This window comes from Eucyclogobius newberryi, unplaced genomic scaffold (genome assembly GCF_026437365.1).
Source record: "Eucyclogobius newberryi isolate DKJ021-1_F unplaced genomic scaffold, fEucNew1.0.hap1 SCAF_6, whole genome shotgun sequence".
NCBI classification, from domain to species: Eukaryota; Metazoa; Chordata; class Actinopteri; order Gobiiformes; family Gobiidae; genus Eucyclogobius; species Eucyclogobius newberryi.
Genome location: NW_027316278.1, coordinates 7,180,676 through 7,324,425, shown reverse-complemented (window position 1 = coordinate 7,324,425; position 143,750 = coordinate 7,180,676). Strand labels below are relative to the sequence as shown.

The 143,750-nt window shown below is 41.3% G+C and overlaps 7 protein-coding genes across 9 annotated transcripts in view; 2 read left to right on the top strand and 5 right to left on the bottom strand.

The window, feature by feature from the left end:
* The window catches only part of naa35 (N-alpha-acetyltransferase 35, NatC auxiliary subunit), an 18,668-nt gene extending 15,673 nt beyond the window's left edge, over positions 1–2,995 (top strand). Inside the window, exons 21-23 of one of the 2 annotated variants that reach the window (XM_072433695.1) lie at positions 714–836; positions 948–1,028; positions 1,715–2,995. In XM_072433695.1, the coding sequence (XP_072289796.1) occupies positions 714–836; positions 948–1,028; positions 1,715–1,774 (264 nt within the window). In that variant the 3' untranslated portion in view covers positions 1,775–2,995. The remainder of the gene's footprint in view (positions 1–713; positions 837–947; positions 1,029–1,714) is intronic. The other variant, XM_072433694.1, reaches the window with a different exon arrangement.
* A 4,208-nt stretch (positions 2,996–7,203) lies between these two features.
* Positions 7,204–17,499, top strand: LOC140347302 (class I histocompatibility antigen, F10 alpha chain-like). Its single transcript, XM_072433697.1, has 8 exons — positions 7,204–7,313; positions 9,348–9,614; positions 9,842–10,117; positions 11,195–11,491; positions 12,276–12,371; positions 12,460–12,477; positions 12,906–12,944; positions 16,603–17,499. Exons 1-8 carry the CDS (start codon positions 7,241–7,243, stop codon positions 16,635–16,637), a joined length of 1,101 nt encoding a protein of 366 aa, XP_072289798.1. The 5' UTR covers positions 7,204–7,240; the 3' UTR covers positions 16,638–17,499.
* A 2,100-nt stretch (positions 17,500–19,599) lies between these two features.
* On the bottom strand, positions 19,600–31,127 carry golm1 (golgi membrane protein 1). The gene is made up of 9 exons (XM_072433696.1): positions 30,968–31,127; positions 29,543–29,722; positions 27,651–27,705; positions 26,906–27,008; positions 26,633–26,822; positions 26,003–26,135; positions 22,562–22,765; positions 20,889–21,029; positions 19,600–19,708 (listed from the first exon to the last, which is right to left on the bottom strand). The coding sequence occupies exons 1-9, from the start codon at positions 31,094–31,096 to the stop codon at positions 19,614–19,616; spliced, it is 1,230 nt and encodes a 409-aa protein (XP_072289797.1). The 5' UTR covers positions 31,097–31,127; the 3' UTR covers positions 19,600–19,613.
* A 3,342-nt stretch (positions 31,128–34,469) lies between these two features.
* On the bottom strand, positions 34,470–52,425 carry LOC140347149 (G-protein coupled receptor-associated protein LMBRD2B-like). The gene is made up of 18 exons (XM_072433487.1): positions 52,352–52,425; positions 49,445–49,664; positions 47,685–47,725; positions 46,838–46,936; positions 45,943–46,110; positions 44,820–45,030; positions 43,456–43,530; positions 42,375–42,479; positions 41,502–41,685; positions 41,064–41,245; positions 39,516–39,649; positions 39,334–39,439; positions 38,189–38,286; positions 37,160–37,263; positions 36,769–36,812; positions 36,663–36,693; positions 34,985–35,072; positions 34,470–34,885 (listed from the first exon to the last, which is right to left on the bottom strand). The coding sequence occupies exons 2-18, from the start codon at positions 49,616–49,618 to the stop codon at positions 34,822–34,824; spliced, it is 1,908 nt and encodes a 635-aa protein (XP_072289588.1). The 5' UTR covers positions 49,619–49,664; positions 52,352–52,425; the 3' UTR covers positions 34,470–34,821.
* Positions 52,426–54,783: 2,358 nt separating this feature from the next.
* Positions 54,784–68,845, bottom strand: ndc80 (NDC80 kinetochore complex component). Its single transcript, XM_072433845.1, has 17 exons — positions 68,758–68,845; positions 67,790–67,861; positions 66,977–67,057; positions 65,373–65,484; positions 65,102–65,274; positions 64,605–64,707; positions 64,405–64,494; positions 63,064–63,157; positions 61,878–61,978; positions 60,576–60,720; positions 59,338–59,543; positions 58,334–58,474; positions 58,002–58,091; positions 57,603–57,695; positions 56,836–56,966; positions 55,934–56,036; positions 54,784–54,997 (listed from the first exon to the last, which is right to left on the bottom strand). The coding sequence occupies exons 1-17, from the start codon at positions 68,763–68,765 to the stop codon at positions 54,869–54,871; spliced, it is 1,872 nt and encodes a 623-aa protein (XP_072289946.1). The 5' UTR covers positions 68,766–68,845; the 3' UTR covers positions 54,784–54,868.
* A 1,278-nt stretch (positions 68,846–70,123) lies between these two features.
* On the bottom strand, positions 70,124–101,179 carry nipbla (NIPBL cohesin loading factor a). 2 transcript variants are annotated; one of them, XM_072433735.1, is made up of 49 exons: positions 100,806–101,179; positions 98,894–98,965; positions 97,623–97,760; positions 96,476–96,641; positions 95,717–95,817; positions 95,530–95,641; positions 93,761–93,915; positions 93,516–93,658; positions 93,345–93,435; positions 93,057–93,263; positions 92,734–92,976; positions 91,896–92,572; positions 91,122–91,329; positions 90,645–90,815; positions 90,374–90,553; positions 90,140–90,301; positions 89,957–90,063; positions 89,789–89,875; positions 88,953–89,184; positions 88,162–88,313; positions 87,852–87,932; positions 87,664–87,764; positions 87,430–87,559; positions 87,261–87,343; positions 87,045–87,177; positions 86,668–86,811; positions 86,493–86,579; positions 86,133–86,353; positions 85,958–86,060; positions 85,765–85,863; positions 85,071–85,217; positions 84,453–84,587; positions 84,277–84,375; positions 84,145–84,198; positions 83,968–84,076; positions 83,752–83,882; positions 83,525–83,665; positions 83,355–83,448; positions 82,508–82,662; positions 80,903–80,993; positions 78,594–78,767; positions 78,208–78,398; positions 77,436–77,543; positions 76,245–76,445; positions 75,970–76,116; positions 74,890–75,266; positions 73,529–73,703; positions 72,038–72,238; positions 70,124–71,339 (listed from the first exon to the last, which is right to left on the bottom strand). In XM_072433735.1, exons 3-49 carry the CDS (start codon positions 97,684–97,686, stop codon positions 70,983–70,985), a joined length of 7,527 nt encoding a protein of 2,508 aa, XP_072289836.1. In that variant the 5' UTR covers positions 97,687–97,760; positions 98,894–98,965; positions 100,806–101,179; the 3' UTR covers positions 70,124–70,982. The 2 variants fall into 2 exon arrangements, with proteins under 2 accessions (XP_072289836.1, XP_072289837.1); XM_072433736.1 differs by having other exon boundaries at positions 92,397–92,572.
* A 3,250-nt stretch (positions 101,180–104,429) lies between these two features.
* On the bottom strand, positions 104,430–137,262 carry LOC140346936 (excitatory amino acid transporter 1-like). Its single transcript, XM_072433163.1, has 9 exons — positions 137,079–137,262; positions 133,975–134,112; positions 114,627–114,831; positions 114,049–114,091; positions 113,208–113,476; positions 109,691–109,924; positions 108,776–108,970; positions 107,857–107,991; positions 104,430–104,667 (listed from the first exon to the last, which is right to left on the bottom strand). The coding sequence occupies exons 1-9, from the start codon at positions 137,260–137,262 to the stop codon at positions 104,460–104,462; spliced, it is 1,611 nt and encodes a 536-aa protein (XP_072289264.1). The 3' UTR covers positions 104,430–104,459.
* Between the last annotated feature and the right edge of the window lie 6,488 nt (positions 137,263–143,750).

Genomic DNA, 143,750 nt, shown 5'->3' with positions numbered 1-143,750 from the left:
TGGAACGCGGGGGCTCTGTCCACTCCTACATACATATAGTCTATGGTCAGTCCGTTTCAGATGACCTCATCAAGGGTCAAACGACTCCAGAAAACACCAGCATCAGACTTTAGCTCTTCAATAGAACATTCCAGAGCATGAAAACAGAAACTATCATGATAAAGTCAGAGGGTTTATCATGAGGCGCTTCACCTGTGATGTTAGAGCCGCTTTTAACAACAAGGACCATTTGTGTCCTTCAAGGGCCATGAAACCAGCAGATAAAAGAGTTTTATCCACACAGTTCTGTTCTCTGCTGCCCTCGTTTAACAACTTGTCTTTATAAGTTTTACTTGAGGTTTAAGTATCTGAAAAGTGTGAAGGGGCTGTAAAAGTGCAGAAATATCCATATAATATAACGTCTCTATATATCTACATTATAATACACATTACAGCGTTAGTCGGGATTAGCCAGAAGATTATAACGATCTGTTCCAGATCAACAATCCATTATAAACTTTATATTCTATGTTCAAATATTCTCTATCATCAAAACAAAAACAATTTGATAATTTGGTCATATTTCTGCATTTTTGTGGTTTCTTTTGGTTTCATTTAACGCAGCACACGTTACACGCTTCTGATTCATTATAATGTGTCAGTGACTCATCTACTTTATGTTATTTTAACTTTCTTTGTTGTACTATTGTTACATAAATGTGCTTGTGTTTCAGGAGATGTCCGACCTTAAGAAGTACAATCCTCCTCCGGGCTCTGCTGACCTGTACATGGCAGCGAGCAAACACTTCCAACAGGCCAAGCTCATCCTGGAGAACGTCCAGAGTCCTGATCCCGAGGTGACCCTCCTACGCTCATATTTATGTTATATATATATGTATTTATGTACCGGTATTTATGTACTTATGTGAGTGGAACTATGACGCTGGACGATTGTGTCACTGTCGCAGGTAAACCGCATTCTGAAGGTGGCTAAACCCAACATCGTGGTGATGAAGCTTCTGGCCGGAGGACACAAGAAGGACACAAAGGTAAAGCTAATAACCATGATCAAAGTGTGTTTCATCCAGTACATTTCATCCAGTGCGTTTCATTTGCGCCGTTGATTGAAAACTTCACTGAGAATCAAGTCGAATAGATAATAATTCATGTGAAAGTTCAAAGCTGGATCAGTTTCTGTTGAGGTTGAACTCAGAACCTGCTCCAGGTTCAAGGTCCGGAGGGAGGGAAAGACGGCTCTTCTAGCCATTACCACCAATAGTCGTTTGTACCATTAGCGCCATTAGCGCCAATAGCTGTTTGCCCCATTAGCCATTATTGCCAATAGCCGTTAGCCCCATTAGCCATTACCGCCAATAGCCGTTAGCATCATTAGCCTTTAGCGCCAATAGCCGTTAGCCCCATTAGCCTTTAGCGCCAATAGCTGTTAGCACCATTTGCGCCAATAGCTGTTAGCCCCATTAGCCATTATTGCCAATAGCCGTTAGCCCCATTAGCCATTACCGCCAATAGCCATTAGCACCATTAGCCTTTAGCGCCAATAGCTGTTCGCCCCATTAGCCATTATTGCCAATAGCCGTTAGCCCCATTAGCCATTCATGCCAATAGCCGTTAGCACCATTGGCACCAATAGCCGTTAGCTTCATGTGAAACATTTTAAACTTGCAGCGACATAAGATCTAAAATAAACCATCATAATAAAGTTGTTCTTTTCCAGGTGCTGCCGGAGTTCGACTTCTCGGCTCACAAGTACTTTCCCGTGGTCAAGATCATCTGAAGACGCTCCTCAAGCAACGCTCAAGAACCTCAAACCGCCCCGGTCCAGCCCCGCCCCGGTCCAGCCCCGCCCCGGTCCAGCCCCGCCCCGGTCCAGCCCCGCCCCGGTCCAGCCCCGCCCCGGTCCAGCCCCGCCCCTGTCCAGGCCCGCCCCTGTCCAGTCCAGTCCATCGTCCCGGTTCACAGTCACTGAAGTCGTGTTTGTTACGAACAGAACCCAAACAAACGACTAAAGGCCTCACAACGCATCGTTTGTGTCTCGATTTATCCCATTTTTGTCTTAACTCGCCGTCATACTAAAGATATCGAGCATTCTTTTCTGTTTTTGCGTCTTTGTTTTGAAGGATTTGCTCAAAATACAGAAAAACATCTTTAATCCTGTGACAAATACACGTGAAAAATACAGTACAAAGAAATGCAACGATATTTTGTAAGACACGTAATGACAAAAAAAGGACAAAAATAAGAAGTAAAAGGACACGATAGAACCAGTTATATTTGTTCTGGAGAAATCTCAGCAACAAAGGTAACAAAGGCGAGGCAAGTCTGGTTTTAAGTGTAAAAGACGTCAAAGAAGTCGCACAAACCAGTTTAACACGTTTCCAATTTGCAGTTGTGGGTTTCTTAGCGATCACAGACTATTTATTCTTCAAGAGGCAGCGCTGTAACGTCAGGAGAATATTACGGGACATTTTAGGCCCACAAACGGTCAGAATCTGGGCTGAATAAAACCTTTAAAATGCTGTGGAAATGTTCAAACTTCTGAACGTAAAGCAGCAGAATCAGGTGAAAATGCTGATGGATTTATGGATTTGTTGTAGAAAACATTGATTCGAGCCTCAAAATGTTTTCCGATCTTCATAAAAATGTGTATAATTAATCATATTTGCCCGGTACAAGCTAAATGTTATAATTAAACTAAACAAATAATGTAGATGTCTTTGGACCAGACTCTGACGTCATCATTGACCTCAGAATACTATAAAATATTCAAAATAATCCCAATTTAAATCACGTTATGCTCCACTCCATTCAGAACTTTAGGATGTTTTTGTTTACAGATTGAAGTGCTCTTTAATACTGTATTTACATCTTTATTCTCCACAGAGCTGTTTATTAAAATGACTTTGTATTTGGACTGTGCATCCGGAAAATATTCACTTTTCCCACATTTTGTAAAATGTATTAAATTCATTATTTGCCTCAAAAAACAGCCCATAACGACAATGTGAAAGAAGATCGTATGAATTCTTTCAAATTTGTAAAATAAAAAGATAAAAAAGCACTTTTTGGCAGTCAGATGTGATGGGCCCAGACCAGACCAGACCCTCCAGACCCAGACCCTCCAGACCAAGACCCTCCAGACCAGACCCTCCAGACCAAGACACCCAGACCCAGACCCTCCAGACCCAGACCCTCCAGACCAGACCCAGACCCCCAGACCCAGACCCTCCAGACCAAGACCCTCCAGACCAGACCCTCCAGACCCAGACCCTCCAGACCAGACCCAGACCCCCAGACCCAGACCCTCCAGACCAAGACCCCCAGACCCAGACCCTCCAGACCCAGACCCTCCAGACCAAGACCCCCAGACCCAGACCCTCCAGACCAGACCCTCCAGACCAAGACCCTCCAGACCAGACCCAGACCCTCCAGACCAGACCCGACCCAGACCCTCCAGACCCAGACCCCCAGACCCTCCAGACCAGACCAGACCCCCCAGACCAGACCCTCCAGACCAGACCCCCCTGACCAGACCCTCCAGACCAGACCCTCCAGACCAGACCCCCCAGACCAGACCCTCCAGACCCAGACCCCCCAGACCAGACCCAGACCCCCCAGACCAGACCCAGACCCTCCAGACCCAGACCCTCCAGACCAGACCCTCCAGACCAAGACACCCAGACCCAGACCCTCCAGACCAGACCCAGACCCCCAGACCCAGACCCTCCAGACCAAGACCCTCCAGACCAGACCCTCCAGACCCAGACCCCCCAGACCAGACCCAGACCCTCCAGACCCCCCAGACCCAGACCTTCCAGACCAGACCCTCCAGACCAGACCTAGACCCAGACTCTCCAGACCAGACCCAGACTCTCCAGACCAGACCCAGACCTCCAGACCAGACCCAGACTCTCCAGACCAGACCCAGACCTCCAGACCAGACCCAGACCTCCAGACCCAGACCCTCCAGTCTTTCTGAGCTTTGAACACATTTATGGACAGTTCCTCTGGTTCTTATGCAGACCCTCTCAGGCTCCATCAGGTCAGTTCCAGATCCAGAGACGTTCACAGAGTGTTCCTGTGGTCACTCCTCTGTTCTCCTGACCGTGTGCTGAAGGTCAGTGTCACCACCGTGCTTCACTGATGGTACTGGTCACGTGATGGGCGGGGCCAGGTTCCTCATGGTCTGAGAGTCTCCCCACGAGGAAAATCATTCATTTAATCCATTTTGGACCGAGGCTGTAACATAAAGATGCTCCGTGTCACCGCTTTGAGACTGTTGAACCTTTGTCCGATGCTGGATGACCTTTGGGCGCAGGAGGTTCACACACTGGATGTTTTTGGTGTATATTATGAAGTTCTATGTAGATGTGCACCTTCAGACTCATGTGCCATCGTGCAGAGAGCGGAGGGTCATCATGCCCTGAGCTCACCTGGTCTGGACATCATCTTCAGAGCGTCGCTGTTTAAAGAAAGACAAACGCACCGGACGGTGTAAATACACTCAGCAGCAGACGTGCGTCTGAGTCGTCCTGCACATGCGCAGTGAAGGAGTTGTGGAATGGACGATTTTTTTCAACAAATTTTTTATCATATTTCCTCGTGGCGTGTATCAATCATAAAACGCACCTACCGCTCACCTGCAGCCGCGTCAGGCTCGTCCCCACGTTTCCGCGTGCCTAAGCGCATGGATCTATCATAATATAGTTCCCTCAGTGTACGGGGCAAAATGAAGACGGAGAAAGACAGTTCGAGCTGACGCAGAAGTGGACAGAAATCTACGGGAGACGAGAGACACAATGTGCTCCGTTGCGCTAATAAACAAACGCACGTGTGTGTTGTATCAGTCCGCACGGGGGAGTGGCATGCGCACTTCCGCCTGCGTTCTCAAATCGCCAAAAAATCGTCCAAACCGCCTTTAATGTTGGACCATGGCTTTGGTTTATTAACTTTACAAAGTCCAAAAGCGGAGGTGATGGGATACTTCAGAGCTGAGAAGAGTTTAATCAATATCATTATTTGCTCCAAGAGCTGCGTTTTAAGGATTTTTTTTTATCTTGAGGGTTTGTTTTGGGTCTTTTTCCAGGTCGTGCGTAGCACGTCATCTCTGATTGGCTGCTGCGGCGCATCTGTCGCAGAAAGTTGAACAAATCTGAACATGTCGCTCCGACTGCTTTGGCCGCCTCAGGCGCATGACGTCATACGAAGCGTCAAGAGCGTATGAAAACGCACCAATCGCGCCGCAAAAACGAAGAAATCGCGCTGCGGGAAACGCACTACGCGCTCGAGGCGCGTTTACTATAGACTTTGAATGTAAACTGGACGCTTCGGCCGCCGCGGTGTGGAAGCCCCTTAATGCTTCGTCTCTGTCTGTTTGAACCGTGTTATTATTAGTCATTACTCGTAGTTAGTTTGTGCTTTTAGCTTGTGCTTTAGCTTTTGGCGAGAATATGTCTGGAAATCATTGCTCTGTTGTGTTGTTGTGAATGTTGCTGCTTGTATACTGTTTATGCCTCATTTGAACTTCTTTTAATGTTGCTAACTATTGACACATTTACTGTTTATATATTCTATGTGCATCTGTCCATATTCATTGCATTATTGTATTTGTTATTTATCCATTATTCACTCTACTTTACTTCTGTATTGTAGAAACCAAAACCAACAACAACAACAACTCCTTTATAACCCACAAGTATTTAATAAAGCGTGATAAGTAAAGCTGACGTCCTTCTTTGTTCTGGCCGGACAACCTGGGAAGATTGAGGAATATATATTCAGGAATTATACAGTCCTTTCAGAGCTCGCAAGATTGAGTCTCCTTCCCAACGCCTCAGTTACAGTTTCAGTTTGATGTTAAACTTCTCTCTCTTGCATTCATTCTGATAATATATATTTATTGCAGGTACGCCACTCAAAAGATCTGACCTATAACATTGCCTGGTGACGTCACCTGCTTGTCTCCATGGAGATCTCGGCAAAGCAAAGACATCTCCACTGAGACGAGCAGGTGATGAACATCAGAAAAGTGACATAATGTACCTTTAACAATAGGATTCAAACTCGAGATAAGACATGAGTCAAATGCATTTAAAAGCAATTTGAAACCATTAGTACATCAATAATGTGCAAATGTGTGTCAGATTCTGCATTTTGTTTCAAGTAATATTGCATCATTCAATAGTTGTTTTGCTGACTTAGTTGTTTGCACAGAAAATATGAGTCTTGTAAATGTAAGTGTCAGTGATGATTGACAGGGACTTAAAATTGCTGAGGTGAAAAAGTGAATGTTCTGTAATAATAAGAGAAGCAGAAGCTGACCTTTGACCTCCACTGGTTTTGTTGTGACGCCACAAAGTGAAACAGCTTCAGGACGCTTCATAACACTGGAATAATGCTGACCACACACGCAGTTTACAGATCATTTTAGGCTGAATCTACAACAATAAGTGAAAGAAGAACATCGACATAAATGCAAGAGTTTTACAAATAAGTCCTTATTCTGAGTATGTATGAAACACCAGAGCCTTTTTAAACTGCAAAAACTACTACTCTTATCATCTTTTAATCAGCTGTTACGTCTATATTAAGTTGCTATTACTATACATTACTGTGGTGTGAGAGGGGAGTTTCTGCTGTTTATTAATCTGACAAATAAATTACAATTTAATTTATCGCTTTGCTCATTGAAGTTAGGTTTTTACTTGTATTTAACCTTGTTTGTATTCATGGAGTCAGGTTTAGCCCTGTTTTATTTACATTTTAAACCTATTTTGGTCCATTTTAAGGCTAAATATAGTGTAAATAGTCCCACTACCTTGAAGCAGACCTCGGTTAATTTTAGTCAATAAGGAAGTGAAGTCGAAAGAAGGAACTAAAACGCAAGAAAAACACTGGTTAATGTGAATTTTGTGTGTTTTCTGTCGTGTTTCCTGTAGAGTTATGTTATATCTCTGGTATCTAATCACTTTATTGTTAAAAATATATATATTATTCTTGTTTTGAGTCGATTTCTTTTACTTTCGTTTTCGCCGTGTTCGCTTCACAACCTGCGTCAATTACGTTCACCTAGTGACACGTGACGCTCAAGCTCAGGCTGAATTCTCATTGGTTCAATGATCATCACGTGACCGTCCCATCTAAAGGTCCAGCCCACTGTATTTAAACACGCGCGTCTGTCACGTCCCTCGACATGACTCTTCCGCCTTTCAGGAGATAAACACGTCTGAAAACTTCTTCTACAATGTTCGTCATGAATATTGTAGTTTTGGTCTCTCTTCTTGGAGCAGTTTTGATCATAAACGAGGCAGAATCAAGTGAGTAAACTCATTTCTCTTGTGTTTGTGTTTAGAATGTGACAGATCCTACACAGGCCGAGTTAAATCATTCTGGACACGTTTATCCTTCTATAATAAATGCTATCTTAATTTGACATATATTTGTTTATTTATTCATTTTTATTTATTCTTATTCACTGCTCAACATGTTCAAACTTATTTCGATGTTCGGTTTAATTGTTTATTTTGCTCCTGGTTCTTTTTCTTATGGTCGAAAACTGAAACAAGATAATTACACATATTTATATAATAATAATAATAATAATAATAATAATAATAATAATATATTTAAAGTAAAGGTTTGTGGAGAAACAAACACGCACATCGTTTTGTGACTTTCGTTTTCGCACTTTTTTTTAGTTTGTTTTTACCTAGCGACAGATGACGTCACGGTGTCTGATTGGTTTAAGGATTATATAAGATAAGATATTCCTTTATTGTCCCACATGGGGAAATTTCATTGGTGTAACGCAGGTAGATACAGAGGTAGATACAGAAGAACAGAACACTTATAGGAAGTCTGAAAAACACTTTCAGTAGAAGATCTCCTATAAATAAATAAAAACTCCCATAGACAAATAAATACATAAATAAATACCATTGCATGTGATCCCGACAGTAATTGCACATGAATATGTGTCACGACAGCACATAGATTGCACATGAATTTCACAGTAATTGCACATGAATTCCAACAGCAATTGCACATACGACAGAATTGCACATCAGTATTAGGTTAGGTCAGTATTGCGAGTGTTCAGTACAAACAGTTTTTGTCACTGTGACCTCGGCCGACTCCAGACAACTTTGAGTAGAAAAAGCTTAACTATATTAAAATGACTAAGAAGAACCAGTATTTACTTTGAGATCCACGTTTGAAGTAAGTTTAGGGACTGTTGCTGTTCCTTCTCGTGTTCTTCGTTTCTTTCTTTCTAATTGGGACAAACAAATGTAATAACCTCTCTCAGATGTCTTCAGTCATTCTTTGTTTTTCACACTAAAGTCTGAGTCACTTTCCCTCTCCAGTGTCACTGTGACCTCGGCCGACTCCAGAGCAGGACCAGACTCAGTTAGAAAAGATTTGAATTCAACTAAATGGACTTTTGAGGTGGATTTGACTCAGACTTTATTTGAACTCAGACTTGCAGTGCTGAGGACACAACTCGGACTAGACTCACGTGACCTGGACTTGAACATTCACTTTGATCACAATTCACTTATATCTTTATTTTAAGGCTAAATCCATTTGCTCGACAATGTTTTAGTTTGACACAAATTAAGCTCAAATCCACTGTAATCGCTCAGTGTTGCATTTGAAGCCGTTGTAGAGGATTTGAGGCTGATCACATTTAATTTTGGGTCAAATGAAATCAAATAATAACATGTTTGTCAATCAGATTCTATAATGAACATATCCTCCAGGAAAATGATCTGTTTAACTGTTATTTTCTGGGTTGTATTTGTGTCTTTACCTGACGACTCCTGACGCAGAGGCTCAGTCTGATTCTGACTGGTTTAAATGTCATTTTATGAACATGAATCAAATATTTAAAGAGAACAAAACTATCATTTCAGATCCACATTTGAAATAAAACATGGGACTTAACGCTCTTAATGTTTAGCCTGGTTTAGTTTGTTTTATTTCAATGACAATTTTAAAAACATTAAAACAAATCTGTGTGTGATTCACTCAAATCCATCAAAGAGATTTTTATGATTTGAATTCAAAACGGAAAAACTACAGAGCGAAATAAACATGAAGTATTTATTTCAATGTTTTAAAGTTGTTTTGAAATTATTTAAACTGTTTGGTTGATTATTTTTATAAATCTAATTGATTTAAACATGGAAATTTAGGATCAAAAGCAGCATTCGATTAATTTAAAGCAGAAAATTATAAAAACTTGATTTATTATTATTCAATGTTGAAAAATCTATTGTGTTCATTTGTGATGTGTAAAATTAGTTTTATTCAATATTTTCAGCTAAAATGACAATGTTTCTCTTCCACAGTGACTCACTCTCTGATGTATTTTGACACTTCTTCGACTGATGTGAAAAACTTCCCAGAGTTCATTTCTGTTGGTTACGTGAACGGGCTTGAGATCACTCATTATGACAGTGACACAAAGAGAGAAGAGCCCAAACAGAAGTGGATGGAGAAGATCACAGAGGACGACCCTCAGTACTGGGACACACAGACTCAGATCAGTTTGAATGCTGAGCAGGTGGACAAAGTCAACACTGACATAATGAGACGACGCCTCAACCAGACTGAAGGTTTGTCTCACTTTTTACTCCTCGTCTTGTCTCAGTTTTATTCATCTTTCATCTACATTTTGTGCATGAGAAACACATTTGTTCAGCTTGTGCTCTTTGACTAAATATTCATCATTTTAAAATAACTCTGAAGACATTATTAAACAAGACTTTATTATAGTTTTATGTCCAACAACAGAACATGTTAAAAATAAGATGTGAATATAAACCTCATGTTTCTGTTTCAGGCTCTCACATGTGGCAGAGGATGTCCGGCTGTGAATGGAACGATGAGACAAATGAAATAAATGGATATGATCAGTACGGTTTTGATGGAGAAGATTTTATCGCCTTTGACCTGAAGACTGAGACTTTTGTGGCTCCGAGACCAGAAGCCGTCATGACCAAACACAAGTGGGAGAGGATTGGAGAGACTGATCGAGTGAAAAACTACATCATCCACGAGTGTGTTGAGTATCTGAAGAAACACGTGCGAAATGGACAGAGCGTCCTCCAGAGGAAAGGTGACATGTTTAAATATCAACTTCAGACTAAAACAACTGTGGAGCAGGAATCTGTTCAAGAGAAGAATCTGTTTTATTCACGATTAAAACTATAATTTACAATAATCACAAATATACAGTTCATTCTGATTTATAAAATGTGACATTCAACACCAATGTTTTCTAAACTCTAGATTTGATCGTTTCATGATTGAGCTGCAGTTTAGAAGTGGCTGAAATAAAAATGAAATGTTGAAATCGTTTTGGAGTTTTGCAAAATTAAGTGTGTTTCATGTAATAAGAATAAAACTGAAACTAGATCTAATCATATTTTTTTTAAATGTTGCTAATCTCATCTCTGAACTTTTGTAGTTAATTTTAAATATACTTTATACTTTTACAGTTTATCATTTATTTTTTGTGCAAAACTTAAAAAACAAACAAACATTTGAACACTTCCTTTTATTGTAAAAAACTGACTTTAAAAAAAAGGATGTTATCAGTTTATTATTGATGTCAAAATAAACTCTGAAATAAATTTACCTGATTAAAATAGAAATAGAAATATGGAAAAGAGCAATATAAACCCTTTAAAAGTTTGTGAACAAAAACAGACTAAATTCAGGATTTGAGGCTAAAGTGAAGTGGAACATAATGTGATTTTAATGGAGAAACTGGGATTAACCTCAGAATATCACAGAATATGAAAAATAGAAGTGGTTTTGGCAAATGAAAACAACTCAGATTTACAAGTGTATTTTACATGATTTGTTACTTTAAATTGTGAGAATGAGACTCTTTCATGGATAAAGTACGATAAGGTTTGAATCTTGACCCACAATAGTTTTTTTATTTCATCCTCATATATATTACTCAGTTTACCACAGATTATATTTTTTCAGCATCTTAAATAAAGGTTTGAGGCTAAAAATGTTATCCTGAAAATAAAAATAAAGCATAAAGAATGAATGAGTGTTTGGATGTGATGTCAGTTGATGTGTTTTGGTGGACTTCCTCTGAAGACTCTGATGACAGTGTTTTAAACATTAAAATCCAGGTGAACTCTGTGATTGAGCCTGTGTCTCGTGCCTCCTCCAGAGCGCCCCCTGGTGTCCTTCCTGCAGAAGTCTCCCTCGGCCCCCGTCACCTGCCACGCCACAGGCTTCTACCCCGACAGAGCCATGCTGTTCTGGACCAAAGACGGAGACGAGCTGCACGAGGGCGTGGACCCCGGGGAGATGCTGCCCAACCACGACGGGACTTTCCAGATGAGTGTGGACCTGGACGTGTCCTCTGTCCCACCTGAGGACTGGGGCCGCTACGAGTGCATGTTTCAGCTGTCCGGAGTGCCAGACATCCCCAACACGCTGCACCCGGACAAGATCAGGACCAACGGTGAGCACTTTAAGGTCACACACAGGCTCCAATCATGCAGTCACAACAGAAGCTTAACGCAATATTCACACTGCAGTCACGGCACAAACATTTCAAAGTCACAATCACAAATTATAATAAAATCACTCCTTTTTTAGGCAAAAGAATTAGAGATTGACACTTTTCAGCCTTAATTCTCCAGCCCACGATGATATTATGTTTGGACCTTTTGCCTAAAGAAAACACATAAAGCTTTATTTAAACACTTGAGGTTAAGAAGAGGAAACAGCAGTAAATGTGACTCCACTGCTCTCTTAAAGGTTTGTGGTAAAACAAATCTGTGGGTGACTTTGTAGTGAATTTAAATTACATATTTTCTGGGAAATTATCCGATTTGGCCCCAAATATCAGTCCAAAATGATCAGATTTTTTTAACAATCGACAATGAAAAACAAAAACAATTGGTCCATCTCTAAATAGAAGGTACTTTTTGACACAGAATAATAGTAGTTTCATGAATGTTACTTTGTGGTCTTATTCTAGTTGTGATAAAGCTCAAGAACATTCTAAAACTATTCAGGAAAGGTCTATTATGTGTTTTATTCTTATTGTATCTTTTTTATCAGTATCGAGTCTCGCTCGAGTGAGTATCTAGTTTCGAGCTGTAATTTTTGATACTTTTGACAACTTTAACACAGTGACAAATCTTTTCCCATTAAATCATGAACAAATAAATGTGTTGTGACTAGATATTTAAGTCTGAATGACAGTTTAGTTTGATAGTTTGTGTTCTTTATTTGAACAGCTAAGAAGCACACGGGCCTCATCGCAGGTGCAGCCACACTTCTTGGTGTCGCTCTTTTGATCGCTGTGGCATTTGCCGTGTACAAATGGCGCAAAGGTAAGATGAAATGTCATTATTTATATGAAAATAGTTTAAATTAGGCCCCAATTGAAAAGAACTAACATTTCACTGTCTTCTTTTCCAGCCAAGACCGTCACGCCTCGTAAGTAACACATTCTAACGTCTTTTACATGGATGCGGCGTAATATTTCCACTGCCTGTTTTATGGTACACAAAGTCCCACACACGACACATTTAGCTTTAAAACCAGGCGACAGGAGCCGACCATCACAACTCTTTTGAATTCCCTCGCTCTGTTCATCTGCGTCGTCTTTGGAGCACTTTTTGCAGTGTTGGAGACGCTCTGGACCAGAAGCTCTCACGAGTCCAAACTCTTCAAATACTCAATATCAGTCAATATCAAGTTCAGGACAAAATGTTCACTTCATGACAATAACAGAGGCTTCGGTGACGAGCTCGTTTGTACTTCACAACAGTGGTTATATTAACACGCCTCATCTGTATTTATTAGTGACACAGAAATGTTGCTAGGGTCAATGTAACGCTGTGAAATGTCCATCTTCATTTCAGCTCCCAGTGAAGCAGGGGCTGAACGACAAACGGTTCAAGGTGAGAAAATATAAGATGAGGTTTCTCTGCTTTGAGTGACAGAGGAGCTGATGCTGTGTTAGATCAGGCTTTTGGACTTTAATCCAAACCTTTGAAATCCAACGTGACAAAGGGAAATGCAAAGGAGAAACCTCTATAAATGTACACACAGAGGGCATCGCACTCAGAATGAACTCAACATGAACTTTAGAGACAAACACAAGATGATTTGATGTTACACTTTTTTACTGAACCCAAATCGAGCCTTTAAAACATGAAGGTGACAAAACAGGTGCTTCATGTGAGCATGTTCATGGGTTTGTGTGTTTTACTCCCGACATTGACGTGGGAAACACATATTTACTTTGCATAGGATCATTATTGTAGTAAAGTACCGTATTTTGCGCACGAAAAGGCGCACCGGATTATTAAGCGCACCATCAGCCATTTGTGTACCATGTGTACTGGTCCATTGTCATGAATTAGACATACACCAATGCTATTCCTTAACACACAGAGAACACAATTCAACTTAGAATAGGAAACGACACAGAAACATCAAGACTTTTGTGTGGCATGCATGGGAGAAACCGCCGGGCTGGGTCACCCGGCTGTTGTAAGCAGCCTGGCGACCCTCCTTAGTCTCACAACGTTTTTTCTCATGCAGGTTGGTTTTATTAGATATTCTGGAATACGGGTCACATTTCTCATTGGTCAGCTTCACATCAAGGCACTTGTCTTTTACAACAGTTGGTATGTTCCGTTAGAGATAAGCCTTGGTGAATGTTTTACCCATTCTCCCCTGGGGTGTTACCCCCCCTCCCTAGGATAAACATTCCTTGCTCCATCTTTACGACACCTTCACAAATACAGTTTGTCACACATGCCGTTTTTCTCTTAGACTAATGATGCAGATAAAATATCACTATTATGCAGATAAAATACATCACAGAAATATAATCATATATTCACATTTTATCACATCCATACATAAAGCGCATAAGATAAACAAAACAGTCAGTTGAGCTTTATGAAACGCATTCAACTCATTCAGATCAACATTGTTCAACATCAAAACACACTCTGCTATCGCTAACAGACATGTTAGCATATCCAAATCAAATCTCAGTCAAGATCACTTGTAAACACGTAAAATACAAACACAGAACACACTCTGCTACCGCTAACAGACACGTTAGCGTATTCACAACAACTACCAGCCTCGTTCAGTTGCAACACGTAAAATACAACACAGTCTGATATCGCTAAAAGACAGTGAGCATATGTGTCTGACCGTGGCTAAACCAGTTACAAGTCTACCCAGAGACATTTTGAAAGTGTGAATTCAAAGCTTTCCAATGATGTCTCACTCATGCACATCTGATCATATTTGAGTAAGTTGTGGTCATTTGAATGTAAACATCTCTCAAAACCTTTCACTGAGAAAACGGCCTCTAAAGATTCTCACCGGAGTGAGCCCAGAGTCACAGGGGCTCATTTGCATCTCATTGAGATAAGCCCTCCCCCCTGTCACACTGACAGCACCTCCCCCTACAGCTGTCACTGAAGACTCAAGAGGAGTGTTGTTGTTGTTGATGTGAACTGGACTTGAATCAGAATTAGAAGTTACTATATTGAAATGGAAATACTTTGATGCTATTCAGGGCCTTTTATAATCCAAGAATCAGAATCAGAATCGGAATCGGGTTTATTGTCATTTGTCGATAAACAGAATTCACAGGTGATTCAGTGCAACACAAACAGCAAAACATTGAACCACTGAGCACTAAACGGCATGATATGTACATAATGAAATATAAAAGGTATAAAGTTATGTACTGCAATAGGAAGTGGTGATATGTACATCATAAAAATGTATTAATTAATCAGATAATAGATATGATATGTACACCATCAGAGTCCAATTACATCAGAGATCACATCCACATCCTCTTCTGTGCTGTGACTCTCGGCATGTGATGTCTTTTGCCTCGTCAGCACAGAAAGGCCTGATTTTTTGATGCAGATAGGTCTGCCTGTCAATGTTCAGTCCAGGAGGGACCAGGACATGGAGATTGTCAACCGGAGGCAGAACAGCTGAATTGCGTAGTAGCTGAAATTCCACAGGTTCTGCTTCACAGTGACTTTTTGCAAGCACCACAAGCACCATCTCTTGCCATCAAAGCTGTAAACAAATAACAGGACATTTAAGAAATGTCAAACTATTTCAGATAAAACACTCATTAAGTATTTTTTTTTAACACAATGTGAGAGTTTTAATATAAATACCTGAAGTGCTGATAACTATAGATCTTTGGAAGCTGCGCGCGCGCCGCTCTGTGCTGACCCCGCGCGCAGAGGCGCGCTGACCCGGAGCGCAGAGGCGCGCTGACCCGGAGCGCAGAGGCGCGCTGACCCCACGCGCGTAGCTCTGTGCAGCGCGCCTCTGCGCGGGGTCAGCACAGAGCGTCGCGCGCGCAGCTTCCAAAGATCTATAGTTATCAGCACTTGAGGTATTTATATTGAAACTCTCACATTGTGTTAAAAAAAAAAAAGCGCGTCGCTCTGTGCTGACCCCGCGCAGAGGCGCGCTGACCCCGCGCGCGTCGCTCTGTGCAGCGCACCTCTGCGCGGGGTCAGCGCGCCTCTCCGTGCTGACCGGCTGCAGAGGGTTTGAGGGAAAGCGTACACAATACACTCACTTTTTCAGTCCATTCCTCGTCATCAAATCCTTCAAATGCAGCTGAAGTACATCCCGCACAGCTATGACCAGACGTCCTGATTTACCTGGGACAGCCCCGATTGTTTACGTCCCGTGTCCCGGTTTAATGTCTGCTGGGGCGCATAATGGTAAAAGCAGCCAAAGCGTCGATAGTGCTCCGTGCTAAAATCTCTTTGGTCATGTGATCCCGCATCTCGGATCCACGCGGCAGTTCAGTGATGATTCCGGCCTTTTGATCCCACAGTTGACTGATCATTTAGCTCGTAAGCGCATTTCTAATAATATGAGAGTTCCAATGGTCTCTAGGCAGGAGCCATCTTGGGCCAAGTCTCTCGGGGTCCTTTATTTACCGGTAGGTGTCTGCGTTGTGCCTGACTGAAAAAGTTGTTTACGTTTTGACAAAGTGTCGCGTGTGCCGCGTGCAGGTAGACTACTGTTCCCAGAATGCTTTGCACACATGTTGTTGGGACTTCCGGTTCCGGAGTACTGTAACTCTAGTCGTGCATCGGCGTCTCGTGTCCCAAATCTTCTTTATGCACCGTGTACCACACAAAATATCTTCTCGGTCAGTGAACACAACCAGAAATAAACCATATATTAAGCGCACCGGACTATTAAGCGCACGGACGGCTTTTGAGGACGTTAAAGACTTTTACGTGCGCCTTAAAGTGCGGAAAATACGGTAGTAATGTAACTAACAATTATTTTAGTGTATTCGTACAATGAGACTATTTTAATACATTATCAATCAAAAAAAGGTTGAAGAATTGTGACTGAAACTTTTAGAAAGAGAATATTGTTTGTTTTATTGTTGAAAATCAAATAGTTTTAGACATTTTGATGTAATAATGCCGTTCTAAACAGGTCTTTGTGTTTTAGAGTCTCTATAGTCCAGAGAACGATTCACAAACACGACTCTGATTTGACTAAAGTAGTGTTGTTGTTCTTGTTTTTCAGAGGTGGAACAACCACTGAATCCTCAACCAGAGTGACACGTGTGAGCCGCTTTCATCTGAAAAGAGGAGCGTTTTGTCTCAAGGTTCACAATGTTTTGGGGGTTTTGTCCAGTTTGTGGCTCGTTTTCCACTTTGAACGTGAGTTTGTTTGACGAGAGTGAAACATCAGCGTGAACATTGAATCTGCAGCAAATTGTCTCGTTGAACTGAAGTCTTTGGTTTTTTTCTTGTTTTTAAAGTGACGCGTTTAAAAATCCACCTCAACGTGCATTATTTTAAGTTATAGTGAGATATTAATCTGATTTATTACTTTAATTATATTGGAGCACAACAAACATCTAAAAAAAAAAAAAAAAAATCATTCAGTTCAACAAAAACTTAAACCAGATCAAAAACGATATATTCATGTATTAATCATTACTAAATATATCATAAATAAAAAAATACAACTGGATATTGATCTTTCAGGAGCAACAAACGATAGAAATATTTAAAAAACAGCACAAATCTTGATGAAATGTGACTAGTAATGAATTTGTTCCTCAAATTGATTCACAAATTGAATACAAACTTATCATGTGTTTGGCTAATGCTATATTCATATCTCTGCTACTATCTGGAAACTCATTTGTCATTCATCACTTTTGGATCAATTAAATCAACGATGGAAAGATTTATCAGTATAATTTTGTGTTAAATTAAATAGTGAATGACAGTTATATTTTACCAATGTTACCAATGTTTATTTACACTGTTCATTCCCACTTTCCAGTTGTGTAAATAGTTTGTTTCTAAAGATGGGCTTTTATAATGCTTTTTCAGCTGCTTTAAGGAATACTTCATTAATACTCTGAAGATGTACTTTGGATTTGCTTTTAAATAAAAATGACATGTAAAATAGTAGTACTTGTGGTTTTTTTTTTTAGACATTTTATCTAGCTGCCAGATCTAAAAAATAACCTTTAATTTATTAGATTATAACAATATGTAAGTTTAGTAAATAAGCACTTTGCATGCATGTGTGCCGAAAAACGAAAGACTCAACTTGACGATGTAAAGAAACTGCAAACTCAACAACACTCTCCAGGTATTGAACTTATATTTTGACAAAGAGACGGTTAATGCTGCTGTTTGAAACAACACGATTCTGTCACGTTAGTTCGCTCAGGCTGGAGGCGACGAGAGCTCTGCACCGCGCATAATATAAAGCCTCGTTCACACCGCGGCGAAGCGTCCAGTTTACATTCGAAGTCTATAGTAAACGCGCCTCGAGCGCGTAGTGCGTTTCCCGCGGCGCGATTTCTTCGTTTTTGCGGCGCGATTGGTGCGTTTTCTTCTCGACGCTTTGAGCGCGTATGAGGCCCCGAGGCGGCCAAAGCGGCCGGAGCGACATGTTCAGATTTGTTCAGCTGCAGCAGATGCGCCGCATCAGCCAATAATGCAAATAATGATATTGACTAAACTCTGCTCAGCTCTGAAGTATCTGCGGGTCCCAGACGGGCCCCGGGGCCCATCGCCTCCGCTTTTGGGCTTTGTAAAGTTAATAAACCAAAGCCATAGTCCAACATTAAACTCCATTTACATCAGGAGAAAAGCAACACAGCACAACTCCTCCACTGCGCATGTGCAGGACGACTCGACTCCACTGCGCATGTGCAGGACGACTCGACTCCACTGCGCATGTGCAGGACGACTCGGACGCACGTCTGCTGCTGAGTGTATTTACACTTGTTTTCTCCAGTAGAAACGGGACGACGGCGCCATCTGCTGTTCCACTTCTTCAGGACAGTATCCCAGGTGTGCGATAGTGAAAAGGCCCCCTCGTCCCGGTCCATGGTCTCGCGGGAGGCACATTTACGCATTTCAATTGCCTTCGTAACCCCGTGACAAAGTACACGTACAAAAACACAACGTTCAGTCATGATAAAAGTTTATTTTTCGATAAAAATGAGAGTTTCAGAATCTTTACACAGACGAGCAGCCATTTCAAACATCGCTTCGTTACGAGACTTTGACGTGAAAATGCGACGTAAAATCGAGTTAAATTAAAAATATCGAAATGTACAGAAACAACATGGAGCACATAAATTACACCGAAAACAAACGCAGCATTTGATCTCTTAATGTACACAAACTACCTGCAAAAAAATATATATATCCAAAGCGGCAGTTCACAAACGTCAGAATGACATTGCACATGTTAGAAAAGTTCCTTCTTTCTTTTACAGCATAAACGAGCGCTCCGTGTTCCCCGCAAACTGTGCAATAACAGCAGGACAGACGTCGCCCCCTGTCTTCAGAACGCATCATTACATTTTCAAGCACAAACAACATATTCTTTTATGCGAGAGGTGGGTCAAATTTGAACATCTCGAATCAAGAAAATGGGATGTTTTTGTGTCAATTGTCAATGTTTAAAAATCTATCATGAAATCAATGCAGAAATACTTTTTGGAAAATGTTGTTTTTGAAAAGAAAAAATGTTTTAAAAAATCCAGAAAATGTTTAATTATCTTTTCTTATTTTAACATGTTTTAAATATTTCTTATCGATGTAGAAAGAATAATAATAAAAAAAAAAACTAGAACACATTTTCACATTTTTAACATTGCCCACCTCCACTACATAATTCATAAGGCATCATTTAAAAATAATACAAATAAAATTCATATTGCCTGCAAAGTAGTATTAAAAAAACAAAAAAACATACAAAATTAAATAAAAGCTAAAAAATAAAATAAAAGCATCATTTTCTTTGCCAAATTTTTCATCAGATGGGAAGAAAAAAAACAAAAACATCTTTCAACATGTAAACATCATTAAATGGAGTGAAAATGAAAATCTATATCGTAATTCTTCATCGTTGGCGCGCTGCGGTTGAATCTCCCGTTGAATGATCGGGCGAGCGGTTCACCGTCAGCACAAAGAAGCCGCGGCGCGTTTCCACGGGCGCGGCGCGTTTCCACGGGCGCGGCGTGAAATGAGCAGGTCGAGCACGGCACTGGGAATCGCTTAAATCTGAGCGAGCGCGGCTTGTTTGTCGGCCTCAAATTCTCCCTCGTTTTCGTCGTCCCCGTTGTAGTCGGCGAGGTCCTCCTCCTCTTGGTCTGTCGCACACAAAACACATGAATGCACAAGAAATATGGAGGACCAGGATCAAGTTCTGCTCTTGACACATGCAGAGATTTACAAAAATAAATGAATATAAATTGAAAAACAACTATTAACTGATTTAAATGAGTACAAAAAATGATTAAATAAATGTAAAAAAAAAATACTTTTCTCTGATTTAAATGAGTACAAAAATAAATGTGAAAAAAAATAACAATTCCTGATTTAAAGGTTGAATGGACGATTCTTTTGGCCCAAATCTGAGTCTTATTTCCTCGTGGCGTGGATCTATCATAATATAGTTCCCTCAGTGTACGGGACAAAATTAAGACGATTTAAATTAGTACAAAAATAAATAAATCTATATTTTTCAAAAACGATTCCTTGATTTAAATGAGTTAAAAAAATAAATAAAATAAATGTTAAAAGATTTAGATTTAGATTAATACAAAAATAAATAAATACATAAATCAAAACGTTTGTTTTTTTAGTGTTGTATTATCATTGTGTAATAAGGATGTCAAGATTATTCAGTGAATTGATAATCGCAATTATTTAGGTCACAATATAATCGTAAGAACCCCAAATTATTATTTTTTATATACAAGATTTTTCTTTTTTTTCTTTCATCCGGCTGTTTTTGCCACATTTAACTTTGTTTTGGTTTTCAGAGCGGTCGATTTTGTAAAGCCGGTCATAAACGTGAAGAATAGTAACGTGTTAGACCGCGAGAACGAAGGAAAATGACAGATTTCACTGTTGTTCGGTCACAGTCTCAATAATCGTGAATAATTCTTAAATCGTGATGTTTTTCCTCACAATAATCATAACATTTGATATCGTGACATCTCTATACATCTGAAAGTCATTCTCCTCTTTATGTTCAGTACCCAACTCTCATTTGATTGGCTTGATATATCACATGACCGCGGTTTGAGGATACCGTTGTAAACAGGAGGTAGATTTGACCTCCATCATTTCCGCTCAACGACTGATTCTCTTTTGGAACAGAAAGTGGCCTCCTTCACACCTCTTTCACACCAAACCTTCTCCTTTAAGATAAAGGTGGCCCAACCCGCCAAAATAAAATATCCAAATGTCGTTTAAAAACACTTAAAACTGACAAAAGGTCCAAGCCACGTCGGGATATTTGCGTGCGAACACTCGCGCTCCTACCCAAGTTCTCCCGTTTGCTGGGCTTCTTCCTCTCCGGCGCCACCTCCTGGTCTTCGCCGTCGTACTCGTCCCGCAGGTCCGCTTTGTCCGCCGCGTCGTCCGCCTTTCCCTCGGACAGAAGCAGGTCCTCCATCCCGGGATCTGCGCAAAGCAAAACCGCACCACTTCTGTTGCTTATGTCCCATGCATTTTTAAGACTTTGGGCGCATCGGTCAGTGTACTTCCTGCAGTCGAATTTAGAGTAAAAGTGACCAAACGTTGCGCGTAATCTGCCCGTTGAATAACACAAACGTTTCTCAAACTCGTGTGAGAATCTCAGGTCTCACGTGAACAACCAAACGAAATTGAACTGACTTCTGGTGTCAATACGTTTCAGTAGTTTGAGTCACTGAAAACAGCCATTTCACAAAAAATACAGTTTTCAATTCAAATAAAGATGAAATACATTGTCATTTTTGTGAAATTATTAGGGCTGCAACTAATATTTCTGTTGTAGTTTAGAAGCAAAGCCATTATTTTGATTTTTAAATACATTTTCAACCAATTAAAAGGTGTAAATGTGGCGACAATAGGATTCTAGAGGGAATATTTACAAAGACAGAGCATTATTGATGATTCTATTTGGACAGTTTGATTGAATGTTGCCACTGTCTGTTATAAAAGGTCTGTTCTTATGTTGAGTCTGTACAGTCCAGATGAATATTACGATGAGCGAAATACTATTGGAATTACCGTATTTTCCGAACTATAAGTCACTTTTTTCATAGTATGTGACATTATTAACTCATTATTTTCACACTGACAACCACAAGAGGGCGCTCTAGGCTCTAAGCGACGCAGAAGAGGAATCTGCACTTCCTCTTCCTCTGGAGTTTGTGGAGTTGTTTAGAAGTGACACAGAGGAAGAAGAATTCAATGGATTTAGTGATTTGGGGTGAAACTGATGCTTTGGTAAACTTGTTAGCATGTTCTTTATGCTATAGTTATCTGAATAACTGTTCATATGTTACGTTAACATACCAGACACTTACCACAGTTCTGTCTGTGCCTCATGTAGCTGAAGGTGTTAGCGTTAGCATACGTCATGTAGCTGAAGGTGTTAGCGTTAGCATACGTCATGTAGCTGAAGGTGTTAGCGTTAGCATACGTCATGTAGCTGAAGGTGTTAGCGTTAGCATACGTCATGTAGCTGAAGGTGTTAGCGTTAGCATACGTCATGTAGCTGAAGGTGTTAGCGTTAGCATACGTCATGTAGCTGAAGGTGTTAGCGTTAGCATACGTACACCTATTCACCATGTTCTCTCATCTGTTATTATTTTAAACTGCATTTCAAGATAAAATGTCTGTTCTTGGTCTTGGATTTTATCAAATACATTTCCCCAAAAAATGAGACTTATATTCCAGTGCGACTTATATGTGTATTTTTCTTCTCTATTATGCATTTTTTGGCTGGTGCGACTTATACTCCGGAAAATACGGTAAGTTAAATTGAGTTGAAGTTCATTTGCCACACTCGCCTGAGAATAATGAGTTTAAATCCAGGTAAATCGGCACAACAAAGAGAAGCCTGATAGAAAAGCGCAATCGGAGCCATCTTTCGAGCTAACGTTCATTAGCCTGATTAGCTTTGGCGCTTCGCAAAGAGAGAACTGACATTTGAACAGCCTCCTTACCGTCTGTGTGCGGCTCCTCTTTGGCGTCCGTCAGGCGGTCCTCTCCGTCGTCGGTGGCGTTACTCTGCACCGCTTTGGTGGCCTCGGCCGGATCGGCGCCCTCTAAAGGTGGAAGGAGGTTCTGCTTGGGCGCTGCAGCCGTCGGGACTTGGAGAGGGTCTTGTTCGGCGAGGCCCTGGTCAGATGTGCGAGCCGCGGTCACGTCTGGAACACACACAGGTCAGAGAAGTTGAGCGATCGGGGGGGACGGTGGAGCCGAGACCGATGTCGGGCATTTGTCTTGTTGCTGTGGCCGAAGACGCACTGATGTAATGAACACGATGTGACGACAAAAGCCCACGAGACCTCCGCATTTTCACTTTTGACGTCACAATCTGGGACAATTTGGGACAACATTTTCCCCAGAGGCTCAGAGGGACTCGCTGAACAGGAAGGATTCATCGAACAAGCATCAATGAAGCTGAACACAACTCCAGGCTTGTTTTTGATGAGGGAACGATGTTAGAACGATGTTAGAACAACGTTAGAACAACCACGAGGTTAGAACGATGTTAGAACGAGGTTAGAACGAGGTTAGAACGAGGTTAGAACAAGGTTAGAACGATGTTAGAACGATGTTAGAACAACGTTAGAACAACCACGAGGTTAGAACGAGGTTAGAACGAGGTTAGAACGAGGTTAGAACGAGGTTAGAACGATGTTAGAACGAGGTTAGAACGAGGTTAGAACGATGTTAGAACGACGTAAGAACGTTAAAACAACCACGACGTTAGAACGAGGTTAGAACGATGTTAGAACGATGTTAGAACGACGTAAGAACGTTAGAACAACCACGACGTTAGAACGAGGTTAGAACGAGGTTAGAACGATGTTAGAACGAGGTTAGAACGATGTTAGAACGAGGTTAGAACGATGTTAGAATGATGTTAGAACGAGGTTAGAACGATGTTAGAATGATGTTAGAACGATGTTAGAACGAGGTTAGAACGATGTTAGAACGAGGTTAGAACGAGGTTAGAACGACGTAAGAACGTTAGAACAACCACGAGGTTAGAACGAGGTTAGAACGATGTTAGAACGAGGTTAGAACGAGGTTAGAACGATGTTAGAACGACGTAAGAACGTTAAAACAACCACGACGTTAGAACGAGGTTAGAACGATGTTAGAATGATGTTAGAACGATGTTAGAACGACGTAAGAACGTTAGAACAACCACGACGTTAGAACGAGGTTAGAACGAGGTTAGAACGATGTTAGAACGAGGTTAGAACGATGTTAGAACGAGGTTAGAACGATGTTAGAATGATGTTAGAACGAGGTTAGAACGATGTTAGAATGATGTTAGAACGATGTTAGAACGAGGTTAGAACGATGTTAGAACGAGGTTAGAACGAGGTTAGAACGACGTAAGAACGTTAGAACAACCACGACGTTAGAACGAGGTTAGAACGAGGTTAGAACGAGGTTAGAAAGATGTTAGAACGAGGTTAGAACGACGTAAGAACGTTAGAACAACCACGACGTTAGAACGAGGTTAGAACGAGGTTAGAACGATGTTAGAACGAGGTTAGAACGATGTTAGAACGACGTAAGAACGTTAAAACAACCAAGACGTTAGAACGAGGTTAGAACGATGTTAGAATGATGTTAGAACGAGGTTAGAACGATGTTAGAACGAGGTTAGAACGATGTTAGAATGATGTTAGAACGAGGTTAGAACGATGTTAGAACGAGGTTAGAACGATGTTAGAATGATGTTAGAACGATGTTAGAACGAGGTTAGAACGAGGTTAGAACGAGGTTAGAACGACGTAAGAACGTTAGAACAACCACGACGTTAGAACGAGGTTAGAACGAGGTTAGAACGAGGTTAGAAAGATGTTAGAACGATGTTAGAACGACGTAAGAACGTTAGAACAACCACGACGTTAGAACGAGGTTAGAACGAGGTTAGAACCAGGTTAGAACGAGGTTAGAACGAGGTTAGAACGAGGTTAGAACGAGGTTAGAACGAGGTTAGAACGAGGTTAGAACGATGTTAGAACGAGGTTAGAACGAGGTTAGAACGATGTTAGAACGACATTAGAACGATGTTAGAACGATGTTAGAACGACATTAGAACGATGTTAGAACGATGTTAGAACGAGGTTAGAACGAGGTTAGAACGATGTTAGAACGACGTAAGAACGTTAGAACAACCACGACGTTAGAACGAGGTTAGAACGAGGTTAGAACGAGGTTAGAACGAGGTTAGAACGATGTTAGAACGAGGTTAGAACGAGGTTAGAACGATGTTAGAACGAGGTTAGAACGATGTTAGAACGAGGTTAGAACGATGTTAGAACGAGGTTAGAACGAGGTTAGAACGATGTTAGAACGAGGTTAGAACGATGTTAGAACGACATTAGAACGAGGTTAGAACGATGTTAGAACGACGTTAGAACAAAGTTAGAACTACCACGATGTTAGAACGACGTTAGAACGATGTTAGAATGATGTTAGAACAATGTTAGAATGATGTTAGAACGACGTTAGAACGATGTTAGAACGATGTTAGAATGATGTTAGAACGATGTTAGAATGATGTTAGAACGACGTTAGAACGATGTTAGAACGATGTTAGAACTTGGTTATAAACGCTCAAAACGGTCGCTTTAGGATCATATGTGCCCTTTAAGTTATGGTCAAGTTCACACAATGACTTTTCACTTTTGAAAGTGATAACTGGGATAAAACATAACACGTCGCACTTAAAAGCCTTTCATTTTCTCAAAAAGCGCCACCACTACTGGACGAATGAGGGATTACACCGAATTTTAGTTCATTTTTATTTATCTATATATTTTCTTGTGATTTTGTGCCCGTAGGCTTTATTTTATTTAGTACTGTATTTTCCGGACTATAAATCGCACCTTTTTTTAATAGTTTTGGCCAGGGTGCAACTTATACTTATATACTTATACTCCGGAGTGACTTATATGTGATATTATTTGTTATTTTCACACTTGCAACTGCATTTCATACTCCAGTGCAACTTTTTAATGTTTTCTTCTTCTCTATTATGCATTTTTTTGGCTGGTGCGACTTATACTCTGATGCAACTTATAGTCCAGAAAATACGGTATTATTTCTTTATTTGTGATTTTGAGGTGATTTTTATTTTACTTATTATTTTACCTTTTTTATTGTGTGTGATTTTGTGGCCTGTAGGCTTTATTAGACAGGAAAGCACAGTGTGGGGGATGAGAGAGAAGGGAGGACACGCAGCAAACCCACGACACTGCGGCCGGCTGCACCGTGCCCCACCCACTCGGCCACCGCGCCCAATATGACTTTAAAGCGGGAAAAGAACTCGCAATTCACTCCCAAAACTCGGCCCTCTCCGTATAAATGTTCAGAGTCGACTAATAAAGTTTGGTCAGCGCCATCAGCAGTTTTACCGTTAACGTCCACGATGTCGTTGCTGAGGAGCTCCGAGGGCCGGTCTCTGGGCGGGGCCGGGCTCGCGACGACGGGCTCCGCCTTTGCAGAGTCATTTGACAGCGCTTTCATCGTGACGTTAGCGGTGTTAGTCTGACGGGAAAAAGACAAAAAAATAGAACTTTAAAATGCTGCAGATGTTACGTTTTGTGCATTTTTTTTTTTTTAGCTTTTGCCGCTTTTCCCGATGTGGTTTTCAACAGGAAATGACAAATAAACCGTGCTGCAGTTTATGACAAATTTGGAGCATTTTTCTTAAATATAATAATGAAGTACCGTATTTTCCGGATTATAAGGCATTATAAGGATTATAAGTCACTGAATGGTCTATTTTCCAAAATGTTTCATATATAAGGCACAATAAGCAAAAACAAAACGTGTCGGATGGATTATAAGGCGCACTGTTGTTTTTGGAGGAAATTAAAGGCTTTTAAGTGCGCCTTATAGTGCGGAAAATACGGTAAAAATGTTAAAATAAAATATTGCTTTTACTGATAAATGATCATGTTTTTTTTTCTTGATTTTTTCCCGTGACTTTGCAGAGCTGGCGTTTGTGCGTTGCGTGGTTACAAGACCTTTGGGGGCGTCACCTGCGCTGAAGCGGCGAGTCTGTCCGTTTGCTTCTGCGCCTGGAGCTTGGCCGCCGCCTCTCGCTCGGCCGCCGCCCGCTCGGCCGCCACCCGCTCGGCCGCCGCCCGCTCGGCCGCCGCCCGCTCGGCTGCCGCCACCCTCTCGTCGCACAGCTCCTTCTGCGACAGCACTTGTGAGTGACAGTGGGTCCTGCGCCCGACACACAAACACCGTCATGGTCAAACACACACAAAAGCCACGCCTCCATGTGCCGCGCCCGGGCGGGGACTTACATGTCGTACGTGAGTTTGTTGTTGAGGGTTTTGATGCTGCCGTGGCAACTCTGGATCTCTTTCTGGAGCTGGCCCACGTTGTCATTGAGCTGGTTTAACTGACCTAAAATATATATATATAAACATGAATATAAACATGTCAATACCATGTGTAGTGATTATATATATATATATATATATATATATAAACATGTCAATACCATGTGTAGTGATTATATATATATATATATATATATATATATAAACATGTCAATACCATGTGTAGTGATAATATATATAAATATGAATATAATCATGTAGTGATTAAGCAAAATGTAATTGTAATAGATTTGTCATTTCATTTTAAAATCCATATTTCGTGACAATGTTACATTTTAATCAGGAGCATTTTAAAATGGACAGAAATATGAATCCTATACATTTTAGTACAACTGTGTAGAGGTCTAACCTACAGAAGAGGAGGAGGAGAAGAAGAAGAAGAAGAAGAAGAAGAAGAAGAAGAAGAAGAAGAAGAAGAAGAAGAAGAAGAAGAAGAAGAAGAAGAAGAAGAAGAAGAAGAAGAAGAAGAAGAAGAAGAAGAAGAAGAAGAAGAAGAAGAAGAAGAAGAAGAAGAAGAAGAAGAAGAAGAAGAAGAAGAAGAAGAAGAAGAAGAAGAAGAAGAAGAAGAAGAAGAGTTTCATTTGGTGCTATATAATAACAACAATACATTTTAATAGAAGAAATATAAATAAGAAATAATTCTTACCTTTGAGTTCTTGTATCATTTTAGTGCCAGATGAAATATTCTGCTGCATCACAACCTACAAAATACATACAGTATATATATATATTTGTACTTAGCTTGATATAAAAGTACAAAATGCTACATAACGGTCCTTCTGAACGTGTAATAAAAGTAACTATTATAGAAAGAAAAGCAGTTATTTAAAACACAAATTCAAGTATTCATGATGTCTTGGATACAAAATACATTTATAAAGACATCAACGGTAATCGAAATATAGTTATGGGACATTTCACGTGCACTTTAATGTGATAATAGTACTGTAATAGTACTGTAATAGTACTGTAATAGTACTGTAATAGTACTGTAATATACAATAATGTCATATAATAATACAACAACTTCAAGAAGCAACAATTGTACTTGAAATGCTGTTTGTGTGGAATTCAATGTTTTTAAGGCTCTAAATTTGGCACATTTTTATCAATATAAAATCAGGACTAAACCAAGACTAAACCAAGACTAAACCATGACTAAACCAAGACTAAACCAAGACTAAACCAGGACTAAACCAGGACTAAACCAAGACTAAACCAGGACTAAACCAGGACTAAACCAGGACTAAACCAGGACTAAACCAAGACTAAACCAGGACTAAACCAAGACTAAACCAAGACTAAACCAAGACTAAACCATGACTAAACCAAGACTAAACCAGGACTAAACCAGGACTAAACCAAGACTAAACCAGGACTAAACCAGGACTAAACCAGGACTAAACCAAGACTAAACCAGGACTAAACCAAGACTAAACCAGGACTAAACCAAGACTAAACCAAGACTAAACCAGGAGTAAACCAAGACTAAACCAGGACTAAACCAAGACTAAACCAGGACTAAACCAGGACTAAACCAAGACTAAACCAAGACTAAACCAGGAGTAAACCAAGACTAAACCAGGACTAAACCAAGACTAAACCAGGACTAAACCAGGACTAAACCAGGACTAAACCAGGACTAAACCAAGACTAAACCAAGACTAAACCAAGACTAAACCAGGACTAAACCAGGACTAAACCAAGACTAAACCAGGACTAAACCAGGACTAAACCAGGACTAAACCAAGACTAAACCAAGACTAAACCAAGACTAAACCAGGACTAAACCAGGACTAAACCAGGACTAAACCAAGACTAAACCAAGACTAAACCAAGACTAAACCAGGACTAAACCAGGACTAAACCAGGACTAAACCAAGACTAAACCAGGACTAAACCAGGACTAAACCAGGACTAAACCAAGACTAAACCAAGACTAAACCAAGACTAAACCAAGACTAAACCAGGACTAAACCAGGACTAAACCAAGACTAAACCAGGACTAAACCAAGACTAAACCAAGACTAAACCAAGACTAAACCAGGACTAAACCAGGACTAAACCAGGACTAAACCAGGACTAAACCAAGACTAAACCAGGACTAAACCAGGACTAAACCAGGACTAAACCAAGACTAAACCAAGACTAAACCAAGACTAAACCAGGACTAAACCAGGACTAAACCAGGACTAAACCAGGACTAAACCAAGACTAAACCAAGACTAAACCAAGACTAAACCAGGACTAAACCAAGACTAAACCAAGACTAAACCAGGACTAAACCAGGACTAAACCAAGACTAAACCAAGACTAAACCAGGACTAAACCAAGACTAAACCAAGACTAAACCAAGACTAAACCAAGACTAAACCAAGACTAAACCAGGACTAAACCAAGACTAAACCAAGACTAAACCAGGACTAAACCAGGACTAAACCAAGACTAAACCAGGACTAAACCAGGACTAAACCAAGACTAAACCAGGTTAAAGCCCGGGCTAAACCAGTCTAGACCAGAGCCCGGGGTGCACAGTACCTTCTCTTGGCTGCAGGTACTCTGCACTGCTTCCAGCTGCTTCTTGTACAGGTTTTCGATGCGGCTGATCTGCTCCTTCTGTCGCAGGATTTCATCTTGGAATTCAGTTTTCTTCATTTCCGCCACTCCTCGCTCGGCCGCCCCGCGCCGCACCTGCCCTTCCAGCTCGTATAACTTAGTCTGTCGAGTAAAGAGGAGCGGTTAAAGCGCCCCCTACAGGCCGGACCACTCCATGAACTAAAATGCAGTTGAGAATTTGAATTTGGCTAAAAATGATACAAATGTTATCACAGAATAGCACATATTTTTAGGTTTATAATTTTACTACCCGTTTGTCATCGATGACATCACACTAGGAAATTACCCAGCAAACACTGGGCAAAATCTCATCTAATGTCACAATTTTTTTAATTTGGCAAATAAAAATATATGAGAGTGATTTTATTTTGTTAAATTAATGTTTAGAGAGTCAAAAAAGTTGTTTCTTTGTGTAAATTCTGCACAAACTTTGACTGGAATGAGTGTCCCTGGTGTGATGTCACTTCCTGTCATTTTCTACAGATTTTTCAATGTTTTCTCCACAAATACCTGCTCGATCTGTGTAAAACTATCATTTATTTGTACGACAGGCATAAATACACCAAATAAAGTTAATATTAGAAAATCGTAAAAACCCGTCATACGTCACTTTAAGATTTCAAATGAAAGTATTTGTTTGGTATTTGCATTTGTCTCTCACTCAGACAAAGGGATGACCACTTAAAGCAGCACCTACACGAGAAATAGTAGTTATTATTTTCCTCGCCAGATTTTTGGAGGTTTATCAAAAAACAAAGCAAATTGTTATCATATATTTCCCCAGTAATGACCTTTTATACAGATTTATCAAGCAATTTCACACAAAAAAAGACTAATTTTCCCACATCTTCCCAAACAGTTGTGTCAGTAATACACAGAAAATGTTTAGAAATAGTATTGTTTTGTAATAAAAATGTATGTCTATCAAATTCAACCCAACTTTATTTGTTTAACACGGATAGTTTCCAAAGCGCTGCACACAATAGTGATACAAAACAAATATTTAGTTATAAAAGTAAGACTGGGCACAATAGAATAAAGAAAAAAAATCATAAAAATTGTCAATAATTTTGTGTTTATGATTCAAAATTTGTTATCTTTTTTTAAAATTAAAAAACAAAATAAAAATGGGTCTAAGCACGTTTAAATTTAGGTCATTTCGAGTCAGATTTCCTCCTCCAGTCTGAACTCAATCAACTGCCCGGCCTCAACTAAACGTTTACGACATTTTAAACAAAAGGAAGTAATAAAATCAACCAAATCAAAGCAATATATTAGATGAATAAAAGTACCAAAAAAACAGAAGAATAAAAAACATATGGTGCTTTAACGGATGGATTTGCCGACCTGTAGCTCCAGATTGCGAGAGCTGGAGACCCAGTAGTTAAACCCCAGCACCAGGATGCAGGCGATGAGGGCGGCGATCAGTAACGGCGGCGAGCGCCCTCCACGGCGACCGTTCCCAAGGCCTCCCATGGCTGTCCACAAACTGAAAGGAAAACGCACAGGTTGTGGGAACGGTACGAAGACATATTTACCGTTTTTGAAGCTTTTATCTCACTCAGATTACCGTATTTTCCGAACTATAAATTGCACCTTTTTTCATAGTTTTGACTTAGAGCGACTTATATGTGATATTGTTATTTTCACACTGGCAACCACAAGAGGGCGCTCTAGGCTCTAAGCGACGCAGAAGAAGAATCTGCACTTCCTCTTCCTCTGGAGTTTGTGGAGTTGTTTAGAAGTGACACAGAGGAAGAAGAATTCAGTGGATTTAGTGATTTGGGGTAAAACTGATGCTTTGGTAAACTTGTTAGCATGTTCTTTATGCTATAGTTATCTGAATAACTGTTCATATGTTACGTTAACATACCAGACACTTACCACAGTTCTGTCTGTGCCTCATGTAGCTGAAGGTGTTAGCGTTAGCATACGTCATGTAGCTGAAGGTGTTAGCGTTAGCATACGTGCACCTATTCACCATGTTCTCTAATCTGTTATTATTTTAAACTGCATTTTAAGATGAAATGTCTGTTCTTGGTCTTGGACTTTATCAAATACATTTACCCCAAAAATGCGACTTATTCTCCAGTGCGACTGATATATGTTTTTTTCTTCTCTACTATGCATTTTTTTGGCTGGTGTCATTTATAATCCGGTGCGATTTATAGTCCAGAAAATAAAGTATTTGTTTCATTTGTACTATATCGTAGGTAAACATGTATTATACATTTGACCACGTGATTATTTCTCATTTTCCTTCTGCTCCAGTTGTTTGCTGTTGAAACGGTGCCATTTCCTGTTAGAAAACAAAGCGCAGTGTCCGTTATCTTATCATACGGGGGCAAAAGCCGGATTTATTTAATGATTACATTAGTTTTTTCGTAAGAACTGACCAAAACCTAAACCAGATTATGTCAATATGTAATTAGGTCGAATTGTTCAAACAAAACTGTGCCTAACTGAACAACTGTAACAGTTAGGCCTGTCACAATAAACACTATATCAATTTATCGACCAGTAAATGAAAGCTGGAATAATACTTTATATACTATACAATACATTTTTGATAATACAAGACATTTTAGCTGTGGTTTAGTGTTGAATAAATGGCATACGGCTCAAGAATGATGCAGACCGTCTTTCCTTCTGCTCATTCTTACGGCTCATTTGGAATAGTTTTCAAAGTAGTACAATACAGAAGAAAGATGCATCTACAAATGGATAATATCGCAAAATTATCCCAAAACGAACTGACAATTTAGAATGACAGCAAAACGGGACAAAAACCTCTATTTTTAAAGTTGAAAACAAGAGTATAAAGTGACATTTCCGCCGTTGTGTGGTTTATTTTACGCTCTACACGTTTAGTGCGGTTAAACTTCAAACCAAGACATTCACAGCCACATTTTTGACATTTTATTACCTGAAAAACCCAAAATAATATCTATAATGTATTAAATAAATCCACTCTTCGGATAGATTTGAAGTAGTGTGCATCCCTTTCATTAAAAACCGTCTGAATTTATATTGTTATTGAGATGAATAATGCAATAATATATATTTTCATTTCTCTAGGCAGTAGTATTTTAACTTGACACTTCTTTGACAAATATTATAGGCTTGAAACATGGTGTAGTGTAATCTGAAACCTTGTTTTTCCTGCATGATCCAACTCCACCACAACATTTGTCTGCTCCAATCTCAACAAATACAATGATAAAACGCTGTAAATATCATAGTCTGTAATTATTGTAGATTTTAAGTTGTTTTTTTATCCTGCTTCGTGCATTGAATGAAATCAAGCTACTACTAACTTACTACAAACAAGCTCAGGAATCGTGTCAATAATGTCTTAAAACTAATCCAACACAATATACAGGTATAAACATATAATTCAAACATTTTAAGACATTCCAGCAGATTTAAACCTTTGTTATTGTCCATATTCTGCGTTAAAGCTAACGAGCATCCTGCGTTTTGAGCTAACTACGCTAACGCTCTTTAATGGTTAGCAGCAGCCTTTTACACGTTATATTTATGATACATTTCGCTTCAAATCAGCGCGTTGACGTTTAGAAATTGTGCAAATCGTTCATAATAAAGCACATAGTATTTTTGACCATTAAAATCGGGAGGAAAATAGTGATAAGACGTGATTTATTACCCCGAGGCAGTAGCTGCAGCGGCGCTTCTCTGTGTTGTGTCACTTAGTGAGGGTGGAACGCTAGAGTTGCATCACCATGGCAACCCACACGTCCGGTCGCGGCCATCTTGTGACTGTAACATTCTACTCAAGGACTTGATATGCATATTATTGAGTGCCTGCTTATGATGTCATAAAGCAGACACTATAGGTTCTTGTATTTTAGGATTGTAGGAGCTTTGACACGTTTCCACTCCTTAACATTTTCACCAATTTCAACAAGTTATACCTCTTTACGATCGCCTTCAGTCTTAGGGGGGCTATTGCTTTACAATGCTAACGCTAATGCTAATGCTAACGCTAATGCTAAATAGTGTCTCTACAGGGAGGAGGGGGTGCAGCCGGGTCACCGAGGCTCTCTCTCCCTTTCGCCCTGCTCAGGTCTGCGTTCAGCACAATCTTGCAATTTGTCTGAGCGTCATTGGCGCCGCAAAACCCAGCAGAAAACATGGCCGCGTGGGAAGGCTGAATATTTTTCAACAAATATTGAACATTTTCAACAACACATGTAGTACTTTGACACACATGTGTTACACACATGCAGTACTTTCACACAAATGCAGTACCTTTTCGCTAATCAGCTAATCTTTAGCTAATCAGCTAATCAGCTAGCTAATCAGGTACTCAGTGTGGGTGAGCCAGGGTCTCACAAAGACAAAGGGGATACTAATAGCCCATTAAAGGGCTGAATAGGCATCTCGGTAGATACAATAGGGTAAGTTTCGGTTGAAACAAACAACAAACTCATTCCACTTCAAGAAGGCTCCGCCCAATGGGCTGGACTTACCACAGAATAGTATAAATATCTGAGTTCTCGACCTAAATTCTTTTATTGACAATGACTCTTGGATGAGAGTCGAAACGTCTAATTTGTTCTAACCGAGTCCAGATGAAACAACTGAAGCTTTTTCTACAATTCTCTATTGTGCATTTTTTGGCTGGTAAAACTTCTGTGAGATTTATAGTGGCTGGTGCGACTTATACTCCAGAAAATACGGTTTTCTGTGACTTGTTCAATAAATATCCCACTGACGTTTATTGTTACGTAAATGCAAACGACAGAAACGCACCACGACCAGGCTCGGACAAGTGCTTGGAATTGTTCTGCATTTTAATAATAATAAATTACATATAAAGACATTTTACAAAAGGATGATATCTGACAGGGAAATGTAAACGACAACATTTTGGCAACGGCGGGAATTTGAGGCACAATTGGCTGATTTTGAAAAAGAAAACACATTAACATTCACTTCCACCATTTTACAGACGATCAACACTTGTGTTCAATTGATAGAAATAGTTCCCTTTCATAAACCTCTGAAGTGCCTTACATAAGAATGATGTTTGTGTGAAAAGAATAAAGTAGGAGATGTTATGCCTGTGCGTTTTGTGTGTGAATAGTTTAACATTTTCAATAACTTTATCGACATAAATTGAATGGCAAAATCTGAAGTATTTCCTCATAACGTCCAGAGAAAACGATTAATTCCAGTTAGATTTCGTCGAAGAAGTTCACTCTAGAATGGGAAACGGAGCGGTAACTTCCTGGTGCGGTTCTGAAACGACAAGTGGAGAAAATATTTGCATAATATTAAACAAACCGACAGTTTAAAAAGGCTCGTATGATGTTGACTTATATAACTACAACGTGGTACCTCGTGTCGAGCGAATCCTCCACGCGATCTTGTAATAAACCCACGGACTGCTCCTCCAACAGCGGATCTCTCGAGGTGAAATGAGCGACTGAAAACAACGGAATGAGCGTGAGAACGGAATATATTATTTAACCGATCCGAATGGCGCTGACGGCAAGAAGATATTGTGTCTAAAACTGCCACTGAAATGAAAATCTGAGCAACGTTGGGAGAAGGAAGTTGTCAGTTAAAAGAGTTCAAAACCCATATCTCTATTTACAATATGTTCTTTATTTATTTATCTTTATACCATCTGCTACACATAGTATTACTAACAGTATAGTTGTTTTTTTTGTATATTTTATTGTGCTGTAACATTCAGGACTTGTTTTTTTTTTGCTCAAATGGCACTTACTGTATCTGTATTTATGCAAATAAAGATACATTCATTTTAGGCCGTGGCTGCAGAGCCGCGGCGCAGTCAAATGGCCCTGCAGTTTCAGGAGCCGCGGCAGTACCATATAGCCTCATGGCTAACCCTAACCCTAACCCTGACCCTAACCTTAACCCTAACCCTAACCCTGACCTTAAAGGTGGTATGGACGATTTTTCAATCAATCATAAAACGCACCTATCGCTCACCTGCAGCCGCCTGCGGGTCCTCCTCACGTTTCCGCGTGCCTAAGCGCATGGATCTATCATAATATAGTTCCCTCAGTGTACGGGGCAAAATGAAGACGGAGAAAGACGTGGACAGAAATCTACGGGAGACGAGCGATGCGATGCGATCCGTTGCGCTAATAAACAAACGCATGTGTGTGTTGTATCAGTCCGCACGGGGGAGGGCGCATGCGCACTTCCACCTGAGTTCTCAAATCGCCGAAAAATCGTCCATACCGCCTTTAACCCGGCGCGGTCAAATAGCGCAGCAGTTTCAGGAGCCGCGGTACAAAATAACATGGCAGTTTCGTCCGCAGCGCTGTAGACACTCCCTTAATTTTAATATTTTTTATACTGTTTTTACTCCTAATGACAGTAAAAGTTTTCTCTTCCCACTGTGAGTAAATCTACAAGTGACAAAAGCTTTACGCTGATAATTCTTTGAACGTTTGTGTTTCTTGCGTCGTTTCCGTCGTGTAAGATTTAGTGGTTTTTGTGTCTTTCCTTTTGAAAATACCAGATTTTAAATCAAATGTTGCGTCGTACTTGTTTCCCCAAAAATATTTGTACTCTTACTTGAGTGGCCCACAACTTTCTACTCGAGTGATGTTATTTGAAGTAAGTTTACTTAAGTAAGGGCACGGTTAAGTTTTACTCATCCCGACTCTAATAGAAAGTTTTTTTTTTTTTAAATAATCCAGTTTGTATTTAATTTTTTTCCTGGCTGTAAAAAAACAAAACAAAACCAAAAAACAATAGCTTATCTTAATTAAATAAATAAAAAAGACAGAAAAAACAAAAACAAACATCCAGTTTGTATTTTTTGTCAAGGCTATTGAACAAAATTATAATAATGATACAAACATTAAAAGAAAAGAAAAGTTTATTAAAATCCCTTCCATTAAGTAAAAAAAATCCAGGTTGTATTTTTTTTCCTGGCTATTAAAAAAATACAGTGGAATAAAATCCCAATAAGGTAAAAAAAAAAGACAAGAAAAAGAAAATAAAAACAATCGTTGATTTTAATTAAAATATCTACCTCTGTCCTCTGCATGCCGCTCCCTCCACGTCTGAAACACAGAAATAAACTCATTAAAGGCTTCATTTTAAGGCATCGCTGTGAGAAAGTTTGCTGAATGTCTTACTGATGCACGATCGTCTCCCTCCATTTTCTGTTTTTTTCTTTTCTCTGCAAAAAAAGACGGTAAAATATTTGCCATTCACTTGTGCCCTGTGTACTGCAATATCATACTATAAACATCAATAACATAATGAATACAATAATAAATGTATTACAAGTGCGTTTACCTGCCTATAAACGACATAACACGAAATATGTCAGGTGCAAGGACAAAAATGTAATTAAATTAAAAATAAGAAGAATATTGACTGTGGTGAAAAAAAATCCTTTATCTGGAAATATATTTGTTTCTTTTTTCAGTCTCATACAAAGCTCAACAGAAATAGTCAAACAAACAAAAAGGTAGTACATTTCTTTAAAAAATAATCATTTGGAGCCTGTTTAAAAGTGTTTACCTCTTCTTATGAGGTCTTTTCCTTCATCTATAAGATCAGACGTTATTTCATCATCTGTAATGTACTGATGGAAGCCCAGGAGGTTCAAACAACGAGAGCCAAGACTGTAGAACACAAGAAAAGAGAACATGACAGAGAGGCCCATGTAACGGCCACACTTTGTAGAATATCACTGTATTTTCTGGACTATAAGTCATATAGTCCGGAGTTTTGGCCAGAGTTTTGGCCGGGGTGCGACTTATATGTGATATTATTCATTATTTTCACACTGACAACCACAAGAGGGCGCTCTAGGTTCTAAGCGACGCAGAAGAAGAATCTGCACTTCCTCTTCCTCTGGAGTTTGTTTGGGAGTGACACAGAGGAAGAAGAATTCAATGGATTTAGTGATTTAGTGATAAATTTCCCCCAAAAATGCGACTTATGTGTTTTTTTCTTCTCTATTATGCATTTTTTGGCTGGTACAACTTATACTTTTTTTTTTTCAGTTTATAATTTTACTTCCTGTTTGTAATTGATGACATCACAATAGGAAATTACACAGCAAACAAACTTTTTTTTTTCTTTGACTAATAAAAATATATTAAAGCACCTTTATTTTGTTGAATTAATGTCTACAATTGTTTCTTTGTGTAAATTCTGCATAAACTTTGACTGGAATTAGTGTCCCTGGTGTGATGTCGCTTCCTGTAACGTTTTCTCCACAAATACCTGCTCGATCGGTGTAAAACTCACACCAACACACCAAATAAAGTCAAAATTTGAAAATCATCAGTCATGGGCACTTTAAATGTCTGCCAATACTGGATATTTTATATACATTACCAATACCACTGAAAATAGCATTTATTTCCTCAAAACAGTCTCAGAGCACTTTTAGTGGTGTTTTTGAGTTATTAGAAACCCCAAATCAAGCGATCTATGCTCAATCCCCCGGCTCCACACTCGAACTCGCCGCTGCTTTTAACCGTTTTGGCGTCATTAGCTCCACTCTATAGACAAAAGGTGAATAAAGCGCAGAAGTCTTACTTGTAATATGTGGCGAAGCAGAGCAGCAGGATGAGCATGGGGTAGTAGATGTAGAAACCGTGGGAAATAAAAGACAGCAGACTCATCGAACCCATGACCTGCAAAAGTCAAAATGAAGTTATAAGTGTTAGCGCTGCAAGATCGGTGACGAGTGATAAGGTTGGTGCGAGACAACGCGATATATGTTCAATACGAAAGCTGCTAATTCTTTAAATAGTTTATCTATTGGATGACGCTGCTGCTCCGGCGATTAAGGACTGGACAGACATCATAACTGACGTACGCACCAGGGGGAAAATAACTGCCCGGATCAGCTTGAAAATTTATAAATTCAATAAACAATGGACAAAATGGGACGATAAGATGCATGAACCCCTCTTTCCATTGGACGCTCCTTCATTATCATCTTATTCTTTACTTATTCTGAGATCCTATGGTCCCACCCAGCCCTGCCCTTTATTATTATTATTATTATTATTATTATTATTATTATTATTATTATTATTATTATTATTATTATTATTATTATTATTATTATTATTATTATTATTATTATTATTATTATTATTATTATTATTATTATTGTATTATATTTATTTATTTAAACTTTGTATTATTATTATTATTATTATTTATTATCAATTGTATTATTATTACTATTATTATTTTTGTTCTTATTATTATGTATTATTATCAATAGTATCATCATTATTATTATTTATTATTATTATAATAATTATTGTTGTTTATTATGATTAATTATTATTATTATTATCATCTTCATCATTATCATATATGCATTTGAGAGAATGAGTATTATGTTCATTTCTCTCTCTGTCTTTACATAGGTTAGTCTGTTTTATGTAAGTTTTTGTTGCTGTGTTTAAAAAAGAATAAATAAAAAAAAAATGTTCATCCATTCATATTTCACGTCTCTATCAAACGTTAAAGCAAATTAATTTCAAACAAATGGCAATATTTGAGTTAATTTTCTTAGTGAAGTTTAAAAGAAATCACATTGGAAGACGGAAAAGTGCAGCGCAAAACAACGGCAAAGTATTTAAGTGAGTACCACGAAGCACACGAGGTCAAATACTGGCTTGATTCACAGAGAACTGTTTCCACGGCGACACACATGAACTCACAGAGGTGTAGGAGGTCCGTATCCTGTTCAGGTTTGAAACGGCAGGATCCATGTGAACGAGCCCGAGGAAGTTCAGGCACAGCGGCGGCGTCAAACGGCAAAACAACCTGCGAACGCAAGCACGCTTTACACCACAAACTGCAGTACGCGGCGCCGTATACACAAATATATATGAGCGCGTACATGCCGCTGAACTGCAGGCTGTAGGAGTCGGTCTGGTGGTGCGGGACCAGGTAGTAGTAGTTGAAGAATCTGATCCTGAAGACGGTGGAGTAGACGCAGACGCAGAGGAAGAGGATGCCCACGAAGCACACGAGCTGCAGAGGGGGAAACAAAGAGCGAGTCGTGAGCAGATGTGAGGTCATAACCTGTAAATGTACTGCAGTATGCAGTATGTGTAAATGTACTGCAGGTTGTGTAAATGTACTGCAGGACGTGTAAATGTACAGCAGGACGTGTAAATGTACTGCAGGACGTGTAAATGTACTGCAGGACGTGTAAATGTACTGCAGGACGTGTAAATGTACTGCAGGACGTGTAAATGTACTGCAGGACGTGTTAATGTACTGCAGGACGTGTTAATGTACTGCAGGACGTGTTAATGTACTGCAGGACGTGTTAATGTACAGCAGGACGTGTAAATGTACAGCAGGACGTGTTAATGTACTGCAGGACGTGTTAATGTACTGCAGGACGTGTTAATGTACTGCAGGACGTGTTAATGTACAGCAGGACGTGTAAATGTACTGCAGGACCTGTAAATGTACTGCAGGACGTGTTAATGTACTGCAGGACGTGTTAATGTACTGCAGGACGTGTAAATGTACTGCAGGACGTGTTAATGTACTGCAGGATGTGTTAATGTACAGCAGGACGTGTACATGTACAGCAGGACGTGTTAATGTACTGCAGTATGTGTAAATGTACTGCAGGTTGTGTAAATGTACTGCGGGACGTGTAAATGTACTGCGGGACGTGTAAATGTACTGCGGGACGTGTTAATGTACTGCGGGACGTGTAAATGTACTGCGGGACGTGTAAATGTACAGCGGGACGTGTAAATGTACTGCGGGACGTGTAAATGTACTGCGGGACGTGTAAATGTACTGCGGGACGTGTAAATGTACTGCGGGACGTGTAAATGTACTGCGGGACGTGTTAATGTACTGCGGGACGTGTAAATGTACAGCGGGACGTGTAAATGTACTGCAGGACGTGTTAATGTACTGCGGGACGTGTAAATGTACAGCGGGACGTGTAAATGTACTGCAGGACGTGTTAATGTACTGCAGGACGTGTTAATGTACTGCAGGACGTGTAAATGTACAGCAGGACGTGTAAATGTACTGCAGGACGTGTTAATGTACAGCAGGACGTGTAAATGTACAGCAGGACGTGTAAATGTACAGCAGGACGTGTAAATGTACTGCAGGACGTGTTAATGTACTGCAGGACGTGTTAATGTACTGCAGGACGTGTTAATGTACTGCAGGACGTGTAAATGTACTGCAGGACGTGTTAATGTACTGCAGGACGTGTTAATGTACTGCAGGACGTGTTAATGTACTGCAGGACGTGTTAATGTACTGCAGGACGTGTTAATGTACTGCAGGACGTGTTAATGTACTGCAGGACGTGTTAATGTACTGCAGGACGTGTTAATGTACTGCAGGACGTGTTAATGTACTGCAGGACCTGTCAGAGTACTGCAGGACGTGTAAAAGTACGCACCTCCATACAAATGTAGCTGTAATAGAGCTCTGCAGTCTGAACAAAGATGGCCAACAGTGAGAGAACTGGTTTGGTGCTGAAGAAGGTGCACTCGGACCACACCACGGTCACAGAGAGGAAACACAGGAGCACGGCCATCAGCTTGTAAAAGAACTGCTTCAGAACGCACTCCCAGTACCACTCTGGAAAAGACACAAGTACAAGAGATTTTATTGCAACTATATAATAACATAATAGCCTGAAATAACAGTAATAATTAGAGAATGAAGGCAAAAAGACAATGGCACAGCTCAGAACCTCAGAGCTCTCCTCTCCCTCTGTCTCTTCTCCTGCCTTATAGTGCTGAAAATACGGTAATCACCTCACTCACTTCTCGTCACTGTGGATCACTTTGACCACGACGCCAAACTAGTCGTATGACCGCCGTGTGACACTCACCGACAGCGGGAGTGTAGAGGAACCGTCGGATCCATCCAGGGGGCCGAGCAGAGTCCAAGCTGTGCATGAAGTAGCGCACGGGAGACGCTTTGCTCTTGGACACGTCTTCTAAGTGAAAGGCCTGGTGCAACAGGATGGGCCACTGAACCAGCACGCGCGTGTTCCTCTGGACTGCGCTGATCACCTGCAGGTCAGGGGTCATAGGTCACGCAATGGACTCGGTCTACACAGTAACACATCTTAGGTATAAACAGCAGTATTCGATCATCATAACTGTTAAGTGGACTACAGATTCTGAAACAAAAAGATCTGTTTATAGCAAAAACAGTGACATTATTTACCATATTTTCCGGACTATAAGTCGCACCGGAGTATAAGTTACTTGCACCAGCCAAAAAAATGCAAAATAGAGAAATAGAGAAGAAAAAAACATATATAAGGCGCACTGGAGTATGAAATGCGGTTGCAAGTGTGAAAATAACAAATAATATCAACTATAAGTCACTCCGGAGTATAAGTATATAAGTATAAATATAAGTATAAGTCGCACCCTGGCCAAAACTATGAAAAAGGTGCGACTTATAGTCCAGAAAATACGGTAATCAAAATGTCAATATTCTCTATCTTGAAGCCTCAGTCTCCATATTTCAACCTTCATTTGGTTGATAAAGTATTCCAAAAGTCTCACTGTGCAATAGAAATAACAATTTGTCTGGTCGACTACTGAAATAATCGCAGTCGTTATTCAGTTACGAGTCAGAGATGTTAATGATTTGTCCCTCATCGGTTCTGCAGAGGGAGACAGACTAAATATAAAGGATGAGGATAGTGTGGAACAAAGCAACGTCAGCTACTCACTATGACAGCAAATACCTTTTTGTGCAGAGTCACCAGTCCTCCAACGCTGGGAACGACGTTATGTGAACCGGGCGAACCTTCTTTGTCTCTGGCCATTTCTTCCTGGTACTCGGCAGGACACTGAAGGGAAGGAAGGGGAGACGTTTCACTGGGCCGTGTGCGCGTCGGCGAGAGCTGCACTTGATGATTGTGTAAAAAGAGTCTAATGGCAATTATTATGATTGCGATGTGTTTAAAAAGTAGGATTCACTGGAAACTACGATAGGAGCATCCATTTCACGGCATGTTTATAGAGGTCTAAACTACAGTTACAACTGGACATTTATATAAAAAAGACATTTTGTTCTTTGCAGAGGGCATTGTATTACAGTGATCCCTCGCTATAACGTGGTTCACTTTTCACGGTCTCGCTGCTTCGCGGATTTGCATCATGCATTGTGTTCTGCATTCTGATTGGCTAAACAGTCTCTCCGCGTCTTCTCTACCTGTGTGTCAATAACCTTATGGATTAATATGTACACGTACGTTAAACCGCTTGCCAAATTGAAGTTTGCGAGGCCGGTGAGAGCGGGCGCGTGAGCTTCAATGTTTTATGGAGTATTTCATTGTATAATAACTGTTTCTACTTCGCGGATTTCGCCTATTGCGGGTTCGTTTTGGAACGTAACCCCCGCGATAAACAAGGGATCACTATATTGTCAGTTTGGTTGTTGGACCCATAAACACCTGAAAACACCTCAGTTAATCAGTGAGTTTTGCGCTATTGTTCTGTCCGTACTGTATATATTGTATTTACATTCAATTCCATTAACACTGAATTTTAACCATGCTCATTCATTTTATAATTTACTACTTATTTATTTACTAGCGTACTTATTTCTTATTACTTACTGCTTGTGTTTGACCACGCCACTGGAGTAAATTCCTACAAGAGGATTTTTTTCCCCCACTGATAACGGCAATAAATGGCAATAAAATTGCCATTTTGTTTTGGTTACGATTATTGTGCAGTACCAGAGACCGCCACTACTCACACACACACACACACACACACACACACGCGCACACACGCACACACATATATACACTCATGTACCTTTGATAAAATGGTGTCTACACGTTTCCTTAAAGAACTGTTGATGCTTACAGACTGATGCGCGGCCGCGACCTCCTGGAAAACAGAATACATCATCATCATCGACATGTTACAGAGTAAAAATGGAGGGTTTGAATTTAACATTAAATACATAAAACCCTTATGCAGCACGTTTTCTAACCAACAAACCCAGATGTCAGCACATCACCCCGGTTCTTTTTTACTCTTCACTGGCTTCCTGTTTCTTTTAGAATTGATTGGCACCTCCTTATTTGGCTGAGCTTGTGTTTGTCCGAAACCCAAGCAGGACTCTAAGGTCGACAGCTCAGCTTTTACTGGACGTCCCCAGAGCCAGACTCAAGCACTGGGGGGATCGAGCCTTCTCTGTCGCTGGTCCCAGACTCTGGAACAAACTGCCCCCCGACATGCTCCTCCCCCCCGACATGCTCCTCCCCCCCGACATGCTCCTCCCCCCCGACATGCTCCTCCCCCCCGACATGCTCCTCCTCCCCGCTCCTCCCCCCCGACATGCTCCTCCTCCCCGACATGCGCACCATCACAGATTTTAACCTTTTTAAATCTCGGCTAATTCAGACTGGCTTTTAACATTGTAATGTAATGGCACTTTATTTTGTACAGTTTGTTTTTATTTAGTTCTGTATTTTGTATTGCCTTGATTTTATTGTGAAGCACTTTGGTCACTTTAAGTGTTGTAAAGGGCTCTATAAATAAAGGTTGATTGATTGATTGATTGATTGATTGATTGATTATTTTCTACTTTTCTCCATTACTTACCTTCTCCCTGGCCCAGCTCGAGCTCTGTTTTTTTTTTTTATTCCTGATTGTTCTATGTTTTAATAAAAAATGAAATAGCAAAAATGTATATGAAGTAAAAGTATGAAGTAAAAGTATGAAATATATATATATATATATATATATATATATATATAAAAAATATAACCATGACAACCACAGCAGGAAAAAAAAAAAAATACAGAAAGGGCGGAACCAGAGAAAAAACAAAGTGTGTATTATTTGAGTTGACTGTTTTAAGAATAAAAAAAAAGTGTTTAAATTTGCAGTTACTGTATTTTCCCGGACAATAAGTTGCACCTTTTTTCATAGTTTTGGCCGGGGTGCGACTTATACTTATATACTTATACTCCGGAGCAACTTATATGTGATATTATTTGTTATTTTCACACACCGCATTTCATACTCCAGTGCGACTTATATATGTTTTTTTCTTCTCTATTATGCATTTTTTGGCTGGTGCGACTTATAGTCCAGAAAATACGGTACTTTCAGCTTCTCGCACCCTTTTCCCCAGTGGTTCTGTACAAACGAGGTGGGCCCGCTCCTACCTCCATGACATCGGCCAGGTCCTCCTCAGCAGCCGCTTTCTCCGTGGCCATTTTAGCCACTTTGAAGTAGGTTTTGTTCAGCAGGAAGGCGGGGTCGGAGGAGAGCCAATAGGAGCGCGGTATCTCCACCAGGCCGTAGCCCAGTAGCAGCACCAGGAGGAACAGGCCCCATGTGTTCGCCGCCGTGATGCAAACGGTCTGGAGCTCCCGACTGCAATATCAGACATTATTATTAGAAATACATTTGGCAACTGTTTTAGTTGTGGACGATTACGGACACGCAATTGTTTACATTTTTCTAGACTTTTCTAGACTCAACGTTATTAGGTCTTAAAGTGACGTATGACAGGTGTTTACGATGTTAAAATTTTGACTTTATTTGGTGTGTTTATACCTGTCGTACATATAAATTATAGTTTTACACCGATCAAGCAGGTATTTGTGGAGAAAAGTTGGCAAATCTGTAGAAAATGACAGGAAGTGACATCACAGCAGGGACACTCATTCCAGTCAAAGTTTATGCAGAATTTACACAAAGAAACAACTTTTTTGACTCTCTAAACATTAATCAAACAAAATAAAGTCACTCTAGTATGCATATATTTCTCAAATTAAAAAAAGTGTGACATTAGATGAGTTTTGGCCCAGTGTTTGCTGGGTAATTTCCTATTGTGATGTCATCAATTACAAACAGGAAGTGAAATTATAAACCTAAAAAAAATTCTATTCTGTGATAACATTTTCATATTTTTTGGCAAAATTCTAAATATATTTATCTCAACTGCATTTCAGATCAATGAGTGGTCCGACCTGTAGGGGGCGTTTTAAAAGGTACACTATGGCACTTTTCTGGTGAAGGGTCCGCCACCAATTGCACTATTAGTTGACTAGTTAAATTATGCTTTATATTGAGTTTTAAACCAGATTAAAGTAGTAAAGTATTATAACTAATGTTTATTATCTCGTGCAATTTAGTCTTTTTTTTTTACAGTTTGATGTGTTTTAGTACAGATTAATTACAGTCACGTCTAATCGTTCAACAGGTCGACAGCCAATCCTCTGTCAGTAAACGCGTGTGTCTGTTATCTAAATATACTGGTATGTAGTAGTGTCTGGTACTCACAATGTGAAGGTCCACTTGAGATGGATGACCACATAAATGAGAAGCGTGACAAAGAGGAGGAGGTAGGTTCCGTAATAGATGGCGTTCTCGATCAGAGCGGTTTTGATTTTTCCCGTTCTAGAGAAAGCTCCGGAGCGAGCGTAGGACTGCATGAAGGGCAACAGCAGCCTGCCACAACACACAGATATAAAGTCAAAGTCAAGCAGAAATGAAGTGACAATACACACATCCCATATTAAAAGTTGAAAATTACAATACCAGGCATATAGTCAATTTTTAAAATCTATAAATAAAAACTGTGAAAACGCCAGTGTTTAATTTCAAACATGAATTACTGAACAAGTCTAATAATTTGTGTACAATACTTAAACCTCAGGCTCAACACAAAATATGATCTGATTATATTACTATTATTGGGCTAAAAAAAGGATTAAAACAAATAAACTGATGAATATACATTAATGTGAAGCATTTTATTTTGCGACATCACATTTGGGCCAATGTAATTACAATAAAACACTGGAATTTCCCCATCGTGGGACAAATACAGGTTCTCTTGTCTCATCTTATGTAATTTATTTGGAAAACCATGTTAAGAGTATTGTTTTTTCCGCACTATAAGGCGCACTTAAAAGCCTTTAATTTTCTCAAAAAACAACAGTGCGCCTTATAATCCAGTGCCTTATATATGGATGAATTCTGGTTGTGTTTACTGACCTCGAAGCGATTTTGTGTGGTACACGTTTTGTTTCGCTGAATGCACCTTAAAGTCCCGTGTGCCTTATAGTGCGGAAAATACGGTACGTACACAAGGTTTTCCTTCCAGACAAGCTTTGATTCCATCTAAAATCCTGAGTAAACATGCATGAGCGAGTGTAAAAACGAGGAGGCCCACCATGTTAGACACTGCGAGGTCCAGTACACCACTCTCCAGAACACGGGGAGAACGCCGTCGGGGATGTAACTCCACGGCTGCTCGCACGCTTTAGGCTCGCTACAGCCGGAAACGCACAGTATCACAAGTTAAAGACACAAACAAGGACATATCTGCATTTTATCACTTCTGACATGTACTGAAATTATGACGATTATGATTAGGGTTGGAAAATGAAAGTTCAAAACGTGCATTCTAAACAAATCGAGTCGTATCGGCGGTCAAGATTGTTTGCTTATTGTTACATGTATAGTTTGCTGAGAGCATTACATACATGTATTTTTGTCTTTATTTTGTGTGTGTTTCGTTAACTATGAAAATTCTAATTGCAATTTTGTTTCCGTTCTTATACATTTTGGCATAACATTTCCAACTATGGCGGCATGATTTGGGAAAAATAACTAACATTTTAGAATTTTTTAAAACTTTTTTTTAACTTTATAAAAAACTTTTTAAAAAACTTTTTAAAAAACTTTTTTAAAAACTTTTTTAAAAACATTGTTAGGATAGGATTTGGTTCAAAGCTCAAAATACAAACGTAAATTGACAAACTGCTTATTTATTTGAGAGCACGTTAGTACAGATATAAACTACAGTGAGCGGTTTTGATGTAGAATTAGACAGGATATTTTGTTATTTGTCATTTGCAATTACTTTGATAATTACAGCCTTTGCGATTTGCAATTTGCGTTCCTGAGAATTGCGATTTCAATTCGATTACGATGACTCTTGCGGCTGTATTTTCGACTGGTGCGGTAAATAGCAGTGTTTTTTGAGATGGCCACATGGGGTCAGTAGAGAGTCTTACCTTGCAGCTACGTTGTCGACAAGGCATTGTTTATAGATGGTCTGGAACAATAAAAATGGTAAAGATGAGCCAACAACATGAAGGGTAAAACCTATATAACTACCGTATTTTCGCAGTATAAGTCGCACCTTCGCCGGGGTGCGACTTATACTTATATTAATACTTATTTGTTATTTTCACATTTGCAACCTATATATGTGTTTTTCTTCACTATTATGCATTTTTTGGCTAATGCGACTTATACTCCGGTGCGAGTTATATTCCGGAAAATACGGTATACTGTGCATTGGTGTAAGAGATAACACGGTGCAGTGGCAAAGCAACAAGCAGCAGATTTACGTTTACACGTTTATATTGTTTATATTTAAGATTGATATACTTTTAAAGAACATTACACGTCTGGGCCAGATCTCAATATGTGAAGAATCATAAGTAAGTACAGAAAAGTAGGCAGAGATAGAGGGTAAGTGAAGACAAGACTTTTCTGAGCACTCGAGCCTTGAATGCAGGACAATACAGGATTACCGTAGTTCCCGCACTATAAGGCGCACTTGAAAGCCTTTTAATTTTCTCAAAAAACGACCGTGCGCCCTTTAGTGCAGAAAACACGGTACTCAAACATGCAGGAAGCGCTTAAAGTACAATGATAAGGGAACACTTTTACAACTACGGACGTCAAGAAGTTTTTCAAAATTATGGTAAATATTCAAGGCTACAATTTTGGGCAAAAATACCGACATTTAAGGCCACAGTCATATATTGGCGAGGGTTTTGGCACGGACGGTACACACAAGTACACATGCCAGCTACAGTCAGCGAGAGTACAGTAGTATTTGTTGGCCGCTTCCCCCGTGAGTTTAGAGCGTGTGCAAAAGTGGGAGGAGAGAGAGTCAGGGGGAGGAGCAGGAGGAGGAGACAGGTAGTGCCATTGTGTAATTCTACCTGATCATGCAGTTTTTTTTTTCCCCTTCACAAAGCAGTTTGTTGTTGACGTGAGGCAGTCTCAAGCCCCTCCCCTGAGCGTTGCCATGGAGCTCGTCTCACTAATGACTGATATGATGCTTAAAAGTGCTCCAAGTGAGGTGCTGATAAGTTTAAATGTCTATTATTAAAGACTATTTGTGGCCATTACGTTTTATTTTCCAAAAAGAATCTTCTGTATTAAATGGAAGTTAATTGTTATAATCGAGACATTTTCTGAGGAATATTTGCAGGTTGATATCATGATATAATCCCTATGTACAAGTAGAGATGTCAAGATGATTAGGTTAGTCAATAATCGTGATTATTTAGGTCACAATATCGTAAAGACCAAAAAATTATAATCTAAAAAATATGTTTTTTCTGTAATTACATTTGTTGAAAAGTGACAATTTTCTAACTGAATTAAGTCTTTTTTTTAAGTTAAATTAAAAGAAATGTGACGATTTTAGAAGGCAAAATCAAAGCCTTTCCTCAAAACAGTAAACCTAAATGTAAAGTGCTTTTTTTATTTTGTCGTTTGTCAAATTGATCATTCAGAAAGTTGGATTCCATAAAGCAGGTCACACATCGAGGAGCGGTGATGTGTGAGAAAACACGAAGGAAACAAAATGTGGGATTTTACCGTTGTTTTGGCCGTGAATAATCGGTAAATTGCGATGTGTTTACTCGTTACACAAACATTTAAAATCGCGACGTCCCAACATGCATGGCGGTTAAAAAAAAGCTCGGCTCCCTGCAAACAAGAGCGAGGAACCGCGTGAATGGAGCGGGCGTACCGTGCTGACGTCGAACGGCAGGACGAACACGATGAGGAAGCAGAGGTACCAGGCCAGGAGCGTCCCCAGAAGCACCAGACGCTGCTGCCTCCTCAGGTCCCCGTATCTGTGCAGGAGGAACAGGGCCAGGAGGAACACCACCACCACCACCACCCCCAGCGCCGCGCCACTCATCACGCACGACCGAGGACGCGCTGTGCGGGTCTCATGACGACGAGCGCTGCAGGACAAGGAAACACACGAAGACACACGAAGAGACACGAAGAGAGACACAAAGGAGAATGGGAAAAATGTGTCGCGTTAATGCTGAGACACAAAGCGAGAGTGGAACCAGGAGAATGGTCAAAATGTGTCGTGTTGTTGCTGTTATTTGTCCCACAATGGGGAAATTCCAAACACAGATTAGGTACAGAAGTATAGTAATAAAGAAACAGATAAATAAAAAAACTCTTTTAATAAAAACTCGTATTAAAAAAAAGTTAAGTTAAGAGTTCTAAGAGTTTTTAATAAGAGTTTTTTTTAATGATAGTTAATAATAATAGTTTTTTAATACGAGTTAAGAGTTCTATTATTATTAACTATTATTTAAAAAAAACTCTTAGAAAAAAAACTCCTATTAAAAAAAACTCTTATTAAAAACTCTTTTAATAAAAACTGTTTATTTTTTTAATACGAGTTAAGAGTTCTATTATTATTAACTATTATTTAAAATAAACTTAGAAAAAAAAAATCCTATTAAAAAAAACTCTTAGAAAAAACTCTTTTAATAAAAACTTAATTTTCTTTTAATAAGAGTTAAGAGTTCTAAGAGTTTTTTTATAAGAGTTTTTTATTTTAAGAGTTTTTAATAAGAGTTTTTTTTAATGATAGTTAATAATAACAGTTTTTTAATACGAGTTAAGAGTTCTATTATTATTAACTATTATCTAAAAAAACTCTTAGAAAAAAAACTCCTATTAAAAAAAAAACTCTTATTAAAAACTCTTTTAATAAAAACTTTTTATTTTTTTAATACGAGTTAAGAGTTCTATTATTATTAACTATTATTTAAAAAACAAACTCTTAGAAAAAAAAATTCCTATTAAAAAAAACTCTTAGAAAAAACTCTTTTAATAAAAACTTAATTTTCTTTTAATACGAGTTAAGAGTTCTAAGAGTTTTTTATAAGAGTTTTTTATTTTAAGAGTTTTTAATACGTTTTTTTAATGATAGTTAATAATGATAGTTTTTTAATACGAGTTAAGAGTTATATTATTATTAAAAAACTATAATTTAAAAAAACTCTTGCAAAAACCGCAAAGCTCTTCTACCACGGCTGAGAAGAAACTTGAAGCATAAGAAAAAATGAATAAATATAAAGAGATATAAAATAAAAAAGGAGTTTTTTTGTTTGTTTTGTTTTTCATTACCATTGTCAAGATTATTCTGTAAATTGATAATTGTGATTATTTAGGTCACAATATAATCATTGACTGTTTCTAAAGCAAAATTAATTGGTTTTAACTCTATATAATAATCTATAGTTAAAAAAATACATCTAAATATAAAGTACTTTCTTACCAGGCTGTTGGTCACAAACTGGAGAAATCGTAATCTTTTGAACGAGATTTCACACTGTCTCGGAGGAATAATCCTGAATAATCGTTAAATCGTGATGTTTTTCTCTCACAATAACACTAAATTTTTACATCGCATATTATTATTTCTCAAATTTGTGACCAGTTTTATCCAATCAAACTTTCTGAATGACAAAAATTGTGACCAAAACAGCCAAAAAATGTCGTTTCTAAAATGGTCAGGATTCTTTTATTTAGTTGACACGATTATACTGTGACCTGAATAATCACAATTATCCAAATATCAACCTAATAATCTTGTGAATAATACTGAAGACCTGCAATAAGTAACATGGTCCAATCAGAGGACTTTTTATTCATCGGAATAATTGTGCCAAGGCAACTATTGTAATAAAAATTGTAATTGTACTTTAATAATTTACTCGGAAACATACACAAACACATACAAAATTGTAGCAGAAAGACAGTGACATTATTAAAATGTCCATAAATAATACACTTTATCATAAATATTCGGTCTAGAAGCCTTCAGTCATCATATTTTAGTGTATTTATTATTTATTTGGTTGAAAATGTGTTTAAAAATCTGAATGTGTTATGAATGTGTTACGTGTTATTTACAGCTCTAACGTTACTTCTACGTGGCTCATTCAGTGTCGCGTCATCACAATAAATCATAAATCATACGTTTATCAGAATTGCACAGTTAAGATTATTATAACACAACAGCGGCTGGTGGTTTTTCCTTTTTGTAAATGAGGAAATGAAAACGGCAAACACGAGCATTTATGATTTATATATAACCTAGAGTTTCAGTGGACACAATGTTTAATATTCATATTACAGCAACATGTGTCACTCACTGCTCGATAATTATCTCCTCTTTTATGCATTTTACTTTGTCCAAAGCCCTTTAAAACCAGATTAATGTAATAAAACCATTTCAAAAGGGTTAATTTGAGGTGATTCTAGGTTTTAGAAAATGTTATTTGTGCTAAATTTAACAGACCTCGTTTGTTGACATGCAGTAAATACAGTTAAATATCATTAAAACAAGAACATATGTGTAAAATTGACAACATAACAGTGAACATATTAATAGCTTCCTTGCTAAACTACACGATATTCAGGCTGTCAAAGTAAATTTAGTGTAAACTTGAGACAATAAAGGTTGAAAATCACTGTCATAAAAATGCTAATGTCCAGCTGCTCTTTCAAGCTAACACGCCGCTCTCATTCTTTCTTTCCTTTTGCTTTGTTCGGATAAAATTAGCTTCTATTGTTTGCTAAAAAAAATCAAAAATAAACCGATGTATTCGCGTTGTCATACCTTTATTTCGAGTACTTTGTTTCCGATGTAGCAGTTACACGGTGTTCCCATGGTACAGCGGTACACAACAACCTTTGAGGCGGGATGACGTCACTCTTCCAGCGTGTTCCGCGTTGCGTCACCGCGCGGCATTGTGGGTATTGTAGTTCACGTGCTCGGGCATAAGCGTGTTAGCGATAAAAACCGAGCCAACGTGTAATTTTAAAGGTTTTACAGCCTCTTTTTGTGTATTACACGTAAAGAACTTTTCATCTTTCAAATTTACATCTATTTATAGTGTTTTGTTTTGAATTGTTAAGTGTTAAAGAAGTGCCAGCTTTGGTCCGACTCTACTTTACTCTGCTCTGGGCTGAGTAGTACTTAAAAAAGTACCTCGTCCCGGGTCCGAGTAGAGTTAAGCAGGACGTAGGGATATCGTGATATAACATTTTAGGCTTATGATTATTGTGAGAAAAAACATCACGATTTAACGCTTCTTATCGTGGTCACTGTTTCTCAAGTTTGTGACCAGATTTATGTGACAAAAACATTCAGATAAAATAAAATTATTTACATTTAAGTCATTTTTTGAGCTGTATAATCATAAAATATACTTAATTTTGCTTCAGAAATGTATTATTACTTGGCTCTTACGATGATATTGTAACCTGAATAACTATGATTATCAATTAACCAAATCATCTTGACATCCTTATAAGTCCACGTAAGGCTGTTGGAAACTCCAGCCATAATAAGCAGACTGGTTATTTTTTATTATTTTAGATAAAGCCTGAATTTACAACAAGAAAAAAAAGAAATGTGTGTATGTAAATTATTATTCGTTGGGCATTTAGTCTATTTAATTCAGCACGTTATGTTATTTTGATGTAAAAAGGCTATGCAAGAACACAAAAAGTACTTCTGCGTTTTTACCCATTAGGCCCTGTATGCAATGTTGATTCTTTTGCTTTTTAGCCTCTATTTGGCACAGAGTAGCATCGACAGGGTGCATATGTTCCACATTCTATTGAGGGGGAACATATAGGCACCTCACATAAACAAAGGGCCCTGCTGTTCCCCAATCATGCTGCTCTCAATCTAGGAAATGGGGGACATAAGCACACTGCTCTTTGTAATAGTTTTACCCACTACAAAAAACACTTTTGAGTTTTCCCACTGTTCCAAAGCTTGAACCTGAATAAAGTCTTATTTCATGCTATCCTTTAAGTTACATAAAACACAACAACAACAACAACAATAATAATGCGCTTTAATATATATTGCACTCAAAATAATAAAAGGTCAAATGCACAAAGTCCCTTCAGTGTTGCAGGAACAGCCACACGTGGGGGTCGTCGGTGCACAGGGGCCCCAGCAGATTCAAACACACGTCGCGGTGCTCCAGCAACACGTCCATGCGGCTCAACAGGTCCAAGCGCAGGCACTCCAAGGCCTCCAGGCACAGCACGCACCCCGGAGGAGGAGCGCACCCTGGAGGAGAGCATCCCAGAGGAGCGCACCCTGGAGGAGAGCATCCCAGAGGAGGAGCGCACCCTGGAGGAGAGCATCCCAGAGGAGGAGCGCACCCTGGAGGAGAGCATCCCAGAGGAGGAGCGCACTCTGGAGGAGAGCATCCCAGAGGAGGAGCGCACCCTGGAGGAGAGCATCCCAGAGGAGGAGCGCACCCTGGAGGAGAGCATCCCAGAGGAGCGCACCCTGGAGGAGGAGCGCACCCTGGAGGAGGAGCGCACCCTGCAGAAGGAGCGCACCTGCCCGGAGAGGCGCCCAGGGACTCCAACCACACCGACCCGAAGAGCCCCAGCGCCTCCGGCCAGTCCTCCAGGAGACCGTCCATCGGCCCCGGCCCCGGCCCCTTGTCTCGTTGCTTTCCCGTCCAGAGCGTGTGCAGCGCGTGTATTTAAAGGCTCTTACAGGTGCTTGACCATCTGTCCGCTTGTTTCCTGACCTCTCCCTGGCTCGGATTAGTGTCAGGTGTAGAAACTCTGCAGCACGCACCCTTTGTAGGCCACTTAACTGCGTTTGTCCCGCTGTGTAACCAGGAGACTCAAAATATATACAACATAGAAATGCTCAAATGTTGAACCTGGTCATTAAAGCGCCCCCTACAGGTGCACGACGACTCTTTAAGATAAATGTATTTTGAATTTGGCTAAAAATGTTATCACAGAAAAAAAATGTTTAAGATTTATAATGTCACTTCCTGTTTGTAATTGATGACATCACACTAGGAAATTTACAATTAACTATTTATTTTATTTTTTCAAAAGTAAAACACAAACAGACATAAAGCAGTAGATATAAACAAATAAGAAGAGAGAAAATCATGGCACAAAAAACCCCAAAGAAATCATTCAAAAAAAGTCAGTCAAAAGTGTGTATTTTCAAATTAAGTCAGAATGTGATGTTTTCCATTTTATGAAAGTCCATTATATCAGTCCAGTCGTTGGTCGTCGGTGCATTTTGTGTCATACATTTGTTTGCAGCCTTTTTGCTGCTGCCAGGAGTTCAGTCTGCCCTCTACAGACGCTCGGCTTTGTCTTTAAACTCCTTAAACATCTGCTCGTGCTGCAGAACGACGGCCTCGTCCTCCTCCACGGCCTTGGAACAGATGCGCTCCACCCGAGCGTGCACGTCCTCCATTAATTCCTGAGCACAAACGCAAACGGACAAAGCGTCACAAAACGGCGTCGTCGAGCGTAACGATGCTCACAGGATACGCTTAAGTCATCGTGATTGTTCCAAGTCACATTTCTGAAACATTAAAACTAGTGAAGTTGTGTTGCCTGGTGTCTTCCTGTCCTCTTTGACCCTACACTGCCGCCATCTTGAGTGAGACACGTCTATTGTAGGCTGAAGGTTCCAATCGCCGCCTCAGACCAGGGTTCCCTCAGAGTGGTTCGCAATCAGGTCCATAATATCAGTATAGAAGGTGATGTCACGCCCACGCGGAGCACACACGTTCAGCAGAGTAAAAATCTTTCCATTTATAGTTCCTTTAATCAGTACATGTCTAATCTGTCTTTACATTCAAAACCTTTCTCAAAGGTCGTTTGAAATCAATATTGCAACTCCCCTTTTATGTTTGTATGATGAAAAGAATGATTTTTATACGAAAATGGGCTTAGTTTTTGATGTTCAATGTTGTTCAAATGTGTAAATTTACAATGTCTATTCTTTGCTAACATTTCTGATCGTTTGATTGGATTAAATATACCGTTTATTTTAAAGGGTGCTATTCGCAACACTTCTGATGCCTTTGGATTAGATTGATTTTGCCATTGATAATCTTCGTATAACTTCAAACATGAAACAGTTGAAAAGATGAAATGTGAAACAAAAGGGTTCATGCTGAAAACATGCACCGAACCTAAAACCTGATGGTAAAGTGGAGGGCAGTCTGTTCCTAATGAAGGGCCCTCGAAAGCTCCTGGCTCTAATGCAAAGAACTTGACACGCCTCCTCCCCGGTTCAACACTAAGTTATTAATGTGACATTAACTCCACAACTGGAACGAGAGTGTCGAGCAGCTGAACCTCCACTGAGACATTTACAGGTTTAAAAGAGAAAAGGTGAAGCACTTACCTCTGTGATTGACAGGTGGTTGGCTGCTGTGGCTAACACTGAGGCCAAGTTATTATTCACAGTTCTTCTCTCCTCGTTTGTTTCCTGCAGGACCAAGTGATACCTGAGGAAAAGGAACACGCGTCATCACAATTTCACTCAGCAAAGGCACAAAAACATGTTTGATCAAAGCCACATCATGTAACACGTGTGAGCATCAACTTCACCACGCATTAAAAAGCAGTGGAGCATTTTGAGTTTGCTATTGCGATGTCCACAGTGCAGTGATATAGAACTGTGATTTAACTATAGTCGACCCGTTTGTGTGTCATGTAAAATGAACGCTGCGTCGCTGTCGTTAGCTCCGTTGCCATTAGTTATAGAGTTGTAGACTAAGGAACTTTGCTGCCTGCACCGGGTCTTCCTATAGCTCCTGTACATTCAGTTCAGTGGGATGCTGGAGCAGTTCAAACGGTGCTGTGTTTGACATCCTTGATGCCGAGGGGGCCATGTAAATAATGAACAGGGCAGGGGAAAGTACGCCTCCTTGAGTGACTCCTGTTCAAACACGACGTGTATAAAAGACACTTGTTGCTCGTCTTACTTGTAGACAGCTCCCTTGATACTTGCTGTTGTTGTTATTGTGAAGAATTTGCACCAATGCATCCTGGTCCTTTTTACAGGATGGCAGGTGAAGCGTGGCCTCTGATTGGCTGCTTTGCTGTTGGCCTGGTTATGGTCGGGCATTGGTTAGAACTGGTTCAAGTTACGGTAGGTAAAAGCTTTGGATTAGCCAATCAGCAAAGATGATGTGGACAGTCACAAGCCAGCCAATCAGAGGAGGGCTTCCACCACCAGCTTGTGCGCTGAACGGCGCGCGTGCTGAACGGCGCCTGTGCTCGTGTGTTACGCCGGCGTCTTACTGTTGCTGCGCGGCCTTCAGCTGCTGCACGGCGTCGTCGTAGCCGTGGTTCACCTTCTTCTCCAGCAGAGAGCGGTGTTGCTCCATGGACTCCACCTCCTCGGCCCACTCCTGCTCCTCGCGCTCCAGCTCCTGCACATCACCAGCTTGTATTAACATTCAACCCACCTTTAGTCTCAGTCTTGATGAATCGTTACGCTCATTTAGACAGATTTTTTTTGTAGTTTATGAACATTTGAGCCGTTAGAGGATCAAATAATCAACATCTACAACTCGATTATAAAAACTGCTATGGTGTTTCATTCTGACATTTTTGTATTGCAGCACATTTCTCTTTAATCATACTGTTGAAAGGTTTTGTATGCTTTTGGGTTGTTGTGTCAGTTTTATTTATATACGTTATGGTTTATTGATCTCCATTTTACAACAAAAAGAGTATCGAATTGAATTGTTCTTCGCCGTCAGGTTAATATCTAGTCTCAATTGTACTTGCAAAGTGCCAACAGCCCACGAGCCAATTGAGACAGAGGCACTTGTGTTTGGTTTCCATGGTTTTGGGGCCGTCGTCCTTTAGTCGTCACAGTTCATACTGCATTAGTCGACCACATTATTTAGTATTATTAGCATTTATACAGTATTTATAGGGACAACAACATAAGAGAAAAAAATGGAGTGATTTGGCTGCAGTTTTGGACTGGGCAGTTTAATTTGCCTTTAGACAGCCAAGAACTAGATTAGATGAACCCACATGTTTAAACACACACTCGCCTGTTTGTTTGAGTCCAGGCGCTCGTCCAGTTTTCGGATCTGCTCCCGCAGCTGCTTCAGGTCGTTGGCTTTGTCAAAGATGTTGGAGTTCACCTGAAGAAGTGACAAACATCATTGATTACATTGTATTGATGGCCACACAGGAGCTTCAGGAAGTTCTCCGCGATTACACTACAACAAACAAAACATGAGAAATTAAAGATGCCAGTTCAGACCCGACACCAATATGCGTCATCTGCACTAGAACCTCAAATTGTTCTCCATCGTGTTTTTGATCATATTTATAGTCTATGAAAGGGCCGATTCTCAAAGTGATCCATCAGACACGATCGATCCAATTCAAGATCACTTTATTTCTATATCAGTTTGAAGAGCTGCTCTGAGCCGGCCTTAACCCACCTGCTCCAAGGACTCTTCCAGGCTGAGCTTGACGTTGGCCAGGCGGCTTTTCTCCTCCTCCACGTCGCTGATCAGCTTCCTCAGGGGCATCTGCACCACACGAGACCATTACACACCCTGGAATCACCAACCGTGACAAACTAAAAGCACCAACAGCCCTAAAATACAGCCTTTTCCACAGGCAATGCATTTAGACTATTTTACTTGTTTGAAATTCACCCGAGTTGTGCTTTTATTTAAAAACTTGGCTAAGACTCAAAGCGCTTCTGCGACTCGGCTACGACGCCAAGCGCTTCTGCCACCAGAGAACGCGCTCTTGAGGCCCTGGGCACCTGTATCTGGGTCTTGTGCTGGGCCGTGTTGGAGTCTCCAGGCCGGATCTCAAAGTCGTGTCCACAGGCGTTCTCCGCCGTCGCAGGGATCAGCTTCAGTTTACGAGCCAGCTTATGGTACTCGGCCAGCCTCAGCTCCATCTAAGACAAAAACACACACATTTGAGGGGGATCATAAAATATGGAAACATATTCTGACAAAAATATGACATTAATACAACTAAAACAAGGACAAAGAAAGACCATTAAGAGACTTGAAGTGCATAATGGCAGGTTGAACTTCACATGCCACTAAAACGTAAACATGATTTTTAATACTTTTTTACAAATAATTGTGTTTATATTGTACCCAGTTTGATCATTTACGTCACTTTTACTGTAAAATTGTACTTCCTCGCTACCGTGTCTTTCAGTGTCCTCTACAGGCCGCCGAGCAGTACTGCAGGAAGCTTGGTTCTTCTCTTGCAGCTGCTCAGTCTGTGGGCGTGTTCAGAGGCCCGTTCATGCTCCGCCCTCTAACATGAGCTTTCAGAATCAGAGCGGACAGCAGGTTCTTTTAAAGCTCTGCACATTTGCTCTGAGGACCACACAGCCTCAAACCCATGGATCTGAGCTCAAACCACGCTGAAGAAACCGTTGTGGGAATCTTTGCATTCAGCAGTTATTAAAAAAGGTATGGGATTTTAGCTCAAAGGGATGAGCATTCCCCCTTCACAGGGTTTGAAACTCAGCCTTGAACACCCCAAGTCTGCTCGCCTAGTCATAAAAGTCCCCTGACGCTACTGCATAATAGATATGATTTAACAGATAATAACATCTAACAGCTTTTTCAGTTAAATGATTGTTTAAAATGTTTTCAGCTCCACTTCCTGTCATTCAACAGTTGTTTTCTATCCCACCAAACAAAATATCAGTTACAAAACCATGAAAAACTGCCATATGCACTTAAATGTTGCACTATCAAACGTGACACAAATACTGTAGCTCTGATGGCGCTCCCGTACCTTCTCCTTGACTTTGGCCAGAGCCATCTCCTCGTTCCACTTGTGCTGCTCGGCCTGCTCCAGGGAGCGGCTGAGGCTGGTGATGGTCTGCTGCAGCTCGCTCTTCTCGCGGTTGATCCTCTCCACGTCGGCCGGCGTGAACTTCTGATTCTGCAGACGCACCTGGAGCTGGTGGCGCTCGTGTTTCAGGGAGTCCAGGTGACCGACTGCGAAGCACAAGGCGAACCGTCCGTGAGCAGAGGCGGAACGAGCGGCCAAACCGATCGCTCGGGTACAAGGGGATCGCTCGGGGTACAAGGGGATCGCTCGGGGTACAAGGGGATCGCTCGGGGTACAAGGGGATCGCTCGGGGTACAAGGGGATCGCTCGGGGTACAAGGGGATCGCTCGGGTACAAGGGGATCGCTCGGGGTACAAGGGGATCGCTCGGGTACAAGGGGATCGCTCGGGGTACAAGGGGATCGCTCGGGGTACAAGGGGATCGCTCGGGGTACAAGGGGATCGCTCGGGGTACAAGGGGATCGCTCGGGGTACAAGGGGATCGCTCGGGTACAAGGGGATCGCTCGGGGTACAAGGGGATCGCTCGGGTACAAGGGGATCGCTCGGGTACAAGGGGATCGCTCGGGTACAAGGGGATCGCTCGGGGTACAAGAGGATCGCTCGGGTACAAGAGGATCGCTCGGGTACAAGGGGATCGCTCGGGGTACAAGGGGATCGCTCGGGGTACAAGGGGATCGCTCGGGGTACAAGGGGATCGCTCGGGGTACAAGGGGATCGCTCGGGTACAAGGGGATCGCTCGGGTACAAGAGGATCGCTCGGGTACAAGAGGATCGCTCGGGTACAAGGATATCGCTTTATTTTTACTCCAATTCACAGTCTAATTTACTCAAATACTAAATGAGAAATCAAAAAATCCCTTTGTCATTTCTTTTGTATCTGATTTGTCAAATGCTGCAAGTAATTCAAACCTGGCTCCATCTATTTTTCACATTTATAAACCTCAGATAAGGGCAATATTTACGCACAAAACGCCTCATTTACATATGGAAGCCTTACATGCTCATTGATATAAATAAATGTAAGCAGCTTAAGTCACTTGTAGATTTACTCACAGTGGGAAGAGGAACCAACACATTTACAAAGAACCCTCGTGGGGGTAAAAGTACGGGGGTTTGTAAACGTAACCGAGCGTCGCCCACCTCTGAATGCCCCACATGAACTTAAAGCCGCCTCGTACCCGTGTTGTCCAGCTCCTCGGACAGCTCCGCCCCTTTGCCCTCCAGGTTGGCCCTGAACGTGTCCAGTTCGCTCCTGTAGCTCTGGAGCTTCTTCAGGTCCGTCTGCAGCTTCACCTTCTCCAGCCGCTTGGGCATGAGACGATCCTGTGCACCCAAACGTCAGAGAGCCACAAACACGAGAGCCGTGAAACGTGAGCGATGCTGCACTGCAGGATCTGACCATCGCTTTGTTTACGTCACAAACAGCGCCGACTTTTGATGTGGACGATTTAGAAATGCATGAAATTTAGATCATCTCAATGTTGTTTTGAAGATGGAATTAGCCCTTTATTTAATTTTTTACTATAAATGATGATTAAAAAGAAAATTGTTCTGTTCTAAACGTTCGATCGTCGCACCTTTTTTCATAGTTTGGCCGGGTGCAAATTATACTCCAGAGCAGGGGTGGGCAATTATTTTCAAATCCAGGTAAGTAGCGGAGGGCCGGCCCACGATCATTGTGTGAAAGAAATACATTTTTAAAAATTAAATGTCAAATATAGGCTATTGAATCCATTATTTAATTAATTTCATGTCTTTATTAAGGATACAAGTGCAGACAGATGCAAACTAAAATCTTTCTAGGGTCCAGATTAAAACATGCAGAGGCCACATCTTGCCCCTGGGGCAACAAATGCCCAGGTCTGGCCTTTTTTAAAATATTACTTGCCATAATTGGTCGGGCCGGATTAAAGACAACAGGCCGTAGTTTGCCCACCCCTGGTCCAGAGCGACGTATATGTAATATCATTCCCTCAAGAGGGCGCTCAAGGCTCTACGCGTCCTGTAGCTGAAAGTGTTAGCGTTAGTGTTAGCATACGTACACCTGTTCACCATGTTTTTTAATCTATTATTTTAAACTGCATTTCAAGATGAAATGTCTGTTCTTTGTCTTGGATTTTATCAAATACATTTCCCTCCCAAAATGCGACTTATACTCCAGAGAGACTTATGTTTTTTTTCTTCTCTATTATGCAGTTTTTTGCCGGTGCGACTTATACTCGGGTGTGATTTATAGTCCGGATAATACGGTAATCTCTTTATAGACACATTTTATCATACTATCATCCATTGCTTGCTATCACCAATGTTCTTTCATAACTCCGACAATTTGGAGACTAGTTTTCTAAAAATCAGATACCGGAAAGCTTCCTTTTCCTACTTTTACACTTTTGTCATTCTGATCTTTGTTTTACGCTTTATCGTTTCGTTTGAAGTCTTAAAACGGACGGAAAACCCGCCCGGACGTTGTGCCTCCTGACCTTGTGGCTCTCCTTCTCCAGTCGATTCACTTCTTCGCTCAGAAATCGGTGCTTCTCCTCCATCGAGGCCAGGTACGCTTCATCCACGTTGTACAGTTTTTCTGCACAAACACAAACACACACACACACGTCAGCCACTGAACAGCAGAGCACTCTCACGATACGCCAGGGCTGTAGTCGTTTAGTTGCTGAATCGGTCAATGGCGTCCTCGTTTATCGGTATTACGAGTGAGCTGGAGTTTTGGGAATGAACATTGAGTTTAATCCACCTTTTTACATCTAAAGACACCGTTTACTCACACTTTCACGGCAAGTTTGACCAGATGCTTTGTCAGATTGTGAGAGTTTCGTGCGTTTGTGACTAATAATCGCCGCGAGGATGTGTTTATTAGTCGATGGAGAATGACTTTAGTCCATTGTAGCCGTAGGTGTCGCTCAGAAGGACAAAAAAAACGTGAATAATATGTAATCCGCAAAGAAACTATCACAGGAATCAAATGTATTGCACTGAAGCTTTACTTGTTCATTTAAAGGTGGTATGGACGATTTTCAGAAAATTTTTTGTCATATTTCCTCGTGGCGTGGATAAATCATTTGTCCTGCCACGTATCAATCATAAAACGCACCTATTGCTCACCTGCAGCAGCGTCAGGCTCGTCCCCACGTTTCCGCGTGCCTAAGCGCATGGATCTATCATAATATAGTTCCCTCAGTGTACGGGGCAAAATGAAGACGGAGAAAGACAGTTTGAGCTGACGCAGACGTGGACAGAAATGTACAGGAGACGAGCAATGCGATGCGCTCCGTTGCGCTAATAAACAAACGCACGTGTGTTGTATCAGTCCGCACGGGGGAGTGGCATGTGCACGGGGGAGTGGCATGTGCACGGGGGAGTGGCATGTGCACGGGGGAGTGGCATGTGCACTTCCACCTGAGTTCTCAAATCGCTGAAAAATCGTCCATACCGCCTTTAACTTCAGTATTCTTCATTTTAACGAGCTCAAGTTGGTTTTGCTGCACTTCTTAACATATAAAAACTACAACAAATCATTTAGGTCAGGTTTAAAATGTGCACTCAATGTTGACTTTCTAAAGAAACGGTGAAGTTAAACGAAAGGATGAAGCTTTACTGAAGTAGTACTTTACTGAATGACTTTCATGTACATTCTGACGAGGCAAAACTTACGTAGTTTATTAATGAAGGCCTCGTCCTCCTCCTCGAACGTGTCCTGGCCCTGGATGAACTTGGCGTAGGTCTCTGCCGTGTAGTTGAAGAACATCTGAGAATAACAGAGGAACACGTTTAAAAGTACACGGGGCAAAAGTATTCCACGTGTCAAGTGCGTACGACAGGTTAGACTACACTTTTCACACATCTTGCCCCTGGGGCCACAAATGCCCAGGTCTGGCCTTTTAAAAAAATATTACTTTTTTAAATAGGCCAGACCAAACGGGGGCGTATGTGGCCCGCGCTCCAGAGCCACGTATATGTGATATCATTCGTTATTTTCACACCAACGACCGCAAGAGGGCGCTCTAGGCCCTAAGCGTCATGTAGCAGAAGGTGTTAGCGTTAGCATACATACACCTATTCATCATGTTCTCTAATCTCTTATTTTAAACTGCAGTTCAAGATGAAATGTCTGTTCGTGGACTTGGATTTTATCAATAAATTTCCCCAAAAATTTTGACTTCTGTATCATTCATTTTTCAGCTGGTGCGACTTATCGTCCGGAAAAAACTGTATTTTAATTGTGCCCCTTGGTAGATGAATGGATCGCACAAACGTTATGAGTTTGAATCCAGTTTGAATGTCTTTCCCTGGTCTCATTCCCATTTCCCACAGCACTGTCCTGACATTTTGCTTTAAATCTTATATAGATTTCCTTCCTGTAAACAAGAGCCAAAGCTCGTATCATTTACACAATCGTTTTTTAAAGGAAAAACATGATAAAAACATGAACAAATTGTTCCTGCATTTTGGATTTACAGTAATTACTTTGTGTATTAACGTCGAGAATTCAGCATCAAATCCTGTCATTTTCACCTTTTTCCTTCACCTTTTCCTCACAATGATGTAGAACTATAATACATAGTAATTAATCATGACGAGTCAATCTGGTCCAGTTCTCTGGACTAAACACCCTAAAACAAAGCCAGTGTCACAATAATACACGTTACAGGTAAATGTAACTGTAGGCCTTCAGTCACATTATTCATGACATAAAAACTCTCAATAAAAGAGAAATTATAGTTTGAATAGTTGACTAAAATAATCGTTAGTTGCAGCCCAAGTATCATTTTTCCCGTTAGACTTTCAATTAGTCAAACTATTTCTATTGTACATCGAGACATAATCAAAGCTGGAAATGTGGCGCCTTAAGGATTCTAGAGAATATTTACAACATTAAGTGTATTATTTATGAATCTTTCGTCATAAAAGGACTTTATATTTCACATAACAAATAGGACTGTGATTCTTGTTGATAGTACTGCATATATTACTGCATATACAGCCTGTGTGTACCCTGTTGTACTCCACTCCATCCTCCAGGTTCCCGTCGTCCTCACAGAAGTCACTGAAGAGCAGATCCTGTTTGCTGAGGCCCTGTGCGATCTGAAAACCACCACAACATTTATGGAATATAAAGTTTGATCAGCCGATACCGATCACATAAATGTTTATATTATATTAGTCTAATTGAAGAATAATAAAGCGTTTCTCACCTTGACGTTATCGATGAGCCACATTAAGGCCCCGAGCACCTGGGGCCACGTGTGAGGGGCCCCCACAGAGAACATGGAGCTCTTGGACAGCACAAACGGATACCTTCAACCACAAGAGCCATTTCAATACACGTACAATACACACGTCTTTCATTTCAATATGAATTAATTGAAATATTCACAGATTTAACAAAGTTAAAAATGAAAGAGAAAACGCACCAAAAACAAGTGATTGTATTCTATTTTGTCTTCTTAAGACAACAGTTTGTACTTTAGTTTGTGCCATGTGAATGTGGCCAGTCAAAGTCAACATAAAGAGGAACATTAAACTTTCTGACAGACTGAACCTCTGAAGTGTCACATGAACATAAACACCATTACTACAGAAATACTGACAGCACGCATTAGGTCAAGCACTGGTAATGCAGCACTCGTATGGGTGCATCCCTTTAAATGCACTTCAAACACCCGCGTGAAGGCGTGGCCCGGCTCCTTACCGCAGGGCTTTGAAGAGCGCCGGGATCTCCTCCTCCACCTTCTGGCTGGGCATCTCGAAGGTGGGGTCGATCTGGCGGTAGATGAACTCGAACATCTTCACAAACTCCTTGGTTGAAGGCGACTGCAGCATCTTGGGCGAGAGCGGCCCCGGGAAGCCATGGTCAGTCAGGAACTAGAGGGACAAAAAGAGCCAGCGTTAATGCCATTTCACACAAATATCAGGACTGCAACTAACAATTATTAGAGCGGTCGACTAATCATTGCGCTGACCTCGTGTAACTGCTTGATGCACTGCTGGACGTAGGACTTGTCGTGCAGCGGACGGACGTCTTTGATCTTTTCCGTTCCCCCGAAGACGGACGAGACGCCGACTCCGCTCGTCCTGAGCAAAGACGACGACGAGAAGACACTTTACACAATGACACTGATGTGGACGGAAACGATTGACATCACAAAAGTCTCTCATTTAATCCGAACAAGCGAGGCATTTCAAAATAAAATGTATACAATGTGATGCCTTTGACAGGTCAGAAACAACTCGTTTTACTGCAACATATTTCAAACTTTACTTGGTTATGAAGTACTAGACGGATACATGACGCTAAATAATAGTTCAAATGTGACTTTACACCAGATCTGCCAATTCTAAAACTATTCAGGAAAGATCACACTTTGCCCGTTACCCTGACAACGCTGCAGGATTCAAGAGCAGTCATCAGGACACAGTTATCGCAGGGTAACAAAGAAGATTGACCGGCGACTATGCTTGAATCCTTTTCTACAATCCTTGAACAAATTCAAATGCGTCCGCTGCACATGTCCAACCAGGAAAAACAACTAGAAACGTCACCAAAATGGTCAAACGGAGGGATAATGGGCACATTTTTAAGTAAAATCCTAAATATTTTTTTGATGAAATGTGCACAGTCCCACCAGGCGTGCGCGTTTAAACCAGGGGGTGCCCAATACGTCGATCGTGATCAACCGGTCGATCTCAGAGGCAGTGGGGTCGATTGCGCCGGAAAGATCCGGAAACGCCACACAGAGGTCAGTCAGCGGGAGAGCAAAGCAGTCGCTCAGTGCGGCTCGCTAAGTGGAGCCACGGAACGCAGAAGCTCAACGAAGGAGACGGAGGGAAAGAGAAGAAGCGGAGACGGGTAAATCCAGAGCGTAATCTTACCTGTAAATGCTCTTTTATTCTTCACAAATCTGTTTGTTGTTGGCGTGAGGAGTGTAACTTTCTCAAAGTTGCAAGCCCCTCCCCCGAGCGTTAGCATGGAGATAATCTCACGAATAAATGATATAATGCTTAAAAGAGCTACAATGAGGGGCCAATAAGCATACTTTTATATTATTTAATCCATTTGTGGCCATTTTATTTTTAAATTAATATGCTGTATTAAAGAGTGGGGACGTTGATTGTTTTTGAAAAATTAATGCTGGCACCGACAGCATGAAGCCAAATAAATTACACATCAATAAAACACACATAACATATCGGGGGTGCGGGGTTTATACGCTCCGTATTTATAGTGGCGGCGGAGAGTCGGGGGGCGTGAAGTGTTTTCTTCTTAGGGGAGGGGCTTATCAGAAAATAATTGAGAACACTGCTATAGCCTAATTATGGATAAACAAAAACCTGTTTGATACCGACTATAAAAACAATACTAAATTATACAATAATTAAGATCTATCGTAGATCTTTGGGCTTTGTTGAATATAAAAGTAGCTCGTGAGCCAAAAACGCGTTCCACAAACACCATCTCGCAAAACGAAACAGACGTGAGCATAATTCGCATGAGGCTGGTGAAAGACATCGGGATAGACACTTTGAAGCTTAATTAGAAGTGATAAAAGGTGCAGAGGCGTCGTACCTGGCTCCGAAGAAGCTCGTCCTCTTCTCCGACGTCACAGACTGAGGCCTCGACATACTGAGCTTCCCAAATGAAGGTTTTCTGCTGAGAAATGCACCACTTTTACAGTCACGTTTCACCATCAGTACAGCAACTTAATGCGTACTACTGTAGGTTGTTATTTGCGTCGTACAAATTATGATTGACTGCAGTGAGTAATCTGAATAATATAGAGACTAGTACACTTTAAAAAACAATTATAATCATGTTAGAATCATTGTAATCGTTAGCTGGACAATACAAACTAAAGCAAATGTGGAAAAAACCCTTTGATAACAAATACAGCAGCTTTTTAAAATCGCCTCATGTAAATAAATAATGTCAGTAATGTACTTTTTGTAAAAATTCCATCTAAAAGCGTATTACATTTCAACGTGTATTATTATGTTCAAAAAGTGTACAATTGAAATAATCATTTGGCTAAAAAGAAAGATTACTGTGGACTAGTTTGCTACTAAAATAATAATTGTTAGTTTCAGCTCTGGTAGTAATAGTTCTACTTGATTCAATATTTGTATTTCTTACGTTTTACCTTCAGAAACTATTGTATTTTTCTCATTCTTTGAAAATACCGTATATTCCGGACTATAAGTCGCACCTTTTTTCATAGTTTTGGCCGGGGTGCGACTTATACTCCAGAGCGACTTATGTGATATTATTTGTTATTTTCACACTTGCAACCGCAGTTCATTCTCCAGTGCAACTTATAGGTCTTTTTTTCGGGCCGGTGCGACTTATAGTCCGGAAAATACGGTACCAGAGTGCGTGTCTCACCTCTGGGGCGTGGTGTCCTGGACCCTCATGGCCAGCTCTGAATGCCGGCCCCCTGCTCGGCTCACTCTTCGACTGAAAAGAGGACAAAAGAATACAATTAAGACGAGTCAAGCAAGTCAAACTCTGTCCAAATAAAGAGAGAAGAAAAGAGACCACATCAAGGCTAATTTTAGGATTTTTGGCCCATTCAACTTCCATTTTCATTGTTTTCATTTCAAAGTAAAAGTACGCAGGGTCAAAATCACACTTCACAACATTCTCCAGGCAAGTACAAGTCAGGTTTGTGGAGAGGCAAGCCCCCTCACTGTAAGGACACAAGTTTTTCACTGCAATAAAACGATCTAAAATGAGGGGAAATGTTTGAAACAACTTTAAATTAAGTTTTCAGAGTTTTTTTTTGCTGAAAGGTGACGTATTAGGACTTTAAAAACGGTACATCTCTGTTCAGCTTTGTTTTTTACTGTGATATTGATTATTGTCTGTGCCACGTTTTATTTGTATGTTTAATACATATTTTCTTGTTTTGTGAAGGACTTTGAATTGTCCTCCACAAATAAACGTGCCGATTAAAGCTTGTTAAATACATAATATTCTAGTTACAAAGTCTGTTATTTTCTAGTAACAATCTGTCATTACTTTTTTGTATCCAACAAGTCGTAACACAGACAATTTGGAGCTTTTCACTTTGTAATTAGTATAAAATGAAAGCGCATTACTTAAATTCATTGCAGATTATTATTGTTGTTGTTTTATGTTTTACCTGGAACTGGCTTTAGCTAACGACTTTTAATTGAATCCACAGCATTAACTGTTAGCTTAAACTAATCAAGCTAAGATTGATTTTACAGCTTTTCTCATTTCAAACAAGACAAACTACAAACCACATCATCATGAATAAGTGTTATAAGTGTTATAAGTGTTATAAGTGTTATAAGTGTTATAAGTGTTATAAGTGTTGGCTCACGTACCGCTCCATGGTTTAATCTGGAAAAACTGCAGGAGAAAAATAAACTAACGTGAAATTCAAACGCGAAGAAGAAACGAACCTCCCGCTCACAACAACAGGAAGTGACGGAACTGCGAGCTCCGGGGGAAACAACAGCTTCGCGTTTTATGTTCCGCTTCTAATAAACTCATTTCGTTTGTGTTTGTTAAATTGATAATATATGTATAGATATATTTGAAAATAAATATTACAGGTAAAAATACAAATCAAAAATACATATAAACCGAGTATATTGATACCAGACGAAAGCATAATAATATTTCACACACACAAGTGAAATGCAAGGGTAAATCATTCTTAAATGTCAGATTGGAGTTATTTGTTGTACAAGTTGTATATTGGCATTTGTATTTGGTACTTTGGTATCTGGTCAGGAGAAGAATTATCTACAATTATTTAACCTTTTCAGCATAGATGTGATTTAGATCTGATGTATTGCCCTCAAAGGGAAATGTGTCCTCTGCATTTGACCCATCTTTCACTGCAGCTGGACATCTCCTCAGGAGCAGGGGTCACTGCAGTGCATGTGTCTGCTGACTGACTTCTTATCGATGCAACATGTTGTATTGTGGAACCTTTAAAGCAGTGGTTCTCAACCTGGGGGTCGTGAAACATTTTCAGGGGTCCCTAGATGAAATGAGGGAACGTTTGAAAATGGACACATAGACTTAAACTTGATTAAAATGTAGATTATGTTCTCAAAATAAAATCAAACATTAAACATGAGGCAATATTACAGAACAGAAATGCCAAAAGCTTTTATTTTGGGGCTGAAAAAGTTTGAGAACCACTGTTTTAAACAACATCGAATGCAGTTATTCTTAAGCTGCAGACGAGGCAGAATGTATGGAACTATTCATATGACAAGTGTGTGTGACATTAAAGGTGGTGTGGACATTATATTCTAATGCATTTCATTAATCTACTCATATAAATATCAATTTAGGAACCTATTTTAGGAGTATGTGTGTGTTGGGATTCATAAGGCAAAACCACATCAACAATACACAAAACTCATTCAATGTAGACAGAGAATTCACAGCCCTAATGTACAAGTACTCAATGTACAAGTACTCAATGTACAAGTACTCAATGTTCACCAGTCGATCTGATTCAGATCTGAAAATTGGTAAAACATCTCATCTTCTTAAACAGATCTTTCTAATATATATAGTGTTTTTGAGCTGTGTCCAGGTTATTTCCTTTGCAGACCAATAAAGCTCGGCCAAGTCTAAAAGAAAATAGAACTTGTTGAATCAGCATTCGTTCAGGTGATTTTGTTTCTTGTATGAATTGGAAAGATCAGATTAAGACTTTAGGCAAACAAGTGACAAAGAAGTAGAAAATTTATTGCAGTATTTGTTCCACCAAAAGGATATAAATACTCCTCCTCTGACGCTATGGTGACCTAATACATCAAAATCTACATTTACAAAATATACTCCTGTGGGCCACGTATACTGCATGCGTAGATCGAAATAGAATAAATTATATTCAGGACTCTGCCATTGTACAGCTTGGACAAATAAAAGTGAATAAAATAATAATAAAAAAATCTTATTTTTCTGCTTTTATCGTTTTCTTTCAAATATCTAAAAACTAAACTGAAAATCATCCAGACGCTGATTGTATAATAAACCCCGAAACACTTGAATAAGAACATCAAAAAGACTAATTTCCAACATTCACTTTAGGTTTTATTTCTTTTTTTTACAGATTTTTTGTCTTCAGAGATATAAACATTTTAGTTTTGCTGTGTTAAACTATAATACAGTGGGAGTAGAAATGAAGGACTAGAATCTGCTGCACAACAGCGAAGGGGCTCCCACTACAATGTTGACGAACATTTCCTCCTGGTCTCGGTCTGGGCCTTTTCCCCTCGGGGCGTGGCGGGGCGGGGTCGTTCCTCCCCACGCCCTCCGGATTCCTTCTCCCGCACTCGGCAGCATGAGCAGTCCCTCTGTAGAAGTCTCTTTGCAAGAATAACTCATGTAAAAGTATGTAGTGTCAAATTTCTCCCGGGGGCTTCTTACAAAATGAGGAAGGGGAGAAAAGGGGGAGGAATCCAGTGACGTTTTGGCTGTGGTGTTGAGGGGGGCGGGGCAGGGCGGGAGCGCGAGGGCGGGGCAAGAGGAGTAGAAACAAAAAAAAAAACAAAAAAAAAAACACAACACCACACAGGGACTATTAGCTAGCCCCGCCTTCCCGCGCCGCGTACAGGGACCGTAACGTCTGTACCACTTTGTTGCTCAGTTTATGGTTGCTGGTCATGGCGATCTTTTTGTAAATGACGTCCGAGTCCTTGATCGTGTCCACCCAGGGCACGAGTTTGCGTCCGTCGCGCTTCTTGGCCTCCGCCCACGGCCCGGAGTAGGAGCCCGCCATCCAGTTGACGGTGTAGCCGTGCGAGCTCTTCTGGACCACGCGGGCGATCTGCGGCCGGTCCTTGTACTTGGGACAGAAGAGCGCGATCACGTCCATCACCTCCACCGTCTCGCTCATGCGGCCCGGGTCCGAGTCGCCGCGCCGGGGCTTTCGAGAGGACTGTGGGGGGGAGAGAGAGAGAGCATGTCAGTGTGAGAGGAACAAACACAACCAGCCTGCCTCACGGGGAACACGACGCTCTATCGTTAGACGCAGACAGCACACAGCGGTCTCATTTGAACAGGAATAGCGAATTTTACACAATATCTGTGCTGGGGTGAAACAGATTGGACTTCATTTTCATGAAAGAATTTGGTACAGCCCCTTTAAATAAAGCAAGGGGACCTGGTTTTCTTTTTCTTTTCTTTTTGAAAGGATTTTTTGGCCCGTAGGCTCGATCAGACAGGATAGTATAGCGTGAATTAGGGTTCAGAGAGAGAAGAACACTGTAGCAAACTGTGGAGAGCCGGACTCGCACTCACGACGCAAATGGAGCACGTGTGATATCAACTCGACCGCCGAGCAGCAGGCGGGGCCAAAAGGAGGAAGTACGTTCTTAAATCTACACAACTGGCTCTCACATAGACTTAGGTGCATCGTTTAAATTCACTTTGAATCATCATCAGACTTTAGAACAGCCCAGAGCGCAGCTTACGACTCTTACTTCTGGGTTTAAGATAAAATACTTCATTTTCAGCAGCAGACAGCGTGCAGCCTTCACAGTGAACTCTGGGGTACAATAACCTCTACAAACATGGCCAGTTAAATGAAGTTAGTCCGGCCGTGGTCGTGTGATTCTTCTTGGATACGTCTCTCACCCCTGGAGTTCGCTCGTCGCCTTCGCTGTCGTCGTCGTCCGTCTCGGGCCCGGCCTGGTGCCGGGGGCTGGGTCCGGACAGGACGGTGCCGGAGCTGCCGAGCAGAGCGTTTATGGCTTTGTTTCTGATGTTGGCACTGGCCGACGCCTCGCCCTCCTCGTCCTCCTCGTCCGGATCCAAGTGCTCCATCAGAACCTTGAACTGGACGGACAAGAAAAAGACACGTGAAGAACGACTTTCATCAACTCCAGGAGGTCAGGCTTTAGCCGTTTAGCGGTTTAAAAAGGTGGTGTGCCTGGTGTTTTACCGTCTTTACACGTGAAAACAGAACTAGTTCATGTTAAAGGCGTAATGGACGATTTCTTGGCCCAAATCTGAGTCTCATTTCCTCGTGGCGTGGACTGTCGATTAGTCCTGCCACATATCAATCAAAGGATTCACCTACCGCTCACCTGCAGCCTCGTTCTAGCTCATCCCCAGGAGAGCAGCACGTTTCCCTGTGTCTAAGAGCATGGATCTATCATAATATAGTTCCCCCAGTGTACGGGACAAAATGAAGACAGAAAAAGACTGTTCGAGCTGACTCAGAAGAAGACGGAAATCTACGGGAGACGAGATGCGCGATCCGTCGCGCTAATAAACAAAGGCATGTGTGTGTTGTATCAGTCCACACGGGGGAGTGCGCATGCGCACTTCCACCTGAGTTCTCAAATCGCCGACGAATCGTCCATTGCGCCTTTAAACTCTTGAGAGAGTTTATAACGACCTTTAGAGGGCGCCAGCGAGCTAACGACACACTTTCCGCTCGGAGGAGAATAAAACGCACTATAATTAGACACATTATCATCTGGTCGTTTTTACAAGTTCTTTATTCTGGGGCAAAACTGATTGAGAGATAACGCCAATTCTACTGTCTAAAACAATATGTATAATAAATATTATTATTCGAGATTTATAATTAAAACTCTGGAACTCTTTGGATTATAATTTAAAAACATCAACCAAAGTCTATATCTTTAAGAAACGGTTTAAAGCAATAACAATGAAATCATGTGAAACACAATCGGGTTCAGACATTTTAATCCGTCGTCTGTGTTTTAGTCGAGCAATTTGTTTTATTTGTATTATCAGGATTCACACGAGTGAGTTTAGATTGAGGAGTGACTCGAGAATGTGCTCTCTGTCGGCATGGTTACTCAAACGTTTTCAATGTTCACCTGCCGATCTCTTCACCATCAACTGGCTCTCTTAAAGGGGGTGACGGATACTGTAATTCAGCTCTCCTTTAAACAGTCTTTTAATACTATTCGATCGGTAACACGTGTGGAATCATTTGTACGGATTCATCTTTAAGACTTCTTGTTCGCCCTTTGTGGACTCTCTGCGGCGGCTCAGAGTCCTACAGCGCCCTCTAGTGTTCCGCTCATTTTAATGTGTTTCCACTATCTGCCGCGGGTGGACGGCGCGACACGGGTAAAGGACAGTACTCACGTCGAGGTACTGCTTGACTATCCGCCGCTTGACGTCCTCGGAGAGCGTGGCGTGGGCCATGTTGTTGGAGATGAAGTCGATGGTTTGCCGCGGGTGGAAGAAGATGTTGTTTTTGCGGTTCACGGCCTTGTCGTACACTTTGGCCGACTCCGTGGGGGAATACTTCTGGATTTTACTGCGGACGCACGGGGAGACTTTGATTATGTGTGGCTGTGATTCCAACAGATCAAAACAATACACAAATGAAAGAATGATGCCATTTCTGCTGTCTGAAACAATATGTATAGTAAATATCATGATTATAGTTTTATAAGTATTAGTGTGGAAGTGAAAGAGGAATAGAATCTATTCCTTAGGATCAAAATAGTAATTTGTAATAACTGGTCCTGCTCACACAAAACAAAAACTGGCATAAACCCAAACCTCTGCCAGCACTAATGTTTATACGCGATTATAATTTAGGAGGCTTATGCTTAAGGCAGCGGGGTCCAAAGCGTTTTCACTGGGGGCCGCATTTTGAAAGCTAAAGGGCAGAGGGCCACAGACAACCCGACAATGAAGTGAATCATTTGGCATTTGACAGTTTTGATGCCTCCACACCTTTAATAAGACTTGGAACATTAATATTAAGGTTGCTATTACATAAACATGTTTGACTTTTTCCAATTTAACAGTAAAAAGTAAAACATTTTATTGTTTAGGCCAATTTAGGAGGAAGCCGGAGGGCCAACAAAATTGGTCTGAGGGCCGCATTTGACCCCCGGACCACAGTTTAGACACCCCTGCATTAAGGTGAGTTAAAGTGCCCCCTACAGGTCGGACGACTCATTGAACTAAGACGCAGTTTGATATATTTTAAATTTTGCTAGAAAATTATTAAAATGTGATCTCAGAATAGCACCATATTTAGGTTTATCATTTCACTTCCTGTTTGAAATTGATGACATCACACTAGGAAAATACCCAGAAAACACTGGGTCAAAACAAAAATGTTTAAATTTTATTTGACAAATAAAAATACACGAGAGCGACTTTATTTTGAGTAAAAAAAAGTTGTTTCTTTGTGTAAATGATGCATAAAATTTTACTGGAATGAGTGTCCCTGGTGTGATGTCACACATTTTCTACAGATTTTTCAACTTTTCTCTACAAACACCTGCTTGATTGGTGTAAAACTATAATGTATATGTACAACAGATATAAATACACCAAATAAAGTCAACATTAGACAAACCCGTCACTTTAACTACATCTGTTTGGTGAATCTATCGCTCATGGACTTACATAAACCCTTTCCATCCATCTGAGATTAATACAGTAAATTCTAGAACACCATAGCAACCGATGTAAACACACTGTACCTGTCAGAGAACCCGTAGAGATTCTTCAGGTGTTGCTTGAGCACCAGCAGTAAAAGTATGCCCTGGACTGCGTTGGCAAAGTCCAAGAGTCCGATGGGGTTGTCCGGGAGACGCCTCATCACTTTGTCCGCGTCTTCCACGTCCAGGTCGTCCAGGTCGGACTCTGACTCGGACTCGGAGTTCGCCGGGCGCTTGCCGTGTTTCTTCGGCCTCCGCACCTCCTCCCGGCGCCGCTCTTCGTCGCTTTCGCCGTTTTCGCTTCGGGAGGAGTTGCAGTTCATGTTCCCGTCGTCCTCCTCTCCGTCCGACGCGCTCCGCCACTCCTTCTTCTCCTTCTTCACCTTCTTCTCTTTGCGCTTGGGCTCCTTTAGTAGAAGCTGTGAAGAGAAGAGAGAAGAATAAGCTTTGAAATCAGACTAAATGGTCTCAACTCTTTCAAACGAACCATGTGACTAAAGGACAGACGTGAAGCTGCGGTTTGGCTAAAAATAGGCGTCCATTGAGCCATTGAGCCATTTCTCTCGTCTTATAAGATTTACGGATGTCAAGTGGCTGAATGGAAGTAAAATAAGGAGATAAGTTTAATGTTTGACTCACAGACGGCCTAACTAATGCATTGGACATTATTTTTTTTTTAATCAACACAATACACTGTTCTGCATTCAATATAATAAATATTGAATGCAGAACAGTGTATTGTGTCGATGAGACGTTACCGTTACATTATCGACCAAATAAAGGATAAAACACTGTGACTCGTGCTTCTTCATAGCGAATATGAACACATTTTTCTTTTTTTTTTACTCTTCTTTGAGATTCTGATTAAATAATACCACTGTCTTCATTATAAAATGTCTTTGTTTATGTGTTTTAGAATCACAATTGATGTCGATTAATCGTTACAGCGCTACAAATAACCAGAGCATATCCACAAAAACATACTACAGGCGTTGGGCTAATACAGAGCAGACCATCACTAAAGTATCTCTAAAAGAGGAAACGGTGAACAGCACTTGAGGTAGGCGTCCGTAGTGTCTGTAAGCGTCTGTAGTCATCTGTAGCGTCTGTAGAAGTCTGTACCTCTCTGAAGGTCTGCAGCAGGTTGCTCCCGGACACAGACAGAGTGATGTCGATGTGGTGCATGATGAAGAGCGGCTCTTCCTGGCTCTGGTACGGGAAACAGGCCAAGTTATCCGCCACAAACAGCAGCATGTTCACCTCCGTTTTCTGAGGGAAGAGAGACGCAGTCACCGTTAAAGACCAAATGTCCTGTGTCCAGTTAACACGTAGGTGCCATTAAGAAATACACGTATCCTTCAAAAAGTGTGACACATCTTCCCCCACCGTGTACTCACCGAGCTGTCGTCGAACTGGTTGAGCAGCGCGATGAGGAAGGCCCTGCGGTGCTGCCGGTTCCCCCGGATCATGGTGAAGAGGTGAGCGCACAGGGCCGAGTTCGTCTCGTCCTGTCGGAAGCCGCGGATGATGGCCTTCCTCGACGAGCGGATGGCCTGCTGCAGCGTGTAGGACATCTTCATCCCCGCCACCGCCTTCATCTGAGGACGGAGCGCACGCACGCTCCGGTTACACTTCCGTCTTAAGTCTACTTTCAAAAGCGCAACGCATCACCCGCAACAACACGTACACGGTTAAGCTAATGTTCTCAAATACAATTCCCCCTAAAATGCGACTTATACTCCGGAAAATACGGTACATCTTTAAGTGGGAGCTTCTGTGACAATATGCAATCATTTTAACATTTGCGTTTCTTTCTCCTTCAGATATGATTTAGCTTTATTCTCCTTTCTGCGTCAGTCTTTTGAAAATGCCAGATTCTGTGCATCGTTTAATATTGTATGTGTATAGTAATAACAACAAACTGTCTGACAAACACTGTTACATGTGTCATTCAGCTTCATACTCGTGTGCGATACTGTCATACTCGTGTGCGATACTGTCACACTCGTGTGCGATACTGTCACACTCGTGTGCCATACCGTCACACTCGTGTGCCATACCGTCACACTCGTGTGCCATACCGTCACACTCGTGTGCCATACCGTCACACTCGTGTGCCATACCGTCACACTCGTGTGCCATACCGTCACACTCGTGTGCCATACCGTCACACTCGTGTGCCATACCGTCACACTCGTGTGCCATACCGTCACACTCATGTGCGATACTGTCACACTCATGTGCGATACTGTCATACTCCTGTGCCATACTGTCACATTCATGTGCGATAATGTTTCCCCCCCTTAAATAATACTTGGCATGTTTGGCGAGCCGGATTATAGAGACAAACGGGCCATATGTGGCCCGCGGGCCGTAGTTTGCCCACCTCTAATTTAGAGTATAAGAGTTTTTTTTTCTAAGTTATCGTTTTTTTTAAATGTTTTTTTATTATACTTCTGTGCCTTATCAATGTTGCAACGCTGGAATTTCCCCATTGTGGGACAAATAGAGGTTATTTTATCTTATAATCTAATATATAATTATTTTATATTTTGGACATTTTAAGTAACAATATAACCGGGTCTCACATGAATGAAGCCGGTGTACTTCTTGTCGATCTCCACGAGCTGCTGGTCGGCCTTGTTCCTCATGGCGGCCTCGGGGTCTGTTCCTATGGCGATGAGGTAGGGCACGCACTGCACAACAAACAAACAAACACCACTTTTAAGTAAAGAACGGCTCATACCACAGCCACCACACGACACATTGCTCAGTTAACACTTTAAAAAATAGAACTTTAAAAAGAGTTGACTTTTCTGCTTTTTTAACTGAGCGTTTTATTTGGATTGAAAACAGAAACAAAAACAAAAACATAAACTTACACATCATGTAAAGTGTAATAGTGTGAGAATAATATAAAGAGGTGAAAATTTATGTCTATAAAAAAAAAATCAACAAAAAAATTATATTTTTTTGGGGGGGAAAGGAAGTATCCATTTTTATTTTTTCCAAAATAAAGTTAGCCATAAAGCAACGTGAACATCTGAGACGACGTTTGGACTGAAAGAAGAACTGAATTTTCTGCATCGTAGTGCTAATCTACAACACCTAATCTAAATCGTAATATTGCCATGCGACGCTGCTGAATCCCATCAATGTCCCTGTATAAGAGAATAAACTTGCAGAACGAAATAAAGAGCAGTGGGTGGATGAGGCCCTGACCTGCACAGGGTGGATGAGGCCCTGTAGGCAGCTCGTGTGTTCTGACCTGCACAGGGTGGATGAGGCCCTGTAGGCAGCTCGTGTGTTCTGACCTGCACAGGGTGGATGAGGCCCTGTAGGCTGCTCGTGTGTTCTGACCTGCACAGGGTGGATGAGGCCCTGGTTGAGGGTGAGCGCGATGACGTTGAGAGCGAAGTGTCTGACGCTGGACTGCGTGTGGAAGAAGGCCTCCAGCACCTGCTTCAGGTACAGCTGCATGATGGAGCTGCTCATGCCCGAGGAGATGTCGCCCATCTCCTTCAGATCCTCCTGTTTGGACAGCTTTTTCCCTGCAACACAAGAGGAACGGCCCGGTGAGCGCTACAATGGATCATCTGAAAGGCTAACAACAAATACCCCGTCTCACTAATGTATACAACCTGCCAACCCTGTAGTTTAAACATCTCATGGCCCAGATAAACCCTGCCCAATCTAACATTTTACTTTTTAACAAGCTTTGGAGTAACACTAGAATAATGACGTACATTCCCTGTCGGCCTCCTGCATGCGCGTGTCTTCCTCCTGAAGGTAGGTCTGCAGGTTTTTGAGGATCTGGATCTTGAGGTTGATGGAGGTGTTGGAGTCGGCGAGGATCCCGTTGTACAAACTCTTGACTTCGGGCATAAACATCTGACTGGGATGCATGATGACGAGGAACCCTGAGGGGACATAAGCAGCTCCATTTAATGCAACGTGAAGGTCAAAGTGGGGCTCTGAGCTGTGTGAAAACAGATTCAAAAGGTTAAAGTTACAGTAGAGTTACAGTAGTTTCAGTAAAGTTACAGTAGAGTTACAGTAGAGTTACAGTAGTTTCAGTAAAGTTACAGTAGAGTTACAGTAGTTTTAGTAGTTTCAGTAGAGTTACAGTAGTTTTACAGTAGTTTCAGTAGAGCTACAGTAGTTTTAGTAGTTTCAGTAGAGTTACAGTAGTTTTACAGTAGTTTCAGTAGAGCTACAGTAGTTTCAGTAGAGTTACAGTAGTTTCAGTAGAGTTACAATCGTTTCAGTAGAGTTACAGTAGTTTTAGTAGTTACAGTAGTTTCAGTAGAGTTATAGTAGTTTTAGTAGAGTTACAGTAGTTTTACAGTAGTTACAGTAGAGCTACAGTAGTTTTAGTAGTTACAGTAGTTTTAGTAGAGTTACAGTAGTTTTAGTAGAGTTACAGTAGAGTTACAGTAGTTTCAGTAGTTACAGTAGTTTCAGTAGTTACAGTAGTTTTGTAGTTTCAGTAGAGTTACAGTAGTTTTAGTAGAGTTACAGTAGTTTTAGTAGTTACATTAGTTTCAGTAGAGTTACAATAGTTTCAGTAGTTTTGTAGTTTCAGTAGTTACAGTAGAGCTACAGTAGTTTTACAGTAGTCTCAGTAGAGCTACAGTAGTTTTAGTAGTTTCAGTAGAGTTACAATAATTTCAGTAGAGTTACAGTAGTTACAGTAGTTTTGTAGTTTCAGTAGAATTACAGTAGTTTTAGTAGAGTTACAGTAGTTTTAGTAGAGTTACATTAGTTTCAGTAATTACAGTAGTTTTGTAGTTTCAGTAGAATTACAGTAGTTTTAGTAGAGTTACAGTAGTTTCAGTAGAGTTACATTAGTTTCAGTAGTTACAGTAGTTTTGTAGTTTCAGTAGTTACAGTAGAGCTACAGTAGTTTTAGTAGTTTCAGTAGAGTTACAATAGTTTCAGTAGAGTTACAGTAGTTTCAGTAGTTACAGTAGTTTTGTAGTTTCAGTAGTTACAGTAGAGCTACAGTAGTTTTACAGTAGTCTCAGTAGAGCTACAGTAGTTTTAGTAGTTTCAGTAGAGTTACAATAGTTTCAGTAGAGTTACAGTAGTTTCAGTAGTTTCAGTAGTTTTGTAGTTTCAGTAGTTACAGTAGAGCTACAGTAGTTTTACAGTAGTCTCAGTAGAGCTACAGTAGTTTTAGTAGTTTCAGTAGAGTTACAATAGTTTCAGTAGAGTTACAGTAGTTTTAGTAGTTACAGTAGTTTTAGTAGAGTTACAGTAGTTTTAGTAGAGTTACAGTAGAGTTACAGTAGTTTCAGTAGTTACAGTAGTTTCAGTAGTTACAGTAGTTTTGTAGTTTCAGTAGAGTTACAGTAGTTTTAGTAGAGTTACAGTAGTTTTAGTAGAGTTACATTAGTTTCAGTAGAGTTACAATAGTTTCAGTAGTTTTGTAGTTTCAGTAGTTACAGTAGAGCTACAGTAGTTTTACAGTAGTCTCAGTAGAGCTACAGTAGTTTTAGTAGTTTCAGTAGAGTTACAATAATTTCAGTAGAGTTACAGTAGTTACAGTAGTTTTGTAGTTTCAGTAGAATTACAGTAGTTTTAGTAGAGTTACAGTAGTTTTAGTAGAGTTACATTAGTTTCAGTAGTTACAGTAGTTTTGTAGTTTCAGTAGTTACAGTAGAGCTACAGTAGTTTTACAGTAGTCTCAGTAGAGCTACAGTAGTTTTAGTAGTTTCAGTAGAGTTACAATAGTTTCAGTAGAGTTACAGTAGTTTTAGTAGTTACAGTAGTTTTAGTAGAGTTACAGTAGTTTTAGTAGTTACAGTAGTTACAGTAGAGTTACAGTAGAGTCCAGAACAAAAGGATAAGAATCACAGTGACACATGCAGTACTTATTTGAATTATTTTTGGATTATACATGTAATTTATTGCCTCGGCTAATAAAAGAAAAGACTGATTTAAGATGACCTATAGTTACTTGTATACATGTATGTAATACAACAAGCATTTTTAGGACAAAGGAAGTCTCCTCTAATGACAGAAATATTGTTACTATGACATCACATCTTACCCAGGCCGATAATGGCTTTTGTCTTGACCTCCTCATCGTCATGTTTGGTGAAATATAACAACAGCTCCAGAACCTTCTCCTTTATGATCACCTAAACAAAACATTCAGTCAGGAAATAGAGCATTTTAAACATTTATCCATCAGGCACTTATCAGAATAAACAATGCTTTATTCAAAAATTATTATTTTATCATACTCGGGCTCTTGACTTTTTGGGTAAAATTATTAAAAATCGGAAACTAAAATATTGATGAAGATTGATTTTTTTTTGGTACTCTGAGGATTTCATAAACACATTTTTTGACAGCTATCGGTTAAAATATTCTGAGAGACAATGTACAAATAAATAGTATCATTGAGTAATTTGTAAAGTGTTTAATCTTCTCATTTTAATTGTTTTATATAGATGTATTAATGCAGCAGTCTTTACGAAAAAACAAAACAAAAACCACACACTTTTATCATGTGTTTTAGAGTCAAGAGAGCGATTAATAAAATAGTCAACACATATTTAAATACTCGATTAGTCACAATTGTTGCAGATCTAATATTGAAAGCCATTACGTTTTTTGTTGCAGTGTGTTTGGAAAATAGAAATTTAAAGGAACATTTTGAAAATGTTTTAAAAATATGTTTTTAAATCATATTGCCCAGGCCCACATCCAACAGTATTTAGCGTTCTATAATAATAACAGTATTTAGTTTTCTATACTAATAACAGTATTTAGTTTTCTATCATAATAACAGTATTTAGTTTTATATAATAATAACAGTATTTAGTTTTCTATACTAATAACAGTATTTAGTTTTCTATACTAATAACAGTATTTAGTTTTCTATAATAATAACAGTATTTAGTTTTCTATCATAATAACAGTATTTAGTTTTATATAATAATAACAGTATTTAGTTTTCTATAATAATAACAGTATTTAGTTTTATATAATAACAGTATTTAGTTTTCTATACTAATAACAGTATTTACCTGTAAATAAAAGTGTTCTATTTTGTTTTTTATACGGTTTACTTACCTGCTAATAGTATTACCTAGTCTTGTGCTAGTTATTTTTACTTTATTTTATTTTTGTTCTATTATCATTATTTTATTATTATTATCTGATTATCTTTATTTTGTATTTTTATTATCTACTTTATTTTATTTCCCCCCTCCATTCCCTACTAAGATAGGAGAGGAGTTTTGTTAAGAGTTTTTTGTTTTGTTAAGAGTTCTATTAAGAGTGTGTTTTTGAAACTTCCTATAATCTGTCCTTTCCTCCTGTTCTACTGCCTTGTAACAACGAAATTTCCCCTTGTGTGGATATTAAAGGTTTATCTTATCTTATCTAATTTAGTTGTATATAATAACAGTATCTAGATTTCTATTCTAATAACAGTATTTAGTTGTATATAATAATAACAGTATGTAGTTTTCTATACTAATAATTCATGTTGTATTACTTCTAATAAAAGACAAAGCACATTCTAAAACTATTCATTGTTTCATTACTTACGCCAGTTCAAATTAGTCTAGTTCAGATGCTTGTTCAAATCTGATTTGTAAAATAGTGAGATTTTTGTGTTGTTATTTCTTGTTGAGGCCAGTACCTTTGTGGGGCCCTTGAACTCCTCCTGATCGAAGTCAAAGTGTCGAGCAAGGGCCCCCACGGTGAAGAGCGACCGCAGGAGGAAAGGCTTGTTCGCCGCCAGAGTCGTGCTGTTGGGGTCGTCCTGGTGCTGATTCTTCAACTTGTTAAGTGCTCCTAAAATACACACACAAATAATGAACTTAAAGCGCCCCCTGCAGGTCCGACGACTCAGTGAATTAAAATGCATTTCAGATAATTGTATTTAGAATTCCGTTAAATTATAAAACATTTTATCACACAATAGCTAATTTTTTAGGTTTATAATCTCACTTCCTGTTTGTAATTGATGACATCACACTAGGAAATTAACGAGAGAAAACTGGGCAAAAACTCATCTAATGTCACAATTATTTTTATTGGACAAATGAAAATATATGAGAGCGACTTTATTTTGTTGAATTAATGTTTAGAGAGTCAAAAAAGTTGTGTAAATTCTGCATAAACTTTGACTGGAAAGAGTGTCCCTGGTGTGATGTCATTTCCTGTCATTTTCTACAGATTTTTCAACATTTTCCCCACAAATACCTGCTCGATTGGTGTAAAACTATAATTCATATGTACAACGGGTATAAACACAAAAAATAAAGTCAAAATTAGAACATCGTAAAAACCTGCCATCGGCACTTTAATCATTTACCTATGCGACATCACAGCACACTGCAAAACGAATATACATCTTGCACTTAAAAACTCAAATAAATATGTTTAAAAAAATTAAATACATAATAACCAGCTCTACAAACTAAAAAAATCTAAATTAAAAAAATTCTAAAAACATTAATACATCCTAAAAAAAAATGCCTTACCATAAAACCTGTTGAAGCAAGCCCATACAAACTTATAGTTGCGAGTGACTTTGTTGACGATGGCTCCGAGACAGCTCACGCAGTGCTGCACCACCTGCGGATTATCGAGAGTTAGAATCACGTTCGCGCCTCGCTGCTCCCGCAACCGGCTTCGCGCGTCGATCACGTACAGTCATGCCGTATTTGATGATCAGCTTCATCAGGTCTTCCTCTATGGTGGCCAGAAAGGTCTCGCTGGGATGGTCCATCAGTGGAATGACGAGCTCCAGGATCTTGGCCACGTTACAGATGACCATGAAGTCGTTGGCAGTCTGCGGCAGAGATGACGAGCTCGTTCATAAGCCGATTAGGTTGTACATTTGAACAAAGACAGACTGACGGACGTCGCTTAACTCACGTTGCACTTGGTGGTCAGGTACGGCTGCATCGTCATGGCGTGCTTCACCATGAGTTGAGCCCGGATCTTGCTGAACAGATATAATGTGGTGATGCACGCTACCAGCCGCTGGGAATTCACGCCTTTGTTATCTACAGAAAAAAGAAAAGTGTAGAATGTTAAATACATGATTAACCCGATGCGCAGGGGGGAAAAAAGGACCGTAAAAGCACCGACCCGAGAGAGACTCCTCGTATTTGAGAATGTGCTCGACCAAATTGTCCACCAGCTGCACACAGGCTTTTTTGGCCGGTTTATACGAGGCGTCCTCTTCAGACTTCAGAAGCTAAAGCACCAACAAACAATAAGTATATACATATAAAACCGCTGTGTCGTTATAAAACAAAGACTTACATTTTGTAGAAGCTGTTCAAACCAGTCATAGCCGGTGTCTTTGCACGCCGCCACCTAAAACAAACACATGGAAATCCAGACTGTGATGGCGCTCACGTTTACGTGGCGAAGTCATTTCGAAGCGACACTAACCACGTCTGTGATGTTCAGGATCTTCCTCGTCATCGTTTCTTTGTCGTGAGCTGGGGTTGGAGTAAACCACAGTTTTTGGAATGTCTCGTTCACCAGTTTCTGTTGAGAGCGGGTTCAGTCAGAAGCGGTACACGAATACATCCGCACGTGCACGTGAACGGTTTGCAGGAACAGACCTTGATGCCTTCCTCGTCGTTGACTCTCCTGATCATCCTCACGCACATCTCTGTGACCTTGTTGAACTTGGGCTGCTCCAGGCAGATGTCTCGAAGGATTTTGATCACTCTTTTCCTCACACTGATGCCAGTATCCTGCACAAGACAGAAATAGCAGTTACTAGACAGGAGTTCGTATTTCTAGGCACTAGGGGGCAGCAAAATACAGCTCGTGGAATGAACTTTACATGACCCCACAGGACAGTTAAGACACAACAACACAAAAGGGAGACAGGCGTCTATTTGCTTGGTCCTTTTCTTATTTAGCATCATTAAAAGCAGCCGTATTGTTCCTACAGTATGACAGAAAGTACTTTATTAAACCCATTCAGTGTGTAAGGATAAACCCACTGTGTGACCACCGTGCCCCTTTCAGAATCAGTTCTATGGTTTTTCACTACACTCTGGTTCCAGGGTACAGCTGGGGCAGAAATGAGAACCAGTTCCAGTAAAAAAACACAAAACAAACAGTGGAAACTGAGCTGGCACAGCCCAGACCTGGCTCTGAACCAGCCCAAGTGGGAAAAGGTGTTAGTTAAGAGTTGAGGCCACTGATGTTAAAGAGTTGATGTATCTTACCAGTATCCTCTCGACGAGCATGTCGTAGTACTGCTCTGTGAGCTGGGGCCTGCTCAGCACAAACCGTCCCAGCAGCTCCACAGCCGCTTCTCTCACACTGGTGGAGTTGTCCATGAGTCGCCCATGAACCCCGCGCTGCATGTCAGACTGAAGGAGGAAACATGTCAGTACAGAGTCTGCTCTGTGTATGTGTATGTACAGTATATGTATGCAAGTAGAGGCAGCAGCAGCAGTCGACCAAGTAGTTTTGCTACTACAGATACAGGAGAAAAGTAAAAGTACCCGTATGAAAATGTACTTTTCGAGTAAAAAGCATCTCACACAGAGTATGAGTCAAATGGAGTGATAAATGATAAAGAGCTGATATTCGGTCGGTGGCAAGATACTCATAAGTTAATTGTCTTGTAATATTTATTTGGTCATTTTTGTTTGATCAAAGTCAAAACCTTCAGGCAAGTCATCGTAATAACTGTGCTTAAAAAACATACAAAAGTACTTTCTATTTTTCAGATCAGTTAGAATAGAATAGAATAGAAAGTAAAGAAACGTGCTCTCAAATGTTTTGATGTAGAAGTAAAATGTAACGTACAGATGTAATGAAAATGTACTTAAGTACAGTACTTTTACACTGTTACTTCCCACTGATGGTCAGCAGACATAAAAGAAGTTTGTGACGGGAGAGATATAAACTCACCCGTGCCAGAATGCTGGGGTCCACAGCCACAACTTCAGACAGACACTTCATAGCTTTAGTCCGAACAGCAATGGCGCTTTCTCCAAGTACTCTTAAAATCTACCAAAGTGAAGACAAAACATTTGGCCATTTTCATAGTAATAATACCAGTATATGTTGGTGTATATTTGATGAGTAGATGACTTGAACAAACCTGTGTTAAATAAATATCAAAGCTCTGGGCAAACGGCCTCATGGAGGCCAAATATCGCACGATCAGACAAGAGTCTTCATAGTCCACAGTGTCAGAGTTCATTCTGAGGAACACATCAGTCAGTATATGATTACATTATACTATTACACCTTATGTCATATGGGGAGAATCTCACTTGAGCGTGGCGAAATGGGCGGGCATGGTTTTGATGATGTTGCGCAGGAACTTCTTGCGTTTCTCGGCGCGCTGCATGATCTCACCCGTCGTCTCCATCTCCTTGGCGTGTTGAGGTCCATCAGAGGAGTCGTCGTCCTTAGAGTTCTGGTTTCTCATCGACTTCTCAGCTTCTGTAGTGGCATCTCGAAACCATTGAGCGATGTAGAACTTCCTTGCAAACTAGAAAGAAGATAAATATGTATGAGACGAGTCAAAGGATCATGTAATTAACTTGATACTATTCATGATAAATTACATTTTTTAAATTAATTTTGAGTTAATGCAAATACATAACACAATACAATTGACGCAAACCTACCACCAGGGAGGCATCTGTTTCTGCATTTTCCTCCAGGTAATCCAGAAGAGCCTTCTGCAGCTGCTGGGTCTCATCATCGCCCGGAGTCTTTGGAGTCAGAAACGACAATATACAGAGTCAGTTTTCAAGACACATCATCAATTACAGAAACCATTAAAAATGTGCATCGTTTTACCTCCTCCAGGATGCGGTTGATTGATTTCTGGTCCATCTTGCTGGTGACTGCGTCCTTTCTTAGTCGGGCAGCTACCGTGCCAAGATAGTCCAGCGAGGCCACTCTCAGAGCCATCTCTGTCTGCTTGTTACTGAACTGATGCACCTGGAGAGACACAACACAGACAGGATGAGGCCAGTGCACCTGCTGGACAGGGACCAGGGGGGTGCTGGACACCAGAGGGGTGCTGGACACCAGAGGGGTGCTGGACACCAGAGGGGTGCTGGACACCAGAGGGGTGCTGGACACAAGAGGGGTGCTGGACACAAGAGGGGTGCTGAACACCAGACACAATACTACAGTATCTTCTTCCATTACGTGGAACATTAAATACTAACCAGTAATCTGCCGAGCAGACTGAGGAGGAGCTCTGCTGCAGGCCACTCTGGTTTGTTCACTGTGGACAGAAGATCCTGAACAAAGTTCTCAAACAATGGTCTGTAATCTTCTTCTCCTTGTTTACTCCCACACCTGGAAAGGAACAAACACCACAACGTTTAAAAGGCAAAAATACTCAACAAAGTGACTTTAGAATTAGTCTACAGTGACATTACTTTTTGAGGAAGACGGAAAGGAAGTTTTGTGCAGTCCTCATGGCGGTTTCATAGGAGTTTGTGATCAGCACATCCTGATCCATCTGAAAATAGGATTGTTTCCAAACTCAGTCTAAATACAGTATAAAGCCATCAGCCTGGTGAGAAGTCTACAATTCCAAACGCTCACTTTGTTGTCCATTTCTTCAAAGGTTTCTCTGTCGTTGGGCAGGTGGACCACACACTGAATGAGCTGCAGGACCAGAGCCGTCACCATCTGGATGTACAGCGGCTCCCCGTCCTGGTCCGAACTGTTCAGTCTGAAGACACAATGTTCATCACATTATTCATAACCACGTGACATACTTTGAGTTCTATAATGGAAACACATTCTTACTAAAACACAGCAAGAAACCAACAATACCTGAAGTTCCTGAGGGATCGTTTGCTGGTGGGCAGCCGCGCCAACGACGTGAAAATCTCCTCCAAAATCAACTGTCGATGTTTTTCATAACGCGAAAACACCTGATAGTTAGAGGTAAAAGTTTAGTCCAACATTGTTCTAGAAGCATTTCAGTTCAGTTTAACTACGAACACAGACGTAACACTTACAGCAGTCACTAATTTAATGGCACATAACTGCAGTTCACTGACGTTCTCCACGAAGAAGGGCGTGATTCCCATCGAAGACACCTGGAAAGACACAGGAAATGTAAGTCATCTTCTACTCTAAGGAAAGCATCTCCCTTCTCTTCATCGGGTGAAGTCCTGGTTACGTTCCGGTAAAGGGGCCGTACTTGTCAAAAGCTAGTTCAGTTCAAACTTGTTCCTCGCGACAGTCAGATTCGGGTGAAATTCCAGGGGCTGAAGTGGCGTCTGAGTGTCTTTTATCGTTACGTCCCGGTCCTGCGGCGCCGTTTACCTGCAGGATGGTGGTGTCCGTGAGCAGCTGGATTTCGAGGAGCTCGGCGATGTTGCTCACGATGTCGCACACCTTGTTGTACAGCATGATGATCACGCGCTGCTTGTGGGTGGAGCATTTGGCGCGTTTGGCTTTCGAGCTCAGCAGGCCGCCTACGGGGGGAAGAAAAACACAGATCAGATTCACCCGCGTGACGGCAAACCGCGTCTTTAAGTTCGATCGTCGTTTTGTCTGACCGCATCAAACTTTTGCGAGATCGGTCGGGTTCTCGTGACATTTTAAACTGCCCGTAGTGTAAACTAACAGGTCTAAAATCTAAAAAAGGTACAATTTACCTTAAAACAATCCATATGAACATGATTTGACCTGGTTTATGGATAACAAAAACTGGCAAAATATCTTCTCCGTCAGCACAAACTAACTAAAATAGAAGCGCTGTAACTAAATACAAGCCCTGTGCATCGAGTAGTTCACTAAAAGGGGGCGTGGCACTCCGAAATGTTAAAGATCCTGCAAATATGCAAACGGCATCATCGTAAGTGAAAAGGCAGATTAAACCGTCTTAAACTAACACTCCAGTCTTAAACCTTTCCGCTGTCATATAAATCCTTATAATCCCAATAAAATAATGAATCAACTAATTTAAAAAAGGCTCCATCAATAGATAGATCACTTTCTTGTTGCAGTTGAAAAGATTCATATCTACACAGTTTCTATAGAGCACATCTTTACGAAATAATGGATCCACATTTGTGTTCTGGTGATGAATACGTGATATCGTGCTTCCTCACCTCCGTGCGGGTCGACCCTGTACACGGGGTCGTACTGCGGGTAGAGCGTGTTCTGCAGGTGGAACTTGGTGTACTGGAGCACCCGCTCGATCACGTCCTCGATGTAGACGGCCTTGGGCATGTGCGCGGACGTCATGACGTTCAGCGCCGTCAGGCAGGCGTCGGCGGACTTGGTCACGCGCTCCATGGTGAGGTCCCGCCACAGCTTCTCTTCGTCCTCCGTGTCTTGCTCCTGAGCAAACCATTCACGCACGATCAGATGATGCGTATCACACAAGCGGGCCGGGCGATTGGGTCGGCATTAATCTAGTGGCGAGTTATTTGACAACAATACCCGTATTTTCCGGACTATAAGTCGCACCTTTTTTCAAAGTTTTGGCCGGGGTGCACGTTTATACTTATACTCCGGAGCGACTTATGTGTGATATTATTTGTTATTTTCAAACTTGCAACCGCATTTCATACTCCAGTGCAACTTTTATGTTTTTTTCTTCTCTATTATGCATTTTTTGGCTGGTGCGACTTACGGTAATCTTTATGGCGATATTGTTGGATTCAGTGCTTTATTCTCAAACACACTTTTCCCCACTTGCTTCCCTGATATGGTCATGTTCTGAATAATGAAGTGAGAACTTTCAGAAACAGCACAAGGCTTTAGTTACTTCTTTAAGGTAATATAAAGATTCTACAGCTGTGATCAAATGTAAATCAGGCTCCAGATTCTCAATATATTAAACTTTTTTTTGGCAAAACGAACATGTCACATAAAATAAATGTTCATCTATAACATCTGAATGGGCCCGTCGGTGTGTGTCAGTGTCAGTGTTTTAGCTCACGTGGTTCATCAGAGTGATCAGTCTGGACCCGTCCTGGATGTTCTTTTCCAGTATGTTCAACAGCTTCACCAGCTTGTCCGATGGAATCTGAAACAATGCAGACGAAAAAAGGTTCTTAAGCAACGTCTGGTTCACGGGTCAAAACTAAATCGCATAGATGTGGCGTACCCTCCCCGTGATGCCCATGGCCTTGATCTTGGCTGATTCACTGCTTAGTTCGTTCAGCTGATGTTTCCCAAGCAGCAGTTCCTGGGGAATCTCATCGTCGTCGGCGGCTGGAAGACAAAAGTAAGACCTGTGTTTTCTATGAGAGTTGGAGGAGGGTTAAACTGTTCAAACCGAGGCCGTTACCCATGGCAGTGAAGTCCACATCCTCCAGATTCTCCAGGATGTTGTCGATGCTGTTCAAAAACCTTTTGAATGTGGACGAGTCCATCAGCTCCTCCTGCGTGAGCTTGGGCTCGTACGCTCTCCGTTTCTTCTGCTTCTCTTTCAGCTTCATTTTTCTGGCGACTGTACACGCATAATTGTGTTATTGCGTGTCGTTTCAGAGCACACATTTGGTTATATGTCGTTTATTCTAACCTTCACTCATGCTAGGTGGAGGAGGAGGAGAGTCTTCATCAGAGGAGTCTCTGTAGCGACTGCCCGAGCCTCTGCGGCTGTCGCGTGGGCCACTTTTCCGATGTTCTCCAGAATTGCGACGTTCCCGCTCCTCACAATCCCACGCCCGGTCCTTCTCTCTCCGCTGGCGCTTTTTACCAGCTTTACGTAGGAACAATGAGACAACGTGACGTTAAGCATTAACGGTTACAATGTGTACAAACTTAAGGAGAGATGAAAAGATGAGGGTTACATTCTCCGTCCTTCTCCTCGTCCGAGCTGACTTCAGCGTATTTTGGCTTTTCATTGACTGTGCTCCGTTTCCTTTTGTTCATCTTCACTCTTTCACACAGAGGCATTGTGGACTCAATTTCTGCCAGTAATTCAGGAGGTAACTCTTTGAGAACGGCAGGATCCATGCCACCTGAAGAACCACCACACGTTAAAACTAATTCTCTTACAAATACATTGAAATTACAGTAGCGTTTGTTTGCTTTTTATGTACAAAATATTGCATCTTAAGTTGGTGAAACAAATCAATGCCAGTGCCATCATCATCATTTAGTCATCATCATTTAGTGTATTTAGTGTATTTAGTTTATTTAGTGTATTCAGTGTATCGAGTGTATCCAGTGTATCCAGTGTATCCAGTGTATCCAGTGTATCCAGTGTATCCAGTGTATCCAGTGTATCCAGTGTATCCAGTGTATCCAGTGTGGCGTGTTCTCACTTTTGGAGGACTTCCCGGAGGAGAGCCTGTTCTTGGACTTGCTGTGACGGATGATCCTCTGGATTTGCTCCACTGAGAGCTTCTTCAACACCACCACAGGTTTGGGTCTCGTTTCAAAGTCTTTGACCAAACCCAGTCTTTCCAGCTTCACTTTGGGCTGGTCCCACATGTGGCCCTCAGAGCCACTGCCGTCTAGGTCCTGTTTGATCTGAGAAGAGAGACACCAAGTGTGTCAATATAATCATCATAAATCCAGGTGTATGGATTGTATAGGATATGAAATATGTGAAAAATGTAAATGGATTACAGTAATCCAAATATTAATTCAACATTTTGATGTTACTTCCGCCACATGATTTTTTTTAACCAGTCTTAAAGATATACTCCACAATGTGAGTAAAAATCTCTCATTTCTGCACTAGATGTGAGGTCTACGTAAAACAAACATACAAAAACACAGTAATGCTGAGTACACATCACGTGGCATTGTAGTGAGTTTAGCATAAAGACTTTCACCTACTCAGAACCAAAAGGAGGTGGAGCATTTCTTTAAGACCATGAAAACTGATAACGTTAACAATCACTCTTAATCCAAAAAAACAAGTGAAGCACCGTCATCTAGACCAACAGTTAGTAGTTAGTGACACACTCCCCAGATATCCCACAAAGGCACTCGATGGCAAAAACAGAAACAACTCAGGAGTGAGCAGTGAGATTGCAGGCAGTGAGAGCTGAATGATTGATACGTGGTTTGGATCGGACGGCCCAGATCACCTTCGGGATCTGGAAGTTCTTCAGCGCTCCACTCTGCCCTCCGAGCAGCTGAGCGGGGAAAGAGTCCGGGATCTTATGGCCGGAAGAGGATGAAGCGGCTTTTACATCCTGCTTACTGCTGCTCCGGCCGGGCTCTCCTGACCGGTCGCCACGGCAGCGGGTGTCGGGCGAGCGCCGGTCTTTGACCACAGCGTCGCCGCGATGCCTCCGTTCGCGCTCGGCCTCTCGGTTTGGAGGTTTGGGACCCTCGGACCTGTCGTCGTGCCGGTGTTTGGATGTTTCGCGGCCTTCCCTCCGCTCGTGTTTGTCTGCCCTACTTTTAATCACCTCTGGCCGCCCCCCTGGCTTCAGATGCAAGGCCGTGTCCGATCCCTCCAGTGCGGCCGGGGCACTGGCTGGTTCCTCGGGCCAACGCTGCGCCTCGAGAGCAGGAATGGGGGCAGCCAGGCAGGGGTCGAGCTGGCCATCAGCGTGACCTGCCTGCTGGAGGTCCATGCTCACCATTAGAGGAGGCCGACTTGCACCGTTCCCGGCAGCGGTGGCTTCTTGTGGAGTCAGTTTCCCGGCATTGCCCCCTCCTGTGGATCCACTGCCCGGAGCACCCGTGGGTCCGCCCGGGCCGCCTGCTCCCGGCTCCAGGGGGAACGAGTCCTGTTTCCTCTTCTTCAGTGGCTTGTCTAGAACAGAAACAACCAGATGATAAACAGTGACAAACCTTTCTTAAAGTGCATCTTGTATTTGAGCAATGCAGACTTCATTCAGCTGCACGTGTATGTGTTTTATCTAAAGCTGTAACTTTACTTGTGTTTATGTGAAGGCTTAAAGTCTCAGTACGCACCTTTGTCTTGTACTTCCTTTGAACACTTTTCACTTGCGGTCTCTCGCTCTATCCTTTCGATTTCAGCGAGAGCATCAAGCTCTGCTTCGTCGTATGGAGAACTGGGGGGTTGCAGAGCAGCGCCCCCTGCCTGCATCTGCTGCAGACGTGCGCCGTAATTCTGCTGAACAACTGGAACCTGCTGGAAACCCAGCTCAGTTTCCATGCTGTCCGAGTTCTGGTCAACACCTGGCATCGCCTCACCTGGAGCACATGGTATGGTTCAACTAAAAAGGTTTACTACTGTTCATTGTTTGGTTTAGAAAAGGTTCTAAATGCCGTACCTGGAGTATCCGAGTCATTGGACTTGACCCGTGCCAGTTTAAGGGTAAGTTTGGTGGAGTTTGGAGAGCTCACGATGTCGTACATGTCCTTCTCTTCTTTTACTGTCGGCGTCTTCTTTCTTTGCAGGAGCTGTGGAGGCTTCTGCTCGCCCGGAGAAGATGCATATGGAGGCGGAGACTGCAGGATGAGTGGGGGGCGCGAACCAGCTGTGAATGCAGACACAGTTTTAGAATTAGGACCTTAATACGTTTTGTTTTATTGAGTCTTAGACATGGCACATCACTTACACTTGGGCGTCCCATCACTCCCTGCAGGGGAGCAGCCCGACTGTGGCGACCTCAGGGAAAACGCAGGATTCCTCATGGAAGAGTCGCCCTCCTGAAGAAGACATGATCAGTAAAACATTATAGACGCCGCTGTGTGTGAGGGGGATGAATGAAGTGATCGGAGGAGCGTACCCCGGTCCCTAATCGATGCACGATGCTCATGTAGTCCTCAGTGCCGTGTTGGTCCGAGTGGTGGTTGGCGGCGTTGGTCATTTGCCCTTTGCTGTCGAGGACGTTCCTCACGTTCCCTGGAACAATCGGGCTAGCTACAGACACTGAGGAAATAAAGGGCACGTTGTTAATACATCATAACGTGATGTATAACTTCACGCGTCAGTGGACTTAGAACGAAAGTGTTTGGAGAGGAGAGCGGGCACCTGGTTGCATCTGTTGGTGTTGGTTGTAGCTGGGCGGCTGCTGATACTGCTGTATGAAGCCGGGGGCGGGGCTCTGGGGAGTGTAAGGGCTGGGGACCGGACTGTTCTGACCCATGAACCGACCGCTGGAGCCGCTCTGAGGGGCCACGAAGCGACTGCCGAGCACACAAAACACAACATAGTATTATTATAACTCACATTTATGACATGGTTAGTGTCACGTTCAACAAAGGTTTATAGACAAAATCCACAACTTTCACCTTGTCAATGCAGTGCGCTGCTCTATCTAAGTATAGTATGATGTTCAAATAAAACTTAATGATTTCCTATGAGCGAGCAGACAGCTGAAACCGTAAAGATTGGTCCAATATGTATCGGCCCGTCTCTAGGGCTCTTAACGATATAAAGGTATAAAGCCCTTGACAAACAACTCACATGCTCCTGCTCTTACGTACACTGCCTGTCCAAGATAAAGATGCAACAGAAAAAGGCACACTCCCTGATATTCCGTAGGACATTCGGTTCTACAGTGTCAAAAGGTTCATTTGATTACAGTGTTACATTATTTCCTCGCACAAAGCTCGTCCCAAACACTCTCACTGGGGTTCAGAGCTGGAGTACATTAGTTTCTGCTTCTCCTTAAGATGTTTTCTCTGCTCGATGCCACTGATTTGACCCTTTTCAAACACACCGACATCTTCTCCATGACCACGGGACTTGTCTTTCCCCATGGTTCTTTCAGAAAAATGAGAAGCCGCTCACTGCATCGGTCGTGTTTAAATACCGTGCTGCAGCTGAAAGATCATCACCTGCAGCAGTTCTCCAGTGGGAGGAGAGGACCTACTGTATTTGCTTAGCGGAATCCAAGTGGAGACTTTTTTCAGACACAGTACACATGTCAATAAAGTCTGAGATTAAAGAGGAGCGAGTCTGTGTGCTGCAGGGGGAGGAGCCAGCTCAAAGCTAACGCAGGAATAAGCGGTGTTATTTGCACACACAGTGATATACACGTGTCCACGATCCAACTAGCACGTTTATGTGAAGAAATGTGAAGCGAATGCACATGTTTGAGCGCACAACCCTGTCCGTCAGCACCAGACGCTGAAGAACAGAAAATCCTCAAGACAAACTGACCCACATTTGGCACTAGGGCCCTGGAAGTAGAAACTCAGGGTGGGAAAAGTGGGCGCAGCTGTAAACAAACAGCCGCTCGCTCCACACGTGAGCCGGCTGAAGTGTGTCAGGACGAGCATGTTAGTAAAGGGCTCTAGAGCAGTATGTTGTTTATAGCATGTGGACTGTTGCTTATTTAACATGCTAAAGCTCCGTTCCCCTGCTCTACGGCAGCCCACATCTCTACACCTGCACCAGGAAGTCTTTTAAAGCCAAACTAGTTCACAGGATTCAGATCAGCGCCTTCACTACAAAGCATCTTTGGCATCAAATCCAAGTACTTTAAAAGTCATTTTCGAAAGAACAAAATAACTAAACTTTTCCATGCATATTCACCAAAGTAGAAACTGTGAAATTTGCCAGTGCCATTGTTTATGTGAAGGTGTCCAATGGTCTTAAAAGTGTACCAAGCATAATATCTGTCCTTGTGTATAAACCATGACAAAAAACTACAATTAACCACGAGTAAACACTACTACAAAAAGGTCCCACGATATGTTCAGACGTTATAACATAAAAACAGCTGATGATAATTTAAAGTTCAGAACACACACACAACATCTAATCAAAGCGTTTAAACAAAACCTTTAAAATACCTTGATGAATTGGGAGACATCGCTGATGACTGGAAGTTTCCCGACTGCGCCGGGCTGTGCATGGAATTCTGTGTGATCTTGTACGACGGCACCATCGGCTGTTGCCGAGCGTCTGCTCAACAAAAGACAATCAGTCACATATTCAGACTCATGTTCTGAGAAAAGCACATTGTTTTCTGTCCCATACTTTTCTCCCTGAAGATGCCCGGGTTCCTGGCCAGCATGGTCTGCAGCAACAGCGGCGCGTCTCCTTCAGGCTCATCACTGCCCAGGTTGTCTTTCAACTCTCTGCAGGACACACAGGGTTGCACTTTATCATTCAGCAAAGACAACGTTATGCTTTATTAAAAATGCACATCGAGAAGAGTGTCACGATCAATAATCCGAGTACAGTTTGCATGTTCTCCCCGCGCCTGGTTGGGTTTCTCCTTATCAACTTAAAACGTAAATAGATGTTCCCAACAGGTTTAACCCCAGTGACACTGAAGAACGGGTCAAATGCAGAAGGCAAATGTCATTATAGGGACAAAGTACAAAACTAAACACAATTTTACAGACAAGTTATGTTGTCCGGGATTATGTACACCGGGAGCTTTAAAATGTCAGGGAAGACTGAAATATGAAGTGATAAACAAATACCAGAACGTGTGTGGGAATGTTTGTAGCAATCCTCACCCACAAAAAGGCACTTGATTGCGTTATATTGTGCTGCCTATCTCTAAAACGCTGGATTTAAACGGAGGAATTACTGAAAACCTCACAATTTCAACCTCAAAACGCACAGCTCAGAGTGTCAATTTCAAAAAAGAAAACAAACCGAGTCATTACCAGTCAGTGCTGCTAAAATATGGTTTTGCTGAATACATTATAACAAAAGCGCATCTCGGCAGCGCTGACACAATATGGACACAATAAGGCCACATCTGCGCCCGCTGCCGACACTCACATGTGCTCTGTGGAGACCTGGTTGAGACCTTGAGCCAACTGCGAGGCCAGACTCTCATCTCGACAGCCCAGCAGACACGTCACCTCCTCTGCGATCCTCCCGTTGTACAGGAGGCTCTTGGTGGCGGTAGCCGGGAGGGGAGAGGGGAGCGGGAGCTGGTTCAACACTGGAACACAGAGGCTACTTTTACTTTGTGCATTGACACGTTTAATCACCATAGGGCTGTGTGATTAACCCAACTATGTTCTTCTGAAAGAGTATTTGAATTAATATTAGGTTCATCGATAATCGTGATCATTCAGGTCACATTATAATCGTGAGAGCAAAAAAGTAGTAATCGTGATCCATTTTAGAAGCAAAATTAAGTATTTTTACTTCAAGCTATAGTTCAAAAATGTACTTGAATGTACAGAACTTTTTATCTGGTTGTTTTTGTCACATTTAACTTTATTTTGTCTTTCAGAAAGTTCAGTTTTGTAAAGCCGCTCACAAACTTGAGGAACAGTAACGTGTCAGACCGCGGGAATGAAAGAAAATTAAAAGATTTCACTGTTGTTCGGTCACAGTCTCAATAATCGTGAATAATTGCTAAATCGTGATAATCATAACATCATATCATAACATTGATATCGTGACGTCCCAATCAAACATTTATGATATCGATCTTCTGTAGGGCTGTAGGACTTTGGTCGTTCTGGTGCCGCTGCGCTGACCACGCCGTAATGAATTAAGTCAAACGTCTATTTTGATTTTATCCAACGCCTTATTTTTATGATTTATTACTTTTAGCAGATACTGTGAACTCTAAGCAAATAATCGGAGCTAAACTATGTAAAAACGGTCATGAAAAATATAGTAAAACAGTTCTTATTCAGCAACGGACGGCGCAGAAAATGCATGTTTTACACATTTAAAATTGATCCACAAAAAGATATTTAGGCTCCTCCTCTCTGTGTCCCCCGGCAACAGCAGTGACAGGCGGGACGACACAGGGCTTGCTCCAGCTTCAGTCAAATAATTAGAGGTTTCCCCCTTTTAATCAACAGAAAATAGTAGACCAAACCCCACTCTACTGTTCCTGGACGTGAGATATAACATATGCATTTATGATGATGTGGTGCTAGTGTAGAAGCACAGCAACACTCACAGTCTGTGAGGCTAGCTATCCCAGCGAGAGTCGTGATGGGAACATGAGGCATATCCCCATTCATGCTGAAGGTGAAGCTGTGACTGTGTACACAGGTCGATCAGGGTCTGAAGCACCCGTCCTCACATCTCCCGACACCTGCCACAGACCAGAACACGCCTGAGTACTACGACAGTACACAGAATACACACAGTACACAGAATACACACAGTACACAGAATACACACAGTACACAGAATACACAGGTCGATCAGGGTCTGAAGCACCCGTCCTCACATCTCCCTAACACCTGCCACAGACCAGAACACGCCTGAGTACTACGACAGTACACACAACACAGTAAACAACACAGTACACAACACACACAGTACACAACACACAGACAGTACACAACACACAGACAGTACACAGAACACAGAGTAAACTACCAAAGGAAGCAGGTGAGCAAAACCAAAGTGTTGTAGATTATTCTTTTCTTAAGCTGATTAATGGCTAACTGAAGCTACAGCGATACCAGACCAAAACATACACAGTTTAAAACGGCTTTATGAAGGGTACGAACATGAGAAACATTAGTTTACCACAACAATAATTACTTTTTTACACAATGTAAATACTGTCAAAATGATAAATAACAGAAATGATTGCGGCTGCGCACACCAGAATCCCAAAATATACTGAATATTCCTACGCTTAAATGTACAATTCTAATTCAGTTCACCTTTTTAGTCACTAGAAATGATTTAAAATATGACCACACAGAAGCAAAAGGAGCGACGCTTTTAAAGAGTCAGGTCCAGGCGATAAAGACAAATATGAATCTCTCAAATCTCTTTTTTTTGTTGTTGCATAATCCCAATAACAATATCAATATTTACATTATGCATACAAACTAGTAGAAGTTCGAGTCGAGCGCAAAACGGGAACAGACAGTAAAAGTAACGAGCCGACTACTTTATTTCCACTGCACGTTTCTCTTTCATGTACTTTTACTGTCATTAGAAATAGTTTTAGTAATACTTGATGTTATTGTTTTGCGTGCGTACAAAACAACAAACGTGATATTACGATTCTATACATCTGTCACCTCTAGGGGCCGGTCTGGATCACTCTAGATTCTACAGTCGTGCTTTGTAACGTGTCGTTTACCAACACTTTAATTACACGTTGTAGCCGTCGCGGTCAAGCGGTCAAAGCCACGGCAACGGCGCGACACGACCGTAATAACAGCTAGCGCGCCGGTACGTTGGAGGAAACGAGGACGGTCGAACCTTTTGGAAGAATCCTCTGCAGCCTTCGGTGGACGCACTGACATCTCAGAGGAAACGGCCCCCTCCTGCAATCTGAGGAGAGAGAGCGCAGCGTCCAATCATCCGCATTTATGAATTAATTTATACAAAATAAAAAAAACACATGTTCACACAATTAAATCCTGTCACTGAAAGGATTTCTCGAAACACTTGGAAACATACGCCGTACAATATGTCACAGTCAAGTCGAAATAACAGTTGAGGTCGGCGCGGTTATGGAATCGGAAAGATTGAAATTATTCAGAATATTACCTGTCATTTTATTTAAAAAAGAAAAGCTTGTTGCTCCTAAACCAGTACAAACGTGCTCTGACATTCATGATATTCTAATCGTTTCATATTTCAGCCTTTTCTCTGACGTTAAGGCTCCTGCAGCTGTTTGCAACGCGCATTTTAAAACACAAATATTGGAGAATTAATCAGAATAATACTGGAATGCCGAGTGTATAGTTTAAATTGTTGATGGTGGTGTACTTTTTTAGAACTTGTAAACCGTAAAACTTTGGTCAAGTCAAAATGTCAAATCAACAACTACTGATTTTCATTAAAAAACACGTAAATATCCGAAAAAATATCTGCATATTTCAACATTTACTCGCTTCAAAATGTATTTAAAGATGCAAAATCACGTATAACTTAAATAAAAACAACAATTCAAGTCAAAGAATTGAAGAAAAATAAATAACTGCAGAACATATTCGTGCAAGTACAAGTAAAAGTAGTTTTGAGGCTAATAACATACTCAATTATACTAGTACACAGCTGCCAAACGTGTACTTTGTGTCAATAGTGCGTGTAGAAAAAACACAACCCGGAGTACACAAGTTACATTCCAAATCGTTGTGGAAGTATGTGCATGTGTCGCAGCTTTAACACGTCGCAAATCCAAACCGCAATCGCGATTACTCGTCGGAAAAGTCGCAATTCCCCCCCTGCACGCACGCACACAATCACGCACGCAAACACGCACGCACACTGCTCTGACAGCTGTGACACTGACAGGCAAAAGGCAGCACAAAGGAGCAGATGCACCCGGGACTGTGGCGCACCAAACCCCCGTAACCACGCGCGGCGGTGCTCCACCCTCCCCGGTGCTCCGCGCGTGGACGGTCCCGTGTGCACGCCAAAGTTGCTGCGGCGGCGGCGGACGCAAAAAACAAACGCTCCGACCGCAAAAACGCTGCACCGAGAGAGAGAGAGAGTTCACTACTTTTTGACGAGTTTTCCCCCAAAAGAAACGCGTCCCGTCCCGTGTCGCCCCGCACAGCCAGAGCCGCGTTAGCTCCGTTGCCATGCACAGACCTGACAGAGTCACCGAGCTGTATTTATGTCAACAACACGCTCCCGTTAAACCGTAAATAACTTCTCAAATCGCCGCTCTGTCTGCGCTGGCGTCTTCATTATGAGTTTGTGCAGTTAGCCGCGCGTGCTAACCAGAACTACTGTTACTGCTACTGTTATTGCTCCGAGCTGTGGCTGTTTATTCAAATGTTTCGGGGGAGTTACGCCCGTGCTCGGCTCCGCGACGTACGCGAGTGCCGTGGCGGGTTTTTGCAGCAAAAAAAGCGAGATCCACCGGGGTCAATCACGGGGAAGGGGAGGGGGAAAACCCCCCGCGGGCGCAGAGTGTGTGTGATTCCGTGGCATCGGCCCAGTCCTCGGACTCGGTGACATCCATCCAGGCCGTGAGCCTCGGAGCAAAACACACGGAGCGTTAGCGTTAGCCTGCTGCTAATGCGTTAGCTTCCGTTACCTCCCGGTCAACGATTAACGACGCTGTAGGTGGTCCCGCGGCTACACATTTATTTGTGCTCATTTGCGTAAAAGGTGGTGAAACTCATGCATTTGCAGTCCCCTGTGTGTGTGTATTTACCCTGGGATGTTGCGTTCAAAGGGAGGGGTGTTTTAGCTGGCCCGTGTCTCTAGCTCCCCCTTTCTTCTCTCCCTGCTCCTCCAGAAGGAACTCGGTTGGCTCCGCAGCTAGCTCCGTTAGCCGTTAGCCTGTTAGCTATCAACAATAATCCGGGTCGGACCGATTCGTTCTTCTTCCGTCACTCGAGGGTGAATGTTTTAACGTACATTCGTGGCAAAACATTCGCTCGTCACCGTTTTCGTCGGTCTGTGCCGACACACACTGTAAGTAGAGCCAATTTCGACAGTAAATGAGAAATATGACGATTGTTGCGATGATCCAAAGGCTCTCCTCTCGTAGAACAAAATGCCGACCGGAAGTTGTGCCTCTGATGGAGCAGAGCTCTCAGAATGACTCCCTCCATCGGCCCCAAACAAAACACCAGGGCGCACTTCAGGCGGCGGCCGCTGGAGGGCGCCACAGGACCGAGAGTCTATAACATCCTACGCTACGTGTCATCAATATATACTGTATATATACTGTATATATACTGTGTATATACTGTGTATATATACTGTATATATACTGTATATAAAATAATAGAGGACTATAAGTATAACCACAGGACTATAAGTATAATCACAGGACTATAAGTATAATAAGTATAACCACAGGACTATACGTATAATAAGTATAACCACAGGACTATAAGTATAATAAGTATAACCACAGGACTATATGTATAATAAGTATAACCACAGGACTATAAGTATAATAAGTATAACCACAGGACTATAAGTATAATAAGTATAACCACAGGACTATAAGTATAACCCGCAGCACAAATAAAATGGTTCAATATTGAATACACGAAGTACATGATAGTAGTTTTCAAAAATTTTATTAGGAAAAAAAAATACAAACACTTGTATATTTGTGTTTATGCATCATGTTGAATTTACAAAGTGTAAACCAAAAAAAAATACACCAGCAATTATGAACAGAGGTGAGAATAACTTCCTCTACGGTAAAATAAACCCACATTTGGTCCTTCTAACCAGCCATGTTTAGCATTTGTAAAGAAGTTAGCTCATTCTCATCCATCTAAGAATATAATACATCTTTACTTCTGCAAACAAATTATGTAAATCTACAGTTAATATTGACATGTATCTACAACGCTCTATACAAACATAACGAGCATCATTTCACGCTATTCTAATCAATATTTTGACATAAAAAAAACAGCACACACAGAAGGAGCTACAAAAGAAGGCATCATGTGTTACAGTTTCATTAAAAAAAACTACAGTAAATTATTTCTGTATACTTGTGTGTTTAATATTTGGAAAAGCCGTAATGTATGGCACAATGTAAAGCTGAAATATAAAGTTTAAAGAGAGTTTGGTTTGATTGTAGCGGTGGATTTGGATTTACAGCTATATTTTTTTTAAAGATTGGTAACGCTTGTGCAACGGTCGCGCGAGATTGCAAAAATAAGGTCGTTAATGTAAATACTTTATAACAACGTCTTAATTTGCCTTGATTAAGTACGAACAGAAAAACTTTATGAACATTTATTAAGCCTTAGCAGCTACTTAATTAAAACTCTTAAAAGCCTGAATCATTCTTTAAACACTATTTGTTCTTTGTGGATAAAGTCTTGCTGTATTATCATGCTTTATTAAGGCACATTATTAACTTAAGTCTAAAGAATAAAGTCTAAAGATGATGACGTACAACCACAGTAGGTGGTGGTAATGTAACACTTGGATACCAACCGCCATGAAACACCAACGAAGAAGAAGAAGAAGAAGAAGAAGAAGAAGAAGAAGAAGAAGAAGAAGAAGAAGAAGAAGAAGAAGAAGAAGAAGAAGAAGAAGAAGAAGAAGAAATTGAGATGTTGTCACGTAGTATAAAGTGGTCCCATACTTTGTAACTAAAGCACATTTATAATAAACATAACCTTCGTTGCAGTTGTTGTTGTTGTTGTTGTTGTTGTTGTTAGTAGTATAATATTGTTTAGCTCATTGAACAATTTAAAGTAGGTTAAAATGAGCTTTTAGTAAAATATAAAAATTTCAACTAATATGAGCTTCACTTCTAAAGTTTTACTTCTATGTAATAAACAGCAAGGTAAACATTCTGTCCACTGATCAGAGTGAGTACAGTAATGTCTTTGCTGAAGTTTTCTTGTTGCTATGGAGACGCTATTACTTTGGAAGGTTCCGCAGCACGGTATTTAACATATCTCTCTTGCGTTTATTCAACTCCAAGGGTTTGTATTGCCGCGGACACCTTCAATGACACGCATTCTCATATGGACTCGCTTCTCCGCGGATCTGACCGGTAACGTTGCTCCACGGAGACAGACATGTTTAATGCCAGTGCGCAGTGTTGCATTTCACTGTTTTTGTTTCAGCTGAAGTACATTGTAGTATTCTAGTAGTTTAGTGGTTCGATTTAAGTTGCACATGTTGATTTCTGTTCTCTTGCTCTTCTTGAACGTCCCTCAAATGTGGTAGGATTAAAGGATGGGTGCGCTGTAGGTGTGCTCTTGGGCAAGACACTTCTACTTCAAGCTTGAGTGTGCAAACAGGAACCGAATGAACGATATTCTATTGTAGCGTTTGAAAATAGAGGGCAATATTGACAAAAATGTACATATCTTCATGTCGTTTTTTTCATTCTCGTCCCAATTCAAGTATCAAGCGTCACACACAACGTAAATGGATCATAAAATTAACCACAAAATAACTTTATACTCTTATTTCCATGGTTTTGTTTGGTTTCATGGACGTTATTCTACTTTTGCGCATCGACGTGTGAGTTTCTCTGTTCGGAAAGCTCGTCAAGCGTCATTGTTATGTCCAGATGTGGTCAGTTGTTTAGTTAAATGTGGATTATTTAAAATGCCGGAACGTTCCTCGCCTCACGGTAAAAAGCGTTTTGTGACAATCGTCCTCAAAAGTAATGTTCTACCTTAATGTAAGGATACTACAGAACCTGGCTCATGTTACATCACAGCTAGCGTTAAATCTGTGACCTCTACGCAGTGAGGCGCAACGAAAACCAGAGGAACCGTCGCCATGGAAACCTGTAAATACATCCAGGTCCAGCAGCCTTTGTGGATTTGACTTTTTCTTTTCTATTTTTTTATTCACGCATTCAATTCCATTCGTTAATTTAAACAAAACAACATTATTATTTATCTACCGTATTTTCCGCACTATAAGGCGCACTTAAAAGCGTTTAATCGTCTCAAAAAACGACAGTGCGCCTTATAATCCAGTGCGCTTTATATATCGATTAATTCTGGTTGTGTTTACTGACCTCAAAGCGATCTTGTGTCGTACACGTTTTGTTTCCGGTGCGCCTTATAGTGCGGAAAATACGGTATGCTATCTACGTTACATGGAATGACTATTATCAACACGATTAAAAGCTCGTCGGTTACTTTTACCATCTCTTTTTCATTCTAATTGGCTGTCACAGTCACGTCACGACTGCCGCGATCGCCATGACGTCGATGATGTCCCCGTTCTCGCTAGTTTTCGCTGCACCTCACGGGCGCTACCGTTTAGTGGAAGGATCACTTTAACCCCGCGTTAAAAACTCGCTTCAACACAGTGTACCGGTGCTCCAAGGACACAGGAACTGTCCTTTTTTTTGGCACTACATCTTGGTCTCACTGTTTAGACTCCGCTTGCTCTCGAAGTCGTTTCCCTGGCTGACGAGCTGATAGGGTTTCTTGACGGCCTCTTCCAGCACGGAACTGCCCACTTCCGGGTCCTTCGCTTGCAACTCGTGGCGAGACATGTGCTCCACGATGCCGGCCCCGATGGAGTCGCCCAACACGTTCGTGGTGGTGCGCAGTCGGTCGCTGTAGGAACAAGACACAGAAACGAGACATTAAGTGTGACAAACTGCCGTATTTTCCGCACTATAAGGCGCACTGGATTATAAGGCGCACAGTCGATGAATGGTCTATTTTTTAAAATAATTTTTCATATATAAGGCGCACTGGACTATAAGGCTCATTAAGCGAAAAAAAACGTGTACCACTTTGAGGTCAGTGAACACAACCAGAATGAATCCATATATAAGGCGCACTGGATTATGAGGCGCATTATCGTTTTTTGAGACAATTAAAGGCTTTTAAGTGCGCCTTATAGTGCAAAAAATACGGTATGTGTAATAGCGGAACAAACTACTCGATCGACCCGCTCCACAGCAGCAGGAATTGCACCTTCCTCCGCCTTCGCACGCTCGGCCTTTTCTTTTTCAACCCTCAGACGCTGGAATCGACTTCTTAGATATTCATAACTTCACTCGAAACTTGAAAAAAGCACATCCTGGATAATAAACGTCGCCAACATCAGTAAAGTTAGATTTGTGCTGATCCGTCTGAACTCATTTTTAGAAATGTATTTGTTTTACAGTGTTTTTTTTTTTTACTGAGCTAATGTTGATAATGAAATGTAACGTGTTGTAATTGTAATGAAATGTGTACTTTTATTACTGTTGTGTGTTGTGTGCTGCAGAGGGAAAGAAGCAGGAGCTAAATCTGGTGCAGATCATCTTTACTCTTGAAGATGAATGATTTTGTACAATGTCCCTGACAAATAAAGACTAAACTAAACCATCACTACTATGAATAAAAACACGTCGACACGGTCGTGTTCACGTCAAATCTGAGGCTAAATGTGGACTAAACTACACAAATAAGACTAAAACGGGATTAAAGCCGAATGCAGGCGAATGCAGGCGAATGCAGGCGAATGCAGCCACATGCAGCCACATGCAGCCGAATGCAGCCGAATGCAGGCGAATGCAGGCGAATGCAGCCACATGCAGCCACATGCAGCCACATGCAGCCACATGCAGCCGAATGCAGCCGAATGCAGCCACATGCAGCCGAATGCAGCCGAATGCAGCCACATGCAGCCGAATGCAGCCACATGCAGCCGAATGCAGCCACATGCAGCCACATGCAGCCACATGCAGCCGAATGCAGCCGAATGCAGCCACATGCAGCCGAATGCAGCCACATGCAGCCGAATGCAGCCACATGCAGCCACATGCAGCCGAATGCAGCCGAATGCAGCCGAATGCAGGCGAATGCAGCCACATGCAGCCACATGCAGCCACATGCAGCCACATGCAGCCGAATGCAGCCGAATGCAGCCACATGCAGCCGAATGCAGCCGAATGCAGCCACATGCAGCCACATGCAGCCACATGCAGCCGAATGCAGCCACATGCAGCCGAATGCAGCCGAATGCAGCCACATGCAGCCACATGCAGCCACATGCAGCCACATGCAGCCACATGCAGCCACATGCAGCCGAATGCAGCCACATGCAGCCACATGCAGCCACATGCAGCCACATGCAGCCGAATGCAGCCACATGCAGCCGAATGCAGCCGAATGCAGCCGAATGCAGCCGAATGCAGCCACATGCAGCCACATGCAGCCACATGCAGCCACATGCAGCCACATGCAGCCACATGCAGCCACATGCAGCCGAATGCAGCCACATGCAGCCACATGCAGCCACATGCAGCCGAATGCAGCCGAATGCAGCCGAATGCAGCCACATGCAGCCACATGCAGCCGAATACAGCCGAATGCAGCCGAATGCAGCCGAATGCAGCCACATGCAGCCACATGCAGCCACATGCAGCCACATGCAGCCACATGCAGCCACATGCAGGCGAATGCAGCCACATGCAGTCACATGCAGCCACATGCAGCCACATGCAGCCACATGCAGTCAACATGCAGTCACATGCAGCCACATGCAGCCACATGCAGTCAACATGCAGCCACATGCAGCCGAATGCAGCCACATGCAGCCACATGCAGCCGAATGCAGCCACATGCAGGCAAATGCAGCCACATGCAGCCACATGCAGCCACATGCAGCCGAATGCAGCCACATGCAGCTACATGCAGCCACATGCAGCCACATGCAGCCACATGCAGTCAACATGCAGTCACATGCAGCCACATGCAGCCAACATGCAGCCACATGCAGCCGAATGCAGCCACATGCAGCCACATGCAGACGAATGCAGCCACATGCAGGCAAATGCAGCCACATGCAGCCACATGCAGCCACATGCAGCCGAATGCAGCCACATGCAGCTACATGCAGGCGAATGCAGCCACATGCAGCCACATGCAGCCAAATGCAGCCACATGCAGCCACATGCAGCCACATGCAGGCAAATGCAGCCACATGCAGCCACATGCAGCCACATGCAGCCAGCCACATGCAGCCACATGCAGCCACATGCATCGCCACCACAGACATTGTTGATTCATTTCTCCCTGTGGCCCTCAGAGGCAACTGTTGTTGTGATTTTGGGCCTTACAAAAATAAATTGATTTGATTTGATGCAGGCGAATGCAGCCACATGCAGCCACATGCAGCCACATGCAGCCGAATGCAGCCACATGCAGCCACATGCAGCCACATGCAGTCACATGCAGCCACATGCAGTCACATGCAGCCACATGCAGCCACATGCAGCCACATGCAGCCACATGCAGCCACATGCAGCCACATGCAGCCGAATGCAGCCGAATGCAAATGAGTCCTAAATTCGAAATAAGTTTTCCTGCACATTTAAATTCTACCATTATAACCTTAATAACATCACACTATACTATGATTATTTTTCTCCGCTTCAAATATAAATTTGTATTTATCTTCTCTATTCTCTAAAGTTTGGCCATGAACAGCCAAAGCTCGACTACAGTTACAACATTATTTAACAGGTAAATAAATAAATAATTACACAGAAAATAAGATCATATACTTTAGTTTAAAAAGTGCTATTATTTTGTGCTGGAAAAAGAGCAATTTTATTATAATTTTGGTATCGAAAACAGTATAGAGTATGGATCTTTTCCTCTGTATTGAGTTTGAACTTTTAGCATCACTTTTACTATTTATTTAGCTCTGAGAACATAAGCACATAACCAGCCGCGTTCAGAGACAACACATGGAAACGAGCACAAACCAGATCGACATTTTTGCGACGCCGTGGAGGCCGTACTTACAGAAACCAATCGACTGCAATGATGAGCGAGATGTCATCCGTGGGCAGGCCGACCGATGTCAACACTATCACCATGGTAACCAGACCGGCCTGAGGGATCCCGGCTGCGCCAATGCTCGCCGCCGTCGCCGTGATGCTAAACCGGAAGGAGGATGTATCATCAGACGCAAACTACTATTTGAGAATTAAGCTCAGTTAAGCTCAGGTTTCTATGGTAAAAATAAAAGCATCTTATGGTTAAAATGTCTGTAATTACTGGGTCTTTTACAGAAACAACAACTCGTCTGTCAACACAAATTAACTATGGGGAAATATTTGTTCGGAATAGCTTCAGAAAGTGGTTATTAATTCACAAAGTCATGATCGTTGTCATCAAAAAGTACGTAAAGCCACAAAAATACCCAATAAAAACACATAAAGTTCAACATATGTGGATTTGTTTGCTTGTTTTTTTTAGAATAATGATTATAATAAAACACTAAATCACACATTGAGTTTTATAACCATAACGTAAATACTAAAGTAAGAGTACTGTTATTTCAAATCAAGATTACTCAAGCAGAAGTAAAAGTACAGCAAAAGTAGTGGTACAGTACAACATACACCATGCTGGGAAGAATACTATGAAAATATGATACCTGCATTAAAATGAAATGTTTTTGGTAACATACAGAGTCACAAGTATACATCTGTGTCCTGAATACTTAGAATACTTTCACTTTAAGTTCACGTTTGTTTCACCGTTTGTTATATAGTTATTCATCACTAATTAGAGAAGGAAAAGCTACAAACGCATTCTCCACTAGAGCAGTGTTTTCACGCCCTTTTTAGCATTTAATTGAATAAAGTAAATCAAACATTGAGACTATAAAGAACACACACATAATATGATATCAAAAAAGCGTGTTTTGTTTGCGTACCTAATGGTGAGAATCTGCCCGAAGTTGAGGTCATAATTGTTGACCTGAGCAATAAAGATGGCGGCCAGGGCTTCGTAGAGCGCCGTGCCGTCCATGTTTATGGTGGCACCCACAGGAAGCACGAAACGGGTCACGCGCTTGTCCACTTTGTTGTTTTCCTCCAGGCATTTGAAGGTGATGGGCAGAGTGGCAGAACTAGAGGGAAAGGGTTCATATTCACAGGACATTCGATAAAGGACACACTGTAATGTATATATGTATGAAATATCAATTTAATCTGCTTTTCTACAAACAAATATCCAATGTATTAATGATTGTGCTGATTCCACATTCCAGGGCAAGTCTTAACTCATGAATGTCATTGTTGATTTAAGCCCTAATAAATATGTTCAAATACGGATACAATTTCACAAGTTGTTTTTGTTCTCTACACTACATTAAATGACACATATTCTGCATTTTTCATTGTGTTATTGGGCATTTAACACATTTAAACGTGCTCTTGAGTTAACTAACATGAAATGCTTTAGAACTTGAAAAATAAATTGATGTACAAAAAGCTCATTCATATCAGTCAGGCGTTTCTCATGTCAGGCATTGAGTTAGCGCTCCATCTCCTGGCTTCAGAGCGAATTACAGAAAAACAAAAAAACGGCTAGCTTTCCTCCGACACGCTAACGTTTACGCAGGGTTGAAAAGAGCATTATTTGACGGCGCAAATGCTCAGAACACAATGATTTATAGACTGAAAAACAGCGCAGAAGATGTCAGACGTCACAAAACTGGAGTCTCAGAGCGGCGTGGACACGACTCAAACATACAACTCTAAGTACGCTTTTTATACGGCTACAGCGTCATCATTTAGCCTGATTTGTGTTCTTAAATTGCCGTGAAATCCAAAGAGCGAGAAGACACCTTGACGACGTCCCCAGAGCCGTGACGAGCGCCTGCAGCAGCCCCCCGATGAACACGAAGGGGTTTTTCCGGGTGACCAAGAAGTAGAGCGTGGGCAGGACGATGAGGGCGTGGATCAGGAGGCCGCTGATCACCGTCACCACGTACATGCCCAGCTGGCCGCCCATGGCCGTGATGTCATCCATCTCCATGATCTTACCGGCGATGAGGAACATGATGCCGACCGGAGTGTACCTGCGCACCACGGCACAAGGGCACAAGATGAATACATGTGACAGCTCTATTTTCATTTCAGAAATGAAAGACGACATTTGGTGCTTTTGTCTGCGATTTAGCTGTCATCAGTGGTGGAAAAACACAAGTGTAAGTACAGTTACCGTATTTTCTGCACTATAAGGCGCACTTAAAAGCCTTTACCATGTTTCCCGGACTATAAGTCACACTGGAGTATAAGTCGCACCAGCCAAAAAATGCATAATAGAAAAGAAAAAAACATGAAATGCGGTTGCAAGTGTGAAAATAACAAATAATATCACATAGAAGTCGCTCCAGAGTATAAGTATATAAGTATAAATATAAGTAGAAGTCGCACCCCGGCCAAAACTATGAAAAAAGGTACAACTTATAGTCCGGAAAATACAGTAATTTTCTCAAAAAACACCAGTGCGCTTTATAAGCCTTATATATGGATTAATTCTGGTTATGCTTACTGAGCTTGAAGCAATTTTGTGCGGTACATGTTTTGTTTCGCTTAATCAGAATCAGAATAACGTTTATTGCTATTGACACTGAACAAAATTCATAAACATAGGAACTTGTCTTGGTGATTCGGTGCAACATAAAACAATAAAACAATGAACAATGAATAAGTCATAACGATAAACTATCAGGTTAAAAAAAAAAGCGCCTTAAATAAGAAAAATTATCGAAAATAGACCATTATTTTTGACAGTGCGCCTTATAGTGCCGAAAATACGGTAATACAATTTTAGAGTCGTGGATCACTTCTATCAACAAACTTGACCAATCAAACTGTGCAAGTGTTTGTCAGTGTAAAGTGCAGACACTGTCATGGAAACTTGAACATTACTCTAGTATATGCAGTTTAAAATGCATTGTAGTAAAGTACAGATTTATGCTGATACTCGATTAGAATAGAATCGATTTGTCATATTCAGGTAAATAATAATAATGATAATAAAAATAATAATGGAATACAGTTTAGCTCCTCCCTGCTCCAGCAGCAAATGGGGTGAAATACAGAACACGAGCGATGATAAAAGCTGTTTTTCATTATTCTGGTCCTCGTCTTCTATTTTATTGTACGATTTCTTTGCCTATAAAAGTCTGACAACAACAACAACAACAACAACAAGTAAATGCAAAAATTCAGACTCCGAGTCAAGGGGCTTTCCACTAAATACAGTAAATAAATAGAGATGCCATGCATATTCAGTTAATAATTATAGACATTTGCACAGCATCTGAAAAAGAAAAAAATCTGAAGAATAAAGTCTACAACAACAACAACAACAACAACAACAATAACAACAACAAATAAATGCAAAAATTCAGACTCCGGGTCAAGGGGCTTTCCACTAAAAGCTCCATAAAAAGCTTTCAACTGGTTCAAAATGCAGCAGCAAGATTACTAACAGGAACAAAAAGAAGAGAGCACATTACGCCAGTGCTGAAGTCTCTTCACTGGCTCCCCGTCGAGTCCAGAATCAAATTCAAAATTCTACTCTTGACCTACAAAGCCATAAATGACATGGCCCCATCCTACCTCAAAGATGCTATAGAACCATATCATCCAAACAGAGCTCTTCGCTCTCAGAATGCCGGCCTTCTGGTGGTGCCAAGAGTCTCTAAAAGTACTGTAGGAGGTAGAGCGTTTAGCTACCAAGCCCCTGTGTTATGGAATCAGCTCCCGACCCATGTTAAATATGCTGACACAGTCTCTTCATTTAAGTCCAGGCTTAAAACGTTCCTCTTCGAAATCGCTTATGGTCAGAGTAGTTAGGAACAGAAAGATAAACCCACAGCTTCAGCTACGCTGCCCTAGGAGTAACTGTGCTGGGGGAAGTATGACAGCTTGAGCACTATCCTCTTCTTCTGACTACTTATGCTATCAAACAATATTTATTTTTTAATTCCACTTGCAAACTGTTCACCGCCTTCTTTTTCTTTCTCTCACTCCTGAGGACCTGTGGACCCAGATGTCCCTCTCCTGGTGAAGTGGTCCCTGCCCCATGTGGACGGTCCCTCATCTGCCTGAAGAGTGGCTCCAGTTCGCCTCAGTCGGTCCCTCATCTGCCTGAAGAGTGGGTCCAGCTCGCCTCCGACGGTGCCTCATCTACCTGAAGAGTGGGTCCAGCTCGCCTCCCACGGTCCCTCATCTGCCTGAGGAGTGGGTCCAGTTCGCCTCCGACGGTCCCTCATCTGCCTGAAGAGTGGGTCCTGCTCGACTCCGACGGTCCCTCATCTGCCTGAAGAGTGGGTCCAGCTCGACTCAGACGGTCCCTCTTCTGCCTGAAGAGTGGGTCCAGCTCGACTCAGACGGTCCCTCATCTGCCTGAAGAGTGGGTCCAGTTCGCCTCAGTCGGTCCCTCATCTGCCTGAAGAGTGGGTCCAGCTCCAGTCTCCTCGTGTCCGTCTGTCCGTCTGTGAGAGTCGGATCTCTCCTTCACTGGAACTCCTCCAGGTTTCTACGCTTTTTTCCCAAAGAGGTTTTTTTTTGTAGTTTTTCCTGGCCGAGAAGGAGAGTCTAAGGACAGAGGACCCTGGGACATTGTCCCTCGCCACCACAGACATTGTCTGACTTCATCGCCACCACAGACATTGTCTGACTCCATCGCCACCACAGACATTGTCTGACTTCATCGCCACCACAGACATTGTTGATTCATTTCTCCCTGTGGCCCTCAGAGGCAACTGTTGTTGTGATTTTGGGCCTTACAAAAATAAATTGATTTGATTTGATTTGACTAAATACAGTAAATAAATGGAGATGCCATGAATATTCAGTTGATAATTATATACATTTGCACAGCATCTGAAAAAGAAAAAAATCTAAAGAATAAAGTCTAACAACAACAACAATAACAACAAATCATTGCAAAAGTTCAGACTCCGGGTCAAACATGCAGGGTTCCCAAACGATAAAAACGCAGAAGCACATTTACATCTCAGTTCTGCAGTTTTAAACATGAAGTCAACGCATCGGTTTCAATTATCGAGTCGTTTTAGATCAATATTGCAGTTTACAATCAATTAAACACTGCTGCACATACCGTACATTAAAGTTAAATACTAAATACCAGAACAAATACGAACGTGTCTCCTTCAACTTGACTTCAACATTAAGTAAGTTTCATACAGTCGCGTACTCAAGGAACGTCGATCCACATGACGATACGACCGGCAGTAAATGAACGCTTCGAAAACAATAACCGAAGGATAAAACGACAACCGCGACTCGTTCCCGGACGAAAAAAGGCCGTCCCTCCTCCCTCACCACATGATGACGGCCACCAGCCTCATGATGGCCTCGTTGAGACAGTCGAAGAAGTCCCTGAGCGGCCGGCCCTTCTCCCGCATGCTGCCGATGATGAGGCCGAAGCACACGGAGAACACCACCAGCCCCAGGGCGTTGATCCCGTTCACGGAGCCCGGCACGGGGATCATCTCCTCCCGCGACAGCACCTGGGTCCCGTTCAAAGAGAAGACGGTGTCGTTCACCGTCATCTTCACGTGGATCACGCGCTTCGCATAGTGCGTCTTGTACTGGACGGAGGACGGAGACGAGGACAGGTCAGCGGTGCGTGACATTATTCTATAGACTCATGTATAAGTGAAATGGCATGTACATGTGTTAATGAGGATGTAGCAATAACCAAAATATTGTGATATTGTATCGTCAAAAGTCTTTTATACCGTATTTTCCGGACTATAAGTCGCACCGGAGTATAAGTCGCATATATATCGTATATAAGTCGCACTGGAGTATGAAATGCAGTTGTAAGTGTGAAAATAACAAATCATATCACATATAAGTCGCTCTGGAGTACAAGTATAAGCATATAAGTATAAATATAAGTATAAGTCGCACCCCGGCCAAAACTATGAAAAACTTCTAGTCCAGAAAATACGTTATATTAAATCTACATTATTTTAATGTGTTTTTAGCAGATCTCTTTTCTTTTCTTGTAAAATCACAGGATATTTATATTAAAGTGATTTTAGCTCGCTGGATTGAATGAATTAGACGCTGTGATTTTATTTGATCCTTTATGTTCAATTCAAATATGTATCATTTGGACTTTTTAAAAGGACACTTAAATATAAATATAATTTACCTGTTTGGTGCAAGCTTCAACAATATTTGGTGGAAACATGTTCCTAGAAAACAGAAAAACATCAAATTAATTCATATTAAATTAGTATTTATTTTGTAAATGGCCAATGTATTACACAATATTAGAATATAATATGACAAAATAAATAAAGTAGTACTGAGGTGGAACTAAGTCTTTGTTTTGCACGTCTCAACTAAGTGGCCCACAAGTCCCAAGTCAATGGCCCACAAGTTCAAGTCCTCCACTTTGAGTTTTTTGTGTCATTGTGCCAAATTACAGAAAATGGCTCACATTTTTGCAATTCAATATTATTTTTGAGAATAGTTTTTTTAAGTTCTGGTCACATCAACATGGTCATGTATCAGCTGAAGAGGATTTTAACAAAAGAGAAGCATCAAGTCGTCTCAAGTCACAAGGCTTCAGGTCCAAGTCGAGTCCGAGCCGAGTCCACATCTCCAGTCCATTTTAGCGTTTAATCTAGTCAAGTCTAAAGTCATAAAAATAACATAAAAAGCAGATCAAACGTCGACCATTTTGCGCGTGTTTGAGTGAGAGCGCTGAGGTGTTCGTTTCGTCACCTGATGAGATCCAGGAAGGCGTCGGCCGGGCTGACCTGCTCCACCTTCTGCAAGTTGGTGAACTCGTCCTTGGATCCCTTTCCGGGGTGAATGATCAGAACCATCACGATCCCGATGAAGACGGCGAGGACGGTGGTGGAGGTGTAGTACAGCACCGCCCTCATGCCCATTTTCCCCGACGCGCGGCTGTCCAGGGCGGCCATGCCTGAAACACGACACCATCATTGTTCATTTATCTGGTGTTCAACTCATACTGACCAGTCGATTATAAAGTATATAGTAAAATAATCGTTATCTTGACCACACAGACTCTAAAACACATACGAAAAGACCTTTTACCACAAAGATAATGGCATTATTAAATCAAAATAAAATATTTTCAATCTAGAAGCCTTCAGTTGCCGTATTTCAAGCTTTATTTAGTTGATAATGTATTAGTTTTATCATTTTTATTTTTATTATTAAAGCATAAAAGAGAATGAGTGTGTATGTGTGTGTATACGTGGATATATACATATTATATGCATGGATCTGAGGTAATATGTCTATATGAATGTTTTATGTGGATATGTATGTGTATATATATATATATATATTTCCTTCTCTATTTCTTTCTAGTTAGTTTATTTTATGTAAGTTTTGTTGCTGTGTGTTTTGAAAATAATAAATAGAAAAAAAAGATAATCTATTAAAAAAGTTCCAACATACAATATAAATAATAATTTGACAAGTCAACGACAAAAATACTTACTTTGAATTTAAGTCGCTTTTATTTATTATTTATAACTACTATTTTCCATTTTCATTATGACTATTTGGAGATGCAAACTATTGGATTAACCTTCACTCAAACATCACAATATCAATTTATAGAACAAAGAAACATTACAGTTTAACAATTGCTCATGATTATTGAATATTAGCTTAGTTTTCGTTTACAGGATGTGTCGAGAAGTTGTATTTCAAGGTCGATTTATAGTTAACAATATAAAAGCAGTGATGGTCACATTTGTTCTGGTGATTCAACAGATGAACGAGCTTCTTGCTTGGGTTGCCAAACGGCGTTGGCGTCGGTTTGTCTTAATCAGCCATGTGGTAATAAAGGCTTTTAAATCATTTAGATCCTTTTGAGTGCATTTCATCGCACTGTAGGGCACCAAAAGGACAATTTCACACAATCTATAAACATCCCAGTGCACTCCTGTCTTCTAAAATCCTGCAAAAGGGTTAGTAGATTGTAATTGTAAATAAACCAATTGGCAAACCAGGTGAATTTTAGATTGTAATGCGTTTAGATCTTTAGGACTCCACGCTACACGTCTTTAAAATCTGCATTCCCGCGCCATTTTTGGGACTGAACTTGGACTGAACCTGGACTAGACCGCGACTGAACCGAACCAGGACCAAACCTAAGTCTTCGTCAGGACCAAACTGGGCTCGAACCAGGACTAAACCTGAGTGTTCGTCAGGATCCAACTGGGCTCGAACCAGGACCAAACCCAGTCTTCGTCAGGACCAAACTGGGCTCGAACCAGGACCAAATCGAGACTTTGTCAGGACCAAACTGGGCTCGAACCAGGACTAAACCTGAGTGTTCGTCAGGATCCAACTGGGCTCGAACCAGGACCAAACCCAGTCTTCGTCAGGACCAAACTGGGCTCGAACCAGGACCAAGCCTAAGTCTTCGTCAGGACCAAACTGGGCTCGAACCAGGACCAAACCCGAGTCTTCGTCAGGACCAAACTGGGCTCGAACCAGGACCAAACCCAGTCTTCGTCAGGACCAAACTGGGCTCGAACCAGGACCAAACCCAGTCTTCGTCAGGATCAAACTGGGCTCGAACCAGGACCAAACCCAGTCTTCGTCAGGACCAAACTGGGCTCGAACCAGGACCAAACCCAGACTTCGTCAGGACCAAACTGGGCTCGAACCAGGACCAAACCCAAGTCTTCGTCAGGACCAAACTGGGCTCGAACCAGGACCAAACCCAAGTCTTCGTCAGGACCAAACTGGGCTCGAACCAGGACCAAACCAAAGTCTTCGTCAGGACCAAACTGGGCTCGAACCAGGACCAAATCGAGACTTTGTCAGGACCAAAATGGGCTCGCACCAGGACCAAACCCAGTCTTCGTCAGGACCAAACTGGGCTCGAACCAGGACCAAACCAAAGTCCTTGTACGCCACAAAAACACCTATTCTGTCCCTCGACAAACCTGCATTATGTCTGGGAGCGACTTTCGTGGGAAAACGCCGGGTAAAATAAGGTGGCTCACGCCCTTTTGATTTATCTGAGAAGAATGGCAAGAAATATAATCCCCGTCCGACCTTTGGCAATGAGAAAAGCACATTTCCCAAGCACCAAACGGCTCTATTATACTCTACACAAATCGCCCTCCATTACAAATATTTGGCAACACAAACCCTCCAACCTCAAGTACAATGTGTCCGATTTTCTCTGTAGTTCTGTGTTCATTTTGTCATAAGTGTTTCTCTATTTGATGCAGCTCTTTGCTAAAGCGCGAAACACTTCAAATCCAATCCATCGCGGTGAAGTGCGAACTTTCCGACGCAGGTTATGGCTTTGGTCGCTTCCGATGGCGACGCAACGATTCTACGGTTGGCATTCGAAAGGAGATCTCTAAAAGAAAAGGGGTGCGAGATTAATCGCAATGGAAACTGCAACGGCATCTCGCATCAAACGACAAACATCTTGTCTTTTTCGCCGATCGACTGGCCAGAGCTTGAAACTGGCTCTCAAAAACCTTTCGGTATCTCAGCGATCTAAACGTGGATCTGACCGAGACTACGATCACGTCGAGTTTGTACAAAAACGACTATTTATAGAGAAAAGTACTTGAAAACTGTATAAATGTAAAAACGAACATTACGGTTCAAGTCATTTGGTCCTAAATTGAGTCCATTTGAATCCCGATGTGGACTCTGGTCTGGACCTGTTCAGCTATCCTCATTGTCCCACATAAACGCTTGATATAAATAAAGTAATGAGTCGGCGATTAAAAATGTCGGTAGACCAGAACGCCGTCGACCGATTAATCGACAAAACGACTAAAGTCTGAGAGGTCCGGTCACCGATGAACTGTTCCGAGAGATCGAGAACATCATTTTGTGTTATCTTTTTTATGTTTCGTAATGTTTTCTGTGTGTTGTGTCACAAATTGCAATAATCTGGCATATTTACACGGTTATTACAGATGTTTGTTATGAGGAACTGTCTCCATCGTCACAAGTAAACACGGTAAATAAGTACATTTCCCATTATTTAAAAGAAATAAACGTATTAAACCGAAATATATTGGGTAATTTTCCAATATCAATATGGAAAAAAGTGGATTCTCCCTGACTTTCAGCAAATACCAGGTGCATTTTACATTTAGGAGCAACAATGTTTAGGGAAACAAGATATATATCGCAATCCAATCGAAAATACAAAATCGCAAGGACTGCAGATATTTCACAATTAACACAATTTCCTTTGCAAACAACAATTTATCCTGTCTTATTGCAGTTTAAACCTCCACAAAATGTTCTGAAATGCACTTAATTTGCATATTTCTTTTAGCAGATCAGATGTTCTTCTTCTTCTTTGGTGTTTTATGGCGGTTGGTATCCAAGTGTTACATTACCGCCACCTACTGTAATTGTACGACTTAAGTCTTTAGACATTATCTTTATCAAATGATCTAAATAGACTTTATTCTTTAGACTTCTTGCCTCCCACACTTGGACACCAACCGCCATAAAACACCAAAGAAGAAGATCAGATGTTTAGAATGCGCACTTCGATTTGAACCCTATCGAAGCCAAACCCGCGAATCGAATTGGAACAGCGGTGCTTGTCGGAAAAATGCCACACCCAAAAATGGTTTCGGGGTTCAACCAATACGACCCTCGGAAGTGGAACGAGCGCAGACCTCCCCGAGAGGCGCGTTTTCAAAGTGTCTCGTCCGATTAGAGCCTTTATCTTTCCACAGACGGGGATCGGCTGTGGGAGAACGGAGATGGATGTGGCTCTTTCATTTGAGACTCCGACACAATGGGGGTTTGTGTGCGGGGCCGTCCCACTCCTCTGCTCCTCCTCGCTCTTGAGCTTTTGTCCCGTTCCGTTTGATCCGTCGTCTCTCCTCCTCGTCTCTCCTCCTCGTCTCCCTCCTTCATACTTGCATTTCACGCCCGTCCAAACTGCTGAGGTGATTCGTTTTGCTGATAAAGGAATGTGCGAATGGCCTAATTAAAAGTGGGCTGAAGGGCATTGATCGCTCAGACTTCTCATTTCACTGTGGGCAACACGTTTTCCCTAGTTTGACAAGCGAACGCTGAAGTTTATCATTTTAGCTGGTTTCACTGTGAGGATTTCCCTCGATTTAAAAAAAAACAAATGGCAAGAATCTTATGAATATTGTCTGTTCTTTTAAATGTTTCGTGTTCAAATGTGTAAATGTTTCTAGAATTATGTGCGGGTTTTAGCTGGTTATAAAAGGGTTAGCAAATAAATAAGTCACAAAGTCATCCCAAAACTGTTTCCTGCAGCCATATTGTAAACAAAGTCAAATGTACACCGTGAATCATATTCGTTTGAAACAAAAACATGTTCATTGTGTGTGAATATGCGTGTATATATTCAGATCAGATCAGAGCGTTGCCGAAATGATGTGCCAGAATATGAAAGTCAATATGAAAAAATACTGAGTGTAATGTGGTGCCGGAGGTTCCTGTGCAGGCCTTACTGGCAGATGACGAACATATAATGACGAACATATAATTCAGAACTCACGAGGGGCTTAATAGCTAAATTATATAAATACATGAAAATCTATATAATCTTTCTTTCTTCGAACTGTACTAAAAAAATAAATGGGTAAATTAAGTAATTTTTAATTTCATCAATTTTGCTTTGATGGATGAGGAATGGGAGCCAATGTAAGAATCTCAATGGAAGACACAAAAGCAAAACAAAATGTATGAATGAGACGAACTGCTCCGAAAATCAGGAACTGGACTGACACACGGAAAATGGACGAAAAATTAAGACTTAATTTGGGAAATGGACTAATTTGACAGACTTAATAAAAAATAAATAAATACATAAATAAATAAAATAAATAAAATAAATAAAATAAATAAAATAAATAAAATAAATAAAATAAATAAAATAAATAAAATAAATAAAATAAATAAAATAAATAAAATAAATAAAATAAATAAAATAAATCAATGTTACTTCCTGTAATTCATTTCAGACTACTTCCTGGTTAAAAAGAAATAGAATACTTTATTACTAGCTGCAGATGGAGTGCAGTGGTCTCATTTGGTCCCATATGCTGCTTATACAAGATACCCATTTACACAAAGAAAGTAAAAAGTCACGTACCATCAGTTTTAATCTCTTTTGCTGGGCTGTGACTGACAATTATTTCAGCCGTGGACCCGTAAAACAAGTACTTCTAGTTATTGTTGATGGATTGTTCTAATTTGAAGCCGGCGAGTCACTTTTTTAAGCTGACACAGAGTTTTCTAATTCCCCCTCCCGCTCAATACTCATTATAAAGATGCCATCAGACCCCCTGCCCCGCTTCCTCCTCTCACTTTTGTACCACGCTGACCTTATTGCTCAAATCCTCTTTCTTTTGGCCTCTCTATTCTTCCGGCCTCCTCCTTTTCCCTTTCTAACAGCCATGGGAAAACCTGTTGACTCTGTACGCTCTCCGCGCACACAAAGATCTCCGCGCTGTTGTCCCGGCAGCAGCAGCCCGGCCTCACCAATCCCAGCTTTTCAAAAAGACTCCAGGAGAATGACGTCGGGTCACGGACGGGACGTGTTCATCAAGCTCAGACAGTGGGTCGCTTTGGGGGGGGGGAGTTTAAACTGAGGGCAACGCCAAGAGTTCACACGGCGGTCGATTACGGTAAGTTTGGGCCGTGGTTATGGCAATGCATATGAACGTAACGGAATCCGAATGCAATCTCGTCAGGCAACATACGGCGGGAAAGGATGGGGCTAAATGTATTGACAATTTGGACTGCCACTCAACTAATTACATTAACAATAAATGGGAAAGAGGGTAGCTTCATTGAGACTGTGGAGGATCCGCAAAATCACATGTTTGGAGAGAATTCACAGCGTCGAAATGTTAATTATTCACAAGGAATATCCAACCGTGGCAGCCAGGAGGCAAACCACGATCACGTGTTATGTCACGTTGCTCAGAAAAACTGAACCGAGATCGATAAGTGCTCCGGACAATTTTTTGACCCATCCCTCATTTTATTGTGCTTTTTGATTTACCGTATTTTCTTATAAGTCGCACTGGAGTATAAGTCGCACCAGCCAAAAAATGAATAATAGAGAAGAAAAAAACATATATAAGTCGTACTGGAGTATGAAATGCTGCAAGTGTGAAAATGACATATAATATCATATATAAGTCGCTCCGGAGTATAAGTATAAGTCGCACCCCGGCCAAAACTATGAAAAAAGGTGCGACTTATAGTCCGGAAAATACGTATCTAATCATGCAAAAACAATACAAACTCAATGATAAAAAAAAATGGGCTAGGTAACTTTACTTTATTATTTTTTATTTTTTTCAGTATTGCCTTTTGTCGGTGCCATTTCTGATTTAACTTTGTTCAGAGCGAATGTTGCCAAAAATGTCAAAAATCAAATCCAACTACTAACTAAATGAGAGATACTAATCTGAGCAAGTGTTGATTAAAAGATGAATAAATCACAGAATAGGACAACAATAATACCACGTGGTTACATAGAAATCATTACTATTTTCTGTTTAAAATGACTAGTATATTGTCTAAAAAAAAGTTGCATTTTGATCATGATTTTTTTTATAAAAATCTGTATCGACCGCCAAGTTCCTCAGAGTTTCAAATGTTAGTATTTTGACACTCACATTCAGAATAATAATGTTGAGAAATTCCATTAAATATAATTTCTTTGAAGAAAACCTCCATTTAATTTGTAAAATGTTGTGTGATTTAAACTGAAAAAACACACACGACACAGACAGGTGAGTGAGTCCAATCTGAAGTCTCTATTTTTCTAAATTCAGTTATGATTTCAGTCCATGATTGTTGGTTCAGTTTGTGTCTTTTCCCCTAAAGCCAGAAGAATACTTTAAATATAACAAATACCAAATATACCTAGTAACTTTCTATAATGACCTCCTCCCTCCAGGCATAAATATACATCCATAACAACGTTTTCCTGTACCAGAAGTACCTCGACCTGTTCTCTGTCATATACTTTTAACCTTTTAACCTTTTAACTGCACATAGCTCTAACTGTCAAGGCAAATACTTCTTACATGTTTAATCATAATTATACTGCTGTTTAGTTCGATATATGACCGTTTCTCTCACTCCAAATATAATTCACACAGTTCCAATAATGAGGATTTGTGAAGTTTGTGACCATTTGTTTGTCTTGTATATTCGTGTATATGTTTTTATGATTTTCCAGTAAAGTGCTTTTACTTTTACTTTTGCTTTTGCTTTTGCTTTTGCTTTTGCTTTTGCTTTTGCTTTTGCAGAGAAGGTCGAGCTTCTGCTTCTGCCCATTCGATCTCGGGCCGATTTTGTTGTTTTGATTTGTTCGATCGAAAAATGCGTATTGACCGAAACAATACAATAAAAACATATGGAAGTTTGCCTAATGTGTCTTTTTCAGATTTGAGTCAAGACGTGTTTAAAATGTGCACTCTGAATAAAAAACACAGTCATTTTAAAAAGTCATGGCAATCGCAACTACAAACACATGTCAAACAATTCCAGAATCATTCATTTCTAAATTGTAATTCCCACTTTTATGCTGTTTGGAGCTTACACTGCCTATTATTCCTTCGTTTTGTTCCATTTTGATTCCCCAGCTCTCCTTCTTGTGGCCTCCTACAGCTCTCTCATTCCTCTTCATGGTTTGGGCTTTAAAACACGCTGTGGTTTAGCGTTGGAGCTCGAAGAAGGCTGAAGATTGTGGAAAATCAAGGGCTCATTTTGTACATTGTCAAAAATTGTAATTAGATTTGCCATAAATGATAAAAATAAAAAAAAAGGTAGGATTCTGTTCAGAGTGCGCATTGTAAACAACTCCTGGAGCTTCAACAAATACAAGAATGTTTGTAGAGATTTAAATGTACAAGACAGACCGGACATTTTGTTCTTTGCAGGTGACTTTGTAATATCTAAACAAGGGCGCTTTTGTGCTACTCAAATTGTGATTTATTTTCGAATGTGATAAATTGTGCAGCCCTACAACATCGCAAAAGTTTACCGTAATTTCTGCACTATAAGGCGCAATGGATTATAAAGGCGCACTGTCAATGAATGGTCTATTTTCCATAATTTTTCATATATAAGGCGCACTGTCAATGAATGGTCTATTTTCCATCATTTTTCATATATAAGGCGCACTGTCAATGAATGGTCTATTTTCCATCATTTTTCATATATAAGGGGCACTGTCAATGAACGGTCTATTTTCCATCATTTTTCATATATAAGGCGCACTGTCAATGAATGGTCTATTTTCCATCATTTTTCATATATAAGGGGCACTGTCAATGAATGGTCTATTTTCCATCATTTTTCATATATAAGGCGCACTGGATTATAAGGCGCACTGTCATTTTTTGAGAAAATTAAAGGCTTTTAAGTGTGCTTTATAGTGCGGAAAATACGGTAATTATTATTATATATTATTTTAACCAGTTTAGATTTGATTCTGTTGTTTTTGGAATAGTTTGTTTTTGGAAGAATCTGTCTGTCAATGTATTGCCTTGAACAGCGTGTCGCCTGTGCTCTTACTACAATCACAACCTGCGCTGCCAGAGCTTCGACCTGCAGATAAAGACACATCTGAGCGTTTCCCAGGCTGCACCAGCGCTGCTTGTGATTGGCTGAAGGTGCTGGGTTAAGGTTGAACCCAACTGGATTTAAGCTTTGAAACTGGAACTGCTTGTTTTGTAAAGCTGCTCGCTGGGGGATGATAATCGAATGGGGAGGGGAAGTGACTACCGTATTTTCCGGACTATAAGTCGCACCTTTTTTCATAGTTTTGGCCGGGGTGCGACTTATACTTACATTTATACTTATATACTTATACTCTGGAGCGACTTATATGTGATATTATTTGTTATTTTCACACTAGCAACCGCATTTCATACTCCAGTGCGACTTATATATGTTTTTTTCCTCTCTATTATGCATTTTTTTGGCTGGTGCGACTTATACTCCGGAAAATACGGTATACATGCATTCCAGGATGTGCAAACTGACTTTAAAAACGAAGAACATGGACGACTGAGAAACCTGCTCGGGTGCAGACATAATGAAACCTTTCTCAACCTCAACGTTAAAAACAACTGTGTTAAGAACCCATTGACTTGGAGAAACAGGACTTTTATTGGTAATTACAAATATGGCGTCTTTACAACCAAGATATTAAGCAGAGCAATGTCCACAAAGCTTATACATTAGAGCTTTCAAGGGGAATAATGTGTAAATCATATAAATGTACTGACAATTTAGACAGCCACTCTACCAATTGCATTAAAAATAAATAGAAAAAGAGAAGAATTCTGTCGTAAAAGTGTGTCTTGTTTCTTTTTAACCCCGTGTGAAAGTGCCCATTACTCACAGGGAAAGTCTAACTGTTGGAGAAACTGTGGCCGCAGGAGGCAAACCACTATCACGTGTTTTGGGCGTGTCCTGTTGCTCACAAGAGCTGGACTGAGATGGTTAAAGTGCTACAGACTCAGAACTACGTATTTGGGCCTCTAAACCACGGTCACGATCAATGGAAACCTTCGGAACATACAAGGAAAAAAAGGCCACTGCAAAAAAATGAATGAAAAGTTTGTACAAATGAACGTTTGACCAGTCGACCTCGCGATTGGCAGATGATTCTTCTTGGAACCGTGAGCGGAGCAGAAATTGGAGGCGTGCGGCTGTCTCTGCTGTTTTTGTAATATTGATCCTCTGCCCAACGGTTTCTCTCGGCTCACGCCAGGAACCAGCTCCAACGAGTGCCACGGTTCACGTCCAGATCAAAATCCACCGTCCAACGCACACAACGCTCCACACACACAGAGAGACACAATCCAGCGCCAACGCCACAACCGTTTATGGGCTTTTGGAGAAGTTTCACGATCAGAATGAGTTTGTTGCCATTGTCAATGAACAAAATTTACTAATATAGGAACTTGTCTTTGTGATTCAGTGCAACACAAAACAATAAAACAATGAATAAGTCGTAACAATAAGCTATCAGATCAGAAAAATAACAAGAAAAATACGAAATAGGCTTAATATGTGCACAAATGTACAGTTTATGCAGATGTTCAGAGCCAAATCAAATCAAAAAGTAGATTCAAGGCAAAAAGGAAATTAAAGTAAATTATTTTCCCCCCCTCAATTGATCAATCTAAATATTTAATAATTTCACGCAGAAAACAGTCACACTTTACTCTCCAAAATCTGAACTTGGCTCAAAAGGCAAGAAAAAAACAACCTTTGACTGACCGAGGATCGGCCGCTTCATCGGCAGTTAGAAGTGATAGAATCTCTAGATCTGGTGTAGATTTACCGTATTTTCCGGACTATAAGCCGCACCTTTTTTTCATAGTTTTGGCCGAGGTGCGACTTATATGTGATATTATTTATTATTTTCTCACAGACAACCACAAGAGGGCGCTCTAGGCTCCAAGCGACGCAGAAGAAGAATCTGCACTTCTTCTTCCTCTGGAGTTTGTGGAGTTGTTTAGAAGTGACACAGAGGAAGAAGAATTCAGTGGATTTAGTGATTTGGGGTAAAACTGATGCTTTGGTAAACTTGTTAGCATGTTCTTTATGCTATAGTTATCTGAATAACTGTTCATATGTTACGTTAACATACCAGACACTTACCACAGTTCTGTCTGTGCCTCATGTAGCTGAAGGTGTTAGCGTTAGCATACGTCATGTAGCTGAAGGTGTTAGCGTTAGCATACGTCATGTAGCTGAAGGTGTTAGCGTTAGCATACGTCATGTAGCTGAAGGTGTTAGCGTTAGCATACGTCATGTAGCTGAAGGTGTTAGCATTAGCATACGTCATGTAGCTGAAGGTGTTAGCGTTAGCATACGTCATGTAGCTGAAGGTTTTAGCGTTAGCATACGTCATGTAGCTGAAGGTGTTAGCGTTAGCATACGTCATGTAGCTGAAGGTGTTAGCGTTAGCATACGTCATGTAGCTGAAGGTGTTAGCATTAGCATACGTACACCTATTCACCATGTTCTCTCATCTGTTATTATTTTAAACTGCATTTCAAGATGAAATGTCTGTTCTTGGGCTTGGATTTGATCAAATACATTTCCCCCCAAAAATGCGACTTATACTCCAGTGCGACTTATATATGTTTTTCGATCCCCGGTGCAGCCGTAAACTCACAGAACGGCGGTCTTTGTGGCGGCGCGGCGGTCACGTGACTCGATGTCAGTAGATAGTGTGCGTCGCGGGCAGGACCTTATCAAACAGGGCCAGGACATCGAAAACAAGCTCTGAAATGCCTCTCCCGTCACATGACTTTGGCGTAGCGATGTGTGCCACGTGTTATTATTCTGTCAGAGAAAGACGGGCTTGAAAAGAGCAGTGTCGGGTCGTAAGAGTCACTGAGATTGAGTTGAAATCATAATAATATCAATAATAGGAAGGCAATCGCAAAAACTGATGATTAAGGACTGGACGGACATCGTAACTGACAAACGCACTGTGGAAAAAATAATAATCAATTCTAAAATCGACAATTCAAAGAACAATGGACCATGGGACTCTTCATTTTTTTGCCATAGCACGTATTAACCTCGCTTTCTTTATTACTTTCTAATTTTATTCTTTACTTATCCAGAGATCTCTATGGTCCTGCCCAGCTCTGGCTTTTATTTCATGTAATTCTTTGTATATACTCTCTCCCCCTCCCTCCCTCCCTCCCTCCCTCTCTCCCTCCCTCTCGCTCTCTCTGTCCCCCTCCCTCCCTCCCCCTCTCTCCCTCCCTCCCTCCCTCCCTCTCTCCCTCCTTCTCTCTCGCTCTCTCCCTCCCTCTCGCTCTCTCTCTCCCCCTCCCTTCCTCTCCCTCCCTCCCTCTCTCTACCTCCCTTCCTCTCTCTCTCCCCCTCTCCCCCTCCCTCGCTCTCTCCCTCCTTCTCTCTCTCTCCCTCCTTCTCTCTCCCTCTCTCTCTCCCTCCCTCCCTCTCTCCGCCTGCCTCCCCCCTCCCTCTCTCTCCCCCTCCCTCCCTCTCTCCCTCCCTCCCCCTCCCTCTCTCTCTCTCTCTCTCTCTCTCTCTCTCTCTCTCTCTCTTCTCTCTCTCTCTCTCTCTCTCTCTCTCTCTCTCTCTCTCTCTCTTCTCTCTCTCTTCTCTCTCTCTCTCTCTCTCTCTCTTCTCTCTCTCTCTCTCTCTCTCTCTCTCTCTCTCTCTCTCTCTCTCTCTCTCTCTCTCTCTCCCTCTACAACAGTATGAGGTCACTGTAACCCAGTCCACGAGTGAACCCAAAAACAACAAAGATGAGCGTTCTGAGTAAACCGCTGCTGCTGTGAGACTCTGGAGGGACATTAAGCAGTCTAATCAACACCTCCTTCGCTGTAATACATATTTATCTCTCGCTGTAAGAGTTAAGAGTCTTGATTTGTGTAGTCTGGGCTAGTTAGAGTAAGGTAGGCCCAGACACTTTTACTATGTATTGTTTATTTTCAGGAAATTAATACTGAAAGAAGTCGTATTTGTTTATAATTTGATAAAAAACTATTTCATGAATTAAAGGCGGTATGGACGATTTTTCGGCGATTTGAGAACTCAGGCGGAAGTGCGCATGCCACTCCCCCCTTCTGCGTCAGCTCGAACTGTCTTTCTCCGTCTTCATTTTGCCCCGTACACTGAGGGAACTATATTATGATAGATCCATGCGCTTAGGCACGCGGAAACGTGGGGACGAGCCTGACGCGGCTGCAGGTGAGCGATAGGTGCGTTTTATGATTGATACGTGGCAGGACAAATGATTTATCCATGCCACGAGGAAATATGATAAAAAATTTGCTGAAAAAAATCGTCCATACCACCTTTCATACAAGGGGGAATTGATTTTCTTTTATAGTTTTAGAGTGACATATTGACACTAACATCAGCCCAGATTGTGATATTGAAAAAAGGGCTCTTATTTGTGTTATGTTGAATTACATTCTGTTCACTTCCACTGTATCTGTTGTTGTTGTTGTTGTTGTTGTTGTTGTTGTGGTTGTTGTTGTTTTTAATGGTGGTTGGCAGAGTTTGAAGTGTTTCTATCATGACAATGGTAAAGAATTCTGGGTCTAGAATGATTTGATTTGTTTTCAACTATTTTGGACCAGTTACAAAATCTTTTCTCCTTTTAAATAAAATGATCAAATAATTAGTTTTTTAATCGATTAATTCAAACTGCATCTTTTTCACTCAACCGACCTTTTCTTACTCAACACAATATATTGAAACTAGTCCTCAACGACACAAGATATTTTGAGCTCAGGGGGTTCATGTACTGTACATATTGTATTTGAGAGAGACAACTGCACGTCTCCATCTGCTGCATGCGTCAGACTCGAGATGTTTATGAGGCGTCTCAGAGCGACTCAGGCACGTCCAAGAGGATCAGGAAGCACAAGCACAAGCAGAAGTACAAGCAGAAGTACAAGCAGAAGTACAAGCAGAAGTACAAGCAGCAGCACAAGCAGAAGTACAAGCAGAAGCAGAAGTACAAGCAGAAGTACAAGCAGAAGCACAAGCAGAAGCACAAGCAGAAGTACAAGCAGAAGCAGAAGTACAAGCAGAAGCAGAAGCACAAGCACAAGCAGAAGCACAAGCAGAAGTACAAGCAGAAGCAGAAGTACAAGCAGAAGCACAAGCACAAGCAGAAGCAGAAGTACAAGCAGAAGCACAAGCAGAAGCAGAAGTACAAGCAGAAGCAGAAGTACAAGCAGAAGCAGAAGTACAAGCAGAAGCAGAAGTACAAGCAGAAGCAGAAGTACAAGCAGAAGCACAAGTAGAAGCAGAAGTACAAGCAGAAGCACAAGCAGAAGCAGAAGTACAAGCAGAAGCAGATGTACAAGCAGAAGCAGAAGCAGAAGTACAAGCAGAAGCACAAGCACAAGCAGAAGCAGAAGTACAAGCAGAAGCAGAAGCACAAGCAGAAGCAGAAGTACAAGCAGAAGCACAAGCAGAAGCAGAAGCAGAAGCAGAAGTACAAGCAGAAGCACAAGCACAAGCACAAGCAGAAGTACAAGCAGAAGCAGAAGTACAAGCAGAAGCAGAAGTACAAGCACAAGCAGAAGTACAAGCACAAGCAGAAGCAGAAGTACAAGCAGAAGCAGAAGTACAAGCAGAAGCAGAAGTACAAGCAGAAGCAGAAGTACAAGCAGAAGCAGAAGTACAAGCAGAAGCAGAAGCACAAGCAGAAGCAGAAGTACAAGCAGAAGCAGAAGCAGAAGCACAAGCACAAGCACAAGCAGAAGCAGAAGTACAAGCAGAAGCACAAGCAGAAGCAGAAGCAGAAGCAGAAGTACAAGCAGAAGCAGAAGTACAAGCAGAAGCACAAGCAGAAGCAGAAGTACAAGCAGAAGCAGATGTACAAGCAGAAGCAGAAGCAGAAGTACAAGCAGAAGCACAAGCACAAGCAGAAGCAGAAGTACAAGCAGAAGCACAAGCAGAAGCAGAAGTACAAGCAGAAGCACAAGCAGAAGCAGAAGCAGAAGCAGAAGCAGAAGCAGAAGTACAAGCAGAAGCACAAGCACAAGCAGAAGTACAAGCAGAAGCAGAAGTACAAGCAGAAGCAGAAGTACAAGCACAAGCAGAAGTACAAGCACAAGCAGAAGTACAAGCAGAAGTACAAGCAGAAGCAGAAGTACAAGCAGAAGCAGAAGTACAAGCAGAAGCAGAAGTACAAGCAGAAGCAGAAGCACAAGCAGAAGCAGAAGCAGAAGTACAAGCAGAAGCAGAAGCACAAGCACAAGCACAAGCACAAGCAGAAGCAGAAGTACAAGCAGAAGCACAAGCAGAAGCAGAAGCAGAAGCAGAAGTACAAGCAGAAGCAGAAGTACAAGCAGAAGCAGAAGTACAAGCAGAAGCAGAAGCAGAAGCACAAGCAGAAGCAGAAACACAAGCACAAGCAGAAGTACAAGCACAAGCAGAAGCAGAAGTACAAGCACAAGCACAAGCAGAAGCAGAAGCACAAGCAGAAGCACAAGCAGAAGTACAAGCAGAAGTAGATGTACAAGCAGAAGCAGAAGTACAAGCAGAAGCAGAAGCACAAGCAGAAGCAGAAGTACAAGCAGAAGTACAAGCAGAAGCAGAAGCAGAAGCACAAGCAGAAGCACAAGCAGAAGCAGAAGTACAAGCAGAAGCACAAGCACAAGCAGAAGCAGAAGTACAAGCACAAGCAGAAGCAGAAGTACAAGCACAAGCAGAAGCAGAAGCAGAAGCACAAGCACAAGCAGAAGCAGAAGTACAAGTGCAGGTGAAGAAGGTGCAAAAGGCGTGTGTTCAGTCCACATTTACTGTCTTAAGAAATGTAATCTCAAATATGCTAAACTTAAAAATAAATTAAATTAAATATATATATATATATTTTTAAAAGGAATGTAATCTCAAATATGCTAAAGTAAAAAAAGAGAGATTAAAAACAAAGATAAAAAAGGAATGTAATGGTGACTTCAGATAGAGAATAACTCCAAAGAAAATAAAATCTGAAATTGTTTCTTTTATTTAATAATGCAGCTGTGTCTTTGCAATAAAAACCTCTTTTTGCATGTGTTTAACATCCATGTAGTCCTTTTAACAATCATTAAAATACTGTGTGTAGTCCTTTTAACAATCATTAAAATACTGTGTGTAGTCCTTTAAACAATCATCAAAATACTGTGTGTAGTCCTTTAAACAATCATCAAAATACTGTGTGTAGTCCTTTTAACAATCATTAAAATACTGTGTGTAGTCCTTTTAACAATCATTAAAATACTGTGTGTAGTCCTTTTAACAATCATTAAAATACTGTGTGTAGTCCTTTAAACAATCATTAAAATACTGTGTGTAGTCCTTTAAACAATCATCAAAATACTGTGTGTAGTCCTTTTAACAATCATTAAAATACTGTGTGTAGTCCTTTAAACAATCATTAAAATACTGTGTGTAGTCCTTTAAACAATCATCAAAATACTGTGTGTAGTCCTTTAAACAATCATTAAAATACTGTGTGTAGTCCTTTAAACAATCATGAAAATACTGTGTGTAGTCCTTTAAACAATCATCAAAATACTGTGTGTAGTCCTTTAAACAATCATTAAAATACTGTGTGTAGTCCTTTAAACAATCATCAAAATACTGTGTGTAGTCCTTTAAACAATCATTAAAATACTGTGTGTAGTCCTTTAAACAATCATCAAAATACTGTGTGTAGTCCTTTAAACAATCATTAAAATACTGTGTGTAGTCCTTTAAACAATCATCAAAATACTGTGTGTAGTCCTTTAAACAATCATGAAAATACTGTGTGTAGTCCTTTAAACAATCATCAAAATACTGCACGATTATTTTAATCGTCGACCTGTCGTGTTTGTTATTGTTGCATCCCGACTTTTACTTTACGGTCGAGTCTCCAAGTCCTACATGGTTTTAAAATAGCTAGTTTTCAAAAATAAAAACATGAAAATCTACTACAACAATATGGTTTGTATTATTAAACTGTCAACACTTGTGGACTAAAATAAATATCTGCCTTACTTTATTATCAAATACAAAGAAAAAAAGCATATGTCTTATTCAAGGACATTGCCATTTGTGATCATAAATTGTAAAACAGTTAATAATAGTCCATGTTATGTTTACTGCATATTTGTGTTAAAAATAAACTCTGATAACTGTGTCCTTTTGCTGTCAGTGGTTTGTGATCTCACTGAAAGATACGACGTCATGTCTGGTCATGGTTTTAAACAGCATTGTGTAGTTACGTGATTGTAAGTGCGCAGTAGAGTTAGAGCTGTAGTCGCTCAGTAATATTCTTGGTCGATTAAAAGAACAAAAGTGTGAAACTGACAAAAGCTCTCCAAATGTTTCCGTTATGATCCGACCGTGTGTCTGATCCAAACTGCGCTCACAAGACTACAACTGCACAGTAAAAATACACAGGATTATACTGGAAAGTATTAAGGAACAATGCATTTATATTTACTGCCATCTACTTTAGACTTTAGGCTTTATTCTTTAGACCTTTTTCAACCTTTTTCAACCTTTTTCAACCTTTTTCAACCTTTTTTCTCACAAGGACCGATACAATCACAAGATTTTTTTTTCAGGGACCGATTGAAGCCAGTAACAACAGCGTCCAATGTGCACATATAACTTTTTTAATACTTTATTAGTTATGTTTGCTGTTTACTAGATCGCCTCTATATTTTCATGGTAAAACACATCGAATATTGGGACATCGAATATTGGGACATAGAAACAGACTATAAAACTAAAATAATAATACATTACTTAGGGTGCATTGGCCTCTAGGGACCGGTAGTAGATGGCCCGCGGCCCGGTTTTGGGCCCCGGCCCGGTGGTTGGGGACCCTGAGGGCTAAAGGACTTAAGGCAGGAGTGTCCAAACTGTTTTCCCCGAGGGTCTGAAACTTACACGGAGCAGAAGAAGAACAACCCGACGATGAAGTCAACCATTCAACATTTTGCTTTTGACATAGTTTTGATGAGACTCCACACCTTTAATAAGACTTGGAACATTAATATTAACGCAAACATGTTTTATTTTCCCCAATTTTACAATAACGAAGTGCTAATTTTTGTTGTTTGGGCCAACTAAGCATTTGGACCCCGAGCCACAGTTTGGACACCCCTGACTTCAGGCAACAGTAAAGCCACGTTCCGACTGGCCCTGCTCCTCCAGACCAGCCTTTTGGAATGGTGCATTTCATGGCAGAATGTGTCTGGTCTGCGTTGTGAGCACCTAACGTCACCCGAACCATCACGATCACAAATCCAACCTCAGCCATTCACGCACAAGAAGTTCAGTTTGTGGCGCGCTCAGTGCCGCCGCTCCCGTGACACGCACAACGCACAGTGTGAAGGGCGTCGAGTGCTCCGAGGGGCACCGCCAGCCCGACCTCCAGCCCGACCGCCAGCCCGACCTCCAGCCCGACCTCCAGCCCGACCGCCAGCCTGACCGCCAGCCCGACCACCAGCCCGACCGCCAGCCCGGCCTTCAGCCCGACCGCCAGCCCGACTGCCAGCCCGACCGCCAGCCTGACCGCCAGCCTGACCGCCAACCTGGCCGGGCAGTTTGGACCGAACGACGTGGGCTTTTTGTGCAGCGGCCGCACTCTTCCTTTTACAATTAAACAGTGAGTCTTCTCTGTCTTTAGCTCAGGAACTTCTCTCTCTTTCCATATGAAGTTTGAGACGCGCAGGGGCCGCCACACAAGCCACAGCTTAAACAGACGCAGAGAGCAGGGGCCCGCCACACAAGCCACGGTTTAAACAGACGCAGAGAGCAGGGCCACAGCTGGGAACAGTTTGGACTCCACATACGTGTACTATGAACTATGTACTATGAAGGCCCAAAACATCAACATTGACCATGAAAAAGAGAGAATAAAACAAGATGTGCGGCTCCGTGGAGCAAAGCCGAAGTCTGAATGTAAAATAAACAAATGTTTAAATCGTGTTCTGTGCAGGAGGAGCAGGAGAAGGGCTCCGGGTGATGCCGGAGCAGGGGCAGGAACATTTGGGGACTGTGGGGGGACCTCATAATCAAATCTAAAATGCCCCAGAATGCAGTAAACAATGTGATTTTTATTGAAAACTCCTGACACAATCAGCGTAAATCACAATCTCAGCTGTGAGATGTGGCAAAATGTAAACACAACTTTGGATAATATTAGATGGATATGAAAAATAATACTTGTGGGTCCTGATGCCAGTGCTGTGCATCACTAAACAGGAAACAGCTGAAGATAACGTGAGCTCGCTTTGTTTCGTTAAGTCTGTCAGTTCAACATATAAAGTCAGCATCATAAATACGGCAGTTTATCACCAGATCAAGTGGTGACAAATTGTTCTTTTCTGTTTATATCTGCTTTTTACGGTATTGTTTTCTGCGTTCTCTCTTATCCAATCATCTCACGCTAAAGTGTCCCAGGAGCTGCAAACGAGCCAGACAAATACAGCGGAAATACAGTTCACTTAAGACACCGGCGTCGCCTTCGGACCGTCCCAATCCGGTCCCGAGCGAACCGGTGGAAACGTGACTTCGGTGCGCGTACCTGTAATGAGACTGGAGACCAGCAGGGGCAGCACCAGCATCTGTAGCATCCTCATGAGCAGCTCTCCGGGGAAAGAGAAGAACTTCACCTCTCGGTAGGACAGGTGGTACGGGCGCATCCCGAAGCCCAGGATCACACCTGCCAGCGCAGACAACAGAACACGATCGCAGCACAACATTAGCACTAGTGTAGTTTTTCCCCACGATGGTTTGAAGTTCAGCGGACAGGTTTGAGTAGAACGTTGAGTCGTTCTGTAATTCAAACGAGGGCCAATAATACAGCAGTGGGTTAAGTCTGTCTAATAACCTGCGCATGAGCCGTTAGGCCGCAGTTATTTTTATACTTTCTTTACGGATTTTTGAATGAAATATATTGAACAGGCGGACGAAATATAAATATAATTTCAGTTTCAAAAGGTTTTTTCTTCCGGTTTTACCCCAAGCGCACCACGGGATGAGAGGGGGGGGGGGGGGGAGAGAGGGGGGGCGCAGGTGAGTGTAACAGTAGATTTAGCGTGTTTTGTGTGTGCACTCTCAGTCACGGCAAAACGCGCTGGAGAAAATGTGGTAAATGGGTTTAAAAGTATATTTGCGATATAAAGGCGCGCAACAGACGCACAGATCCGTCACAGACTCCTGCATGATTTTGACAAAAAATTGCTTCACGCGCTCTTATCTTTTGACTTCGCTTTTTATATTTCATTTAATGCTATATTGCGTTGTCGGCAGTACTTTGTGGAAAAAAAAAAGATAATAATTAATTGTATTTATATTGTAGAAATCAATAATCTAAGTGCGGCGGATCCGTAAACCAAGTAATACAATATCCGCGGGCTTATAGGGTCAAATGTTGCAAGTCAACACAAGAACTTTGAGTGAATTCCAGCAGAGTCGTGGGAAATGACGTGCTCCGCCTGTAGATACTTGTAGATGAGGAGCAATTAGATGAGAGGATCTAAAAGTTTTCTGTTCAAAGTGGGTCCTGTTTTTTCACTAAAGCATCAAACCTGGTAGTATACTTTATCCTCTGAAACTGCTTTTCTAAATTCAAGGAAAGTGACACTTACGGTCCGGTATCGCAGTTCTGGGGAGGTCAAGATGAATTGTTTAATCAGCGACGGTGAGAACTGTCATTTTACATTTGGTTTTGCGTTCAGAACAATTACGTAAAATAGAAGCGACTAAATAGACGGTGATCCTTTGCTCTTTTTCAGTTCAGCCGATGTACTGACTGACAGCCACCTCGCAACGTTATCCGTCATCTAACACCAAACGAAAATGTGAACGTGGTTCGATTGTCTCAGCTTCACGGATCCGCGTTACTCGGACATAATTTGAGTCTAATTCCCTTTTTCTCGCAGGCGGCTGACCCATTAACCCGCCGCGAAAGAACTTCCGCCTTTTCCTGTGCCGTTGCCGCGAAATTCGATCCGAGCAGCAGATGTGGGACTTCACGCCGAGGGAGGTTAATAGCCAAAGGTCGGAGGTCAAATGTTTGCTTAAGAGTCAGTCTAAAGTCACCGAGGAATGTTCTAGACTCTCTCTGCTCCGCGCGTCCTGTCAAGATCGACGAGTGTTGATGGTGAAGACTCTTTTAACATGAAGGCGGTCAAAGAGATTTTTTATCACAGTCCGACTGGAAAATGCAAAAAGGTTTCGATTCACGAAGGACGCAATTAAGTATGAAGAGAGTAATTTGTTGCAGAAAACTAAATATATGGACTTTCTGGTGTAGTATCATGTATAAATCCTGCTATACTGAGATTTTTGTTCCGAAATACACGTCCTAGTTTTGTAAAAACATATTCATCTCTTGCATCTTGTAAATTTTTCAACCTTCTGTTTTTCGTATGCCTCGTCAACTGAAGCTTGTTTAAGATTACGATGCACTTGGTACATTTAAAAGGTGCACTATGTAACCGTTTCGTCGCATAGATGTTATCCAACTGTCTAAATGGACTCGATTCCTGTTATTTCCGAGTTATTCTGATTAACTTTATGTGTACCGTATTTTCCGGACTATACGTTTTTCATAATTGTACTCCGGAGAGACTTATGTGATATTATTCGTGATTTTCACCCTGACAACCACAAGAGGGCGCTCTAGGCTCTAAGCGACGCAGAAGAAGAATCTGCACTTCCTCTTCCTCTGAAGTTTGTGGAGTTGTTTAGAAGTGACACAGAGGAAGAAGAATTCAATGGATTTAGTGATTTGGGGTAAAACTGATGCTTTGCTAAACTTGTTAGCATGTTCTTTATGCTATAGTTATCTGAATAACTGTTCATATGTTACGTTAACATACCAGACACTTACCACAGTTCTGTCTGTGCCTCATGTAGCTGAAGGTGCTAGCGTTAGCATACGTCATGTAGCTGAAGGTGTTAGCGTCAGCATACGTCATGTAGCTGAAGGTGTTAGCGTTAGCATACGTCATGTAGCTGAAGGTGTTAGCGTTAGCATACATCATGTAGCTGAAGGTGTTAGCGTTAGCATACGTCATGTAGCTGAAGGTGTTAGCGTTAGCATACATCATGTAGCTGAAGGTGTTAGCATTAGCATACGTCATGTAGCTGAAGGTGTTAGCGTTAGCATACGTACACCTAATCACCATGTTCTCTCATCTGTTATTATTTTAAACTGCATTTACAGATGAAATGTCTGTTCTTGGTCTTGGATTTTAACAAATTATTTTCCCAAAAAAATACGACTTATACTCCAGTGTGACTTATATATGTTTTTGTCTTCTCTATTATGCATTTTTTGGCTGGTGCGACTTACACTCCAGTGCAACTTATAGTCCGGAAAATACGGTAATTGTAATTGATTGTATTTTATTGCACTTGCCTGTACAGGACATTGGGCTTTTAAAGTTGTAATTGCGCTTCAGAAATAAACGTTGACAGTGAATTAGTTTTATATCAAGATTACTCTGGCTTTTTGTGTTTATAATGAATAATAACATTGTCCTTAAAAAAATAAAAATCTGTAAAAATAGTAGAAATCAGTTACAGCCAGAAAAGTTACACAGTGCACCTTTAGGTAAATCTAGAATAGGAAAATCCCTCAATATCAGACCGTGTTCTGGCGAGAGCGCGGGAACTTACCAATTATAACGGCCGCCACGGTGAAAATGACAAAGGCGTTCTTCATGAAGCATCTTTTGACGTCCTCTTTGGTGATGCTCTGGACCTTCTGCCGGGCCCTCTCGGACTGGGCTCGGACCCTGGCCCGGACCTGCTGCAGACCGGCACGACCCCTTTGGCCGCCCTCCCCGTTACTCTGAGTCATGGCTGCTGCGGAAGACGTCGGCGTTATTACATCACGCTCGGGCGGCAAGAATCGGCATTTGAACGTTCGAAAATGGCGCATCGCAAAGACAACGTTTATTTTAATAAAATAATTTGAAAACAACAACAAAATCTGCCGTGTTTTGTCCAAAAGCTGCCAACCCTGTAGTTCATACGTCTGCAAACATGTTGTGAAATGCATGTCATTCTTGTAATAGTTTTTCAGTCTTTCAAACGTTCTCCGAATGCTAATGCTAATGCTCCGAATGCTAATATTCAAACATAGATCATGAAAATCAAACTGCAATGCTTTGGAACTCAATATTTTCAAATATCATGCAGGCGTACATTATATACAACACATATGCAAATGTGGAATGCCTCACAATACTGAAGATTCATTTAATAATACAAATTGTGATTATTCAGGACACAATAAAATCATAACAACAAAAACAAAATTATCTATACTAAAAAAAAAGTAAACTGTTTGTGTTAAATTAACTCTAATTTTACTCTAATTCTAATTATGAAAGGTTGGATTTCATAATTGGTTTCATACTAGTATTGATCTATTAGACAATTTGTCAAACAACCGTAAATAATCGTTAAATCGATGTTTTGTCTCACAATAATCATGTGACATCCCAACAATATACTGCAAAATGACTAATATATTGGCTAGTACAATATCAATATCACAAGTAACTAAATGTAGCACAATAAGGCCAACATTCTATCAGATATAAATCAGAATTATTTATGTTTATTCCTTTTCTTTGTCTGCTCTTTGACAGAGAATTAAAAAAAAATGGCCTTATTAATTTTGTGGTTCAACATTTATTCAATCCTTGTGAATAATGCCACTGTTTATCCGTACGCAGAGAAAACATTCAACTTTATTCCAGTTTTTGTGTCATGCGTATCAGCAATCCAAGATAATAATATGGTTTTGTGTGATAAAAACCCTTGTAAATAAACAATAAAGCACACTTTTAACATAATGCTGATGTTTTGACCTGGTTTATGGTTAATATCTAGGAAATTACTGGGTCGCTGTACACAAGAAAGGGAAAACTGTTGGGTCATTATATATATATATATATATATATATATATATATATATATATATATATATATATATATATATATATATATATATATATATATATTTTGTATTTAGAATGTGGTGGCAATGATTAGGGCTGAAAGAAGGAAATTGATCAATCACAATGATCCATCAATTATAGTAATAATCGTGAAATAATTTTGTAATGGAATGATAATTTGTATTCGACTCCAGCAACACAGCACAGTCTGTCATGAGCTGAGGGAAATAAGCACAAATTTGTGTTTTGGTCCATCCAGATGTCCTCAAGCGTCACTTTAGCTTCATCTGGATCAAATTGACCTTATTCCGCCCCGCCCCCTTTTTCCTCTTTTCCCACGTGATCGGCACTTCTGTTGTAATCTCATTTATGTCTGCTGTAATCTCACTTCTGTTGTAATCTCACTTCTGTTGTAATCTCACTTCTGTTGTAATCTCACTTCTGTTGTAATCTCACTTCTGTTGTAATCTCACTTCTGTTGTAATCTCACTTCTGTTGTAATCCCACTTCTGTTGTGATATCAATTCTAATGTAATCTCACTTCTAATGTAATCTCACTTCTGTTGTAATCTCACTTCTGTTGTAATCTCACTTCTGTTGTGATATCAATTCTAATGTAATCTCACTTCTGTTGTAATCTCACTTCTAATGTAATCTCACTTCTAATGTAATCTCACTTCTAATGTAATCTCACTTCGGTTGTAATCTCACTTCTGTTGTAATCTCACTTCTAATGTAATCTCACTTCTAATGTAATCTCACTTCTGTTCTAATCTCACTTCTGTTGTAATATCACTTCTGTTGTAATCTCACTTCTGTTGTAATCTCACTTCTAATGTAATCTCACTTCTAATGTAATCTCACTTCTAATGTAATCTCACTTCTGTTGTAATCTCACTTCTGTTGTAATATCACTTCTGTTGTAATCTCACTTCTGTTGTAATCTCACTTCTGTTGTAATCTCACTTCTGATGTAATATCACTTCTGTTGTAATCTCACTTCTGATGTAATGTCACTTCCGTTGTGATATCAATTCTGTTCTCACCTCTGTTGTAATTTCACAGTCGCTGCCTGTTCATGTTTGATCCAACATGGCCGACTTCCTGTCCGTCCTAGAGCGTCGCTGCCTGTTTGTGTTCGATCCAACATGGCCGACTTCCTGTCCGTCCTAGAGCGTCGCTGCCTGTTTGTGTTCGAGCCAACATGGCCGACTTTCTGTCCGTCCTAGAGCGTCGCTGCCTATTTGTGTTCGATCCAACATGGCCGACTTCCTGTCCGTCCTAGAGCGTCGCTGCCTGTTTGTGTTCGAGCCAACATGGCCGACTTTCTGTCCGTCCTAGAGCGTCGCTGCCTGTTTGTGTTCGATCCAACATGGCCGACTTCCTGTCCGTCCTAGAGCGTCGCTGCCTGCTAGCGTTTACAAAATGTACATGTCCCTTTTCTTTTTGTCCCTATCTTTCTTTTTTAAAGGTGGCGCTATCGAGTCGGGTCAATTTGGAGAATGTCACCATCTTAATTTTATCGCACTATTCTCCGAGCCGATCGCATCTATACTCCTTTGTGGGACTTTTTGTCTACATTCAGGGGGTCAAAAATGCAATAACAAACGCACAGAAAAAAGAATAATAATACGACATTTTCGCTGTTTTAATTGCTCGCGCTAAATATTCTAGAGAAAAACTGATTTTCTTGCAGTGTTGGGAAGAGAACTTTGAAGATACCTGCATCAATAACATGTATTATGAGGCGCATTATGACATAAACTTGTTGTTATTGTTTGTTTATTAGAGAAGGAGAAATCGCACACACAAAAAGAGCAATGTTTCTTTTTTTCTTTTTAATATAGTGCAGTTCGAAGCCTAAATTGTGTGATGTATTTATTTTATTTTGGGAAAGTTGCTGTTTCTGTTGCTGTCACCCATTGAAAGCGTACAGAAGTGCACGGACTACTGCGCAGTACAAATATTTGCGGAGTCAAATTAACCCACATTTTTGTCCTCTTTTGGTTTACTCCTTGTTTAGAACTAGTAAAGCAGTTGTGTAGTCCTATTTCAGACCTGGTTTAGACCCGGTTTAGACTGTTTTAGACGTAGTTGTACATCTGACAGTACTCACAAGGCCAAATACTTTCTGTGGTGGTACTCGGTATGTAAAGTTTGAGAACCACGACTGAAGAATACTAAATTACATTAAGCCTCTTGAATAAGGAGATGTAAATATACAGTCCTCAGTCCCATGCAGAAAGTGACTAACATCTGATGACATTTTAAAGAATCATATGAAGTCCTGTTTGGAGCTTTAAAGTCACGGTGCATCTGACAACAAAACCACTATTGTCACGGCTGGTAAACAACGAGCAAACAAGGAAAATACTGCCATGGTTTAGTCCTGGTTTGGTCCTGGTTTAGTCCTGGTTCAGTCCTGGTTTAGTCCTGGTTTGGTCCTGGTTTAGTCCTGGTTCAGTCCTGGTTTAGTCCTGGTTTGGTCCTGGTTTAGTCCTGGTTTAGTCCTGGTTTAGTCCTGGTTTGGTCCTGGTTTAGTCCTGGTTCAGTCCTGGTTTAGTCCTGGTTTAGTCCTGGATTGGTCCTGGTTTAGTCCTGGTTTAGTCCTGGTTTGGTCCTGGTTTAGTCCTGGTTCAGTCCTGGTTTAGTCCTGGTTTAGTCCTGGATTGGTCCTGGTTTAGTCCTGGTTTAGTCCTGGTTTGGTCCTGGTTTAGTCCTGGTTTAGTCCTGGTTTAGTCCTGGTTTGGTCCTGGTTTAGTCTTGGTTTAGTCCTAGTTTGGTCCTGGTTTGGTCCTGGTTTAGTCCTGGTTTAGTCCTAGTTTGGTCCTGGTTTGGTCCTGGTTTAGTCCTGGTTTAGTCCTGGTTTAGTCCTAGTTTGGTCCTGGTTTGGTCCTGGTTTAGTCCTGGTTTAGTCCTGGTTTGGTCCTGGTTTAGTCCTACAAATCTCAAAACATGAATTATATAAATGATAATAAGAATATTCCTGTCATATATGAATCAACTTTTGATGAGAAATATTTGTTTTAAATCATATTTCATACACAAAATAAGCTGTATTTTAGTGGTGGGGAATATTGACAAAAACTAATATATATTTTTTGTGAGAATCCGTGAATATTTCATTGTTGCCGTTAAAGTATTGCACAAAAGGTGATTAGACCGTAAAACATAGACTATCATTTTGTATGTCTCTTAAACAACTATTTTGCTATAATGCATTGTTTGTACTCCTCCCGCCTAGAGTACATGTATGATATCAGATAGTACTCAATTAAATATACTATAACAGCTGTACTTTTCAGACTCCATATTTTTACTCCCACTTGAGAGAAATATTTGAACAGTTTCTTACTCAAGTTTCTCACTGTGAGTAAATCCACAAGTGACAAAAACAACAATAAATGATTTAAAAATGACTGTTTCTTGCATTTCTCTTTCAGATATGACTTTGTTTTTTCTCCTTTTTGTGGAAAATTGGACAATACATTCTTTTTTTTGTTGCATTTTCAAACATATTCACCCTCCACAACTTAACATGACGACTTCCCCCCCGAGCCCACCGACCCACGTGTCCACATGGTCCTCGGGTGAGACCGTCTCCAGCACAGGCTCCAAACTGTGATAAGGACTGAGCAAACACGCAGCCACAAGTATTCACAGCGTGTACATGTACCTTTGGCCTGGAGCAATGCACTGCGTCTGGTGAATCCTGTTCCAAATTATGGGGGTTGTTGTTGTTGTTGGTGTTGGTGTTGTTGTTGTTGTTGCTTTGGGGAGTTGTGGAGGCAATCCGGGGTTCTTTGGTTGTGAGCTGGTGAGCGCAAAGCTGTAGGAGAAAAGAAGAGAAAAGAAGGAGGAGGAGGAGGAGGAGGAGGAGGAGGAGGAGGAGGAGGAGACTGAATGAGGGAATAAAAGAGTTAGTGAAGGACAGGAGGCGGGGCTTAAGCTAGGTCAGAGCAAGGAAAAAACACCATGCAGTTATGGGTAGTAGTTTACTATTTTTATTGGATTAATTTCTTTAATTTCTTTTATTTCTTTTATTTCTTCTTTTTTTTTAATAATAAAGAACCAACAAACTTAAAAATAAGGCAGTTTTTTAAAAAAAAGAAAAGAAGCTTTAACTGACGGTTTTGATGCATTTGTTTTTGTAATTATTTAGTTTGGTGGCATAGGAGGCTTCTTATGTATCGTTTTACATCAGTCAAGCTGCAGTTTGTAAAGAAAAATTGGAAAAGAAATGTTGAAAATTACAGGAAGAATATAGAAGATAATTAGCATATTCCTCACTTGGAGGAGGAGGAGGACACTGGAGGAGGAGGACACTGGGGGAGGAGGATACTGGAGGAGGAGGACACTGGAGGAGGAGGACACTGGGGGAGGAGGACACTGGAGGAGGAGGACACTGGAGGAGGAGGACACTGGGGGAGGAGGATACTGGAGGAGGAGGACACTGGAGGAGGAGGACACTGGGGGAGGAGGACACTGGAGGAGGAGGACACTGGGGGAGGAGGACACTGGAGAAGGAGGACACGGGGGAAAGAGGAGGACACTGGGGGAGGTGGACACTGGAGGAGGAGGACACTGGGGGAGGAGGACACTGGAGAAGGAGGACACGGGGGAAAGAGGAGGACACTGGGGGAGGTGGACACTGGGGAAATAGGAGGAGGACACTGGAGAAGGAGGACACGGGGGGAGGAGGACACTGGGAGAGGAGGACACTGGAGAAGGAGGACACGGGGGGAGGAGGACACTGGGGGAGGAGGACACTGGAGGAGGAGGACACTGGGGGAGGAGGACACTGGAGGAGGAGGACACTGGAGGAGGAAGACACTGGGGAAAGAGGAGGAGGACACTGGAGGAGGAGGACACTGGGAGAGGAGGAGGACACTGGAGGAGGAGGACACTGGGGAAAGAGGAGGAGGACACTGGAGGAGGAGGACACTGGGAGAGGAGGAGGACACTGGAGGAGGAGGACACTGGGGAAGGAGGACACTGGGGGAGGAGGACACTGGGGGAGGTGGACACTGGGGAAATAGGAGGAGGACACTGGGGGAGGAGGACACTGGGGGAGGAGGACACTGGAGGAGGAGGACACTGGGGGAGGAGGACACTGGGGGAGGAGGACACTGGAGGAGGAGGAGGACACTGGGGGAGGAGGACACTGGGGAAAGAGGAGGAGGAGAAAAGCCCCTCGTTGTTTTCTCCTGCTTCTTTTCAGATGGAGGCTTCAGGCTCGAGAGGTTCAGGCTGAGGCAGATTCCAGTGGAAAAACCCGACGTGATTCAGAGGAAGAAAAAACACCAGAAATGTCCTGCGTCCCGTTTTTATTTTATTTCATTAAAAACAAATACATAAGTGGTTTGTTTCTGTTGATTTA

What these genes read in the sequence shown, in the direction of transcription:
- LOC140347302 (XM_072433697.1), top strand. Translation starts at nt 7,241, where the DNA reads ATGTTCGTCATGAATATTGTAGTTTTGGTCTCTCTTCTTGGAGCAGTT. An exon ending in ACGCCTCAACCAGACTGAAG is followed by an intron (nt 9,615 to 9,841) that starts GTTTGTCTCACT and finishes TTTCTGTTTCAG; the next exon opens with GCTCTCACATGTGGCAGAGG. An exon ending in GAGCGTCCTCCAGAGGAAAG is followed by an intron (nt 10,118 to 11,194) that starts GTGACATGTTTA and finishes TGCCTCCTCCAG; the next exon opens with AGCGCCCCCTGGTGTCCTTC.
- golm1 (XM_072433696.1), bottom strand. Translation starts at nt 31,096, where the DNA reads ATGGGAGGCCTTGGGAACGGTCGCCGTGGAGGGCGCTCGCCGCCGTTA. An exon ending in CTCGCAATCTGGAGCTACAG is followed by an intron (nt 29,723 to 30,967) that starts GTCGGCAAATCC and finishes TTTACTCGACAG; the next exon opens with ACTAAGTTATACGAGCTGGA. An exon ending in CAGCAAACGGGAGAACTTGG is followed by an intron (nt 19,709 to 20,888) that starts GTAGGAGCGCGA and finishes TGTGTGCGACAG; the next exon opens with ACCAAGAGGAGGAGGACCTC.
- LOC140347149 (XM_072433487.1), bottom strand. Translation starts at nt 49,618, where the DNA reads ATGAGTGGCGCGGCGCTGGGGGTGGTGGTGGTGGTGGTGTTCCTCCTG. An exon ending in ACCTCGCAGTGTCTAACATG is followed by an intron (nt 46,111 to 46,837) that starts GTGGGCCTCCTC and finishes GTGTTGTGGCAG; the next exon opens with GCTGCTGTTGCCCTTCATGC. An exon ending in TGGTGACTCTGCACAAAAAG is followed by an intron (nt 41,686 to 42,374) that starts GTATTTGCTGTC and finishes CCTGACCTGCAG; the next exon opens with GTGATCAGCGCAGTCCAGAG.
- ndc80 (XM_072433845.1), bottom strand. An exon ending in GGCCTTCATTAATAAACTAC is followed by an intron (nt 61,979 to 63,063) that starts GTAAGTTTTGCC and finishes GTGTTTGTGCAG; the next exon opens with AAAAACTGTACAACGTGGAT. An exon ending in TGGAAGAGTCCTTGGAGCAG is followed by an intron (nt 57,696 to 58,001) that starts GTGGGTTAAGGC and finishes TCACTTCTTCAG; the next exon opens with GTGAACTCCAACATCTTTGA.
- nipbla (XM_072433735.1), bottom strand. Translation starts at nt 97,686, where the DNA reads ATGAATGGGGATATGCCTCATGTTCCCATCACGACTCTCGCTGGGATA. An exon ending in AAAGGAAGTACAAGACAAAG is followed by an intron (nt 92,573 to 92,733) that starts GTGCGTACTGAG and finishes TTTCTGTTCTAG; the next exon opens with ACAAGCCACTGAAGAAGAGG. An exon ending in TCCACCTAGCATGAGTGAAG is followed by an intron (nt 90,302 to 90,373) that starts GTTAGAATAAAC and finishes ATGCGTGTACAG; the next exon opens with TCGCCAGAAAAATGAAGCTG.
- LOC140346936 (XM_072433163.1), bottom strand. Translation starts at nt 137,262, where the DNA reads ATGACTCAGAGTAACGGGGAGGGCGGCCAAAGGGGTCGTGCCGGTCTG. An exon ending in CGTGGCGGCCGTTATAATTG is followed by an intron (nt 134,113 to 137,078) that starts GTAAGTTCCCGC and finishes CTGCGCTGGCAG; the next exon opens with GTGTGATCCTGGGCTTCGGG. An exon ending in GCTCTGGGGACGTCGTCAAG is followed by an intron (nt 108,971 to 109,690) that starts GTGTCTTCTCGC and finishes CTTTCCCTCTAG; the next exon opens with TTCTGCCACTCTGCCCATCA.